This window comes from Diabrotica undecimpunctata, chromosome 9 (assembly GCF_040954645.1).
Source record: "Diabrotica undecimpunctata isolate CICGRU chromosome 9, icDiaUnde3, whole genome shotgun sequence".
NCBI lineage: Eukaryota > Metazoa > Arthropoda > Insecta > Coleoptera > Chrysomelidae > Diabrotica > Diabrotica undecimpunctata.
This window is the reverse complement of record NC_092811.1, coordinates 124,330,272-124,434,128: the sequence shown is the minus strand read 5'-3', so window position 1 is coordinate 124,434,128 and position 103,857 is coordinate 124,330,272. Positions and strand designations below refer to the sequence as shown.

The 103,857-nt window shown below is 33.3% G+C and overlaps 5 protein-coding genes across 8 annotated transcripts in view; 3 read left to right on the top strand and 2 right to left on the bottom strand.

Moving 5' to 3' along the window:
- Positions 1-1,250, bottom strand: part of eIF3i (eukaryotic translation initiation factor 3 subunit i) — a 2,137-nt gene extending 887 nt beyond the window's left edge. Inside the window, exons 1-2 of the mRNA XM_072545188.1 lie at positions 1,097-1,250; positions 436-963 (exon numbers count right to left, since the gene is read on the bottom strand). Coding sequence (XP_072401289.1) covers positions 436-963; positions 1,097-1,099 — 531 coding nt within the window. The 5' untranslated portion in view covers positions 1,100-1,250. The remainder of the gene's footprint in view (positions 1-435; positions 964-1,096) is intronic.
- Positions 1,251-3,527: 2,277 nt separating this feature from the next.
- On the top strand, positions 3,528-46,490 carry LOC140451395 (transmembrane channel-like protein 7). 3 transcript variants are annotated; one of them, XM_072545184.1, is made up of 4 exons: positions 3,528-3,870; positions 24,184-24,302; positions 24,459-24,584; positions 40,147-46,490. In XM_072545184.1, exons 1-4 carry the CDS (start codon positions 3,705-3,707, stop codon positions 42,016-42,018), a joined length of 2,283 nt encoding a protein of 760 aa, XP_072401285.1. In that variant the 5' UTR covers positions 3,528-3,704; the 3' UTR covers positions 42,019-46,490. The 3 variants fall into 3 exon arrangements, with proteins under 3 accessions (XP_072401285.1, XP_072401286.1, XP_072401287.1); XM_072545185.1 differs by lacking the exon at positions 3,528-3,870 and adding an exon at positions 17,752-17,885; XM_072545186.1 differs by lacking the exon at positions 3,528-3,870 and adding an exon at positions 21,760-21,876.
- Positions 46,491-48,275, bottom strand: LOC140451396 (ribonuclease H2 subunit C). Its single transcript, XM_072545187.1, has 3 exons — positions 48,084-48,275; positions 47,799-48,031; positions 46,491-46,880 (listed from the first exon to the last, which is right to left on the bottom strand). Exons 1-3 carry the CDS (start codon positions 48,235-48,237, stop codon positions 46,854-46,856), a joined length of 414 nt encoding a protein of 137 aa, XP_072401288.1. The 5' UTR covers positions 48,238-48,275; the 3' UTR covers positions 46,491-46,853.
- Positions 48,276-48,669: 394 nt separating this feature from the next.
- Fib (rRNA 2'-O-methyltransferase fibrillarin) lies at positions 48,670-50,934 on the top strand. The gene is made up of 3 exons (XM_072545182.1): positions 48,670-48,826; positions 48,926-49,377; positions 50,038-50,934. Exons 1-3 carry the CDS (start codon positions 48,814-48,816, stop codon positions 50,617-50,619), a joined length of 1,047 nt encoding a protein of 348 aa, XP_072401283.1. The 5' UTR covers positions 48,670-48,813; the 3' UTR covers positions 50,620-50,934.
- A 5,158-nt stretch (positions 50,935-56,092) lies between these two features.
- On the top strand, positions 56,093-102,885 carry Taf1 (TATA-box binding protein associated factor 1). Of its 2 annotated transcripts, none has more exons than XM_072545181.1 (29): positions 56,093-56,346; positions 56,422-56,668; positions 56,770-57,000; positions 57,749-57,964; positions 58,589-58,774; positions 59,404-59,523; positions 59,579-59,742; positions 60,120-60,340; positions 61,050-61,209; positions 61,385-61,625; positions 62,805-62,939; positions 65,128-65,294; positions 65,844-66,021; positions 67,682-67,823; positions 73,280-73,410; positions 74,371-74,718; positions 74,779-75,084; positions 76,051-76,174; positions 76,262-76,591; positions 79,165-79,297; positions 80,502-80,673; positions 87,788-88,030; positions 91,657-91,801; positions 92,177-92,470; positions 95,087-95,229; positions 95,430-95,558; positions 96,038-96,311; positions 97,501-97,626; positions 99,247-102,885. In XM_072545181.1, the coding sequence occupies exons 1-29, from the start codon at positions 56,222-56,224 to the stop codon at positions 99,465-99,467; spliced, it is 5,652 nt and encodes a 1,883-aa protein (XP_072401282.1). In that variant the 5' UTR covers positions 56,093-56,221; the 3' UTR covers positions 99,468-102,885. The 2 variants fall into 2 exon arrangements, with proteins under 2 accessions (XP_072401282.1, XP_072401281.1); XM_072545180.1 differs by having other exon boundaries at positions 56,094-56,346; positions 87,776-88,030; positions 99,247-102,881.
- Positions 102,886-103,857: the final 972 nt, after the last annotated feature.

The following is a 103,857-nucleotide window of genomic DNA, read 5'->3' as shown; positions in this document are numbered from 1 at the left end:
TTATTGTTTGTAAGAAATTTGAACATAGATGCTCATAGAAAGTTGATTAAGGAGATGATGTCATCCATTTTAAAACATTATTACTACATATTATGCACCTTGGATCAAAATCTAGGTCAACTTTGTTTTATTTTTGTTATACTGTTTACTTTTTGATGTGCGATTTGATCCTGCAAATAATTATTACTGAGTCGCTCACCTAGAGCTTCAATAAAAATAATTTCCCCAAGTTTATATATAAATTTCACCAAAAATTGATTATTAGTACCTCTATAGACCTGCTTACACAGTTTTTTTGTTTATATTCTGACATCATCTGAATCACAGGACACTTTTTTTTAAGTGTTGGCCTTCTATGAGTGTCTATATTCATGAGTAGGACACATATGTACCAGTTTTGCGAAAGTGTTAAATAAAGCTAATTGTTGCCTTTACCTTAAGATCCCAATGAATAAGTTCTCCATTTTCATGGCCTGTAATAAAACTTTCATCTAAACTATCCCACAAAATAGATGATACTCTAGATCCCGTTATGGGCACTCTCAATATGGGCTGCTGGTTACCTGTGCTATCATCTACACACCTAGTATCTACAACAAATACCTCACAAGGCTGCTTCATAGCTTGATCGGTAGTATATACAGCCATATTAGCCGAGTAGCTGAACATGCATGTCCTAACTGCAGAAGCGGAATTAATGTTTCCTATTTCTTTACCAGTTTCACAGTCCCAAATTTTGCATGTATTGTCACCAGCACCTGACATGAATCTGGTTGACGTCCAGTCAATGTCAATACACCAGATAACTCCCTGATGTCCATTAAATGTACCCAAACGTTCTCCATTGAGAGCATACCATACATCTGGTTTGTTACCTTTAGATGCTGAGAACAAGAGGTCGCCTTCTCGATTATATTTAATTTGCGTGATGGCACGTTCGTGCCCTTGCAACATAATCGGCTTCTAAAAAATTAGAAACACAAATTAATAAGCTATATTTGAATTTGAGGTTAGTGTTCAATATAATAATATGGTGAAAAATAACTTCTTAATAAAAGTGCATATATTCAGAGGAGTATTTGAGACGTATACTTACCATATTGGAGATCAATCTTTAACTTGGGTTAATTATTTATTATATCTTATGTTATTTATTAATAATGTGAACTTCTGACACATTGATGAGGAAAGAACCGGGGTTAAGATTTCTACTTTACCAACACTGACACTGTCTACAGTACAGAGCCCTCTAGCAAGGTAAGTCCTATAGAAAGATTTGGGAGAGTGTTTCTAGCGCCAATTGCGAACGGGCCTAAAACTAATTTTATTAGGGGGCAAATTCAAAACGTAGGTTCTAAATGTCGTCGTAGCAAGAGTGGACCTATGAAATTATCCACTCTGCTGTACGCTCTGCTTAGGGGGCTTCGTGAATTCGATGTGCGAAACACCCTAGGCACTTATCCCTTATTCTAGTTGGGACGTTGAATTGTTTCTTTTTGAAGGATAAATAAAACTCAATCGTAGGAGGAGCAAAGCCCCGCTAGTCGGCTCCCTAGAGTTTAGGGCTCTAGGAGAGACCGAGGTAGGCTGTCCTTTGGTTTGGAAATCAACCAATATTTATACATAATATTTTACAAAATTCCAAACCAAAAGACCAATGTGAAAATGGGAAAAGGAAGGAAGGCGAGGCGATGCGCGCCAAAAGTGCTTATTGGTCACTCTGACCGAGCACTTGGCGAAATAAACATCTAAACTTCAGCAAATTCCAGAGATATACATATCTCTGGCAAATTAAAAAAACATGCTGTGAATTTTAGGCGGCAAAATTCAAAAATATAAATAAAAGATTCATGTTATAATAAGTTATTATAAGTTATATAATAAGTTATTATAATTCTTATAAGGTTGAGATTTAAAGGTAATTTAACTACAGACGCAAAATGTGTAAAACAGTATCGAGTTTGTATTTACTAACAAAATTTGGTATAATTAGGTGCTGTTCTTACCTGGTGCTTGTAAAAATATTCTCCTAATCCTCAGAATGGAGGAATAATAACAGTTTGTCCAGCTCGAACTTTGACCCATTCACAAAATATATTTTGATTTTTTCTATTTGGAATACTACACCATTTTGGTATTGTACCTTCTTTTATTTTAGCAGTTTATTAGATATATAAAAAATGATGTATATAACTGCTTTTATCTCCTATTTTTAAAGTTTATTGCATTAAACCAATGTTTTTATAACGCCATTGCCATTGGCCTTCTTGCAACAAAGACGTGGATTACATAATTACATTGTTGCCCTAACCAGAGAATAATCAAAAGAATAATAAACAATCAGAATGCCCACTCTGCTTGAAAAAATGAGTACGCGCATCTCATTCGCGCAAACGGAATCGGCCATGTGTTAAAAGGAACCAGTGCTGTTCAGTGACATTTATCTTGTGTGCATAGAAAAATTAACCCGGTTTAATTTATTTAAATATAGGCATAATATGCACTATTTTATTCGTACTTTTAGTTGAAGAATAGAATAAATTATTTTAAATGTACTAAATTATTAATCTCTAAAAATTTAAATTACAATTCTGTTATAGCTTGTCACAAATTTCTCAATTCGAGTCTACGTTTCCGTTTAAAATATGGCGATCGCGTGCTGACAAACTTCAAAGGCGGCATCTGAGAGTGGGCATTCGATTGTTACATTTATTCTGTACCCTAACACAATTTTTTTTTCTTTTTTTTTTGTGGATACTCAAAATTCTTTAAAAACAAATTATTATAAATCTAAGTGGTCAGTTTAGTAGAATTTGCTACAATTTTTGTTTCTTGGAAAACATTGTATAGTATAAATCATTATTTGGGTAATTATACAAAACTAGTGAAACCATAGCAACAGCACTTACATCAAAGTCATAATCCTCTTCTTGTTATGTCATGCCACCACTTAACATGACTAGTAGCGCCGTCGCCATTATGAACGGTTGGGCCTATACAAATCACTCTCTCCACTTGTCCTGTATCAGTTACACTACTATTTGTGGTATATACTGTGACACTGTCAAAGTGTAAAAAAGATAGATAAAAGAAGAATCTATCAAAGTCTAATTACTATGAAAAATGTAGTTATATTTTTGATGTTATATATAATGATATTTGGAAAAAAATAATGTGAAAACTAAATATAAACTACATACTTTTACGTCAACTACTAATATTTTTCACGATTTAACTGCTTGACTTAAACAATTTAAGTTCGTTGTGAACAATTACATTTTTATATTAAGCTAGATTCTCTGCTACATAAAATTTGTTCTTTGTTAAATTAGTGTCTACTGTAAGTTACAGTACATGTAAATATTACCAAACATTCTTTAATATTTTCTACCCTTGAGAACGCCAATGAAATTCTGACTTCCCATGAGATATCCGAAACAGACGTCAGTACATCGTTACTAACTTCATTCCCGTATTCAACTTTCATTATTGTCCCCCTCTCTTTTCTTGTTTAAGGAAAGGATTCTCTCACTGACTCACTATCAAATCAAATATCGCAAATCGCAAGTATCAATGAGATGTGAGATGAGATGAGATGTCATCAAATAGATAACAAACTATTCCTCTACTACAATAAAAACACGTTATCAGTATGAAAATATTTGCTTTTTCATTTATAAAATAAAACCAAAGCAAGCCGTAAAATGTCAGGGGGTGCAAATAGGAAGAAAAATACCCGGTCACAGGGTTGGGAAGAAGCTGGTTCTGAATTTTATCAAGAAAGTTACCCCGCTGATACGGAAATTGAAGTTTTGCAAAGGGATCCCAAACACTTACATACGCTGTTACCCAGTAAACTAAATAGAGGAGGTAAATACGCTTTTTTTTCTTATTTCTTGCATGTATTTGATTGAGAATTTGGTGAAGTCTCGAGTGAAATTTACTTAATAGAAAATATAAAAATTACAAGTAATAAATGATAATCACTTAATGCTCTAATTAGTATAAATGTCATATCTGCATTTTTTTGTTTTTAAAAATTCCAACAGAAATTCTTTTCTAACTTATTAAAAGAGATTTATTTCATTTTAACTGTTAATGATCAGATTCTTTCATCAATAGTTTGTTCCACTTCACAAAGTATATTTTTAATATTGTTTAATAATTTGTTGAATTTCATACTAGGATATGATTAATCTAGCTCAGGTTCTTTGTTATTAAAACAAAGCTTAGGGATTTAGCTTCTTTTGTCTATTTTATGGTTCATTCTAACACTTATGTGGGATATTTAAGAGCATAGTATCTAGTTTATACCTCTTTTAATTTAAATTTTTTTATTGATTTGAAGTAATTGAACAATATATTAATAATTTCCTTTAAAATGCCCGAACACCTTAATTTTCCTCTCCTGAATGTATCTTCTTTAAATAGTGAATTTTAATATTGGGTATATGGATGGACATTATTTCAGCTCTTTTATCTTTTATAAGCCCCAGCTAATATATTAATTCAGATAGGTGTATAAAAAACCTAATTTGATTAATTTTTAGATATGTAAAAGAAAAATCATCCTAGATTAATTCACAGTATTTAAATTTTTAAGTGAAATCATATTTATGCAGATTATACTACATGAAAATCAAAATTGTATTTATACTTAACATCAAAATATATTTTTATAGTAAAATACAACTCTTGGATCTCACTCAAAACTATCCTCTATGCAATCTTGGTTTAGTCATTATATAGCAATGCATTTAGTTTAATTAATTTTTATTGTTTTATTTTTAATTTTGAAAATTATGAAACAATTAACAACTCAATAATGACATATAGAGGGAATGGTTGTATCAGAAAACAATAAACTAATTTGTTAATATATGATGTTACCTAGCTTGTGCATGGCTTCGATTTTCTGAGGCATTCTATGAATTAACATTCGAATATACTACTGCTACTGGGCATATTATTTCACTTTCCTATAAGTGCAACATGATGTTTATTTTTGTTCTCAGCCACTATTTAGCAACTTCTTACATATTTAACTAGATAATTCCAGACATTTTTAATTGGATTTCCATCTGGAGAGCATGTTTGCCATATACTATCTCTATTCTAAATTAAATTATGTATTCTGTAACAGAGATAGCAGAATGTGGTCTCAAATTGTCTGGTGTAAGAATAAAGTCATTGCCTATAAATTTTAAATATCATTAATGTACACTGCTGTCAAAATAAAATAATAAGAATTAAAAAAGATTTTGAAAATTATGTTTGGTAGTTGCAAAAAGAATAAAACTATCAAATTTATATGAGGTGAGTTAAAGCAAGATACCAATATGATTTTATAAGCAAATATTTTGTAAGCGAAGCACCAGTTTTATTTTGTGTTGATTGCTATTAAGGATGCCAATTAAATCTCCATAAAAATGGTGATCAGAGATAAGAGATTATTTCCCAAATATTGATAATGTTATCAGATTGTTTGATCTCCTTTCGTGTGGATAGGTACGATTATACCTACATTCCAGTCTTCTGGCAACTTTATTTGCTTCCAGATCAGTTCTACCAGTCTACATACCTATACAGTATGTCAGGTTTTTTTTGCCATGCTTTAAAAGTTCTGAAGGAATGCAATCTGCCCCAGGAGCTTTGTTTTCTTTCAATTTTTGTATAACTTGGATGACTTTTACCTCTGTTGGAATGTTATCTTTCTCTCTTTCGTCGTCAATGTCCTCGAGTTGGATTTTTGATTCGTGGAGCCCTGTCTCACCTCTTATATTTAGCCTTTCCTCGAAGTTTTCTGCCCATCTAGCTAGTATCTGGTCCTGATCACCAATGATCTTCCCTGTTCTATTTCTAACGATTGATAATTTAGGTTTGAATTCGTTCCTGTTCTGGTTAATCCTCTTGTAAAACTTTCGCGTTTCTGCTTGTGCCTTATAGTTCTCTAGTTCTTTTAGTTGGCTCTCTGTATGCTCTTTCTTCTTTTTTTAAGTATTCGTTTTGCTTCTCGTTTCAGCTGCCTATACTCTTCCTCTGTTTGTCTCTTTCTTCGTCCTTGGAGTCTTCTATATGCCTGATTTTTTCTTTGCGTTGCTGGTGCGCATTCCTCATTGTATTAAAAAAAACCCTTAATTTTTTACGCTTTTGCTTTCAGATAACTTCAGTTGCCACTTCTTCCAATATTGGTCTAGAATACCTCCAGTAGTTGTTAATATCTTCAACTATAACATCCGTGCAGCCTTCCAGCTTGCTTTCGAGACTTTCCTCGAATCTCTTAGCTATCTCAGGGTTCTTCAATGCTTCTATTTTAAACCTTTCCTCTTTAACTCCTTTTTCTTTCTTTGCATTGGAGATTGTTCGCCCCGCGTCTTGCACTTACGTCTATCACCTCGCTGAAGTGTCTTGCGTCAACCACCACTTGATCGATTTGGTTTACTGTATTCCCATCTCGATTTTTCCACGTTCCCTTATGTATATCTTTGTGCCTGAAGCATATGCTGGCAATCACCATGTTCATTGAGGAGGCTAAGTGTATTAGTCGAGTTCCGTTGTTGTTTGACTCTTCATGTAAACTGTGAATTCCAATGGTTGGCATGTATTCCCTCTCCTTACTTATCTTTGCATTAAAATCTCCTATTAAGACCTCTACGTCATTTCTAGGACAATATTGTATGATATTTTCCAGTTGTTCATAAAATTGTTCTTTTTCTTGATCCGGCTTCTCCTCAGTTGGTGCATGGACATTTATTATTGAATATTTAAAGAATTTACCTCTGATTCTTAGTGTGCATAATCTTTCGTTGAGAGGTTGAAGGTCTGTGAGTATTATATTTATTGAATTTCTTTGCAATAAAACGTCTTAAAATTATGGATGATCCCTTGGTCCAATGGTTGCAATTTGGAAGTTGTATTTGGCGGAAAGAAGTAGAGTTCCATGTTGCACAATGTAGGAGGACTGTTGTGGACAGTGCAATTGTCTAAAAATAGTAAAATTTTCCGCTTTTGCCATTTCATGTCCCCATTAACTGTTAAAAGCCAATTGCTAAAAAGTTCTGTCGTCATCCAAGCTTTTTTGTTAACACGATAATCCGTAGGAAACGATTTCACACCATTGAAACATCGCGGATTCATTGCTTTTTCTATCGCTAAGGGTTTAAGTTTTTCCGATCCGTTCATATTTACTGCAAGTAAAACTGTCAACCTCTCTTTACTATGTTTTCCCCCATGACATTTTTCATCTTTAAAAGTAATCTTCTTGTCCGGTAAACATTTGAAAAATAGGCCAATTTCATCAATATTAAAAATGTCTCGAGCATCATAGTTTTTAATTAAGGTCTTCAATTTACCGTGCCAATCTAAGCAAACTGCATCATCAACACTTCCACTTTCCCCACAAACTTTTTTAAACACAACTCCATTGCTCTTTTTGAAATTTGTAAGCCACCCTTTACTTGCCACAAAATTTTTGATGCTTAGAGTAGACGCGAACTCTTTTGCTTTTTACTTCAACAAGTTTCCGCTAGTAGACACTTTTTGTCCTCTATACTGTCTTAGCCAAATAACCAGACTTTCTTCCAGACGAGGAAATTCACCTTTAGTAGTTCTTTTCCGTACTCCAGCAGTTTGAGCAGCATTAATTTTCTCCTTGTGCTTTATTATGGTTGAGAGAGTACTCACAGGAATCTTAAATTCTTCCTCTACTTTTTGGATTAACTTCTTCTTTTCAGCAATCGTCAAACATTTATACTTTCCGCCTCTTTCTCTCTGCAACTTTGAATTATTGTCGAGAACGCAGATGGGTTCGAATTAACGCGTCGTTTTTTATATAGCAATGATTTTTATCGTTCGAATTACCAAGTGCATAAAAATGTATTGATTTAGTTCGAAATATAAAAAAATTTTGTAGGGAACTCGTGATAACTTTGAATTATAGAGAGGTTCGAATTATCGCAGGTTTGAATTAACGCGAGTCGACTGTATCTGTCTTTCTATTAAATTAGCGTTTTGGATTTTTTGTATTGTGTGTAAAAAACAAGTTACATTTTCCTACTATTCTTTATATATTTTTTACCTTATATGCACTGGGGAGTTTAACCCCCAAAACCCCCCCTTGGGTGCGCCATAGCATCTATCATCATCAAAAAATCCCAAAATTACTCACCATATCTAATTATCTGCTTTTATTATTTCAAGCAGATGTTCTGAATTTAGAATCAAATACATAATACTTTTTCAGACTTGATTTACTTATTTTGTGTAGTTAATTTTTTCCTCTGTTCTTCCTTTGTTTCGTGGACCTTAAAAAGGCATTTGACCGGATCAAATTAAAGGAAGTTATCCACTTATTATACGCAAGAGAGATACCTCTAGGAATAATCAAAACGATCGAAAAGATCAATCAAAGCAACACAATAAAAGTAAAAGAAGAAGAAGAACTAACTGACCCTATTGAAGCTGGCAATGGCATGAGACAGGGAGATTCCCTCAGTTCTCTATGATTCAACCTGAATATGGATGAAATAATAAAAAAAGTAAGAACTAAAAAAGGATACTTAATGGGAAAAAACAACTTAAAATAATCTGCTATGAAGACGAAGATATTTAAGAACATGGTTTAAGAAAACCTCAACGGAGCTGTTTCGAGCCGCAGCGAGCAAGGTCATGATTGCCAATATGATTTCCAACATCCGAAACGGATAGGAACCAGAAGAAGAAGAAGAAGAATGAAGACGAAGCAATACTACTCTCTCAAAGTGAAGACGATTTACAACGTATGCTGCACCAATTTAATCTAACTGTCAGAAAATTTAATGTTAATTCATGTTAATTTCCCCAAAAAAAGACAAAATGCATGGTTACAACAGCAAATTTACTAAGATGTAAATTGGAGCTGGAAGGTCAGATAATACAACAAGTGATGGAGTTTAAATATCTAGGCATCATATTATCTAGCTATGGAAAGCTCGAAACCGAAGTGGAAGATCAAGTGAATAGAGTAAACAGAGCCGCAGGCTGCCTAAATGAAACAATATGGAGAAATAAAAATATCGGGAAAGAAACGAAAGGCCGAATTTACAAAACAGTAATCAGACCAATAATGACATCCGCGGCAGAAACAAAGTCTGACACAGAGAGGACAAAAAGGATGTTAGAAACAGCAGAGATGAAAACACTTAAAAAAATTGATGGTAAGACACTATGGGACAGAGCTAGAAATACAGATATACGACGTAGATGCAAGGTGGAGAACATCAAGAAGTGGGTAAGAAATAGAAGATTAGAATGGAACGATCATATAAACCGAATGACAACAAATATAGTGGTAAAGACGGCAAGAGACGGTTTCCCAATGGGAAGACGATCAGTAGGAAGACCACGAAAACGATGGAATGACAACTTACTGGAGGCACATTGAAAAACAGATAGTCATGTCTACATAAAAAGAAGAAGAAGAAGAATTTTTTCCCCGATGTCTACCTTGTATGAAGATTGTTTTCTTCCACCAGTGGTGTTGAGAACTGCTACTAGTGATATTCAGAACAATAATTCCTTATATTACTCATAGAAAGTGAAATCAATACTTCAGGGGGAGGTAAAAAAAAAGAAGCAATATGATGATGACACCTATGACTTAATTTGATAATGCCGTATATGGATACTGAGTCGATAGAGATTTTTTAGACAGGAAAAGTTTAACAACCGAAACCTGATGATTTAGATTTGGTTAATAAATTAAAAATACAAAGAAAACATTCATTGAAAAAAAGATTTCAACCCCATGTGGATTTATTCTTGGACACAAATTTTAAGACAATGAAATTTCTCAATGAGGCAAGATAGGTGAACGTTAAGGAAAATTAGCCCAAGAAAACATCGGCTAACTCACAAACTCTGCCTCCAAAAACTCCGCATCCACATCATATTCAACAATGATCTCTTAGCCCAGTCTGGTTATTCAAAAATCATCGATTTCACGGCAAAATGTTTCGCAGATATCTGAAGCTTTTAAGACATAGGTGGGGGTTACTAGATGACGAATAGATAAAAAGATACTCCTATTTTTACCTTGCGTTTTTTTTTTAAACAATAATTTATGGTCAGAATTTGATTTTTTATCTATAAGTTTTTTCCCTTATAATTTTAATAAACAATATTTATACCATTTTTTTATATCAAGAATATCTTTATTTTTCCGTTTTTTTCAATTAATATTGATAAATAATTTACGGAGATATTTGCAAAAAAGCAGTTTTTTTGCACTAATTTATAAATTTAATTAATTTTTTTATTAACAAAATAAAATGTTATTAACACAGTTCAACATTGAGGAATTACGGTCTTTTAAATTTGTGCGAAATTTACCCCCGATCGGTCAAATCGTTTAAAAGTTATTCAATTTGTTTATCCCTGGGACTAATTATTTAAACTATTGAACTTGCCCTACGAATAACGGTAGACAAATTTAACAAATTTCATAGGATTCTTTAAGACTTATACTATCTCAAAAGTTAAATGAATATTGAGTTTTCATCGAAATTATTTACAAAATAAACGTTTGAAAAAGGGGTATGTTTTTTACTTATAAACAATTGTAATAACTTCTACATTTTTCAAGCTACAGACTTGTACGTACAACCATTAGATAGCTGGTAAAAAAACTCACATTTAACAAAAAAAATAAACCTTCTATGAATAATAGGAACGAAGTTAGCGACAATTTTTTTGTTAATTATATCTCCATTGTTTATAAACATTAAGAAGTAAAATTTGCACCAATTTTGAATGAAAATGTAAACTTTATATTGAATTTTATAGCTATAAAATTCATCCAATTTTTCGAAACTTAAAACCTTTCGAAACGAAGTTACTTTCGAAAGATCGACATAGGAAAGTGGAGGGGAAACTGTTTTAGCTCCTCGCTGCAAAATTTAATATTATGGTTACGGATTTATCATTCAAAAGCTTCAACAGTTCTGTAGGAATTTCATCAGGTCCATTTGCTTTTCCATTTTTAGCGTTTGTTATTGCGTATTTTACTTCTTCTTTCAATATGTCTGGCCCAGTTGCATTGATTATCTGAGTTAAGTTGTTTCTTTAAATAATTCATTCAGGTATTCTGTCCATCTTTATATTTTATTCTCTAGATCTAAAATAAGATTTCCATCTTTGTCTTTAAGTTTACCTATTTGGCATTTTTTTATACTTCCTGTTATCTCTTTTACTTTTTTGTGCATATTGAACGCATCGTACTTTTTCTCATAGCTTTCCATTTCTTCACATTGTTCTTTAATCCACTCCTCTTTGGCTTCTTTTATTCTCTTCTTTATGTGTTTATTTATTTCTTTGTATTTGTCTGGGTAATTCTTCATCTTTCTTCTTTGTTCCATCAAGTCTAGTATATCTTGTGTCAGTGTCATCCACCCCTTATTCTTTGTTGTTGTTTTTGTAAGATGTTTCTTTCCTGCTGTATAGCTGTATTTATGTACTTTAATTTTTGGTTAACGTTGTTTGTATCGTTAATTTGTTGCTGCACTGAACGGAGGTTTTCATTTATTTCTTCTCCTATTTCTTGTCGTATATTTTTGTTTCTAAGTTTATTTAAATCTAGTGCCTTTCTGTGTGGTCTTCTAATCTTTTTGGTCTCGCCTCTATCACAGTAACTACCGGGTTATGATCTGAGCCTATATCAGCTCCTGGGTACGTCTTAGTACATTTAACAGCATTATGATACCTCCTTGCTATCATAATGTAGTCTATTTGATTTCTCACTATTTTTTCTTTGGTATGTTGTGGAGATGTCCATGTATATAACCGTCGAGGAGGTAATTTGAAAAAGGTATTTGTTATTACGAAGTCCTTACTTTGGCAAAATTGAATCAATCGATCTCCTCTGTCATTTCTGTTTCCAAGCCCATATTTTCCTACTTGTTCTCCTACCTTACCTTGACCCACCTTGGTATTAAGATCGCCCATTAATATGTTAATGTCTGGAAAGACTGACTTAATAAGTGAAGATAAACAACCTGCAACAAAAAGTTTCAGACCTGACAGTGAAGTCGAATAAATGAACCAAATTTTACCTTTTAAACCAATGTATGTAAAGAAAATAAAAAAAGTAAAGTTCAATAAACATTGCAAAATTTAATAAGGCAAGTGATGAAAAAATCGACTTATTTTATCAAAGCAGTAAGGCAGATTAGATTAATATTGTATATCATATTTGTAAGAAAAATATAATAAAAATCAATATTGTTAATTATAAAAATACAAACAATTATAATTAATATAAGGAATATAATAATATAATGTGTAAAAATTACCTGAAATTTAATTTATAAAATATATAAGTATTATTACATCATTGATATAAAATGAAAAACATATGTTGATTTTCCGGGATTTTCCGAAATTTATGGGGGGTGAAAATTATGTCATCATTATTAATACTGCGACAGACTATTCGAGCAAATTAAAACAAAGTAAGTATTTAGGGTGAATTTCAAATGGACTCAATTTTTCCGAGTTTTCCCATATTTTCCGGCCAGTGAAAACTATGTAGTGATTCATATTTCGACGAGCTACCCCAGAATAAACAAAAGAGGCTTGCAGCTGCAAAGGAAGCCGAGATAATGTAAATTTTTCCTACGTGTTGCAATTTGAAGTTCCGATGCCGAAAAAAAAACGAAGCTGAAACAGATATCCTCTCCACTTTCCTATGTCGATCTTTTGAAAGTACCGTGGTTTCGAAAAATTAGATAAATTTTATAGCTATAAGTTTCAATATAAAGTTTAGATTTTCATTCAAAATTTGTGCAAATTTTACTTCGTAATGTTTGTAAACAATGGAGATATGATTTTTTTTAAAATAGTCACTAACTTCGTTCCTATTGGTCATAGGTTTTTTATTTTTTAATATGAGCTTTTTTACCAGCTATCCAATGGTTGAACGTACAAGTCTGTAGCTTGAAAAATATAGAAGTTATTATAATTGTTTATAAGTAAAAAACATACCCCTTTTTCAAACGTTTATTTTGTAAATCATTTCGATGAAAACTTAATATGCATTTAACTTCTGAGATAGTCTAAGTCTTAACGAATCCTATGAAATTTGCTGAATGTGTCTAGCATCATGCATAGGGCAAGCTCAATAGTTTAAATAATTAGCCTCAGGGATAAACAAATTAAATAACTTATAAAATATTTGACTGATCGGGGGGAAATTTGGCACAAATCTAAAAGATGGTAATTCCTTGATGTTTAAATGTATTAATACCATTTTATTTTTTTAATAAAAAAATTAATAAAATTTATAAATTAGTGCAAAAAAACTGCTTTTTTGCAAATATCTCTGTAAATTATTTATCAATTTTAATTAAAAAAACGGCAAAATAAAGATGTTTTTGACATAAATATTGTTTATTTAAAATATAAGGTAACAAATTTATAGACAAAAAATCAAATTGTGACCATAAATTATTGCTTAAAAAAAACGCAAGGTAAAACTAGGAGTATCTTTGCATCTATTCATCATCTAGTATCCCCCACCTATGTCTTAAAAGCTTCAGATATCTGCGAAACATTTTTCCACCTTTTTTTTTAACCAGACTGGGCTATCTGGCCAATTTAAGATTGCATCAGACGGAAGATTCAACCAAATGTAGATGTTTTAGAAGTGAATTGACGAAAGCTTCAAAAAGAAAACAAAAAAGACGACTGACTCTCTTATGCCACTGTAATATGTCTTTTTGGTCTTATTTCGTCCCCTTTCTCATTTTTATCATATTTTCATTTACTATTTTCTGGTTTTCATTTACATAGCAATTTTTCTTTTAAAATTGAATTAAACATGTGTAATAATGAGTTTACTGAAGAATAAAATTATCGATTTTCGTGCTCTAGCTCATTTAAATAATAAACAAGTAGGCCAATGACTTTAAATTTGATAAATATTGTGATAATAAATTAGCACAAACTTCAAATGGTGTTTATAATATATTTAAATTAACAAACATGGTATGTGTATACAAGTGTATGTATATAAATAAGGTCATAACTATTTTTGTATAATAATTTAGTAATAAAGAGTAGTATCTACTAAATGCGGGCACATTAAAGAAAGCTTACGAGCAGCCGTTCAAGACGTATTTTATATCAAGTTGACACATTTTTATCTTCGTTTTCGCAAATATTAGTACATTATTTCTTCGTTACCATTTTAATAGATTGTTTACCTAGGTGTTTGTCTGGAATGCTATTGTTTTCGTTTTCCTGTTTCGCTTGCGGATCTGTTCGAAACCCAAAAAGGTATAAAAATACATATTTGGATCGATTTGCCAGATTATTAATTAAAGAGCAGCATTAATAGTGTAGCCTAAAATATATCCGCAATTATATATATATATATATATATATATATATATATATATATATATATATATATAATATATATATATATATATATATATATATGTATATATATATGTATATATATATGTATATATATATATATATATATATATATATATATATATATATATATATACATATATATATATACAAGGTGGTCCTTAAGTAATTGTACAGAAAGAAACAGTAGATTCTACACTTTAAAATATTACGATTTAAGCCAAATTGCTTTAATAAAATGTTGATTAAGAAAGATACAGGGTGTTAAAGTGCAAAATTAAAATTTTATTTTTCGCTATAACTTTCATGTTTGTAAACATTTATGTATAAAAATCTACAACTGGGTACTTTTAAATATGAGAAATTATAATTTGATGAACACTTTGATGTAACTGATAGAGGGCGCCACTTATGCCACATATGTGGGATAAATTTGCACTTAACTTTTTTGCTCTTTAAGTACCTGTATTTAGGATAAAAAATATTAAAGATAAATTATTTTAACAAAAAAAAAGGTATATAACTTCATATATATAAAATAAAATATATAAAAGGTTAATAACTTCAAAACTCAACAGTTTTCGAGATAATTGCATTTTAAAAATCGGCGGCATAATTCTGATCTAAGGCAATTACTCCAAGCAACGAAGAAAAAATAGACAAAAACATTATTACTTCTGAATTTTGGTATAAAATACCTTTAACTAAAGTTAATAGTTAACGAAATATTAAATAAAATAAATATATAAGCAGGATAATTAATAATAGGATTTGACAAAATAACAGAATAATAGGATTTTGCATCAAACATTTTACGTTTTATGTTAAATTAAAGTCATAATCAAAGCATTTTGTTTACAAACCAAATAAATAAATAGTTAAACTAAATAACATAACTTTTTGTCAAAGTAAGTGTTCGATATGTCCTCCATGTTCTTTAATTCATTTGTCAATATATTCCATAAAATATCGTCTCATATTAAATAGCATCATTGGTTCTAAAGAAACTGCTGCAGTATTTATTTCTTCCCATAGTTGGTTGCGAATGTATAAGGGATTCTTATAGAGACGTTGTTTTAATGCGTCCCATACACCAAACTCAAGCGGATTAAATTCGGGGCTACGTGGTGGCTATAATGTATAATGGATGAATATATTATTTTTGATACATATCCAAATCTTATGGTATATTATGGAACTACATCTTAATTGTCGCAAAAGTTAAATAATGTATTAAACTGATTTATCTCGTTCATTGGTTACTTATATACACACGGAATAACCTATCGATGACATTACTTATTTATATGATTACGTTACAGCTTACGAGTAACTATAATTACATCTCGAACAAATTGACTATTAGGATTTACTAGCGAACTAATATTATGCTGAACTAAATTGCCTGTGTGTTTACTATATTTATAACAATATCGGTTATTAGGACAACGATGATATATTTGTAAAAATGCTGAGTCTTTCAGGTTAGATTTGTAGCAAGACACATATGTGTTATTGAATACCTGTGCTCTAGTTTCTATTTGTCCTAATAAAAATGGGTAAACAATTTACGTAATGAACAATAAGTATTCTTTTCGGATTTTTTATGAATTAAATAATTATATCAATATCACACCACATTGCTAAGGAATATGACTACCACGACCAATCCAACGTTCAGAAAAGTTGTATTTAAGTATGTTCTAACTGCCTTCTCTCTAGAATGTGGTGGTGTACCATCTTGCATAAACCACATATTTTGGGTTTTTAGCATTTTACAATAGAGAAAAAGTAATACATCGCCATTATAGAAACTTAAGAAGCGATAGCAAAGGGAAATTGTAAACATGATGACGGCCACCGTCTGAATACGGACACGGCACCTAAAGAAGAAGATGAAATATCTTTTCTCCAATAAAACATTTAGCACCCATAACAAAGCATTTTGTGATGTAACATTATCATCTTTGAGTTGTTTTAATAAGAATAAACTATGAATTATGCTTATCTACAGGTATTCAGTGCTTTACCGCACAAATATCAAACTAAGAATTATTGTGCAGCTGACATAAAATGCATTTATCTCGAAAACGGTTGAATTCTCAGGTTACTAACAAGTATACCTTTTCTTTGTAAAAATAATGTATCTTTAATATTTTTTAACACAAATAGAGCTAACTTAAAGAGCTAAAAAGTTAAGCGCAAATTTATGCCACACATGGCATATGTGGCGCCCTCTATTAGTTACATTAAAGTAAGTATAAAATTATAATTTATCCTACTCAACAGCATCCAACTGTAATTTTTTGTCCAAAAATATTTACAAACGTAAAAGTTACAGCTAAAAATAAAATTTTAAATTTCCACTTTAACACCCTGTATCTTTCTTAATATCAACATTTTAATAAAGCAAGTTGGCTTAAATCGTAATATTTTAAAGTGCAGAACCTACGGTTTCTGTTTGTACAATTACTTAAGGACCACCCTGTATATATGTATATATATACTACATTCCTTTTACATATTCCCAATTGTCAACAGAGGCACGTGAAAGCCAAAAAGGGTCGTACTGAGGTGTATCATACGATTTTTAAAAATGTTTACTTTTGAAACTATTAGTGTAAGAATTTCTTGAAATTTAATCATTAAATCACACTTAAACTAAACTCTAAAAAATAACTTAACAGTAACTATAACATATAACACACAATATATTAATTTAAACACCAACACGCTACAATTTGAATTTAAACGGACTGGCAAGTTTGGATCTGTAGCATGAGAATCCGTCTAGCTTAAGGCAATAAATTATATTTAATAGTCTCTTGACGAATGGGAGGGCGAATATCAACACTTGCGTTTATTTATAGATGGGACTTTGCTAAGCGAATGTACCTACCTTATATTATTTTATTATAGTACAAGCGAGAAGTGGTTTGTGCGCGTTGACCAAATTTTATTTCTTCAAAGAAATTCATGTCTTCTACGACCGTCAAGCGGAAGGGATCGAGTTCCTAACGTTAAATTTCCTGCAATGTTGACAAGTATTCAAATATTTCTTTGAGGCAGAAGAGGTACAGTTTGAAATTAAAATGAAAAGTTCAGTGAAAAATAAGAAAATTACGTCTAATACAATTATTAAAAATATCTCATACTTTTTTCCACGCTGTACCATATACTTTACCGCCTTTTCGTCGTTTGGATCTCTGGTTAAAACCCACAAATGGCGATAATATAATTAAAACTAAAAGTAATCAAATTTAACGATATATTGTTTAATCCACATCATATTCTACTAATTATTGTAAAAGATTTTTTTATTGAAATTGAAATTTGTAGGCAATAACATTATAAACTACAAACTCACTAAAATTTTTATTTTGAGGAGGTAGAAGTAATAATGTGTATGTGTATGGTGATCTGTTGGATAGCGGAAGAATGTCGTCATAAACGAAAACATCAAAGGAGAGTTTGTATGTAGCTGTTTATATATTTATATTTTTTGTCTTATACCAAATTTGAAAATAAATTTAATGAATAATATAAAAGTAGAGTCTAACTAAATCGATTGCGCTTTTATATGTTTGATATCGTTTTGAGGCTGTTTTAATACAAAAAAAAAAAGAAAAATAGTGTATTTGTAAAAGATCAATTAACCCTTATGACACCAACTACTTACTAGCCTTATTATACCTCTCATGATGTCGAAACCGGTAGCCCATTCTCTTTTACCAACTTTAACCCAGATATTACTGAAACTTTTATTGTTAACATTTTGAATTAATTTCGAATTTTCATGGAAATTATAGCATATGGAACCAAAAAACACAATCATATATTTTTTTATGACGATACCTGTCAAGTTTTGACATGTTCTTTTAAAAGGACGGTAGTAATATACGGTACCAGATATCATATATATTTTATTAGTATCAATTTACAAAGAATGAAAGGATTTAAAACAAAATTTTGGATGTAAAGGTATTTTGCACTTTTCACACAAAAACTGGACTTTTTTGTGACAATATCCACATCGCGATTGCTTTTCTTGATAAAGAACCAAGTGGTTAATACCGTCATATCTTGAATTGGCTACCGAATTCGAATTCCGCTTAGAAGGTCCGCGTTTTGTTTCTTTTTTAAAAGTTTCCAAAATATTAGTTGCAATAGATCTTCTAAATTCAAGTTGATCCAGTTTACCATCTTGAGTTTTGTGAATCTGCCACGCATTTTGAATAGCCATATCAACGCAATGAGCAAAAAGGGGAAAATACCATTTCTTTCCTCTTATGGACACTCGATATAAACTGATGTTCTGGTCACTGCGTTCAACGCCACCCATGAAGTTATTGTATATTCTAACAATATTTGGTTGAGGAACTTGAATATGTTTTTTCTCTGCTTGTGAAAATCTCTTTACAGAGAAGCAAGGCATTACTGGTACAAAATTGGAAGCAATAGAAACGATATTATTATCATGCCAGCGGCAAACCACTATTCCTGTATTTTTATCAAGACGATACTCGTATTTACCACGTTCAGTTTTTTTCATAATAGATGAACAGGGTAAAGGGCATTTCATGGTGCGATTTTCCCTTACAGTGCCTGTACCAAATATGCCTCTTTGTTTTAGCTCATGCAGTAAATGAATAGAAGTAAAATAATTATTAAAAATAAGATGGAATCGCCTTTGAGGCCATACTTCATTCAATCTGTCTGCATAGGATAGAACTACTGATGCACCCAATCCAAGGACTTTATATTGTTCAGGTATTGTAGTGGAATTACCTTGGTAAGGAGAAAACCAAACTATGTATCCCAGACGAAGGGCTCCTACCCACATTTTGTACCCCCAACGGATTGGTTTTCCCCTGATGAATTGTTTTGTGTGATGGCGACCAAAATACGGAACCATTGCCTCATCTATGCTGTGATGTTGTTCTAAAGGGGAAAATTGTATAAATTTTTTGTTCATTACGTCGAACAGGGGTCGCATCTTGACAAATCTATCAAATTTATCTAATGACAAGTTATTGCAAACATGCAAAACTTTCATTATGTGGGAAAATCTATCCCTAGATATAGCAGCTACCACCATTGCGTTGTGCGAATCGTCACGATTTTCCCAGTACATGTACCTTTTCGGCACAACCACATAACCACTCAATACAAGAACGCCTATAAAACATCGAATCTCATTTTGAGTAATGTCGTTCAAAAGATTTCTTTGTCCTGCGTAGATGTTAGTGTATTCGGTAACCAAATTGATGACTTCATCATCAAAAAACAAATTGAAAATTTCCATCGGCGACTGAGTCATTTTCGGTCCAAATTGAGTTTTCCAGTAAGTACAATCAGGGTGTTGATACAAGTCTCCTTGAATCCAGTGTGCAGATATTCTCTTCTCTAATTGATGGGGCAGCTTTTCCTTGGAAAGAAACAAAAGCCAATGGTATATTGTCATCATCCGAATCTTCTTCTGGTAGGCTGGAATTCACAGAATCTTGTGGTAATTCAGTCGCGTTGTCAAAAACAAGTTCTACATCGTTTCTCAACTGACTACCCGGTAAATTATTTATTGTAGTTAGTTCTTCATCGCCGGAGTCGCAATCGGTGACATCATCATTGGCATTTTCTGTGGGAAATATGATCAAACCATCTGGAGGGACTGGGATTTCATCAGAATCAAGCTCTTCTAATAGCTCATGCAATTTGAGAGGCCTCCTGAAACAATACGCACGTTGGTAGTACTAATTATTACCGTCCTTTTAAAAGAACAAAATGAAATCCCAAGCGGCGAGCCTTTGAAACAACGTGACAACTATTCGAACCAAGAATATACGTACATAAGTCCCTATTATACAATAATCCACATGCCAATGCCGTGAAATAACAGTTTTTTAATTCTAGACTTACCTCCAATTATAAGCATCCATTTTTTAGTCCAAAATCTGGCAATTTACACAGATAACCTCACAATTACAGCATGTGCGCGCACTAAAATCGTTAAAACTTATCGAATGCTGGCTCTTGAAAACACTCCATCTAGAGCCATCTATCAGTTGGTAGCTGTACTAACCTAAATTAAGCATAATTTACACTGCCTTTTAAAAGGACGGTAGTAATATCTGGGTTAATAAAAACCTATAACGGATTGAAGCAGAAGACTTATTTTTTTAACATTCATGAATATGTGTTCACACCAGCAACCATCATTGAACGTGTTTCAAGACAACCACGGTAGAATGGTAATGAAATCGGCCTGTACGATGATATTGTATTTGATTGTATTCTAGATTTAGGGATTATTATGGCCTCGACTAATTTTCATATCACGGGAATATATCTTAGTCTGCAAAACGCATTAATGGGATGTGTTAATATGGCTTTTCTAGAGAATTGTTTCAAGATTTCCCCGGTAATTAAATTAAACTCAGGTTATATTATGGTATTGATATTTTCTTTAATTTCGTTTGCTACTTATCTTGGAGTGACTGTAATTGCACTTTCTTCCTGTGCCACATTTTCTCAGTCAAGTGTGTTATCATTTTATTCAACAAGTTTATTAACCTTCTGTAGAGTGCTTTTTGCCCTGCTTCCATCTGAATTTCTTTATTGAAGATTTTGCAAGATCGGTCTTTTTAATCTCTTAATCGTTCTCCGGAGGGAATAATAGTTTTATCAGATGAATTCTAGGGCACTGCCAGATCCTTTTGTGGTTTCTTTTCCCACGATAAATTGTCTAACTTCCTTAGGTGATTATTGTTCTATAGATCAGTTCAGGTAAGTTATTCCATGCAGCTTACTGAATTTTTTAACAAAAGATTCCGTTTCTTCATTAAGTTCATCTTTAATTTTTAATGAGACTGACAAATTGATTGTTTCTGCTAAATGAAACTGAAAATTTCGCCAATTTGTTAGTCTATTAGTTCCTTTAGGGAATGCTGATCTTGAATAATTGGATCTCTCATTGTGAGAAGGATGGGAGTATTTTATGTTTAATACATTTTTAGACTCTTTCATTCTTGTTTTCCTGCGTGACTTTGTACTTGATTCGAACTCTTGATCGCCTTATTGTGTTCAATATTTTTATTTCACCTTGTAGAAGTATTTTTCAAGAAAACGTAAATCACCGGTATAACTTTTTGGGAATTACATCGAACAATAAAATTCTTAACAATTAAACAATGAAGATTATGATTATAATAATTACAATAAAAATTACATCAACCTTTAATTAAATAACGTCTTAATTATAGCATCTTCTACCTTGATAACAATTGCAACTTACCGAATTGTTGTTACGAAATTGGATGTTCTCGTAAATCAAGTAAAATTGCAAATATTTGGTTAGAAATGTAAATACATGTAGTGGTACAATTTAAAGATGATGTGGATCTAGGTTTACTTGTTTGTATATTATAGTGTTTAATAGTGGAATTGCTAAGAGACAGAAAAATATGTGTAAGTTACTAATTTGTATATACATTAGAGACATATTAATATATACAGTTTATATACTCGCATATATATATATATATATATATATATATATATATATATATATATATATATATATATATATATATATATATATATATATATATATATATATATAGTGGAACTTAGTTATAGCGTCATTGAAGAGTCCAGTAAAAAATGACGCTATATAAGAGTGACGATTATAAAAGAGGTAGAAAAAAATGAAATTTTAACGAGGCAAAATTTTACTACAGCATTATTTATTATTACAGCTGCATTTAGGATGAAAAAATTAAGAAATAAAACATATCATGTATATGAAATTTTTTATGAAAAAGTTCTCTAATTCTGAAAAAAGTGAGTGATTTTTTCTGCACAATCCTTTCAGAAAAATAAAGTTTTTCAGTAGTGTCCTTAATAATCTGCGCTGCTTCTTTGGTAGTTGTGGATGCCTCCCTGAGCTGGTAAAACCTGGATATGGTCTCAGCAGCTCTCATTTCTTCTTGGATTGTCAATCAACGCCGTCTTCTTCATTATCTTCATCAGTATCCATTCCCACATTTTGCACTTGTTCCACAATTTCTTTATCACATAAAACTTGAAATGTTTCTACCTGATCGCCTACTGAAATATAGGAGTCAAGATCAAATCATGAATGTGTTGCTTGTGTGAGTCCATTTCAAAAGGTAAAAGAAATAATAAATTAGACTTACTCACAATCAATTTAATTTAACTAATCAGACGACCGGTTTCGCTTTCTACAATATGCAAAGCATCTTCAGGTCACGATACAAAGTTAAATAATTGCTGAAAATAATAAACTCATATTAGGGTGTTGTCTAATAAAGATAAAACAAAGGTAGATGATATAAATTATATAAATTACAGTAATTATGCCAATATTACATGTCTGTGGTTTTTCAAAATGAATAAGATGTTTAAGCAGACAAGGTAAGACCCACAAATTGGTAAAATAGTCTATTAAACTGTAATGAATTAATAAATAAACAAATAAATAAAACATTACTTACATGCCGGTACTCTATTAATTGATGGTTGAAAGAACATGGTTCAAACTATCTTGTATTGTTGATTTAAGAACTCAAGTCAACTATTGTAATTGTTTAACAGTAAACAAAAAAGTTCTTGAGGAGACAGATTTTATCCAATGAAGTAGAGATAGGTGAAATGTAATTGTCTGTTTGATGAAAGTAATGTTCTATACCATTAAGTTCTTTAAAAGTTATTTATATTTATTCTGGAGATATATTTATGAAATGTGTGTTATTTATTGAGATTTTTATTGTTATGGAAGGTGACAGTTGTGAGACAATGAATAAGAATAGATGTACAAATTGTGTGGGTGTGCAATTATATTAGCTTGTAATTATCAAATTTCTTTGATAGAGTTATGTTGTAATATGTGGCAAATGTTGTAAAGTTCACTATATAAAGTTAAAAATTAAAATTGAGACACTTTAAGACACACAGAAAACACTTAAAAAAACGGGGGGACGAAACAGACATTAAATTTAAAAAAGGGAAGGATTTGGAAGAACTACATCTGTTACTTGGAGACAATGAGTTTTTATGTTATATATCAGATTTTAGAGGTAAACTTGACAAATGTAGGTACTCTTGACAAATGTAGGTATACAGAAGAGATAATCGTGCTTTCTCACATTCTTGGAAGGAACAATGCCGCAAAGCCGGAAACGCATTGCACTTTATTCTTCATAAAATAAAAAACGACAACCTACTGTAAAATTTTATGACGCTACAGGCGAGGCTTACTTTATTTTTAGTCCATAAAACCGGGTTTTTAATAATGTTATCAAATAGTTTTTGGCCGGACCTATTAAAAATTGTCGTTACAACCAGAGAACAACCGAACACAGGTTGTTCGGTTATTCTATGTTACAAACGAGATTGTATACTGGTATATTATGTTACAATAATCGCCAGATAGATGGACCGTTTCTTTTCAATTTTAGTTATTCACAAGTCCCCCTGATGAGTGGAAAACCACGAAATACGTATAGGAGAATGTTGCAGCTTGAATTGAAAATAAATGTCTAATTAAAATAAGTTCGTGTAAACTGCCAATATACTGTTGGAAAAAGGGTATTCCTAAAGGTCCTGTAGGTTCCAGTACGCTTGGGTTTACAGTTTAGATAAATCGTTGGAAAGCAGTTCGTTAGTAGAGTATCTCTATTATTCTTAGTTATGTCTTTTTTAAAAGTTTAAATGACTTTTTATCACTTAATTTGCGTTATCTTTTTGTTGCAGCTGCAGCCACGATCCGCATAAAAACAAATGACTACCGCACGAATAACAAGACGCTTAGGTGCAGATCTCGCAGGGAATCGACGGTTCATCGCAGAACTTCACTTGCAGGAGAAGTACAGGTAATATGGAATATTCTGCTATCTTTTCCCCGATTTTCTTTTCACGGAACTGTTATTAAAAATTTGGGTAAATAAGTACCCAAGACATATTTTAAATTAGAGCACCTTTTTAAATTTTTTTACTAAATTCTATTTGCAACTGTTTTTATTTCTAAGGTATCTATGCTGCCAGATTTATCAGAAATGAGGTCAAATGAACAGACCGCGTGGGAGGAGATCATGCGGATAAAATCTTTGCCTATTCCTATGTCGGAGAAGAAAGAAATGAAGTTCAAAATTTTGGTAAGTAAAAACCTACAAATAAGCTTTTTCGTTCTTTTATAGCTCGTCTTATTTTATCACAATTAGTAAATACCTACTTTTTATTATTTAACAAACGAATGGCCGCCCCGAATAAGGTTGTAACCCACAAAATCATGTTTTGGCAGGAAACGTTTTTTTCGTTTGTAATCAAATTTAAGATCAATAATTACTTTTTATTATTGGATAAGGAAAACAAAAAGAATTATGAGAGGATAATATAGCATAAACTTTTATATATAAAAAAACTTAAGGCTATATACGGCGATAGAAAATCAGTTTAGTGGAACAATGTTGTAACATCCTAACATTGTGTGGAAACATAAAGAAATGAGACAAATATGACTGCTTGTTAAGAAAATGATATTTATTTTTCAACGAACACCTATACCTATATTTATTTATATAAACCTACATTATTAACAAAGATAATAAAAAATTATTTTTAATTTTCCGTTAAAGTAAGGTTATATTCTGGATTAGGAATACAGATAAGTACACATATCCACTAAGTTCTTTTTTTTTTCTTTCTTTACTGGCAAAGGATTCTGATACAACTCAGGAAGACTTTCATTTGGAATGGCAACTGGTGGCAAAAAACAATTTTTAATTCCTTTTTCTTTTTTAGCCAAAAGATGGGCTAAGGTCGCAATACATTGTGGCTTTCTCGACATACTAGATTTGTAGCATCATTACTAGTAATTTTGTACCATACCGCTTCAGTTATTTTAGTCTTGTTTTTCAGTAAAGCTGACTCGACTCTGGTTAATGCTTTAACACACAATAAATGGTTTAGATTGTCTTGCATTGGCTATAATTCAATACAATCTTTTGGATGATACACTGTTGCTGTTTTTTTCTTACGCTTAATGAGAGCGAAATCCCTATCGCAGGGCAAGAAACTGTGTCCGCTAATTAAAAACTTTTGTTCCACAGATGTAAAATATCTCATATTGACCAGATACTGGTATAATGCAATACTACGCCAATTATTATTTTGTCCTATACATCGGTCTGACCAAACAATTAATTTTCTTTTTGTTTTTTCTGTGGGCTTAAAGTTAGTGGTAATATACTTCAGTAGGCTGGATGTTGTTTCAGCTGAACCTCTTTTTGCTACAATTTCATGCCACACGCCACAGACACATAAAACCCTCGTTTGTACGCATATTATGGATACGGATATTATATCATTTTGAAAGAAGAGTAAGCAACATTCTTTATTTATTTTTACTCCAAATCAAATAAAGTAGCAAACAAAAACTTGTTTTTCGTTTTCGTAATCAGCACTTTTTATTATAAAAAAATATCTGCTTGATATAATTTGAATTTGAAGAGTTTTTCGATAGTATTCAATAAAACATTTGAATAAAATGTTAAATCATACGATGTGTGTAAACAAAATTCCCAAATCTCTTTGTACACTATTTGTGATCATCAAACAAAAGTTTTTCGTGGAAGTTATGAAGTAGACTGGTCGGTTTTTACCGACCGTGGTCGTCTAACGGTACTATTTCTAATTAAATATCCAAACAGCAATCTCGAGATGTGTGTATGATTCATTTGGTTTCTATGCGTAGGATTATCAGTGGATGTTTTTGTGGGTTATTAACATTGATCAATATCCTTTTAAAATATAATAACTACTTCAGATTTTTTTTTTGCTAGACTTTTATCTACCATTCCAGAGGCCATCTCTTGGGTGAACATATTATAGTAAATACATGTTGAATATTTTTTACAGGGATGTTTAAAATTTTTAAATTGGCCATGTTAAAGTTAATAGAAGCAAAAGGCGTTGATATAATACAAAGTTTTCTAAATTATCTAAACAGGCACCTCCGTTTAAAGTTTGCGTGAAGATTTTTCTCCATTATACAGGGTGAGTCATAACTATTGGGACATAGAGTAAGGACAGGTTATTTGGACCAAAATATGGATATTGGGCTAAATATGCCTTAATAAAATGTTGCTGAGAAAAAAGATACAGGGTGTTAAAGTAAATTTTTGTTTTTCGTTTTTTGCTAATAGTTTCCCTGTATATTTATAAATTGCTATCAAAATTGGCACAGAGGCATAATCTTAGACAAGAAATAGTATTTTATTTACGTAAACATCATTTTTACGTAAAATTGGTACTCTTGTTTAAACATGTTAATTTCAACAGTTTTCGATAAAAACGCAGTCGAATTGCTTAGAGTCTTAAAAAAGGATTTCAAATATTATTTCATTTATGAAAAGTATAGTTTGGACTGTCAGATAATTGTTGTTTTTAAAAGTAATCATTACTTTTTTTGATTGAAATGCATCGTCACAATCATTTTACTAATGAAGAAATGCGAGATATGATTTGCGTATACGCACAAGAAAAGTCATTAAGATTATTTCTAACAGCTAATGAAAAATGAGGTGGCGCTCCATCCTGCATAAACCACATTTTTCTTCTTACATCCAGTGACAGATCATCTAAAATATCACTAAGAGTATTTTCCAAAAAGAATAAATAAGAATCTCCATTTAAATTCGGAGGAAGAACATAAGGTCCTAGTAGTTGGTCGCCTATAATGCCACACCAAATATTCAATTTAAACTCATGCTGAAAATGTCTAGCTTTAATAGCAATCGGATTGTCTTCTTCCCAATAATGACTATTTCGCCAATTAAAAACCCCTCGTCTGGTAAAAGTTGCTTCGTCGGTGAACAGAATATTCTTAATAAAGTGTCTGTCATTGCGATGTTTATTCAGAATACGTTGGCAAAACTGTAACCGTCGTGGAAGATCTGTTGGAAGTAAATTTTGAACAGGAGTGAAGTGATACGGATGGAGGTTCTCTTTTTTTAGAATTCTAACAATAGACGACTGACTTACTCCTGTTACTGCTGATAGATGTCGTGAACTTATTTCAGGATTTTCATCTACTCGATCCAAAAGTTCATCTTCTTGATTAGGTGTGATTTGTTTCGGTCGACCACCCCGATTTTTAGTGTGAAATGACCCAGTTTCACCTAAACTACGATATAATCTTGCAAAAGTTTTGTGATTTGGTTGCCTTCTGTTTGCGTATAACATTCCATACCTTCTGGCTGCCTTCTTCTTCTTGCAGTACCGTCTCCTATCGGAGGTGGGCTACCATCACAGCAATCTTCACTTTGTTGGCTGCAGCTCTAAACAACTGTATTGAACTGCACCCATACCACTCCCTTAAATTTTGCAACCAGGAAATCCTCCTACGTCCCACATTTCTATTTCCCGAGATTTTTCCTGGGATTATGAGTCTAAGCAGAGAGTACTTGTCTCCTCTCATTATGTGGCCCAGATATTCCAGTTTTTTCGTTTGTATGGTTTTTATGACTTCGCATTCCCTCCCCATCTTCAGCAGAACATCTTGATTTGTTACTCTTTCTGTCCATGGTATTTTCCACATTCTCCTGTAACACCACATCTCGAATGCCTCAATGTTTTTGATGTTTATCTTTTTCAGTGTCCAGGCTTCCATGCCGTACAGCAGAACGGAGAAAACATAGCACCTTAACATTCTCGTTCTTAAGTTTATATTTATGTCTCGGCTGCATACGAACTTTTTTATTTTGACAAACGATTGTCTCGCTATCTCTATTAGTATCAGTGAAGCAAACCCCTAAATATTTGTAGGACGTAACTCTTTTAACTGGCTGATTATTTATGGTTAAATTCACATTGGTGTATCGCTTCTTTGTTACAATCATGAATTTAGTGTTTTTGATGTTCAGTTTTAGACCATATTTTTTGGTATGGGTGTTTATGTTTTCGATCAAAAACTGTAAATTTGCTAGGTTACCTGTTACTATTAGCGTGTCATCCATGACATTTACCAACAACAATTATCTGACAGTCCAAAGCATACTTTTCATAAATGAAATAATATTTGAAATCCTTTTTTAAGACTCTAAGCAGTTCGACTGCGTTTTTATCGAAAAAGGTTGAAATTATCATGTTTAAACAAGAGTACCAATTTTACGTAAAAATTATGTAAACGTCATATTTTCTAATAAAAGTTAGTAAAAAGTTTCATCAGAAAAAGTTTAGACTGAATTTGATCATTAGGAATGATCCACGTGGCGCCCTCTATGACAAAACGTAAAATTGTAAATAAAATATGTACTATTTCTTGTCTAAGGTAATGCCTCTGTGCCAATTTTGATAGCAATTTATAAATATACAGGGAAACTATTAGTAAAAAACGAAAAACAAAAATTAACTTTAACATCCTGTATCTTTTTTCTCAGCAACAGTTTATTAAGGCATATTTGGCCCAATAGCCTTATTTTGGTCCAAATAACCTGTCCTTAGTCAATGTCCCAATAGTTATGATTCACCCTGTATAGAGAATAAAACACTTTATTTATTTATTTAACTCTTCAGCGGACGAGTGAAATAAAATTTCACAAACAGACGGTTGGAGCCTCGAAGGACCAAAATGAAAAATCTCGAAAAAAATAAAAATGAAATAAATTTTCCAAACTATTTATTTATCCGCTGTGTATTTCTATAATAGTAGCGATTACTGATTCAACATAATTACAATATTCAAGATTTGTTAGAAATAAACAAGCGTATTAAAATTCTCAGCATTTTTCGCATTTTGCATCAAAATAACAAAAGGTAACCCAGAAGTAAATATTCCATCTTAAAGGAAAAATAACATTTTGATAACCACCAAACAACAATGTTTACAAAAAAGTCCATGCAGAAAATATTGATAATCAAATTCACAGCCAACATTTACAGAATTTACCTGGTTTTTCTGTGTTTGCAATAACTTATTTTATTTGGAGCAGGTGTTGTGTCCTCTTCCAAAAGATTTCTAGTGAATTTTGCAGCTGTTTACGTATGAGCGCGCGCGCGCGCGCGTGTGTGTGTGTGTGTGTGTGTGTGTGTGTGTGTGTGTGTGTGTGTGTGTGTGTGTGTGTGTGTCAATTTTAGCTAGCCACACAAACCATCAACAATCTTTTGTAACTTCTGATGTCAATATGTCAAGTATTATTTCATCTGCAGTTCTCTCTCCATCGTCATCAAAGGAGTCATAAATATATTTTTTTCTATGTGCCTCCTACATCCACTGAACTAATCCTTGTTCCTATGTAAAATATTAACTTTGCATTTTTTTTGAGTTAATTTCCACGATACCTGTGTAATTGTTTCTATCTGATATTTTGCACAATTGGTTTTTAATCATTTAATTTTAATTTAATTACAGTCGATTCTGCTGTAGATTCGTGTTTTTTCGTATTATAATTATACGTTTTGAGATATTAAAAGTTGTTGATTATATTTTAAGCGTAGGTAAATCGCACTTATTATACCTTGTTTATATCAATCTAATTTTAAAAAACAACCATTGTCTCACAAAAAGTAATTACTATGGAAAGGAAGTTGTAATCTACAGGATGTGATATGCGATTCCAAAAATACAAACGAATAATTCATTTAAGTAGTTATGATTATTATTATACAGAGTGATTCATATAGAATTGGTATTATTTTTACTTTACATTTCTTTTTTTTTTCTCCTTATTTGCGCGTCAACACTTTTGTCTGCAAAAATCCAAATGTCATCTCTCACATTCACCTCAAAATAGATCCGCTATGGTCTAACTACCGATTTGGCAGTGATACTATAAGTCCTCTTTTTGTAGCTCTCTAACATTGTACCTGTTGTTTAGGGTACTTTTTGATCTGTGGTTTGAAGGAATGATGTGGTTTCATCTTAACTCTGGTTAAGAGGTGGTCCGAGTTTGTATCTGCCCCCTATAACTGCAGCTATCTGTTATAGACTTCATGTCATCTTCATTTTTATTAGTAGGTGCTCAATTTGGTTTATTGTCCATCCGGAGACACCCATAAACCTTTGTGAATTTCTTTGTGATCAAAATGTGTACTCGGGATTAGGGTGCTACAGTGCATTCAACCAACTTGCACCTCTAAACGATTAACGGAATTCGCAGAAAACCTTTGGTTGTAGTAAAAGACACGGTAAACTGCACTGGTGTCCTCCATAATGTTTAGCACTTTGCTAAATTTTAGGTATAAAATAAATATATATGTCATTAACCCGTTGTTCATAGTTTTGCATATATTTTGTTACATTTTTTTAATAAATAGTATTGTTGAATAATGTTATTTAAGTAAATTTCTTTCACCTACTTGTTTAATAATTTTTTCTGAAACAAATACTACCGTGCTAAGGATAATTTATATTTAAAGTAGATATACAAAGTACTAAAATATCATTTTTAATTTTTGTTAAAAAATACTTCGAAGTAAACTAAAACATCTTGTCAATTTAAATAGTGTTGGTTACATTGACCTATGTCTGTTAGAGTGTACCGTTTTTGAGACGACTGCGATTACGGGTTAAAGTTAGGGTTTTGGTAAATATATTTAACTTTTTATTTTCAAATGAAAACACTTGTACTAAAAATAAAATAATTGTGGGAAACATTTTAATTTGTTTATGTACGGTTTCCAACCATTTATAAACTTGTTATCAAAGATAATTAAATTACAATCGGCATTCCTAATGATCATTAGGCTAATTTGCTGTATATGTTCAAGATCTTTGTAATATCTTTGATCTTTGTATATTATATTTTACCTCTCAAGCACAACAGTTAGAAAGTTTCTGTCATATTGATCTGAACTCAGTATATTGTAATTCAAACGTGTAGTTTCAAGTGACCATTAGGCCTAGACGTAAGTTGGATATTGATGAATTAATTGTAAATGTACATAAATACTTTCCCATGGAAAGAGACAATGGTGGACCTTTAAAGTCATTATTATGTATAAATCAACGCATTTGTGACGCACTCGGGATAATTGAAAGTAAGCTAAAATCTGTAATGAAGACTGTCAGAGATTCTCGAGAAGATCTTACTGTGACTGAGTATCACGAAGACAAGAAAGCAACTCGTAAACATTCTAGGAGCAAAGTGAAGTTAAATGTGTCGATAGCAATTAAAGTAAATTGTATACTCACGCTTAATCAAGCCATTAAGAGCGATGCTGGGAATATTTATATTCCACTATGCATCACCAATTTACCCACATAAATTACCATCTTTCTTGTACTCATTGCGTCGAGTAAGAACGATAAATATACGAAAATGGTTGTGTTTCGATTTAATTTGAGTTTCTTACCACTCCCTAACACGTGTTTCTGGGTCTACCCGTCATCAGAGAGAGTTTGTAAGAAAACTCAAACCAAACCAAAACGCACCGACTACTCTGGCAATTATAGAAAAAATAATTACCAGAGTATGCTACTAGAGACATCTAGTGATGAAAGATGAAATTAAATGTGTCGATAGCAATTAAAGTAAATTGTATACTCACGCTTAATCAAGCCATTAAGAGCGATGCTGGGAATATTTATATTCCACTATGCATCAACAATTTACCCATATAAATTACCATCTTTCTTGTACTCATTGCGTCGAGTAAGAACGATAAATATACGAAAATGGTTGTGTTTCGATTTAATTTGAGTTTCTTACCACTCCCTATCTTCATCTTTCATCACTAGATGTCTCTAGTAGCATACTCTGGTAATTATTTTTTCTATAATTGCCAGAGTAGTCGGTGCGTTTTGGTTTGGTTTGAGTTTTCTTACAAACTCTCTCTGATGACGGGTAGACCCAGAAACACGTGTTAGGGAGTGGTAAGAAACTCAAATTAAATCGAAACACAACCATTTTCGTATATTCTAGGAGCACTGACGTACCTGATGGAGAAAAATTTGAAATTCGCAATATTTTGTATCGAATGCGTGAAAACAATCAACATGTCAGTTTAGATACTTTACTGACCAAAATAAGAGAAAGACAAGTTTCTGAAATTAAGAGGACTAGCCTTTGGAAAGTGTTGAGAGATTTAGGATTTATATTCAAAAAAGAAAATAATAGGTTACTTTTATGCGAAAGGAGTAGTGTGGTTCACAAAAGAATTAAATTTTTGAGAGAATATACTAGACTTAAATCTAAATATGCAACATTCGTATACTTAGATGAGACATAAATATTTGCAAAAGGTGGAATTAAAAGAATTTGGCAAGACGACAGCATAAAATTAATAAAACACATAGATAGCGGAGGCAAAAGATACATCATTCTTCATGCATTAGGGAAAGAAGGCTTTATAGAAAATGCAGATTTGATTTTTTCTTCAAAATCAAAATCTGCTGATTACAATGAAAACATGAATGCAGATATGTTTGTTAAATGGCTTCAGAAGAAACTGTTACCTAGTCTGAGTGAACCATCAATTATAGTCTTAGATAATGCATCTTATCATTCGGAGATTTTGGAGAAACAACCAAAACAGTCGTGGAACGTACCGAGCATAAAAAATTGGTTAGTTAAAAATAATATCAATTTTCCTGAATACGCCTTCAAATCAGAGTTACTGGAAATTCCAAAACGTAATGAAAAACCAATAGTTTATATACTTAGTTGACCAGGTAAAATACCAACAGAATGGCTAAAATCAACATTCGTAGCATTACCAAAAAAATCGAATTCCTCACAATGCGATGATTATCGAATATTAAGCTTGATGTCTTATGTCCTTAAAACTTTTCTCAGAATTATCCATACACGAATTTACAAGAAGTGCAAGTTCCAGATGAGTGACACTCAATTCGGATTTCTAAACGGATTGGGAACACGAAAGGCTCTTTTTATTAGTTTTAATCTTATTAATCGTTTAGAGGTGTAAGTTGGTTAAATGTACTGTACGTTCCAAAGTTTCAAGACAAATTCTATTAGCCTTTTGCCGTTGAGGTTACTGTACTTTCCGCTGAATCTCGGAAGGCATAATAAGCATTCACAACACAACAATAATTATTGTTGCTTCCTAATAAGACAGAGAAGATTATTTTTCACGTTAAGAACGGCTATGAATAACTGTTCTGATGAGACTTATTAAGTCGAAATACGTATCAACAGATACATAGACGCTTTGTACGTGAAATCAAATCTTTTCTGTCTTTTTCATTTTACAACAATAATTATTTATTTTATTATTGCCGTAAGCTAATATAAGCTTATACACGACTTATTTTGAAAACAAAGTAATAGTGTAGCAATAAAGTAATATTGTATATTTCCCCGAATCGATAACGTAATCCCGGCAATAATTACTAGAACAATTAATATGATTAAATACATTAATCTATCTTATCTTGATATGTAAATGTTAGCAAACATTAATAACCATACAAAAAGTTTTTCAACAAGTCGTGTTGTAGTATGGTCTGTATCTACTCCATTAATATGAGTACCGTGTGTTTACTTTTATCATCTGTCGATTAAATCGAATTATATCAAACGAACCAAACAACATATTGGGAGATATAACATTTTTTAAATTGTTTACATTCCAATTGTCATTGATAATCGCAATTTCGACAATAGCTTTTATCTTCTTCCTTTTATTTTAATAAGCATAATATGTCTGTTTTTAGTCTCCATTTTCTTGGGCTTCATTCTTGTTCTGTACCACTGGTAATTAACGTCACTTTGACGTAAAATGTGCGCTTAACACTTTAACTGCCATGTGTACCATATATGGACACATCATCATCATCATTTGGCTCTACAACTCTATGTGAGTCTTCCGTCCTTCCATCTCTTTCCTGGGCGATCAACTGACCTTCTGCCATCGGGCCTTTCCCAAAATGTGGCGTTCAGGAGTCTTTCGTCACTCGATCTTAGTACGTGGCCCGCCTATCTTATTAGGTTTGCTTTAATGTAGCGTACTATGTTTTCATCTCCATATTCTGTCTGGAGTTCATCATTGTGTCTTCTTCTCCATTCTCCTGTTGTCTCTTCTCTGCAAGGCCCATAGATAGTCCGCAGTATCTTTCTTTCCAGTACCAGTAATTTTGTCGTTTCACGCTGGTTCAGAGTCCATGTCTCGCTTTCATATGTTATTGTGGGACGAATTATTGTCTTGTACACTCTTTTTTTTTCGCTGGTATTGAGAGTATTTTTGATTTAAGTACGGTCATTAATGAGTAATATGCCCTGTTTCCTGCAATGATCCTGGCTGCCGTGTCCTTTTCATATTTATTTTCAGATGTTATGATCGCTCCTAGGTACTTGAATTCTTTGACGACTTCAATGTTGTATTCATTGATTGTTACGTTTTGTCTAACCCTTGGTCTTGGGTTCTTCGTAACCACCATGTACTTGGTCTTGTCCTCGTTGATCTTCAGACCAACTTCCTTGGCTCCGTTTTCGAATAGGGTGAAAACTTCTTTTGCATATCTGGTAGATTGTGCAATTGTGTCCACGTCATCCGCAAACGCCAATAGTATTTTTGATCCTTGGGCGGCAAATCCGTTTGTCAGTTGTGGTTGAGCTTTCCTTACCGCATGTTCCACTGCAAAATTAAATAGCAGGGGAAGAGAATCGTAAGCTTGTTTAAAGTCCACGAAGATTTGGTGTATATCGCGGTTGAATTCCCAGTTTTTTTTCCAACACCTGGCGTAGGACGAATATCTGGTCTATGGTCGACCTTCCCGGTCTGAATCCGCTTTGGTAGTCGCTTATTATTTCCTCTGCGTATGGAGTTGGCCTTCTAGACAGCATTATGGATATAATTTTGTACGTTGTATTGATTAACGATATTCCTCTATAGTTCCGAGATATTTGTTTATCTCCCTTGTGGATAGGTACTATATGGCTTTCATGCCAGTGTTTCGGTATTTCTTCTCTTTCCCAGACTTCTCTTATAAGATTATATATCTCAAGGTGGAGCTTTTCTCCCCCTTTTTTTAGTAATTTCGCCTGTATGCCGTCTGGGCCTGGGGCTTTAGGGTTTTTTAGGGACGAAATTGCGGACCTGGTATTTCAGGTTCGGCTAACTGGTACTGTCTTTGTTGCCCTGTCGTTGTGGGTTTTTCTGTATTTAGAAGTTGCTCAAAATACTTTCTCCATTGGCGGCTTATCTCCTCGTCCTCTGTGAGCAATTGTCCTGCATTGTCTTTTATAAATCTTGGGCTGTTGGTCGTGTTGCCCTTCATTGTTTTTAGGTCCTTATAAAACTGTCTAGACTTACCGGTTTTATGTTCCTCCTCCAGTTGCTGTATTTGCGTTTCTAGGTACTGTTTCTTTTTTCTTCTCAAAAGTCTTCTAGTTTGGGTCCTTGACTCTGTTGTCTTCCCTGTTCTCATCTGTAGGGCGTGTTAGTAACTCTAGCCTGTTGATTACTTTCTGATGCAAGCTTTGTTCACACTCCTGGTCAAACCACTGATTTCTTCTTGTTATTCCTTTCTTTTCCTATAGTTTCCGCCGCGGCACTTTCTATGTCACTATGGTCAATTCTGGCGTTGATGTTTCTTCTTCTTCCAGTGTCTGCAATTTGTTTTGGATCAGTGCCTGATATTGGCGTTCATTATCAGGTATATCGAGCCTTGACATGTCCGATCTGTTTCCTTGTTGGCGTTGCTTTGGCTGTCTCGTCTTTAGCCTTGTTCTAATTTTTGTTCTGACCAGGAAGTGGTCAGAGTCACTTTCTGCTCAGATATGGACACAAGCAATTTTAATTCTCTGCCATGTGTACATATAATGGACACAGATTTAATCAACGTTTCAGCGCTGTGTACGTGACTGGTACACATTTACCGTGTATTTAAATATGAATATCATCGAGTCTGGCGTTGAATTATGACATTTAAAAATATCCTGGGATTTTTTTAATATGTAAAGGTATAAGGGATAATAAAATGAAAATTAAATATACATCAACTTTTTTTATTTTTACGATAGTACAGCATATTATAATCAAAAGTAACATAGAATGTAGTATTTTTTAAGTAGAAAATTTTAAGTACTGAGAATCAGTTTTGTTGTACATGTTTTAGTTATTTTTTTGTGAAAACATGTTGTCAAAGAAATATTCTCAACACATAAAAGGCTGTCTTCACATCCGTTGCATACACATGTTATTCGTTTTGTGTTTTTTATAGCATAAATTCGACCATGTAGTTCAGAGTTTTTTTTTGTAACAAATTTTTGCCTCTTTTATTCAAAGCATTTTGAGTAAGTTCATGTTTGGTTTGAACTTGTACAGGAAGGGGTAGATTACTACATTGAAGAAGTTGCATGCACACATTTTCTTTGAATTTTTGTAACTAACGTTTTGCTTTGGTTGATGTTATTAAAAAGAATTAGAGCGTTCACCAGTGAAATACCAGTAATCATCTTAAATGCCACTTTTCTGTACCATTTGACAGACTTTCGTAAGCAGTTTGAGTAAGCTGTCTTTTGATCTGTTTAGGACCTTCCCTATGCGTTACCTCTATCATATTGTCTCTATGTTTTGTAGACAGAAAAAGTACATCTCCATTTCATAACTACAATATCATTTTTGTTTTGATTGAAAACTGCAGGTCTCACTCTCTCACTCATAGAGCCTTTTATACAGAGATAATGTAGTGTCAATTTATGCGCAATTGTCAATTTTGAAATGGATATATTTGGTAGCGCTTCAAAGTAATCCTTGTTGATTATTTTAATGTCAATAATAAAACCATGATCAATTACATGATTTCGGGCAAGTTTAATCAAATGTGAAGGATCTGCACAAACAAAAATATTCAAAGACTTATAACAGAGGTGATTAATTTGTAAAAGCAATTCATCTACCGCACGATGCACAAATACATCTACCATGATAGGGAATCCTACATCTCGAACACCGTAGTACCCTGTACTGTTGCTTCGCAGGTGACGTCGTGAGCGTCGGAGTACACATTTCTATTCCTTGAGTAGCATACCGGTATTTGTGTATCATGGTAAATACTATACTTTGTCTCAAAGTGACTAGTCTGTACAGGGTAAGATATGCAATGCTAACCTTATGGGAATTTCGCCAAGACGTTGCCAGTTGTATTCAGCGAGCGATGGCGTTATCTATTGTCTATCTTTCAAAATAAACGGAATAAATCAGGAGTTCTCAACAAGTCCTCACGTACAATTTTATGTAATTTACAAATATCGTTTGCTAATAATTTTACATAATACTATACATTATTTGTTTCTAATAGTAACTTATCAACTTTTATCTTTTATTAGTAGCAGTAGTATAATAAAATGTGCATTAAATAAACATTTGTTCCGGTAATTTCTACTAACTGCCAAATTTAAAATGTTATTTATGTCCCTGCGGTGCTAATTACTGCCATACTGTCTAAGGAATTTGTAATTTTGGTTGATATCAACTGCAAATACTTTCTTCTAAGTTATTCAGTAATTAAGAAGCAATTAGAGTAATTCTTGTACAGAATATGTTTAAAAGCTTGATACATCCAGGGCCTTAATTAGTCTTTATTTGTTCTTCGGAGCGCGTAAACATATTCGAGTTACGATTATTTGTACCATCTTAGATGTACTGTTACTGTTTTGTTATTGTTATTATTTGTTGGTGGCTGTTGTTGTGATTTGCTGTTGGCAATTATTGTTATTTTCCGTTGTTGGCTATTGTTATATTTGACGCCGAATTTTTACCGCAAAATGGAGGAAATTGTTCAATGGAAACGTGGAAAAGTTCTGAAACTTTCAGAGAAGCGGATACTAATGAATATTATTAATTATCAACTTAATCAGGATAACAACGATTCTGTATCAAGTGTAATTAGTAAAGTGTCAGAAATGAGTGGTGTTTGCCAAAATACTCTGTTTCGCATACGACAGGAATATTCATCACCTGCTGAATTACAATCTCCAAAGAGCAGGCCCAAGTAGGATGAAGGTGTCAGGGACCAAATTCGTAGAATAGTTCATCAATTTTTTCGTGACTACATACCACCAACATTAAACATCATATTAATTGTTGTAAATGTCGAAGAAAGTTTGCCCAACTTTTCACGGGCCACGCTACATCGCTTGCTGAGTGATATGGATTTTGTGTTTATAAAACTTGGCAGAAATTCAATTTTGATTGAAAAACCAGAAATCATCTCGTGGCGTCATCGTTATTTACGCGCAATTCGTAAATACCGTGCAGAAGGATACAACATAGTGTAATTGGATGAATCATGGGTAAATATCGGGCACAGTGTGAAAAAATAATGGATTGATAAAACAATTACATCTCATCGCGATACTTTTGTTCGTGGTCTGACAACAGAATTAAAAGCTCCAACAGCTCGTGGTGCACGGTTCGTTCGTTTTATTGCACGCAAGATCTACCAGTGGATTTGTTGATGGAGCAGAGCTCACGTTTTTGGCAAAGAAAAATACTCAGGACTACCACGACGAAATGGATGGACCGACCTTCGAAGATTGGTTCGAAAATAACTTAATGCTAAATTTGCCAGAAAAAACTGTTGTGGTAATGGACAATGCATCCTATCACAGCAGAAAGTCAGAACAAATTCCCAACAGTTCAACACTAAAAAAAGATATTCAAGAATGGTTTCTGTCAAATGACCTATTTTTTGAAGAAGACTACCTAAAATGCGAGTTACTTGATGTAGTCAAGGCCCTCAAAGCAAAATATGACAGGTACATAATAGAATATATTGCCAAAAAGCACAATGTGAAGATTATGAGGCTCCCACCCTATCACTGTGAACTCAATCACATTAAAATGGTTTGGAGTGAAGTGAAACGGTATATAGCTGGACGCAACGCGAATTTTAAAGAAGCTGAAATGCGAAATTTAATTACAGCAGCGTACCAGGTCATAACGCCAGAGAAATGGAAAAACTACGTAAACCACGTAATAGCAACAGAAAAAAATGTGGGAAATTGATAAATATAAATAACGGAGATAGTGATGACAGTGACGATAATAATGATGATGATGATGGTGAAGCAGAAACTAAATGTGACAGCGATTGACAGAAAAAGGAACTACATATAAAGGTGTAAAATTACGATTACTTACCCACGAAATTAAATACAATGACTTCTTTTTTTTTCAACTTATTTATTAGTTTTATTTTCGGATATTTCTACGTTTTGTTACTGCCAATATATACAGTGCGGTTTTTAAAAGTCCTTCCCCCTTAACTTTTGAACGGAACAATACATAAATAATATGTTTTTTTATATTTTAGTTTTATTTTATTCGATTTTATTTAAATCTATAAACAAATGGTTTGTATCGCTAGCACATACTGTAGAATTAAAAACAAACTGCTTGTGTGACATAAATAAAAGGCATTTCTTAATTTCTATTTTATTTTAATTTAACCCAAGTATGTTGTAGCAAATATTAATTATGTTTGAGAACCACTGACAGAAGGAAGCCAGGCAGGGTCGTTAGTGGGCATTAGTACTTAAGCTACCCTCAACACAAAAGATGGATTAGGCTAAGTAGTAAGAAGTGACGTTTATTTTAATACAAGTTTGCAAAGAAGTATGGCATCGATGTTGTGCATTTACCCTATACAGACTAGTCACTTTGAGACAATCTATAGGAACGATTTATTGATGTTTATCTAATTTAGTTGTTTAATTAATTTTTTAGTAATTAGACGCATTTTCTTTTTAGAATGAACCCAATTTGCGGCTGCAAGGATTCGAACAATTCAAATGGAAACGGCGAAAAATGTGGGGCCATTTGACCACCCGCTTCGAGGAATTTGTGCTCAATCTAGGACTATGGAGGGGATCTATGAAATACATAGAAGGTAACTTCGGTACGGGAATCGTAGCCTTCTTCCTCTTCGTTAGATGGTTGTTTGTTTTAAACGTATTCCTGTTCTTGCTGGTGTTTTTATTTATCAACTTGCCGACCATTTTAATGGATTTTAAGAAGAATACAATATGCCCAAGTGAAAATTCGACAGATAAATGTTGTGCTCAAATCTATTTCAATATGACGCTTTCGGAAAACCATGTAGTTTTCGATTTTGTGCAGGGGACTGGGTTTTTAGAGCGTACGTTGTTGTTTTACGGGTTCTACAGCAACGAAGTACTTGAATATATGACGGGAGGTATAACTATGATCTATAATATGCCAGTGGCGTATTTCTTATTAGTAATCGCCTGTTTTGTTATATCAGCTCTCTCCATCCTTAACTCAGCAGCGAACGGATTTAGAGAACGCCTGATAGAAGGAGAAGGACAGTTCTACCATTACTGCAACACTATCTTTGGTGGCTGGGATTTCTGCATCGATAACGAAAAGGCCGCAAAGATTAAACAGCGATTGATATATAACGATTTAAAGGCAAACATAGAAACTGAAAAAATAAACGAGGAAATCCAGAATCGGTCGACCAAGGAAAAATGTAAAATATACTTTTACAGAATTATCGTTAATTCTGTAGTGCTAGCAATTCTAGGAGGATGTGGATGTATAATTTACTTAGTTTTTACCTATTGTACGAAACAATCATCAGAGGACAAGTATATCCAGTTTCTGTACGAATTTTTACCATCTTTAACGATAGTCGGATTGAACATGGTAATCCCATTCCTATTCAACTTCCTTATGACCTTCGAGAAGTACAAACCTTCTACTGAGCTGAAGTGTTCCATTATCCGGATTGTCTTCTTGAGACTTTCGGCGTTGATTGTGCTCTATGGCTCCGTTTGGAGAAAGATAACCTGCGATAAAGAGGACCTTAATGCTTGTGTAGTGTGTCCAGACGGTCCAACTTGTTGGGAGACTTATGTCGGTCAACAAATCTACAAACTTTTGTTGACTCATTTCGCAATTCAAGTCGTAATGACTTTCTTCATTAACGCACCAAAAGCTTTATTGGCGCGACACGTGGAAAACAAAATAATCCATTTTCTTTGTGTACAAACCTTCGATCTTCCAAAGCATTCCCTGGACATTGTCTACACGCAAACGCTCATCTGGATCGGCATTTTTTACGCCCCCCTCATCTCTTTTATGGGCACAATAATATTCTTTCTAATGTTTTATATTAAAAAGTTCGCTTGCGTTTACAACTGTAGACCCAGTCCCATCATTTACAGAGCCTCTCGAACAAATTCCATGTTTATGTTAGTACTTCTAATATCGTTCGCGTTCGCTGCCCTTCCGTTAGGTTTTTCCTTCTCGGATCTCACTCCATCCCACTCGTGCGGACCGTTCAGAGACAAGGAGTCCGTGTGGGCCTTAGCCGTGAGTTTGTTTCTGCAAACCCCTAATTGGGTGCAGACTATTATTTTCTTTTTGGGTACGGCCAAATTTGCCGTACCGTGTATCATAGGATTGTTCTTCGCTCTTTACTACTATAGGGGTGTGAACACCGCCAACAGACATTTGGTGTCTGTTTTGAAGAACCAGTTGGTTCTGGAAGGACACGATAAGCAATTTTTGTTGGATAGACTGAGTTTGTTTATCAAACAGGAGAACCAGAAAAGACTTAGAAGTGAACAAAGGCTAGAGGACGGGGATACGAATTAGGTAATAAGCCAAAACTTGTGAGATTAGAATTAATAATCAATGGACCAATTTATGAAGGTATATTTTCATTTTAATTCGGTTACAACTTGTAATTTTTACGTGTAGCTGGTTTTTCAATAAGTTTTGTCACTTGTTCCCGAATTCAATTCCTAAAGTGAGAATCCAGAAGACTCTCAAACACATTTTGTAACAGATACTATCACCTTTTTGTTCTATAAAAATATTTTCCTAGGTATGAATTATTTTATATGTGAATTAAAGTTAGTCAAAAGGAGCAGAATCTGGCGAATAGGGGGGATGTTACAATCACTTGCGTTTTAATTCACCGAATTTCGCGACGGTCTTTTGATACGTGTGAGAGGATCTTGTCTTAATAAAAAATTCTTTTTTTTTTCCTGAAACCCGGTCCTGAACGTTATTGTTGTACCAGTTTGATAGCAATCTACGTGCAACACTCATCTTGCATCACCAAATAACTTATGTTAACACTTTCTTAGCTGATTTCTCGACTCCAAGTCGCTTCGGCACCGAAATACTCCTTTCATCTACTACTCAGTCTCTTCAGCCAAATATTGGCACACTTGCCTAACAAAATACCTGAAACCACATCCTACACTACAACGAATAATACAGCCATCTCTTATCGAACGACAGAGCTTATTGAACAACCTCGTATTTTTTAAAGGTTTAATACGAGGGTATGCCCAAAAATACTCGATGAAATACACATAATTTAGGAAAACATTTTATTTCTCAACACAATATTTTCCCAATCAACTAAACATCTCGAGCCATATTTAAGAGTTCTGCTAAATCTTTGTTGGTTGATGGAAGATGTTCTAAAACCATATCTTATATTTTTGTTATGATTCCTAATGTTGATGCAATTTTTGGATGTTCTTCACATTGATGATCTTCAAAATTTGTACTACACTTTTGTGCACAATTTGTTGTAATTTTTTTGTTGCTTTATCTCCCAAAAATGAAATTTTTAACGAACTTCGCACATACTCATCAAACATCTTCAGAAAAATAAATCGACGAGCCCAATGGCGCCATGTTTTATCGAACCACAGAACTTATTGAACAACTCAGTATATTTTAAAGAATTAATGCAGGGGCAGGCCCAAAAATACTTAATGAAGTACAGAAAATTTAGGAAAAACTGTTGTTATTCCTCAACACAATCTTTTCCCAGTCAGATAACCACCTCCAGTTATATTTAAGACCATTTATTTTCTCTGTTTAAAGTAAAAACTGTGCGACATGTCAAAATAGCAATCTCGTTTTTGGTAAATAAGTACTTGTCACACAGCACACAAGTTTAGTAAAGAAAATTTATGTGATGTCTAGTATGTCTAGCAAGTAGGATGCTTGGGGAACGAATTTCAACTGTTATAGTTCGTTTCCATCATGTTAATAGCAAATTGTGAGAAGTCAAGAGTTAAAAAAGTCCCAAAAAAATCGGCAACGAACGCTAGTGTGGTTGGTCATTAATCTAGCTTAAATAACACGATTTTTATGTATCCTTAAAGATTTAATACGAGGTTAGGCCCAAAAATACTCGATTAATTACAAGAAATTTGGAAAAAAATATTTTATTTCTCAAGGTAATATTCTCCCAGTCAGATAACTAGCAAGATAAATAATCTGATAGGATTATATCTAGTAAATAGGACGCTTGTGAAACCAATTTAAACTTTTATAGTTCGTTTCCATCGTATTTTCAACAAATGGTGCACAGTTAGGAAAGCCGAAAAAAATTTCTGATTAAAAAATATAAGAAAACAATTTTTAATATTTTTCCCATTATTAATTGTTCAACTTTTCACCCAGTACACTCGATAAGACACTTTTCTATCCCTTCCCAAATATAATTTTGTTCGATTTTCACAGAATAGTACAAGTTCCGACTGTGACATCATCTTTCGTTGGAAAATGGCGTCTTCCCATCAATTTTTAAAGTTTGGAAACGGTAAATAGTCACTCCATAATAATTTTAAAAATTTTGGCTGGTCATACGTCGGATGACCTGGTTCGTATGACACGCCATCTATCGGGACTTTTGAGAAAGTTTACTTTTATTTAGATACTTTTTGAGACATACAGCAAGAAGAGCTTCTGAAACTTAATAAAACAGATTGGGAAACGAACTGTAACAGTTACTGAAAACCTTTTATTAAAAACATATTTTTATCATAAATTGGTCCATTACCTTCCATATCCAGTTTAGTATCTTATGTAAATAGTAGAAAAATATGAAAAATACCTCTTTTTGTGACGGAACTGTTTGCTGTATAAAACCAGCAAGTCATCGCTGCATTTTTATTTAATTTTTACGGGATGTTCGGTTTTATCAGTAACAGTTCCTTCTTAGGTATTTCCAAGAGACTTACTAGCGGTAATGTTTTTGTTACTATACAGTTTTTTTAATCAATTAACTAGATAATAGGTATTTCTATATATTGTAAATAATCATCTATAAGTATTCTATAACCTGGTGCTCTTTGATGTATCAACAAAACGCCCATAACCAGCGATGCTCAAAACAGCACTAAAACAGTTTTTATGATTTGTCAGTATTATACAGGGTCTCACGATTTGTCTCTGAAACAGATTGTCTTAATTTTTTAATTTATTTGTTTTTAGAAAAGTACAGCTCACTCATTGTAGCATGACCAGTGTGAAAAATTGTAGCTAAAAGTAAAGTTCGTGTAACCTTTTGGCTAAGGTCTAGTGTTAGGGTTTTCAAGTCGTGCCAGCGCCCCTAACATGACTTAACGACTACTTTCGTAGCCGGGACCGACGGCTTTACATGTTCTCCGAAGCACGGTGGCAGCTCAGTTAAATTAGAAATTGAAAATTTTGTCAGTGCCGAAATTATAGCTGCATCTAGTGTATAAGTGTTGTAGTGAACATGCAACTTGAGAAGAGGCATATCACTCTTCAATGTGAGCCCAAAAAAAAGAAGATATGTCACTCACAGTGTTAAACACCAAGAGATCAAGTGTACTGACTTTACTTGAGGTTCTAGCTTAGCATATCCTGCTAGCAAATTTTGAATACTTCATTGATATAGGATACTTGTGTGTAGTTTCAATAACCTGTTCCCCCTCTTCTTTATTTATTACCTCTCTCTGTCTGCCTTTGGGGGTGCACAGTGAGCCTAAAAGTTCAAATCGAGGTTAATCCCTTGACAATGAGTAGCAAGTATTATGATAAAAGATACGTGATAGAAAGAATTTATACCTGTCTCTACTTCTGCGAACATAGTTATGATACAGATCTATGACGGTGGTGGAATAGAAAGGATTTGCATTGAATACAACACTTACCACAGATAATATAGATCCCTATTTTATATTATTATGGAATTTTTCTGTGAATATCACTGTCTTCTTGACATTTTTGCTCAAGTAAATTTTACCAGATTAATACTTTGTTGGATCTCATTCTTCTTGAACAATACAAATTGCTCAATATGTATTTTATCTAGATGATCTCATATACACATTTTTAAACTTTCTTCGTGTCCTAAGAGATGTCTTAATAAGTTTAAGTATAATTACTGAAGCGTTTTAATTTAATCATTACAGAGACAAATCATGCATTCTCTTACAAGTTTTATAAGTATACACAGTGAACAAAAACCTGCCATGATTGCATATTTGCCAAATTTTTAAATAGTTCTCAATAGATATACTCAATAAACTAGGATTAGCATCTCATGTATGTTGTGATACTTTATTTAAAAACGCATAATTCAGTGATTTTGAAAATCTGTAACCAATGAACAATTTGTTTGAAGTATATATTATATATAGTTTATTTTTAATGCACACACATACTGATACTATGATTAATTTTGTGTCTTGCATTTAGCCGAGATCTAATAGAAAGGACATCACAATAACACAGGCACTAAAGCAAGGAATACAATTATACCAGTAGACATAATATACAAGATTCATTTGCTAAAGGATTCTGAAGTAACTCAATCAAATAAAAGACTTCAGATACATAGTTTAATATCAGTTAATCATTGTAGTTTTTGCTTTTGTTCCTGTGCTGTAATTTTATAGTTAGTTCACTGGACGTCTTTGGTGGAGATTTAAGTAAACTATCATCTGGCCAATCCCTCAATCTTGTTGATTTCTTTAGTCTTTTGCAAATATTTTAACATTACTCTTATATTTCATAAAGCAATAATCATAAATGTATGCAAAATAAGAAACAGTACAGTGTCATTATGTTTGTGCTTAGTATATTGTTTTTATATTGTAATCTGATTCCCGTCATTTGAATGCTTTAGTTTCATTTGGTTATTAACTTATTTGTTTTCTATTAGAATTGTTTTAAACAAAAAATATATACAATAAATTATATATACCTATTTTTTAAGGTTTGATAATCTAGTCACATAAATATTTTATTTATACACCTTTTATGCATAATAAATAAAAACAAACTCACTAGTGGTTTTATTTTTATTAAACAAACAAATTTTACATGAAATAAATATGTACTGCATGTTTACACAACAAATTCTCAAAGAAGGACTCCCTTAGAGCCAATTTTAGGCCTCAAGAATATATTATTATAAAAGTTAATATTTTTTACATCTAAATATAAAACTTAATAACATCTCAAAAGATCCAGACCTGTAAAATGTTGCACGAAGCATTTAACAACCCATTAATAATTAAAAATTATGTATATAACACACCAACTCCTGATTTTTGTATTGGTAATTTGTTGTGTAAGTATCCTGCAGTTCAAGGCACATTTTCTTTTGATCTATGATGGAAAAACACGAATTTTTGGAAAATTCACTGTCATTCTTCTAGTATGGGACTATGGAGCTAAAACAATATGAAAAAATATTAAAAGAACATATTCATGTAATACTTAGTTAATCAAAAACAACGATTGTAGATGTAAGATTAAAAAAACCAATATGAGATGGTTATCTAACCAAAACTATATTTTTTACTACAGCTTTTCTCCCATATTTTCATAAAATGAATGGTCTATCAATAACAAAACTATTTTTGTGTGAATTACTAAACTGCAAGTTAATTAAGCAGAAATATGGCTGAAAGAAATATATAGACTACTTGAAACTTTGCCTGTACTTGCAAAATATCCAAAAAAAAGACATGGGAAATGTATAATAAATACATCTTTACAATAGTCAATTCATTTTATAACCACATACCTAATGTACGCAAGGTGAGCCAAAAATAAGCTTAGAGATGACCTTGAAAAAAAAGGAACCTTTCTAGTACATCATTCCTCTTCATAGAAATTTAGTCCAATAGCCAAAAGCTATTTTTTTGCTTTTCTCTAATATTTCTTTTATCTGCTGTAGGATTGGCTACTATTTTGATTAAGTGATACTTATTCCAATTAAGAAATCTCCATAACTGTTTTAATTTTTGTTGGCCTAGACAGCTGAATATTCATTACCAAACATAATAGAGCAAACTTAAATATTTATATTCAGTGGTATTGATATTTTTCTGTCACGCAACCATTTTCTTTCATAGCTATTCTGGTTTGAACTTTTTCTAATAGCATATTAGTCTACCTGAGTTTGGTCCTAAGTAAAACCAGGAAAAGCAAAAAAATGTGCTCATAAAGAGAGAAGAAAAGAATATTATTAGATATTTTTAAAATGCCGATCAAAACCTTACTTGAAATATGAGTTTAAACAAATAATTTGATTTGTTGACAATTCCCAACAATATAAACTTATAAGAAGTGTAGAAAACTCTTACTGATTCTGCTATATCAATCCAATCTAGAGCTTGAATTATGGTATCGTTCTTGCTTGGTTGTTTATCCCAATTCCAATGTGTTAGCTGTGAAAATGTATTGGTAACATAGAACTTTCTATCACTTTTATCAGTCTCTGGTCGGATACTTTCATGTAAAACCAGTCCAAGGTATCCCTCCGGTAAATTTACGTGTTTTCCTTTTAGTGGATATCCCCTAAACGAAGACGTTAATTCTGAAAAGGATTAGAGATCAGATACAGATTTAAAATATCAAATATAACTTACGTTCATTTTCATCAGTTTTGATATAATTATTAAAAAACTTGTTAACTTTAGCGTCACAATCGGCATGGACTTTAAAAGGTACACTTTGAATTTTACTTGTTTGATTTTTACAATCTAAATTGTTTTTCCCGCTGTGTATATGAATAGTCGCCATTTTTGTTAATGGTTAAATTCATTCTTCTGTTTATTTAAAAAAAAAATTGAACATATGGCCACAGAACGTTAAGATCCTGAAAATTTGTTTTTTTTTAACATTGTTATATGCATGCCGTAAACGTATCTCTAATAGGTAAAATAAAAGCAGATAGATATATTTATCTATATGTACAAGGAAAATAGGAATTCAAATAATATAAGTAATTGTGTTGATGTATTATACAATACATGCAATTTTAAAATCATATAAAAATTAATGACAAAGTTATGTTTGATATGATAATATTAACCAGAAGGTAAGGTAGTAACAAGTAGTAATAAATTAATTTTAAAAAGACGTCAAAAAATACCAAATGTGATCACAACCTATCATTGGATTACTTCAATATACAGCCAATATAAAGCAGATTTTAAATTGATTTTAAATTATCTATCACTCACCACTTGATAAAAAAGAAGAACCAAGTAATCGTGTTCTTATTGAGGTTATGTTTTCTAATGCTCCTGACCTGAAAGCAGCACGTGGTGAAATATATTGTTGAATTTGTTTATTATATAGTTGTTTAGTTCAATTATGGGTAAACCAGGTAAGTTCTTTTTAAAGTTTTATAATTATTAAACAAAAATATCAATGGTAATTCAATAATTGCTTGTAAAATGTAAATAACAATTTGTTTTTCTTTTAGATTTTTCTCCAGGCGGCGGAGGCGGTAGAGGAGGCCGTGGTGGCTTCGGCGGTGGCCGAGGAGGTGGCGGTGGACGTGGTGGTTTTGGAGGAGGCGGTGGACGAGGTGGTTTCGGAGGAGGCGGTGGACGTGGTGGTTTCGGTGGAGGCGGTGGACGAGGAGGTTTCGGTGGAGGCCGAGGCGGCGGAGGACGCGGTGGATTTGGTGGACGCGGGGGAGGTGACCGAGGCGGTGGCGGAAGAGGAGGATTTGGTGGCCGTGGTGGTGGAGGTCGCGGAGGAGGAAGAGGACGCGGCGGCGGAGGAGGTGGATTCAAGGGAGGAAAGACTGTAGTTATTGAGCCTCACAGGCACGAAGGAGTTTTCATTGCGAGAGGTAAAGAAGATGCTCTAGTCACACTTAATCTTGTTCCTGGGTCTGAAGTTTATGGAGAAAAGAGGATATCTGTTGAGGTAAGTGTTTTCTGTGATGATCATAAAGAAGTTAAATTTTTGGAGAAACAGTGAAATATGAATAAAATATTATTTTGCCTGAACCTAATTAGTAGCTTGTGTTTGTAGTCAAGGTATTTTTGGCATATATTTATTAAGATATTTGCCAGGTATATAGTGGATACCCTTCTCATATACTTTTTTCAAAATCAAACAGAGTGAAATTTACCATCTGTGTGATAAACGTTCTGAAGTCTGTTTTAAAAAGTTGAACTCGTTGTCAACCAAGCAACACAATGTAACTCATTTTCTTCAATTTTACAGGATAGCAATAACAATACAACTTGCTTTTGTTGATGATGAACCCAACAAAACAGCCCCCAATGGTTTTGTTATGGGGCATGAATGAGAGATATGTGGTGTTGTATTTAGAAATATTATATGTGGTGTTGCTTTATTGCAATTACAGCAAAATCTGTTGAGATTTTTTAAATCTAAATTCATTCAATTATTCCACATGAGATTTCGCATCAAATGAAACAAAACCCCATTTATCAAAAAATTGAATTACATGGTGTTTCTTGGCTGATGACAAAATATTCATTAGTTCTTTTATTCTTGTTCTTTTATCGTTATACAATTTAAAGGTTATAAATTCAACTAATTGTTTGTTTCTTTCAGAATGAAGGCGAAAAAACTGAATACAGAGTGTGGAATCCATTCAGAAGTAAACTAGCAGCTGCCATATTAGGAGGTGTAGATCAAATTCACATGCCACCAGGCAGCAAAGTCCTGTATTTAGGAGCTGCTTCCGGAACCACAGTATCTCATGTTTCTGATGTTGTTGGTCCTGAAGGTCTTGTATATGCAGTAGAATTCTCACACAGATCAGGCAGAGATTTAATAAATGTTGCCAAGAAACGTACAAATATAATCCCAATAATAGAAGATGCTAGACATCCCCACAAATACAGAATGCTGGTAGGAATGGTAGATACTATATTTGCTGATGTAGCTCAGCCAGATCAAGCTAGAATCGTGGCCCTGAATGCTCAGTATTTCCTTAAAAATAATGGACATTTTGTTATTTCTATTAAAGCATCTTGTATAGATTCCACTGCACAGCCTGAGGCTGTATTTGCATCAGAAGTTAAGAAGCTACAAGCAGATAAACTGAAACCTCAAGAACAGCTCACTTTGGAGCCTTACGAAAGAGATCATGCTGTGGTGGTGGGTGTGTTTAGGCCGCCACCTAAGAATTAATTTTTTACTTGTCTAGTTCATGGTTAAGTTCATAATTGTTTGATAAGTTGTTATAGTAGCTTTAAGAAATATTGGACGTAAGAAGGATATTGGCCAACTTCTTAGTTTGGGCATCATTAACTGATATATTTATGTATGTCTACCTCATATATGTAGGTACATAATAGCAAAGGCAATTTCGTAATCACCAAAAGAGTGTGTTAATTTTTCTATGCAGCAACCATTTCTGCATTTTAATTTTTATATGTAAAATTTTATTAATTGTAAGAAAAACTATGTTTTCTAAGTATGGTAATATAGATATTTTCTTCCTAATTGTAGTTTTATTATAAAAACCAGTCGTTTATCTCAATATTGAAGAGGAGATAAGTTAAACATTGTTTTTCATGGAGTATTCAGCTATTTTGTGAACTCCTGTTTAAAAGTATAGTAGTTTTGGGGTTGAAATTTGTCTCTTTCATATTGGTAAGACTATTTTCATAATATCTTTGCATTTAACTTTTTTTTTACTACAAGATCACTTACTGTAGGTTCATTTAAGTTCTTATAGGATGAGTTACAGTATAATTTCCAATAACAATTTCCAAACAGTATATGACATATAAAGGGTTAAATTTTGAAACTTGAAAATCAAAAATTGACCATTTTTAGATTTATGAGGATTTAGATTAAAAATATTATAAATGTTCTGGCAAAGCCTCAGAATCTTGAAAGCTATGTATTGACATGTTTTTCTCAAAGTAAATACTAAAAAAGAAAAAATGTGTACTAAACAGGAAAGTTTCTTCTCTCCTAAAAAATTTAAAATTTTGACTTATTTTAACCATTAATATACTGTTATATAAAAATGGCTAAATTGATAGATTATAAATTAGATAATGTAAACAACATGCAGGATTGAGATTAATGCAAATAGCCTATGATATGGAGGAAAGAGAAGAAGTTAGATGTTTTAGGCTGAATATGCCAAACAACATACCTACCTTTTTTTCTAAATAAATCTGCTGTTACAAGTTTTAATTATATAAAAGGGAGATTTCTGCAAAAGTGACAAAAGATTTAATCATATCAATACTTGTAGTGTAGAAATATATTAATGTTTCTGTGTGTAGTCAGTATATCTCTACAGAAATATTTTTTATCCTGAAAATCTGCACATGGAGGACACTATTGTCACAACATCAGCAACAAAGGTTATTATTTGCGGGAAACTTGCGTGACGCTCGCCTCCATATTTCACTATAGAAAAAAATAATATGCCAGTGTAGAAGCTTCTCTTCAAAAATCAGAGTTTTGTGTTCATATTGAGAGTAAACTAAATGTAAGATCAAATACTTATCATGTCGGGGAAGTATTATGAGGTTTTTGAAGCGAATCTTCAAATAGCAGGTGTTGGTTCGTAGTCACAGTAACAGTTGGGAGAGTCTATATTTACGCGACGAGGAGAGTCCTTTATCTAACACAAACTTTTTTAATTTCATTAAAATCTATAAAAAAAAATAATAAAATTACTTTATTTAATTTTAGTAATATTTAAATTTTAAAAATACAAAAGAAAACATAATATGAAGCTTTGCGCTTGTCTTCACTACCGCCTACTTTAAATTTTTCATGATTTACTATGGGATCACCAACAGGAGAATTTTACTGTCTTCATTGCATGTGATTTTTCTGAGGGATACTCGCAACTTAAAATTGATTTCATGTATTATCTTCCAATAAAATCGTCCCAGGAAAGGAACTCAAAAATATTTACAATATCATTTTAAAGTCATTTACTTTAACATGCATAATATGTGTCTAAATTGTCAATATAAATGAGTGAGATAAAATTAAATTATTAGAAGAGTTTTTTTACCAAGTAACAAAACCAAAATTTGTTAAATTTATTAGTGTTTTGTATTTTAAAAATGATTTCCGAAGTGGAAATCGAAACGTCAAAATAAACAGAGTAAACTTGTAGCTCATTCTCAATAAAAAATAGTAAGTAAAAATAGACTATATTGATAACTGATAACTACGGCATTCATATCATGTACTCACAAAAAGAGAATATTTTAAAGAGAATCCTTTTAAATTGAAATATACAAAGTAGTGGTTGAAAACTATATTTAAACCGGTTTTTAAGAAAGAGAAGAAGAGAGTACATGAACTTATATACAAGCGAACAATGTTGCCACATCTACTATTCATAGGATCTTTATTTATTAGTTCGAAATAAGTTATGAAATTTGTTTTATTTAAGTATCTATATATATTTGAAAAAAACCGACATGTATATTTCTGCATAGAGTCCCAAATAGCTAGAGATTAAATATAACCGTGACCTTGTTTAAGAAAGAAGATAAGCATAATCCTTCCAATTATAGAAGCTTTTTTTGTTATGGAGGTAAAATCTTCTAAAGGCGTGTGTTGAATTCAGTGTAAAAGGATACGCCAGAGAACATTTCCCCTCTTGGAAGTCGTGCCTGATGCCCTGCCTACGAACTAAAACCACCCTCAGCTACACAGGCGGAGCAGGTCTTCTTTAGGCCGTCTTAATACGATGCGTGGCTTCCTTTTCTTCTGTTTTTCCCTTTAGCGTTTACTTTTGCTGTCGATTCCTTTCTAGGATCTCTTTCCTTTTTATTATTTTAGTTATTACCTCCCGATTTATTTATATTTATTTTCTCCTCTTCCCGCCACGTAAATTATGCTATTTGCCCTAATTTCTCCCACTCTTTCGTATAGCTCCGCCCTCTCGTTCGTGAACCTTTTGCAATCGAATACACAGTGCTTTTTGCTTATCTATCCCTACAAGGTAGGCTCTGAAAGAGTTATGCCCCGTAAGGAACTGGGTGAAGAAGTAGTTAGTCTTCCTATGGTCGTTTTCCACTCTTGTCATTTCGCGTTGGCCACACCTCTCTCGTCTATGTCGTTTTCACTCATGCCGTACGTGATTGCTCTTTTTCTCTCATTTCACTAGTAGGTGAATTGATGGAACCTCTGCTATCACTTGTAAGGCAACTGTCGAAGTCGTCTTATGTGCGCAGATGACCCTCAGTAGAGCCTTTCTCTGAGCTTTCTCTAGAATTCCTCTTTATTTTTGTTTATGCATTACCTGCTGCTATACTGTGCTGCGTATAATACTACTTCCATGAGAATTCTCCTTCTGCCTATTCCCGGACTTCCTATGTTTGGCATGATCTTTGTTAACGCTGCTGTTCTTTGATAGGCTTTTTTCGCAGCATATATTATGTGTTCACCGAAGCTCTGTTTGGTGTCCAGTATTACGCCCAGATATTTGACTTTTTTGACAGGTAGTATTTGTTCTCCTGTTAAAGTGACCCTTGAATATTATGACCTTCATCTTCTGTGTGGCTAGCATCAGTTCCTACTCTTCTAGTCACATCCTAACCACCCTAACTAGTTCAAGGGCTGTGTTTGTCCTATCCATTAAGGGCCCATTCTCGAAGTGCTCCACTAGTATGACCAGATCGTCTGCATAAGCAATTGCCTGTATTCCCTCTCCTAGGTTTATCTCCAATTATAGAAGCTTGTATCTCCAAAATACAATTATAAAAGTGATAATTACAAATCAGGATTTAGATCTGGAAGATTTATCAGTCAGGGCCGGATAGCGTAGGCGGTGAAGTGCCTGACTTCCACACAAAAGACCAAGGAGCGATCTCCAGCATCCAACATCTAGATATTTTTAAATATTTACAGGCTCTCAAGTCGACTCTGCCTGAAATAAATGGTTAACTATAGTAGTTTAAATAAAATCAGTGGTAATAATAGGCGGTTGAAGCGTATCACTGGTTAGAGGGAGACTAGTATTAAAATTATGAGTCGCCATTTTTAAATTAACCGGTCAGTTAAATAATTTGTATTTTGAGAACAATTTCCGAAGTGGAAATCGAAACCTCAAAATAAAAGTATTTTCAACTGAAATTGTGGAAATACCACAATAAAATAACTTCTGAACAATATATGAACTATAAGACCATGTGCAGCCGCTGTATTTATCATGCGACTAAAATGTAAGAAATTCTAAAATATAATAGACCAACATTCCTGTGTCTCATAGACTTACTGAAAGTTTTTGATATAATTAAGCTACAGTATGTTATCGAATTATGTAACAGGAAAATAACGCAAAACTAAATTAGAACAATCAAAGACCATTATAGAGAAAACACAATTTAAGCGTGGATTTACAAAACCCATTATTAGAATTCATTGATATCAGACAATGTTATTCACTAGACTCATTACACTATTTAATATTATTATGAGGTACTTAATAATGAAAGTGCTCAAAGCAACAGGATATAATATGATGGCGAAATAAGGAAGTGATAATAATATGCTATATGGAAGAAGTGTGTCCTGATAGTGACACGGAAAATTGAGTAAGACGCCAAGTTACAAAAGTAAATAGCTAGCTAATAAAGTAGCTAGCTGCTTAAGCGACAAAATACGAAGAAATAAGCATAAGTAGAACAAGATTCTGTCTATGAGAACAAGACGAATAATGGAAACAAAAGGGATGGAAATACTAACAAGAATAACCGGTAAAATTTTATATTATAGAGAATGAAGTAAAAACATAAGAAGGCAATGCAAAATAGATCCGGTTAATTAAAGCAATCTGTAAAGTGGAAATGGCATTGGGTTAACACACAGAAAAACCATCGAGCAAACAGACAAAAGAGGGAATCTAATCGTTATGAAAAGGAGACCAAAAAAGTGGCCTCTGATGGCGGACATATCCGGAAATGCGAATGCGCCAAATTTAAATTTCATGACACTTCACAATAATAATACAGTGGTGTAGGGGTTCTAATTTATCTATTTATTTGTTATATTACATAATATTAATATTACATAATAATAATACATAATACACTTAAAATACTTTTTTTTTAACACTAGAACACAATAAATTTTTAATTAAATAATAACAATAATAGTCTAAAATGTAAAACAATTGTTAAAAAACTTCAATAGAAAATACAAATAATCTTTCATGTGACAGTTGGGATAAACAATAACATCAGCAATAACATAAAACATAACCCAACTAAATTTGATTTCTTAAAGAAGGAAAGAGTCTCTCTTTCCTTGTTTAATGTAGCCTCTCAAGATGGCACTTCCTGGTTCCTGTCTAACAATATTTTTGCCCCCACTACCTTTACATTCCCTCTTTTGTCTTTTTGCTCGATGAGAAAAACATAACGAAATAAATCAAAGCCACCTCTAATTCTCGTGAAGAAGAGGTGGCTTTGAACAAATATATAATGATAAAATGTTGTAAAACGGATTAGTAAGAATAGCTCTAAACATATTGCCAATAGGTTTACGGAGCAAGTGCCGTAAACCTATTGACAATACGTACCGAGCGAAGTGAAATCAAAAAGTTTCCTCAAAACCTCAAATTACCGATTTTAGATAAAGAAGCATGGCAACACTGTGTATATGTGTCATTGCTAATTTATTTATGACAGATAAAAATATTCCTGATTACCTGATTATTAAATCCCTCACAAAAAGGAAAAAATATACAATGTTTTTTATAATACTGTTTTAAAAGAGTGCAGTAAATAATACTAATAGAGAAATGGGCGACAGCGAAGATGAGGGTATCCTAACAGGATTTCTTTTTGGTAACATTGATGAATCTGGAAATCTAGAAAGTGATGTTTTTGATTCCTCTGAGCAAAAACATCTTGCTTCTCTTGGAAAGTAAGCAATATTGAATTATTTTACAAATAATTTACAAAACTTAGTAAATGAATATAAACAATTATTTAATTCTAGGTTAGGTTTCGGTTCCTTTGTAAAAGATATAATTAAAGATGATATAGAGACTGATTCTCAAACTAGTGATGCTTTAATAAAAACTGAAGTTACAGATTCTCGCTATTCCCAAGATAGCGGGTATTCATCCACAAATAGTTTTGCATCTTCCCAAAGTAGCTTAGGTTTTGATGAATTCAACATTGATGAAAAGTCTCCTTCTGCTGAAGATTTCTTTGATATAAATGAATTGGCAGAGGACGAAGAAGTAAGTATAAGAAACTTAAAAGATAATTCATCTTGTCAAAGGAGCATACCTTCCCATTAAGTATTCATTTTGTTTGAGTGCTTGATAAGTTTTATTTTTAGCCTACAATTAAAAATGAACTGTATGATGCTGATGATGAAGATTATCAAAATGATGAAAAGCTTATGCCTCCACCACGTTTTCCTATCTCTAAAGAAGTCAAGGAATTGGAGAGTACTTCAATTAGTGAAGCAGAAAAGAAAAAGTTGGAGACTCCTTTGGCTGCAATGTTGCCTTCAAAATATGCAGATGTAGATGTGACAGACTTGTTTCCAGATTTCAGACATGGAAAGGTAAGAATCTAACAGTTAACTGTATGTAGAGTATGTATGTAGAGTTAAGACAGATATAACTGGGATATAAGCAAAGATATAAGAATTGGCATTGAAAAAGCCAGAGCTGCCTTCTATAAACTAAAGATTCTGATTAGTAGAGATATTATATTAAACCTTAAAGTCAGATTAATATGCTGCTACATATTATCCACATTGCTGTATGACATGGAGTGCTGGACTCTTACAGCAACATAATGAGAAAACAAAGCCTTTCAGATGTGGATTTACCAACAAATATTGCGAATAAGTTGAGTGGATGGAATAACAAATGAAATAGTTTTACACCAAATGAAAAAGAGCACAGAAATAACAAAAAAAAATACAAATTTGAAATTTATAATACTTTGGCTATGTAATAAGACATCTAAAGAGAGGTATAACCTTCTATACCTCATAATACAGGGCAAGATTGCTGGAAAACAGGCCTAGGCTGAAGAAGAACATCCTGGCTCCGAAATCTCAGAGAGAGGTATCAAGAGACATCCACTAATCTGTTTCAGTAACATATTTATTATTGCCAATGTGATCAACAACGTTCGATAATCAGATAGTCTACTAAAAGAAGAAGAACTAATAGATTTTCAAATTATCATATTTGATTTCCTATTTTTGTCTCATACTGTCATAACTTACATGTCTTAGGTTGTCTGTGTTGTTTTTTATTAACAAATATTGATAAAGCATATTTAGCAATAATCTTTTTTAGGTATTGAGGTTTTCAAGATTGTTTGGACCAGGAAAGCCAAGTAGTTTGCCAAATATTTGGAAAAATGTAAGGAAAAAGAGAAAAAAGCGTAAACATAAGGAAAGTATCAACCCCCATGACTCAGATTCAAATTCTGATGATGATAAACCAAAAAATCGTGGTTGGTTTTTTGACTATGCTGACCCAAAACCTGAGATGATCATGCCTGATGATGAGGTGCTTATAATTTTATACTTTTATTAACAGTTTAAGGTATTTACATATGCCAATTAGTTTGTTATAGCTTTTTATATCTTTTATATTATCTATTATTTAATTTTTCTTGTGATTTTTTTTCCTAATTTTCTATACTGTGCTGTAGTGGTTATTTAGATGTCATGCATTTGGTTTTTTCTGCCGATATTATCATATTGTATTTCTTGGCTGTTGTATTGAAGATATGTGTTAATCTTTAGAGCTTGTCTTCTGTCTCTGTGATTAATGCTGTATCATCTGCATAACATAATATTTGGATTTCTTTGTTCCCCATTCTGTAACCATGACCTTTATGTACTGCTTGTATTATTTCATCCATTATTATTTTAAGAGAAGTGAGCTTAAAGAGTCACCGCTCAACTGTCTGCTTTATACTGGTAGACACTGTGTTAGTTTTCCATTTATCTTTGCCTGTATTCGATTATGTAAGTAGATGTTTTTGATGGTGTGTATAATGTTTGTCTTATGTTGCTTTGAGGTATTTATTATTTAGTTTTTGTTATTTATGTTAAATATTAATTTTTTGAACTAATTTTCTATTTCCCACATTACTAATACATATATTTCATAAAATAAATTTTGTAGGAAAAGTTTTTAAAACCAGCAGAAGCACCAAATGAAGAAAATAGACAAGATGCAGAAAAGAAAGATGATTCAGGACCTAAAGCTGCTGATTGGAGGTTTGGACCTGCTCAAGTTTGGTATGATATGCTTGAAGTACCAGAAACTGGTGATGGATTTAATTATGGATTTAAAATTAATGAACCAGAGGTACGTTTTTAATTATATTAAAAAAATATCTTTTTCAATTTTTTGTACAATTAGGGATTTCAATATTTACAGTAGCTCTACAATTTGAATTATATGGACAATAAATGGATTGGTGTATAAGAATATTTTAAAGGTTTCATAAATTGTCTCGATTTTGTATATATAAAAAAAAAACTAAAGTCTGTAAAAAATCTTTAGACAGAGGCAAATATTTCAGTTGTTTTTAAGTTACTTGAGAGCACAGTCTGAAACCAATCTACATAGTCTAAAGCAAATCAGTAGTTAAAAATATCAAAAAAAGACTAATAAATATTGATCAAAATTCTCAGATACTTCCACATAATCAAACTCTTGGATTTCTGTTGTTGGATGAGGAAGGAACATGCTGCTGGTGCTTTCTTCCTTCTTGGACATGATACCACAAAAATTGTTCAGTTACTTTAATTATTAATCTGAGCTAATCTAAAAGCTGAATGATAAATGTGAAGATTTATTTTGCAGCCAAGAGACTTCAAGATTTGCATAGTCATAATTACTTAAATTCTTTTGTACACATTTATAGCCTTACATTTTCTTCTCTTCATAATTGTATACCATTGCTGTGTTTTATATGGTGATTTTGATTTTAGATAAAAGAGGAAAACAAAGAAAATCAAGAAGAGTCTTTTCCAGATGATGCTTTTCTAATGGTTACTCAACTACATTGGGAAGATGATGTTGTGTGGGATGGAAATGATATTAAACATAAGGTGAGTCTTTGCAAAAAGTACTGTTTGAGCTTTTATTTTCTATTATTTGCTGTAGGTTCAGCAGAAGCTCAGTTCCAAGACAAATGCTGCTGGTTGGGTGCCTAGTAGTGGTAACAGGACAGCCCAAGCTTTTAGCCAGCCTGGTAAAGTTGGGGCTACCATTAGGATGCCACCTGTACCGAATCCTCCACTACCTGGTATGAAAGCGAAACAACAAATGTAAGTTACATAGTTTTTCTTTTTTTTTTAATGACATTAATTTTTTTGATTTCATTCTTCATCGAAACAAGCTTGCATTGGTAATTTTTTAACAATTTCGAGTCATTTTAACATATTTAGACTAACTATCTTGATGTGGGTATAATTTCTCCTGCTTTTCATCATTTTTCATATTATGGTTCTTTCATTCTACTTTCTTGATTGTATTTTTCACATATGGCATTATTTTAGATCAACACATTTGTAACTTCTTGGATTATCGTAAGTTTAATGTTCCCTTTTTCTTCAGCGTTTATAATTCCGATGATATACTCATAAGTTGACTATGGAGTATCAAAATGTGGAAATCAACAACTAATTTTCTGTTGAAATTTTAGGTTGAAAACTAGGCAGGACCCAGAACAAGATGATACATGGTATTCAATTTTTCCAGTTGAAAATGAGGATTTGGTGTATGGTCGTTGGGAAGACGATGTTATTTGGGATACAGAAAATATGAAATCTATCCCAAAACCGTCTATTTTAACTCTGGATCCTAATGATGAGAACATAATCCTTGGAATTCCTGATGATATTGATCCATCTAAACAAGTTGCTGGTAAGTTTGTACATTGATATACTATAAAGAAGAATAATACTGTTATTTGGTTAATTTCCTTGTATATTAAGTTCATTATATAATTTTATAATGCTATGTATGGTCCATATTGTTATATGGCATGGAAACATGGACGTTAAGAGTACCTACCATTAATAAGTTGGAGGCCTTCGAAATGTTCACGTTGCGAAGAAAGTTCCGCATATCATGGACAGATAGGGTAAGAAACGAGAAAGTCTTAAGAAAGGCAAATACTGAGAGAGAACTACTCAATTTGATCAAGGTACGAAAAATTTTATACCTCGGCCATATTCTGAGAGGAAAAAACTATGTAATCCCTCAACTAATCATCCAAGGAAAGATTAAAGGCAAGAGAGGAGTAGGTCACAAACAAATGTCGTGGCTACGGAACATAAAGAACTGGACAGGCATAAATAACACTGGCAATCTTTTGCATGCCGCAAAAGACAGACGTCTGGCCTTAAGATAATTCGCCAACGCACTATAGGTGCACGGCACTATAAGAAGAAGATATAATTTTTCTCCATATATACTGGAAGTGTGGAACCCTTTTATTGTGTAATGCTTCATTCCACAGGACTGCATGATATAGAGACCTTGGAATATATAACAATTATTCAATACTGTAGGTTCTCCATCCCTAGTATATACATCAATACAGTTGTATGACTTTTGCTATTATTCTTAGGTCAGCCAACACCTGTGAAAGTAAAGATTCCACATCCCCACGTGAAGAAATCAAAAATATTATTGGGCAAAGCAGGTGTAATCAACGTTTTGCAAGAAGATACACCACCACCTCCACCAAAATCCCCAGACCGGGATCCATTTAATATTTCAAATGATATGTAAGTCTTTAAATTCCTTTTTGTGTCTTTTTATATAGTATTTATTATCTTCCTTATCCTCTCACTATTTAAGGAGCATTATTGTTGTGTTTGTTCCATATTTCATTTGCTCTTTCTGTCTCTTTCTGTGTATTTTGTGGATATATTATTTATTAATATTATTTTTATTGTCTAGATATTATCAACCTAGGACTTCAGAAACTACACTAAGACTGAAAGTAGGAGGCGCCAACTTGATCCAACACTCAACACCCGTTGTAGAGTTAAGAGCGCCGTTTATACAGACTCATATGGGCCCAATGCGTCTGAGAAACTTCCATAGACCGCCCATGAAAAGATTTTCGCACGGGGTTCTCAAAGATCCCGGTCCACATTCGGTTATGCCATTGGTGAAGAATATAAAGAAGAAGGCTAAGGTGGGTCACTGATTATTTATTTAAAATTTGTGTGTATTTAACATTTATTTAAACAAATAGCTTGTTTTGTTTCATAGCTCATTAGTATATAATTTTTTTATGATTTGTGAATCAGTTTATTTGTTTTATTCACTACAGAATATCTTATAATATCTACATCTTACTGACATATAATGTGTTTTCATATATTGTGTCTTATACTGTAATAATTCTTCTTCTTCCTTCTTTTATGTAGGCTTTAAAGCCTGTTTCTTCTTCAATATTAGCCTCCTAAATTGTTTTAATTATCTTCTTTTTGTCTTCTTCTTGGTCTGCCAATACTTCTTCGTCCATTTGGTGACTTATCTCGTACTATTCGTACTATTCTATCCTCTGCTATTCTACTATGAGAAGGATAACGACACAGATGCTGCTGAGAATGAAGAGGAAGATGAAGAAAATAAAATGAGCCACGCTGAAGGCAAAGCAACTTTGCAACTTGCAGCTACCTATGTCGAACAGCAAGAAGAAGGAACTGCCATCAATGTAATGATTATTAAAAAGTGGCGTGACTTTGCACATAAAAAATTATTAGAAAAGAAAAATCAGGAAAAAAATTACTGACTTATTTAAGTGTTTAAGAAGCCAAACCACCAATGTGCAATAATATTTTTAAATTTTATTAGGACTAGAGTTCTGTAAGTATTGTTTTATAGTATTTTTGTAACGGTCTATCTTCTTCTTCGTCTTCTACTTAATGTACAAGTGTTTTGTTTTTGCTAGATCCATATAAACAATAAATGGGCATTTTTTAGATAAGCATCGGTTAGTTTGACCACTTTTAAGTTTGTCCTAGGGTCCGGTCCCGAAGTGGCCGAACTTACGGGAGTCTACTGTATCTTTCTCTCTGATACTTTCTCAGTACTGATCTCAGTACTTTTCGTACAATCAATAAACGATTGCGTCTGTCGATAAGAGCTTTGAAGCACTTCCAGAGGAACACTACAGACATGGGATAATGACATAGGAACACAGCCGAATGAAATATATTACTATTGAAGCAACTTACGTTGAAAAATGAAACTTCTTTGACAATATAAACCGTCGTTTTCTCTATCAGGGCAAGACATTTTCAGAAAACCCGTGTTTATTTTTTTTACTTAAAATAATTTCAGTATTTTAACATATTTTCTCTTTCAGCAAAGAGAGGCGGAGAGAATGGCTTCGGGAGGCGGTGATGTTTTCTTTATGAGGACTCCCGAAGATCTAACTGGTCGTGACGGTGATTTGATTCTCGTAGAATTTTGTGAAGAGCATCCTCCTTTAATGAATCAGGTAAGTCAACATGATTTAGAATTGATGTAATAATAATTAATCGCATAACAATTATCGTTGTACGTCACCGATTCAATGATAGCACCGTTGGAAAACATATTTAAGTATTTTATCCCACCTAACGCTATCATCTGCGTTCAAATTTGAAGTCACACTTGAACGAAGTGTTTCAAAGAGATTTAATGTTACCTGAAAAACCTATGCCAAAACAGTAAGAATAACAGTCTTTTCAAGAATATATTATTCATTCTGAATGAAGTTTTCTTCTTGCATGCTATTTCAAAATAACCTAAGAACAGTTTCTATTTCTTTATGATGTATAATCTTCCGGCAATTGAATTCCCGATTGTAAATTATTTTCGTAGTGAAGGTAAAGTCAGTATAACACTTTGTTATCCCAAAACAGGTGCACAGACTAACGACTGATAGCACGTCAAGATAACCAACTGAAACAGTGATGTCCACTGTGACGATGAACCACAACATAACCATATTTAACAGTGTAACATCTATAATACTTGAATTTTGTCTTAAAATACTACACTGCCCAAAATATGCTATTCTAAAGTAACCTAAAAGGCTTCATTTTTATTTTCTGACTGCAAATTCCTTCCGTGTTGGATGAAAAGTCAATTATCTCGAGACAGGTGCAATGACAAATGACAGAAAACACTTCAAGTGACGATTAACCATAAAACTACTATACTCTACAGTGGGACACATCTATAATACTTTAATTTTGTCTTGAAATACTTCATTGTTCAAAAAATGTTACTCTAAAGTAACCTAAAAGGATTCATTTTTTATTTTCTGACTGCAAATTCCTTCCATGTTGAATGAAAAGTCCCGAGACAGATACAATGAGAAAAGACAGAAATCACTTCAAGTTAGCCAGCTGAAACATTGACGTCATCACTTATGCTCTTAAAATTATTAGTCATAACATAACCATGCACAACAACGTCATATGTCGACAATACTTGTATTTCGTCTTGAAATATTACAATTTACAAAACAAGTTATATAAATACGGCCTCCGTAGTACAACGCGGCGTCAGTTTCAGCTTACAAGCGAAGCAGTAACATCTCCAGAAGATGCCAACCCCTAGTGTTGGCGAAGCGTCGAGAACTAATCTCAGAAGACAACGGCCTAACAGCCCGAATAAACAATTTAACATATTCTAAAATAACCTAAAAATCTTTCTCTTAAATCTTTCTATGGTTTTTAACTCATCAACCGATTTCTTTCTCTTCTATTCCAATGACGCTACAGCCAAATCGGGCCTTGGCATCCACCAGTATTCGCCTCAAAGCATTCCTTTTTTCAGCTATTTTCCTTTAGTTATCCACCCACAACATATCTCTAGCATCAGTGCTCACTTCATCTAACCATCTCTTCTTTGATATTCCCACATGATTCCCTACCATAGTTCCTCTAAGCGTTCTGCTAAGTGTTTTGTTATTATCCATTCTTATAGTGTGACCTGGCCAGCACAGTCTTTGTACTTTTGCCTAATTTGCCGAAGTGGGTTCTTTGTAATATTGATCAAAAGTTAATCACTCTTAGCATGCCTTCGATGGGTAGGACATGTAATTAGGCGAGATGAAGATGCAACGATCAGAAAAATTTTCGACCGAAGAGGACCAGTGGGAAGACGAGCCAGAGGAAGACCAAAACTTAGGTATCAAGATAACATAGAGAATGATCTACAATCCATCGGAGTTAAAGCATGGAGAAGAGTTGCCACAGACAGGGGCGAATGGAAGATTGTCCTGAAGAAGGCTTTGGCTCATAACGAGCTGTAATGCCACTGATGATGATGATGATGATTTCCCACAAATCTATTTCCCATCGAGATTGGTTAACATGGTCTTCCATAGGGTTGCTCAGGTTATCAGTGTTTCTCGCTTGGAGGTGAGAATCGGAATTGGTGATGCTAACAAATTTCTTCCGTAAGGAATGTAAACTAAATATAAAATAAACACCTAGAATCCTGGAACAGGTGGAATGACAAACGACAGGTAAAACTTTAAGATGGCCAAACGGTGACGTCATTACTACTGAACATATTTTATTATAACTGGATTTATCTTCATTTGGGTTGTCAAATTCGAAATGTAGCCAGTTAAATAAGATATACGTTTTTTGGGTATAATGTACATCTGTAAAATCAATTATTGTTTTAAGGTTGGAATGTGTTCGAAGATCAAGAACTATTATAAAAGGAAAGCCGCAAAAGATTCTGGACCTCCTACTTATAGATATGGAGAAACGGCGTATGCTCATACGTCTCCGTTTTTGGGAATTCTGCATCCTGGGCAGTCAATACAGGCGGTCGAAAATAATATGTACAGGTAAGCTATTTCTTCTGCTCGTGATTTAACATGTCAAATATAATTTACAGTGATTATTCTAGCGCTAGAAACTTAAGTTTATGTACTGTGTAAATTTCAGCAGCTGTACCTTGTCTTCGTGTTGTCAAATTCTTTTCTAGATTTTGTCTTCGGTAAAATATTTGCCTAAATTTTTGTGATCTGGGATTTTCTTTTTCCTTGTTCAGTAATTACTACGCATAAGTTGTTTTCTACACAGTTTTACGAACTTTCCAAAATCTTGTCATAGATTTCATTGTTCCAACTGTGGCGGGATCATCGAAGTTTAACTTTGTTCTTTCTTTGCAGAAGTTTTCATACCAATATAATTTCTGATGCACTTCAATATGTTCCTAAAACAGCAAATTTATCCATTACTATTTATTTTGCATTTGCCATCACTTCTTGTATATCATTTTTAAATAATTGTCCTACTTGATAGCTCTTCGGTACCTTTTTTTCATGTATTTTATGGCACCTTTAATCACAATAACGAAAACCATTTTTTAACTAACGTAAGAACGTTTCTAGGGCTCCGATCTACGAACATACCCCACCAGAGACAGATTTTCTGATTATAAGAACTCGCCATCAGTACTACATCAGAGAAGTAGACGCTCTATACGTAGCCGGTCAACAGTGCCCTCTTTACGAAGTCCCAGGACCGAATTCCAAAAGAGCCAATAATTTCGTTAGGGATTTTCTTCAGGTAAATAATGTTTTTTAATTAAATACTAAATTCCTGGGTAATCTAGACATTTAAGATCTCTGATTAGAGAAACATTTTGGGTATAACTTTTAATTTTACGACAGAGAAACAGAAAGAGATGCAGAAACAGAGTGAGAGAACGAGAGGGAAACATAGAGAAAGGGAGAGAGAAATTGTGGGGAAAGCAGAGAGAGCCGGAAAGGGAGGGACAGACATAAAATGGACAGAGATAGAAACGGAATAGGAATGGAGAGAGACAGAGACTAGAGAGAAAGGAGACATAAAGAGACTGAATGCGAAAGATACACAGAGATAAAGGGAGGAGTGAGACAGTGGAGAGAGTTAAACTGAGTGAAAGATGGTTAAAGGGAGATTCGGAAGTAGAGAGACAAAAAGAGAGACAGAGACACAGAAACATTAAGAGAAACACAGACGATGAACTGACAGACCGAAATATAGAGATAATCATAAAGAGACCTTGGATGGGAAACGGAGAGGCACGGAGACAGAAGTGGAGGGTGACAGAAAGAGGAGAGTATAGAGATCGAGAGACATATAGAGACAGCATGAAAGATACCGAGAGAGACAGAGTGTAATAAAAGGATAAATGAAAGAAAAAGTAAGATCTTTATCGAAACGATCTTTAGAAATGGAAACGGGTAGGGAGACAAAAATCAGAGAGTGTGAAACAGATAGAGTGAGACAGAGGGACTAATAGAGTGAGATAGAAATAGTTATAAAGAGCGGCAAAAAAGAGCAGAGACAAAAATGGAATTGGAGATGCTGGCAGACGAAGTGCGAAGCAGACTGAGAGTTGCAGGGGGAGACATCGAGAGAGACAGACAGTGTGATGAAGACAGAGAGAAAGGGAGAGACGAAATGGAATAGAGAAAGAAATAGGGAGTCACAGGAAGAGAAAGGAACAGTGAGGAAGATAGATAGATAGAGAAAAAGATAGTGAGACAGCGAGTGAATGTGACAAAGAAATACAGAGAGGGACAGAGAGAAAGCGAGAGCATACCAGCTATCGAAATCATTGAGGGAAATTAAGGGAGGCAGGGAGAAGATCAGATAAAGAAAGTTATGAAAAAAGAAAGTGAGAGGGAGACGTAGACAGACACAGGGTAGCAAGACAGTGTAACAAAAAAATACAGAGATTGAGCCATATAGAGAGATAGAGATGAAGTGAGATACATTGATAGAGCGAGGGACAGAGGAAAGAAAAGAGCAGATAGTGTTGCAGCGTGAGAGGAAGACATAGGAAGGCACATGTAGAGGAGAAACGAGCAATGACAAAGATAGCCAGTCAGATAAAAAGAGAGAGTGAGGCAGCGAGAGAGTGTGACAGAGAGATACAGAGCGAGAACATACAAGCTATAATTCTTATACCATACGTATTACAATTGTTGGTAATATGTTATAGGTAAACTAAAAAAATATCAGTTGCTGAACCAGAAGCTGATCATTTTAGAAAAAAAAGTGTTAAAAATGTGGGGAGTAAATTATTTAACAGTTCTAAAATCTCAACTTTAATGTTAAAAGAATTGCAAGTAAAATATCAAATTACGTAGCTAATAATAATAAAATGGTTAATTTTGTTCAGGAATTTAGATAAACAGACTGACCGTAGACAAAACATTCTTTCATAATATTTTTGTAGGTTTTCATATATCGTCTTTTCTGGAAAAGTTTAACTATTCCAAGGAAAATAAGAATGGACGAGATCAAAAGAGCATTTCCGTCTCATTCTGAGAGCAGCATCAGAAAGCGTTTGAAGTTGTGTGCCGATTTTAAAAGAACAGGTAAGTTAAAATTTTTATTTTTATACCTGATTATAGTTTATAGATGGATAACTGTTTGTTTTTGCAGTAATATATACAGAAAAAATATTTTTTTTTTCTTCCAACACCTAGTTTCCCCTGTTTCCCTTCTCCCTCTCCTCCCCCTTCTCTAAAAAGTTAAAAAAAAATTTCTTCCAGTACCTCGTTTTCCTTATGTCTTTCTCCTCTCTCTCTTCCTCCTCCTCTCCATCCCCTCCCTTAATGATCAATTGGGGAATATAGTACTTTTCGTTACTTAGCAAATATAAAGAAGAAAGAAACTTAGTCAATGACTTAAATAGTTCCTGGTTCTCGCAAGAAATAACTCGTATAGTGTTGGTTTATATCTGGAGTTTTCAACAATTTCGATCCACTCGGAAGGAGTTTCAACCACAGATTTTTGATTGATGTTCTGCCCATGTTCCTGTCACACTCGAGGTATGAGTGGCCTCTGATTGAAAAAAAAACATTGTTATTTTATCAAGTCTCTTAGTATAGTGTACAATGTAGTGAAGCATACGGAGTAATTTTTGTTCTGACCTGCGCAGTAATCGCAGAAAATTTTAAGCTCTTTTACTTGCAAGTCAAGGTGATTAAACATAAAATCCCAAAGGAAGGAACCAACCTCGTTTCCTCCTTTCTTGCTATAGATTTCTGCATAGGTATAAAAAAAAGATTCTGATTCTGAAAGTTTATGTATGTTGAACATGTAAAGTGATAGTTGCCTACGATAATAAACATCGTTAGTACTAATGTTTGAGATAGGCAGATTCTCTTGGAAATCCATTGCAATCGCTTCTTTTGTTTTGTCTTTTTGTGCTTCAAGCCCAGCACTTTTTTTAATTTCGTAAAAAGAAGCAGCTTTCCTTAAATGCATTTTTTTTTCTTTTTTTTGCAAAAGAGGTTTTAGTTCCCAGTTTAGTTTTGCAAGATCATTATGATTATCGGCTGTAGCAGGTAGGATTAACTTAGTTTGTATTGCGTCAATATTTACTGTAAGTTCATCACAGGAGCTGCAGGTGTCACACCTAGGATAGCCAAAAGACAAGTTAAAATTAGAATTAAATATTTGCCTGTACTTTATTGTTTGGATAAGCTATTTTGTATATATATATATATATATATATATATATATATATATATATATATATATATATATATATATGAGAGTTTATTACAGCTGCCGCCGTTTCTCGCAACCTAGCTTCCAACGCTTGCGATCGTTCCAGTCATCTACTTGTAGACCCCTATCTTCCATTGCACCTTTTACTTCTTGTCTCCACGATCTTCTTGGTCTTCCCTTTTTCCTGCGGTTGGTGGGGATCCACTGTAACATTCTCTTTGGCCATCGTTGATCATTCATCCTTTCTATATGGCCATACCATTTCAGCCTTTTGCATTCTATAGTTTCCAGGACGTCAATGTCTATGCCCATACGCTCTCTGATTTCAGTATTCCTTACTCTATCTCTTCTAGTGAGTTGGCAACATTTTCTCCAATAATTCATTTCCATTGCTTTTATTTTGGAAGCGTCATTTTTATTTATTACCCAAAGCTCTGAACCATATGTAGCAATGGTTTCTATGATACTTTTGTATATCCTAATTTTTGTGTTTCGGGTGATGTGGTTGTTCCAAAGTATACTATTCAGTTGACGTATTGCTGAATTTCCTTGACCAATTCTAGTAGTTATTTCTTTTGTATTCCGACCATTGTTTGTAATGTTTACACCGAGATATTTATAGCTATCACTATTTTGAATTTGTTTGCTTCCTAGTTCTAAGTGCTTTCCTTCACCTCTCACTACTACGTACTCTGTTTTTGATGGATTAATTGATAAGCCCCACTTAGTATATTCTTCATCCATTTTTCGTAACATGTAGTGGATATCATCTTGATCTTCTGCAAGTATTAATTGGTCATCAGCAAAATGCAAGCTGTACAGTGTATGGTCTCTAATTTTAACACCCATAGGTTCACATTTTCTTTTCCAAATATCCAAAACCCCCTCCAAATAAATCTTAAAGAGTGTAGGTGACATGCGGCAGCCTTGGCGAAGTCCTTTGGTCACTTTTATCTTTTTTGTCACTTTTTGTCCAATCTTTATTACACTCGTCTAGCTATTTTGTATAACTAGAAAACATTTTACTTACATTAAACTCTTCAGGTAAGATTGTTTTTTTGATTTTGCTATCATAGTGTGAGTTTCGAGTTTTGAAGGATTTAATGTGATCAATTACAGAGGCAATAATATCATCTGAAATCTTATTAGGTTTCGAAAAATGTTTTCCTTTCCAGTGCTACGCCTGTTGTTTTTAGGATTTTTTGTTAATTCTGTACTCTTTTGGCCGTGATGTCGTGAAGGAACAGAAATGCTTTATAACAAACAGGTATTTCTAGTACCTGCTCATTTCTTACTACTCTTACCTTGTAAGGATACGAAAATGTGTGAAAATCTGCTTTAGCTTCTGGCTTTTTAGGCCTATGGCTCATGATAAGACAGCATACTATCAGTCCACAAAGATACATTGATTGTTTCTCATGTGATGAGAGCAGGTTGAACTTAGAAATAATATAATAAGTCTTAAACCCTTACAGTCTGGTCCTAACTCATTGCTACATAACCTCAATTTTTTCATTAAATCTTGCATGCTCTTAAAACCTTTTCTTTTCCTTGAACAGTTTTCAATTCATCTTTCAATATTTTCAATATTCCGCATTTCTGAATGCAGAATATTCGTTGTCAGACATTTTAAACAGCCCAGTATTTCAATAATAAAATAACACCAATATACACCAGAATAACAGAAAGCTGTAAATAAACACAGCAATAAATTTTACAAAACATCTGGGCAACAAAAGCACTAATACCAGAGACCTCTGTGGTCAGCAATCTGAACTAGATGGATTGTCATCCTTTTAGCCTGCATATGTAGCACCTTCATTCTTTTAGCCTAGAAGACGTATTTTTCAAAGCTGAATGACTTGTAAACCTTCATCTTTTTTGCTTAGTTAGATACCATACAATATTTTATATGAGATAAAGTACAAGAAATTAGTATTATCTCCATAATTACAAATAATTGACCCACATCCTCTTAGCTTTGAGCTCTTTAAGTGATAATATGTATATTATTATAATATATCTATCGATGCATACTTTAAAAACTCACACAACTAACACTTCAAACCATTAGCGCTTCGCGCTAGATTCTTTTATTTTATCTTTGATATCTCGCGGTTTTAGCAGCTGGCCACTCTAATTTTCGGCCATTTTTTCTCAGGCAAACTTATATCACCATTTTAAGAAAATATTATATTTCATTTGATCTAAAAACATGCATATACGTCATGTACAGTGTATTTTATTTAAAAAATAAATTAACAAAATAAAATACTTGTCAAAAACTAATTACTATTAATTATTAGTAATACAAATATTATCAATGTATTCTCCTAATTTTAAATGTATGTAAAAATGTAAGTTTGATTAATTACGTTATGAACGTAGTGATTCTGCAGTGGAATCTTGTACTATAATTTATTCAGACGCTTTATCTTTAGAGTCCATGTTTCGACTAAATAGAGTAGACCACGTATCTTGAAAAAACTATCTCTAGCTTGAGAAATTCTCTCTTTAATTTCTTTTTCTGGGTCAAGCTTGTAGTTAATCCAGCATTCAAGGTATTTGTAATGGTTTACCCATTTTTCATTATAGGTAAAGGGACATTGTGTCTCTTTTGGATTACCATTATCTTTTTTTCTCGTTAATCTTCATTTCAAACTATCGACAAGCATCATTAAGTTGTTCTAAGACTTTCTGTAAGTTCTTGTCTGCATCAGTTAGTAAGACCGTGTCATCTGCATAGCTTATATTAGAAATTTGTTCGGAATTAATTTTTATTCCTGTAGAGAGGTTTTATAAGGCTTTTTTGAATAGCATTTCCGAGTAAATGTTAAACAGCATACCCACCCCTGCTTTGCTCCTTTACTTATACGGATATTTTTGAATGTTTGATCGTCCATTCGTCCGATAAACCATTGGACAGTTAGTAATAATAATAATCCATGATTTGTTTACTTTCTTCGTGGTCACTAAATTAAGCTTTCCTTATTGTTAGTTTAAAATGTTTTCCTCTTCTTCCCCTTCCTCTTCAGCCGTTCTCTATCTCTTCGATATGGTCCTTTCTCATTGGATCTCCGATTTTATTTATTCTTAATTATCCAGTACCAATGTAGACCCGCTGTTCTTTTTAAGTCTTCGTACCTTTGTTGTGGTCTTCCTACGCTTTTTCTTTCTCCCCACGATCTCCTTCTTCTTCTTCTTTTTGTGTAAACATGACTCTGTCTGTTTTTCAATGTGCCTCCAGTAAGTTGTCGTTCCATCGTTTTCGTGGTCTTCCTACTGATCGTCTTCCTACTGGGGACCGTCTCTTGCTGTCTTTACTACTCTATTTGTTGTCATTCGGCTTATATGATCGTTCCATTCTACTCTTTTATTTCTTACCCAGTTTTTGATGTTCTCCACCTTGCATCTACGTCGTATATCTGTACTTCTAGTAGCTTTGTCCCATAGTGTCTTACCATCAAGTGTTTTTATCTCTGCTGTTTCCAACATACTTTTTATCCTCTAGGTCGTGCATTCTGCCGCATATGACATTATTGGTCTAATGACTGTTTTGTTAATTTACAAAGCAACTCATTACTTAAACTCTAATACTTTAAACATGCAAAAAATGCGATTAATAGTGCCCTTAATATTATTACTTTTTTTAGGATAGCGATTACAAAATCGCTGTTTTCATCTCTACTGTTTCTAACATCCTTTTTGTCCTCTCTGTGTCAGGTCTTGTTTGTGCCGCGTATGTCATTATTGGTCTGATGACTGTTTTGTAAATTCTGCCTTTCATTCCTATCACGATATTTTAATTTCTCCATATTGTTTCATTCAGGCAACCTGCGGCTCTGTTTGCCCTATTCACTTCATCTTCCACTTCAGTTTCTAACTTTCCGTAGCTAGATAATGTGATGCCTAGATATTTAAACTCCATCACTTGTTCTATTATCTGTCCCCCAGTTCCAATTTACATCTTAGTAAATTTGCTGTTACATTGATAATTGATTTTCTGATCATTGCCCATGATCTCCATCCACTCATATTTCCACTTCAGCTTTCTTGACTTCTAGCCATATGTCCGGCCACATTCCTAAAAGTTTTCTCTCTATAGCTCTCTGATTTACTTGTAGTTAATTTGTTGTCTTCTTGTCTAACGCCCATATTTCAGAGCCATATGTGGTGGCTGGTAGGATACATTTATTGTAGATCTTCGTTTTCAACTTTAGAGGAATTCTCATGTTTAGTATGTATTTTAATTTACCATATGTTGCCCAGTTCAACTTGTTTCTTCTACTGTATTCACTTTGTACTTCTTTTCTAGGCATGGACTCCAACTGGTGGGTTATCAAACCAGAATTTCGTTTACCAACTGAAGAAGAAATAAGAGCGATGGTCTCACCTGAACAGTGTTGTTCCTATTTCAGTATGGTGGCAGCCGAACAACGATTGAAGGTAAGTGAAACCTTGTTTTTATCGTTTTAAATATCCCGGAGAAACTTTATAATTGAAGAAAGAGTGAAATTTTAATGGTTTGCATTGGTACTTCGAAAATTTCCCTCTAACAACAATTTATTGTTTGGTAATTTCATTATATTTCTATTATATACACTATTTACAACTTAGAAATGGTACTGCAACAGTAACGAATCAAATAAATAATTTAATCTGAAAATCTTAATCAAATTTTGTCATGAAACTACATAAGTTATAGTTGTGATCTTCTCTGCAATGCACCAAACATTTTATGCAACCTTTTGCGGTGAATTGTTGATTTTTTTCACACTTTTCTATTTCGCGTCCTTTTTAAATTGTGAATTGGCTTTGTATAAATGAAATTTATAGATGTATGGCCGTAGGAAAATTAATATATTGTTGCGAGTTACAATCCCTAATTGCAGCCCTTTGGTAGAGTAATTCGATAATCTGAATTTACCTCTTATCGACGTTCTAGAACAGGGGTTCCCAAACTTTTTTATACCACGCCCTCTTTTGTTGAAATGAAAGTTTCTCGCGCCCCCACCCCTTAACAATAAATTGTATGAGCCTAGGAACAAAACAAAACAAATAAGTATTACATAGAAAAGATTCTAATCTGACATTCTAGAATGTCAGATTAGCTGAGTAGGACTCGACTTTTCCCGCTAGGCTCTTTCAAGAACTCCTGTATAAGCCGTTGAGGCGACCTTTGAATCGATCAGTATCAGCGAATTGTTTTATAAGCGATATCTGTGTGAATTGTCAGCGATAATTTTTAATGTAATTATAATTTATGATATTTATAATTTAGTGAGTTGGTTTTTGGAGTTTAAATACAGTTAGTTAAACCAATTCTTTACGAAAATCAGATAAAATTCTGAAAATTGTGATTTTTCTCAGTCGCATCAATAAATACACTTTTTTCACTGTTTCTAGGACGCCGGTTACGGAGAAAAATTCATATTCACGCCCGCCGAAGACGACGACGAAGAAATGCAATTGAAAATGGACGACGAAGTAAAAGTAGCACCTTGGAACACGACAAGGGCTTACATCCAAGCCATGAAGGGCAAATGTTTGCTCCAGTTGACTGGTCCCGCCGATCCTACGGGTTGCGGAGAAGGCTTCAGCTACGTGCGAGTCCCTAACAAACCGACTCAAAGCAAAGAGGAACAGGAGTCGCAGCCCAAGAGAACTGTTACTGGTACAGATGCTGATTTGAGGAGATTATCTTTGAATAACGCTAAAGCTTTGTTGAGGAAGTTTGGAGTTCCTGAAGAAGAAGTAAGAATTATATGTGCTTTGATTTTACATTAACTAAATATTGATGTTGTGGTGTTTTAGATAAAAAAATTGTCTAGATGGGAAGTAATCGATGTGGTCCGGACACTCTCTACAGAAAAAGCCAAGGCTGGTGAAGAAGGTATGGATAAATTTTCTAGAGGGAACAGGTTTTCCATAGCAGAGCACCAGGAAAGGTACAAAGAAGAGTGTCAGAGGATATTTGACTTACAAAATCGTGTTCTGTCCAGTGCTGAGGTACTTAGTACTGATGAAGGGGAGAGTTCCGAAGAAGAAAGTGACGAAGATATAGAGGAAATGGGAAAGAACATCGAGAACATGTTGGCGAATAAGAAGACCAGTTCACAGGTAACTTTTCACTTCTATTTATCAATGAATATACTTCAATAGTGCTAAGATTGTTCAAAAGAAAAATAAATACTTTTGAGCAGTATATCGGCGAATTTTTTTGTTTATTTAAGTACTGATGATACACATGACAAATATATTCGCATTTTTGACTGTATTTTCATATTAAGAGTATCTGTTGCCTTGAATTAGAAAACATCTTACATTAACATTCCACAGTGAGCTGTGTTTAGATACATTAGAAGACTTACATGTTAGCATCAAGGATAAAGGTATGGAGACTTCAGAAGTGCTGTCATTATGCATACCAACGGTTTGGCTTGTACAGTTCAAGATCAGCTCGAGATTCTGAAATGGAAAGCCCTAGAACATCCGTCTTACCATCCCGATTTATCACCGTGTGATTACCATATGGTTGGATAATACACATGACAAATATATTTGCATTTTGACTGTATTTTCTTTTTACGAGTATCTATTGCCTTGAATTTGAAAACATATGACCTTAATATTCGAGAGTGAGCTATGTTTAGGTACATTAAAATGCTTACTGTTAGCATCAAGGATTAATGTCTGGGATAGTTCAGAAGTTAATTCTGCATACCAGTGGTTTGGTTCGTACAGTTCAATATCAGCTCGAAAGTATGGCATGGAAAGCTCTAGAACATCCATCTTACCATCCCGATTTATCACCGTGTGATAACCATATGGTTGGTTCATTAAAACAGTCCTTAAAGGGCATAGAATCGATTCGGAAGGGGATATAGACATTCCTGTTAAAGAAAGGTTCTGCAAAAAGACGAAAAATCAGCATTTATAGATTGACTGAATATTGGTAATGCAGTTTGGCCTTCTCCTTGATATCAAAATGATGTATCAGATTCATTGTGTGGTGGTAAATCCCTATATTCATGGTAAATGCCTGAACAAATACCTTTACCACAGCTAATACACTGTTTTTTGTAGTTGTCCCTTGAGAGAGAAGAACAAGAAAGACAAGAGTTAAGAAAAATGATATTAGAAGGTGAGAAGAAGGAGAAAGATAAGAAAAAGAACGAAGAAGAAAGTGAGGATCAAAATTATAACCCAGGTATGTTAATTTATGAACAGGCTTTTCAGTTAGTTAACTCACTGAATTAAGTTTTATTACATTTGATAACTGGAAATATTTTTTTAGGAAGGATATTAAAAATATTCAGAACATTTAGAAACCCCGAAGGACGCGAATTCACCCGCGTAGAGTACGTTCGGAAACAAGTCGTAATAGACGCTTACGTCAAAATTCGTATGACGAAAGACGAAGAATTTATAAGGCAGTTCGCTACGTTAGACGAAGCGCAGAAGGAAGAGATGAAGAGAGAAAAGCGACGGATACAGGAGCAACTAAGGCGGATCAAGAGAAACCAGGAGAAGGAAAAGATGGGAGGTGGGCATATGCATATGCATTCGACGCCTATCGTACCGCCTGCAGGAACTGCGATAGAAAAGTTGCCAAATCCTAGTGACTGTAAGTACAGACAATAAAATATTAACATAAAACTCTTTCTTTTATCTTATCTATTTCCGTAAATTAGTCTAGAATGTAGACGTATAAACACGTTATAAACAAGTCACATATTGTCGTCTGAAACTTGCAATTTTAACATAAAAATTGATCTTTTCGTCAATTTTTATGTATTTTTCAAGAAGCCTTTCGTAGATAAATCATTTAAAATAGTTTTTCATTTGATTAGTTTAGTACTAACTACTTCTTAATTAATCTTCATATTTTTATGCAAAACAATCAAACTTACATACGATTCGGACATAATTTAACTGTGTCGAGCTTTCGACTCCATGTCCGGAGTCATCTTTAGGATTTGGCTCCGTACTAGTTCTTTTTCTTCAGTCTGTAGACTTACCACTTACTATGATACGCTTAAGCACCGTTTTGTACTGTGTACGCATATTAGAACTGCGATTAGTTCGTAGAAAGGTTGATATGATGTAGCGGAGGCGGTTTTGTGAATATTAAGAAGAGTCGAGTGTTGAAGAGTCACCCGATGCTCACAGTTTTTCGTTGATACACTCGGGTATAACGAATGGCAGCTTTTATGTTTATAATTTATAAAATCTATTTTAGGACTTATGTGGAGACGGTTGGGCAAGGGCAGCAATCAAGTCGAAATTTTGGATTGCATTATTTGTATTATTTTCTTTCGATGTCAGTTAACATACACAGTTAGTAACAGTTAACAAACTCTACTGGTTGGCAATGTATGTGGTAATTCAAGAAGATTTTCGAATTTTAAAAATCATCTGGTGCCGTCTATCTTTTGTTGATTGTATTTTGATTCTTTTCTTTTAGATTCAGCAGGAATCACATGCAGTACAAATTGTGCTTTGTTGAGCCACCACTGTTATACCCAATCTCGAGAAATAGGTTGTTGTGACTGACGATTAGTTCCAAGAAAACTGAGGACAACAGAAAATTTTGTGCTGACTGATTTGTGTGATGTAGCGGACGTGATTATATGTCAATTGAAGAAGAGTTTCGACTGTTGAAAACGACCCGGTGTGGCCATTTGTTCTTTTAGGACACCCAGAGCTGTTTTTCATCATTCTCTCTTAATACAAACGGGATGCTTTTACATTTCGATTGCTTGGTTTGATATGCTGGCCTTATCCATATAAAATCATAGATAATAAGAAATTTCACAGACGAAATGCTGTTCTTTAAGAAATTGTGTCTTTAATGTGTCAGAACAAAGGGGAATTATTTTTTGGTATGAATGAATCAAAACGATTAATGCAAAACTATATCTTTTATCTGATTTATCACATTATAATAAGTCTAGTCGTAGATGTAAACAAAACAGGTTGTCATATGACACTTTACAAACAAAATTTTTGAGATAAACATGATTATATTTTAATATTTTTCAAGAATTTCTCTCCATTTTGTCGTTTGAAATAATTCTTCGTTTGAAGTATCGTTACCAACATTTCCTGGGTTCAAAAATGTCGATTTTGGCTTCCTCAAGCATTCTACTTCAGTCTGCCGATGACAGGGGACGATTTGGTGCTCGATGGATTTTGTGATGCAGCGGACAATTATGATGTAGCACCTATGTGATAATTCAAAAAGAATCTCTAATGTTGAAAGTCATCAGTCGCCGTAATCCCTTGTGTTAAGACAATCGGGGTGTTTTTTCACTTTGATTGCCTCCCCAATGATCCATGGTTTAAGAAAATTAATGGAAGCTTTTAGCTCTGGAATTTATAAAATCTTTTTTGCGACTTATGCGGCTATAATTGAGTAAAGCCTACAAATTTCGTATTTTGTATTTTTTTTGTATTCAGTGAAAATCATAAAATATATTGGATACGCGATTTTATGGCAATTCAAGAAGAATTTAGAATGTTATGTCATAATATTGTTGAGACGCTCGGGACGTTTTTACATCTCGGTGGCTTGCTTAATGGTTCATGGTTTTGAAATTTAAAAAATAGTTCTACGATCTGTGTGGAGATGATTGGACAAGTGCTTCAATTTTTTTCTTTTGTATTCGGTTAACATCACATGTCATACTGATTAAACCTGGTAAGCTACGACTTTTATACCGTTTAGAGAAGTAGGTTGTTGTCACTTGTAATTAGCTTGAAGCAAACCCACAGAAGCAGAACATTTTGGGCTAACTAATTTCTCTTATGTATCGGACTGTATGCCAGTAAAAGAAAATTTTTAAATGTTAAAAACAGTTCGGGATTGTCATCTCTTTTGTTAATATAGTTGGATGTTTGTACGTTTCGATAGCTTTGTTTGAGGTGTTGGGCTAAGGTTGGCAAACAAGTCGCAGTTTCGGAATAAAACAATATTCTCGTAGATGAGACTTTGAACAATTCTCTTGGTCGTATCTATATGAAATCGTAGATAATAGGGACACATAATGTTGTTCTTTATACATTGTATCTGCAATGGATTAGACCAAAGGGAATAAACTGTTTGGAGTGAACTTCTTACTTATGTAAGAAAAGTTTTGATTTCATTTGATTTAAACATTTTTTAATTTCCTTTTCTTTCTTTTTTTGATATTTTAGCTATTTCAACACCTGTAACCCCAACTTCCAGTAAGAGTATGTCATCGTCCCCTCCTAAATCAAGGAGGAAAACCAAACTCAAGCCAGATCTCAAACTCAAGTGCGGAGCCTGCGGAAATGTCGGCCATATGAGGTGAGTAGATGAGAAAATAAATCAATGTCGTTATCAAATATGAGATAAAGCTTTTATATTATTGTTTTGTGCCGTATAAAAACAAAAAAATATAAAAGTTAACGGCCGGTTTCCGAAACGTTATTCAAATCTCCAATCATGTAATCAAGTATCAAATTTGATCAATTGTTAACAAGCGACAGGTTGTATCCGAAACGAAAATTATGGTAAAATTACGTGATCACCGATTATAGATTATTTGACATACGATTTTACATGGAAACAGTAGAATCGATTATTATTTCTGTACGAATTGTTCTTTATCTTGCTCTAAATTAAGAAAGTAATATTGCTGTTTCACTTTACCATTATTCCTGTTTATGTGTAATCTGCATTCTGAAAATCAACAAACAAACATAACCTAACTAACTAATAATTTTGTGTCGTTCGTTAATGTTTACCAATTTGTCATTTATCATCTTTAATTCTTAAAATGAACCTTTGTAACAATATTTTTGGATTCTTTCTAAACAACAGCTTTTTATAAAACACCTTAGGTTTATGTATCTTACAACGTAACCAAAGATTTTATTTTATTTACTTACAACCATTGGTACATGACCATTAGTCATTATAAGACCATTAGAAGATTATAAGATTAATCGTCCAAAAATCTCAGATTACCTGACAAGCTAGTATGACAGAAGTTTGACATAGATAAAACGATAATTAGCGTTTCGGAAACCCAAAATACTTCTGACAGGCTGTTAATCATCGATTATTTGCTTGTTAGATTAGTTAATATGTGTTATGTGATTGAAGTTTGATCGATGTTTCTGCAACTCAAAATGCATTTAATCGACTGTTAACAGTAGATTACCTAATTTTGATAATGATCAGCCTTTCGGAAACCGGCTGTAAGTGTAACAACATAATGTTAAATTATAATCTTTAAAGAATATTTTTGGTGTAGTTCCTCTCTAGGGATAAAAATATCAATACATTACTTACCAAGTCAATAAAAAATACAAACTAAAACGTTGCAATTGAATCTTTTATCAACTTTACTTTATACTTTAACCAAAAACACCATAAATTCACCATAAACATATGGATCTTAAACTTATCGTCTGTCATAGTTGTCTCAAGAATAGCTGATGCCTATTTAATTTGTTAATTGGTTAAAATATTTCTCAATACGTTTTAAAAATTAAAATATTTTTAGAACAAACAAAGCTTGCCCTCTTTATCAAGCCACAACTGGTCAGAACCCGCCTATTAACGTAGCCATGACTGAAGAACAAGAAGAAGATATCGAGAAGCAAATTAATACAGACGATGAAGATCTAGTGAACGTAGATGGAACCAAAGTTAAATTGTCTGGAAAGTTGTTAAAGGTAAGTTTTGACATAAGAAATATTTTAAAAAATTTTTTGTTTAATTTTTTTTTAACAATTCGTCATTTTGTTTTTAATTTGCTTTTAGTAAAAAGATTATTCTCGCCTTGATACTATAGTTTTCTTTTTTGTTATTCTGTTTTGTGTTGTTCTTGTTCTTCTATTTATATACTAAATCTTCAACCAGTTATTTTTCCAGCATGTTTTTTGTCTTCAGTATTGCAAATGATTTATTTTCTTTTCCCCTCTGGTAACTGGCTGAAGGTCTCCACCAATTTTTTGTGGAGAGAGCTTAATGATCCTACATCAACATCAGTCTTACAAGAAAAACTTATAACATCAAAAAAAGCATTGTATAAAGTGATAATCGTGAAATTTTCATCCCATTTGCTACATTATATACTCTTTTGAGCGGAGAGAAAGAAAAAAATATAGTGATTGTCCAGCTCAGAGTTTAACCAAAGAATATAGGCGCATATAGAAGGATCTTTCACTGTCATTTTTAGCGTCGGCAAAGGTTATACATATGTTATAAAAAGAACCAGAGGTTGATCAAGATTTTAGTTCCTTATTTGTACCACTAGGGAGCGGTCATGTCAGCGCTATTACTGCTTCTAAAATATGAAAGAGTGGGGCAACAAATGCAACTTAAGATATTTTTATACGTAGATGCCGCGTGATCGTAGAATAGCATTTAATTTTTGCGTTTTATAAAATTTTTTGAAGAAAATAAAATATTATTTTAACTTTTAATAAATGAATCTGTTTAGAAAAAATATTATGATTCAAATTTTTAATTTAAATATGTACAAATCTACAAATAATATAATTAAAACTTTCTTCTTATAAACTATAAATTAAATGAATGAAAAGTCAATCACCGGGAGAGAATGCCCAAAAAATTGTAAGGTGTTTTGATCAAAAAACAATTCTTGATCTTGTTAGTACGGTAGAATTGCTTTTTAGCACATACACCAAAGAATTATTTTTTACAATTTGAAAATTCGACATTGTGAAATATAATTTCGGATTTTTAAATTAAAAAAATAAATAAGTAATTCTCACATAACGCGTCTCTAGAGCTCAACTAAGGAAGATGAGAAAAAAGGCAACAATGCCTGCTGGGACGTGGACCGTAGCAAATCCTAAGAAAACCAAATCGGCAACACCCGAGAATAAAAAGAGACTTTGGGAGAATACCATCAACCCCCTCGTAACAGAGTTGCTAAGAAACTAAGGAGCTCTAACGAGAAGACTAGATCATAAAGCACCGTGACAAAACTATTCAGAATGTTGGTAGCACACATACTCCATCCTGATACTCAACTAGATCGGGCTCAAACAAATTTGATCATTAACAAACTGGAGCAAGCACTTGATGAAGCTCCTATCGGAGGTCAAAATGAACTCCTTTAGTTCCATAAAACATCGTTTAGCGAAGGAATCCTGTGGGTGAACTGTGTTAACGAGTATACAAAAAAATGGACGACTGAAGTGGTGAAGACTATTGCGGGCCTGTGGAAGGGAGCAAACTTAAATATAATTGATCTAAATAATATGCCCAAGCCCTCCATGATCCTTACCCGCGTCCCCGAGAAAGAGCTTGATGAAGAAACCATCAGGACCCGTCTAAGGAGGCAAAATCCAGACCTTAACACAAAAGACTGGTTATGATCTCTGTTCCACAGACTGAACGACAGTAAAGATAAAGGTCATAGAGGGAGGAGTTATGAAGGAGATAGTTCTCAGATGAGCATACCTCCCATATGCTGCAACCATCAAGGGAGTTGGAACAGCTAGTATGAAATATGAACTGCAATTAATCATTGGCTATGATACGAATGCCTACCATCTGACATGGCGTAGTACAAACACGAAACTGTTAAAAAATGGCGTGCCTTAGATGAGGTCCTGAGAAAATAAAATTTTTGGTGGAATATATTTTAAATTTTTTTTAAAATGTTCCGTAAATTTTTAAAATTAAAAATTTATATATATACATCGGTTTAGAACGTCTTTCGACGTTGTCCGATACCTAAACACCATCTCTTCCTATCTTCGCAGTCGTTTATTGTTAAATTTCTTTCGCTCATGGACTTGTTTACGCCGTGTTGCCATTCTAATCTGGGTCTTCCTCTTTTCCGTCGACCTATCGGTTGCCATTCTACTACTTTTTTGGAGAGTCTTGTTGCTGGCATCCGTTGAACATGCCCATACCACCTTAATTGTTTCTTCTCTAAATCTTGAATTATATTTCCTTCTATTCCCATACGTTGTTTTATTACATCATTTCTGATTCGGTCTCGTCTGGAAATACCTAAAGATCTTCTCATTTTATCCATCTCTACTGCTTCTATTCGCTTTTTGTTCTTTTCACTAATTCTCCATGTTTCAGCGCCATAAAGAAGAGTAGTTTTAATCATGGTCTCATATATATTAAATTTTCTTCCTTTCGTTATCTCTTTACTCCACAGTATACCATTGAGACATCCTAAGACTTTCTTTGCTTGAGTGATTCGTTTTTCTATTTCCCGTGTATCAGTTCCTGTATTGTCAAAGGCAACACCCAAGTAGTCATAGCTTTGACAGCAGGAAATATGTTGTCCGTTTTCGAGGTCTATGTTATCTGACTCGTTTCCAATACAAAGATATTTGGTTTTTGTTGTATTGACATTCATTCCCCAGTCGTTATATTCTTCTATCAGTTTTCTAAGCATGTACTGCATGTCTTCCCTGTCGGTCGCTAGTACTACCTGGTCATCAGCAAACTGGAGTGTATATATACATTCATTGCTAAGCTCTATACCCATCCTAGCAACTTTCTTTTCCATCTTTCCAATACTGCTGCAACATATATCTTGAATAAGGTTGGTGAGATACAGCATCCCTGTCGCAAGTCTTTTGTAACCAGGAATTCTTCCGTTAGATATTTTCCTGTTTTTAAAAATTTAACAATTTAATATATTAAAAATAAAGATTTTATTGTAAAAAAAACAAAAAGACAGTTTGCAAATCAATGGCATCGAAATTTGATTAAGTGTGGATGCATAAGTTAAATAAATAGTTCCATTCGTACTCCTTTCCCACTTCCCCCTAACTATATCGTTCATGATGGTTCTAAGCCGACTGCCACGGTTTGAATTTATCCAGTCGCCCTCCAAGGAGTGTTTTGAAGTATAATAACCGTAACTAAATCGTCCGTTTGAACTGTCCTTCTATATACGTCTATATTCTTTGGTTTAACATACATTGAGACTTTAATAATCGTACATCAACATCAATCTTACAAAAAAACTTGTAACATATAAAAAAAAGCATTCCAAACAGCGATAACCGTGACATTTTCGTCCCACCTGCTATTTTCGGTACTTTTTTGAACGGAGATACAGAGAAAAAATATAGTGACTTATTCAGCTGGGTGTTTAACATACACTGAGATCTAAATAATCATACATCAACATCAATCTCACAAGAAAAACTTGTCACATATAAAAAAATTGTGACATTTTCGCCCCACTTGCCAAACTTTGCTCTTATACTCGATACTTAATACTTTTTAATTTATAATTCCTGTCTATTTGGTGCACTCTTCACCATCGAGCTGTATCTGCGTTTCTAGTTTCTTCTGCAGCAGAAAACACTTTTTCATATAACTCACCTAGAGTTGCCAGAAGTTTCTCTGCTCAAAATGTTTCATATTTCCTACCCTATCTCATTTTTCCTTTACACATTATCAGTTAACTGCAACTGTCATTCATTATTTCTTCTTCTGCAAGAATAAAAGTCATATAATTGATTTGCCCCGTTCTTTTACTCGTACCAGTTTTCGCAGGCTAGTGCATGTTTCCACAGCCATTGAAATTATACTGGATCCCGTATGATTGCGAACCTCAACTTGTTTCATGTCAATCACAATAAAACAGGTAATTTTATATGCTTAGTGACGATTGAATACGAGCCCCTTCCCGTATCAGTTGGCCCAACGTTAGATTGATAAGAAAATTAAATTTTAGAGAACAAAAATAAAAGCGCAACGTAAATTTTAGAAGTTTTATTGCATCGAACATTTTTGAATTTCCTAATTATAGAAAATATTTTATACCGTAATGAAAACTATTGATTAAACAAAATAATAATAAATTTAAAAAAACGCATAGAATATGTAATATTAACAAACAAAAAATGTGAAAGTTTACCATTGAATTACATCCCCTTTATTTTTAATGACATCCACAATTCTTCGAGACATAGTTTTTACAAGTTCTGACAAAATTACAATGTAGACGAATCCCATATTTCTTGCAATTTTTCCTTCAATCCGTTGACGGACCTGGCAGGATGTTTTCTCAAAGCGTTTTTCATTTCGCGCCACAAAGTCTCTATTGGGGACAAGTCCGGACTGTTAGAAACCCATTCCAGAAGTGGTATGCCATGGTTTTTAATCCATTTTAAACTCTTTTTTGAGGTATGACAACCTGCGCCGTCCGGTTGGAAGACAAAATCTTCCGCTTATGTTAAACGGTGTTTCATGATTAGTAAAAGAGATTCTTCTAAAATAAAATGTAACTTTCCCACACCTTCAGACGACATGCTGCCCCAGATCATGACAGATGCCGTCGGGATGGAAAGCTTCATTTTTCCTGCGAATGACGCGACCCCTACTGTCTCCAACACACACTTCAAATCTGGACTCATCACTCCATTGTATTGAATCCCATTGCGACTGAGTCCAATCTTTATGCTCTTTTGACCATCAGTCTATTTTTCTTTTGTTGTATTGTAACGAAAAATTTTGCCTACCACATAGGGTATTACTATGGGGGTTGAAAATTGGAGCAGAAGTTACTGGGGTGGAGATAGAGCAAGCAAAATAAACGATACTTGTGCGAACGGCAACCAGGGTTTATTTGGAGAGCTGGGGTCAAGAGCTACAAAAATATGAAACAAAGGGGTACATGAATCTCCTGGAACAAACAGACAAACAAAGCACAAGAGCTATTTGAAATGGGACGCCGCTTCGAGAAAACTTCCTGCTGGAGGAAAGAAAGGTTCTTCCGTCCTAAGAAACACAAAAAGAGGTTAGGAGACTTTTCTAAAATAAATAAACAAAAATGATTTAGGGAAATAACTTAAGCATTTATTGTTGTTTCACTACAAACAGTTACAAAACATGACAATACATAAACACTTACAATATAATTAGTTACAAAGATTTATATCAAAATAATAAAGAAGAAAAAACTTACATATGTCCTATTCGTTTACAACTCTGTTGCTACAAAACTTACAAATGTTACTGGGCTATAAACTGTGGCAGAAGTAAATCATTATAAATAAAAATTATCTTTTTAAATAAGCTATGTACCGAGGTTAACCTTTTTCAAAAACAGAACAAACTAGTGTAAAAAAATTAAACTAAGCTATCATATGTCAACGCCAAATTTAAAAACAGACAAATAAAATGACAGCTAAGACCACGCCCTAAGATTTACAATGTTAATTATCAAAAATTTAAATTGTTACGAAAGCAATTATTATTGTAAACTGTTTATTTTTCCCTCAAGAGTTCAAACATAAAAGTTACCTGGATTTCACTGTATACATTCTAAGATTTCTGGGGTTACCTTCTCTGCCACACGATGAAATCCATCTCCAAATTGTGAAGGATACTCTGGGACGGCTTCTTAGGACAAATAAAAACTTGAGGTTGAATGTTTGGAACACAAACTTTGGACTGGACTTCTTAAAAAACAGGAATATATAAAACTGGACACAACGGCAACATGTGGTGATAGTGATGACTCTTTTCTAAACTGACATATTAAATAGAGTATATTTCACTATTCTCGACAAATTTTTGCCGGTCTCTTTACCGACACACTCAAACGTCTGCATACTCTAGTTACCCATTACAACTTAACTTGAATTCCCCTCGACCTCAATCTAATACCGGCAAGGGCTACCGTTTCCCTTACCTCTCCACCGGTTCTTGTCATCAAAAAAACCAAAATTCTTGTTTTAAACAGGCCTCAACTATCTCGCAAAACGACTTTGAATCAAACTACTTTTAAATGTGTAGAAATAACACGTACAAATCAATAAAACCATATTTTCGTCGTAGTAAATAACTAGAGAAATTATTTTCTTTTACCTCACAATGTAAACAGAGAAACGGAAATATTTAATACTTGGCCCAAGGACGTCTTAGAAAACTTTAAACTAAGAAATTTATTATGCTACAGTATTGTAAAGTGGCTTTTCCTTAGCCTAAAATAAAATATAATATTAAAAACAATTCGTATTAATTTTTTCAACTATAAAACTTACTTTGTAAGTACCAAATCCTAATTTGTGTGCCTCTCGGTGACATGTTGACATGAAACGTGTCTTTCAATAACGTCCCTCCATAAAACGCTTAACTCCATATCATTTGCTCATCGATTATTCTCTATAATGCGTCTTAATGCCCTTAGATCTGCTTCGGTTATTTTACTTTTTCTTACATTTCTAGATTTTGTGACGAACGAATCTGTAGTTTTTTATCTATTCGCACATATTCGTATTTCCGAATTGGATTTTCCAGTATTAAAAAATCTATTAATGATTGAACAAATTTTCTTATCGATAACTACCTCGACCTATTGTACAATCTACAAACGGCAAAAAGCTTTACAATACTAAAAAATACATTTGTTATTAACTGATAATATTATTGTTTTAATGTCATTTTTCCATAGCTACCTCTGGATTTAACGTAATTATGAAAAAAATCAACATATGTTGATATAAGTAAATGCATAGCCAGGGTTATTGTTGAAAATAAATAAAAAAACCATAAGGGTAATGTTTTTAATAAATATTAATAAAAATGCCTTATTAATTAATATGGGAACTTAAAAAAACATGCAGAGTATAATTTGTTTATGGTAATCGACTTAAACTGCAAACTCCACAGGTGGGCCAACTGATATGGGAAGTGGCTCGTACATGCTGCACTACGTAACAGTTTTTCGAGCTTCTTGTTTTTATTTTTTTGTAACTATACTTTTATTTTTTTATAGATTCGCTTTTTTAACTCTCTATTCATTAAATTATTCTAAAGAATTACTTTCAGCATGCCGAGGAGATTAAACGTAGGAGTTTAATGTTAAAAGTCCCGAAGGACGCTCTAGGTAATAGAAAAAGACGAAGAGGAGTGCAAGATTTACATTGCGATTATTTGAAAAAGCACAACAGGCCGGCGAACCGAAGACGAACGGATCCTGTTGTAGTTTTGTCTACTATTTTAGAGAATATACTCAATGAAATGCGAGATATGCCAGACGTCCAGCCTTTCTTATTCCCAGTCAATCAAAAAGTAAGTAATTAATTATTTTTTAAAGTTTGACACAGCAATGAGCTGAACAATTCACTTCGACTTTTAGGGATGAAATATCACTTATCTAAAAGTGTTTCGCGTTTTTCCGAATTTAATTGAGCTTTTGGTTCGCTACAGGACGACTTTCTTAAATGTCGACCAAAATCGGCTGTTGTTCCAAAGAAAATCGATCGAGTGTGTGAACTTTAAAATCGTTGTAAAGCTCTTGACAATTAAAATACCTGTTAAATCAAAATACTGAAGGTGATTACCTACGTCATCTAGCTACCTCTTTCGTTGCCTTCCTCTGATCGCCGGCCTCTCAGTTTATATCGAAAGGCCTTTTTTTGTCCGTTTACTGTAACCAGGTATAGAACTTAAAGATGTGTCATGTCAAGAACTTCTAAAATTTTCTAAACGTGTATAAAACCCTCTAAAAGTTTCTAAAAGCTTCTTGTAGTTTCTAGAAGCTTCCTAAAAGTTTATAAAATCTTCTAGAAGTGGCAGTGATCAAGACATAGGAGAGCAACAATACAACAGGCATAAATACCATTATTAATATCTGTGTTTTAGTCATTCAAGTGCTCGTTTTCTCAGTAAGTCATTGCCTCATGAAAAAGCATTTTGCCACATTTAAGCATTTAAGCCGAAAACATTTATCATTTGCGAATACCAAAACCAATTACAGTCGGAAAAATGAAAGATTACCCACGCGTCATCGATAATATGCATACGAATCAAATCAAAACTTTCTAGTCAACACAAAGTCTAATCCACAAGGAAACTAAGTTCCTGTAGCTGGCTGTATACCATGTATCACAAAAAATTTAAGTAAAAATCCTTTATAAAAGGTATATATAAATTAAAAACCCAAACGGGGTATGTCATGAAGACAAAATGTTTTCGGAAACCATGTTTCATCATCAGTGTCTAGGTGTACATGTTTTGAGCTACTAAATATCAGGGTAAAAACCCGTTAAAATATATCTGTTACAATTTGGTCATACTCATGATGATAGCAACTCATCAGTTGCTATCATCAAGTCCTCGTAGACACTTCGTCTCAGGACAAGCAACTTCATGTGGAGTCATACGTCGCCATGTTACCATATCCACTGGTAACTCTCACATCATAAAATATAATACCAAATAATGTAAACCAAATTGCAACAGATATATTTTAACGGGTTTTTACCCTGATATTTAGTGGCTCAAAACATGTACACCTAGACACTGATGATGGAACATGGTTTCCGAAAACGTTTTGTTTTCATGACATAGCCCGTTTGGGTTTTTAATTTATATATACCTTTTATAAAGGATTTTTACTTAAATACAAAGTCTAATATCTACCTAGAGTTAATACTGAAAATAAACGGATGTGACTACGACTCCAGCGTACGATTTTTCGCTACGAAAGACTTTACCAAACAATTTTCGTGATGTTATTATCAGAGTTATACATCAGAGCGGTATTTGCCACTGCTCTGAATCAAAACAAAATCTATCCCGTCGTAGGCCAATAATTATCGAAATAACTATTTACAGACGTAACAACGCCATCTAATAACAACAAGAGAAATCATACGATTTCCTACCTGGCGAAACTGAATTCAAATTTCCTACTTTCGCCCGGTAGGAAATCGTATGATTTCTCTTGTTGTTATTAGATGGCGTTGTTACGTCTGTAAATAGTTATTTCGATAATTATTGGCCTACGACGGGATAGATTTTGTTTCGATTCAGAGCAGTGGAATATACCGCTCTGATGAGACCTAAAGAGTTTGAACTACGTATAAGCGGCTTGCCACTGCCCTGTATCGAAACAAAAATCTAATACCGTCATTATGTTTTATTTCTTTACTCTTTTTGGAGTACCAGAAACTCAATTCACTACAAATTTTGACCATGATGAACGGCAGGTGGAATGCATATTTTAGATTCTCTTGCCTAGTAATTCATCAAGCTGTTTGCTTTGCAAGTTGTAGAAGGCACAGTGGTAAATTTCTCTTGTTGTTATTTGATATATATTTATAATACAAAAATAATGAGTAAGCAAATAAAGTATTATAAATTTCTCCATGTTAAAGTTGCCAGTGGACGTTGCCAGTAACATTAATTTAAAAAATTTCGTTTTCTTCTTATTTGAATTTATCGTCATCATTTTAACTTTTTGTAGTGTTAGAACCGGGATAGGAGAGACTGATGAGTTTCATGTGAAGGTAGGATTACATCAGGGCTCGGTCCATATTCATTTTCATTAGTATTTGATGAGATAAAAGAGTGTCAAGGAGACATTCCTTGGTTGTATGCAGACGATGTGGTGTTAGTAGGGAATAATGAAAGGGAATTAGAAATAAGACTTTAGCAGTGAAGACAAAAGGTTTAAAATCGAGTAGGTTAAAAACGAAGTATTTAGAATGCCCATTCAAAGATGGGAGTTATAAACCCAAAAAGGGTGGTAACCCTGGACAATGGGTCTATTGTGAAAAGTGATAGGTTTAAGTATTTAGGATCTGTTTTGCAGAGCAACGGGGAGATATATGGATATGCCTGCAGTAGAGTAAGAGCTGTCTGGGTGAAATGGAAGGAGGCGAGTGATGTATTGTGCGAAAGAAAAATTTCTAGGAAACTAAAAGGTGAATTTTACAAGACGGCAGTGAGACCAGCTATGATGTATGGCAATGAATGCTGGACAATCAAAAAGAAAGAAGAACAATGTAGCATGTGGCTGAAATGAGAATGCTAAGGTGGATGAGTGGGGTAACAAGAAAGGATAGAATCAAAAATGAATATATTAGGGGAAGTTTAGTCGTGGCAGTTATTAGTACAAAAATGAGAGAGCATAGATTGAGATGGTTAGGACATGTTCCACGTCGAAATGAAAATTACCCAATTCGAAAATTCGCTGTATATTAGATTCCAGGAAAAAGGAAGAGACGAATACCCAACAAGACGTTGCGTGGGGGACAGTCATACAGGACATGTCATTGAAGGAGATCAATATTGGTATGACCCAGAATAGAAACCTATGGTGAAGTGAAATTGTTAAAGCCGACCCCGTATAGGGATACGAGCAAAGATGATGATGGTGATTTGGACTTTTTATTTGAAACAGTTTTAGTGAAAAAATAAAATATCAAAGCCCTGTAGAAAAATCGTTTATTTTAACAACAATAAAATATTTTAAATGTTTATTGGGTATTATATATTGATATGATCGTTCATGGGTAATCTTTTATTTTTCCGACTGTAATTAAGTTTTGAATACAAGTTTTTTTAAGATTGTGTGAAGTAATTTATCTTGCAGCCTATTTCTTTTAATTTCTTCAAATTTGTGCAAAAATAATGTCTTTTTTATGTGATTTTTTTATGCGCTTTTCTGTAGGACGTATCCACCTCATAAAAAAGACCTCACTGCACTGTATACGTTATCAATGTCTTTAATGCTAAATAGAGTAATTAATGTGTAATTTAAGTAGTCAGAAATGTATAATATCGATATCTGAAACCAACCGAGTCATAGAGAAATCAACAAAACAATTACAATTTGCATTCTTTATTTATATTGTCATCGATGAATTATCTTTCCAGTCTGTCTTTGTTTAGTTATCATTATTTTTCAGCTCGTATTAGATTATTATAAAATTATCCAAAGGCCGATGGATCTACAAACAATTCGAGACAATTTAAGGCAGAAGAAATATCAAAGTCGAGAAGAATTTTTAGCGGATGTTAACCAGATTGTAGAGAATTCTTCTCTTTATAACGGTAAGTTTATGAGTAATTTTATTAACAACATACAATTTTTATTAAATCTTCGAGTATTATTATTATTAGTATCAACTGCAAGATTCTCAATAAACGAAAAAATCTTTTAGTTTTTGGTATTAAAAGAAAAAAAAGTAACTCACTTGGTGTAATATCCGGATTGTAGGGAGGATGGACAAAAATCTGCATCCGAGATTCGTACTAAAACCTCAATTTTCAAAGTCTTAAAATATCGTTTATTATTTAGTTCACGATCCATTACATGAAACAATGTTTAACACTTTTTGAAGGTCCTTCATCAAACTTTTCTAACATAAATGTACTCAAATTTAGCCTATTAAAAAATGTAGGTTCTCTATCGGATATATTTTTAAGGCCCCAAGAGTAGTCTAACGATAGCCGCTCAGAGAATGCTCAGTAAATGCGTAGAACGCTTAGGTGAAAAAGAAGATCGGCTGATGCGCTTAGAAAAAGCTATCAATCCTCTACTGGACGATGATGATCAAGTAGCCTTAACTTATATCTTGGATAATGTTGTCAACGCCAAATTAAAAACGATGTCGGAATCATGGCCCTTCTTGAAACCTGTAAATAAGAAGCTCGTTAAGGATTACTACAGTATTGTAAAAAGGCCGATGGACTTAGAAACGATCTCCAAGAAGGTAACTGGTGAGTAATTTTTTCCTTATTTTATTTTATTTTGAGTTTAAACCTTTAATCTTAAAATGCATACAAAGTCATAGATATTTAAAAAATAGGAAATTCAAATTTAAAATTTGCAATGAAAAATTATTTTGTTTCTTTTCATTTTACTATTAGGTTCTATTCATACTATTACTCCGATCTAGTTTCGATATAGTCTCCTGGTGTTCACACTTGTGTTTAGGTATCACTCCAATCCCTTTTAGTTAGTTTTGGACAAGTCAGTGTTCAATTCTAAAACCTCAAGATTTTTAAAAAATTCCAAGATTGCTTCTCATTAATTATTGTATTGAAATGTTTTAAAAGGCAATCTCAGATTCTTTTGTATTGATTTTTAAAGTTTTAATGGGTTCTAAAGTTTCTAGAAGCTTTTAAAAGCTCTAAAAGTTTGTAGATGTATTTAAAGTTGTCTAAAAGTTTCTTGAATTTTTTAAAATTTCCTAAATGTTTTTAGAAATTTGTTTAGAACATCTTCTAGTGGTTTTTAGCCGATTCTTAAAGTGCTAGAGTTATCTACATCGTCTCAAAAGAGCAGCCAGCTAAAAACGTGTAAACACTTTCAATACAAACTCCTTTGCCAGTCTATTTTTTGAAAATTATACATGATATAATTTCTAACAGTTCCTAACTGTTATCTAAAAATTTCTACAAGCTTTTAAAAGTTCTAAAAGTATGTAGTACGTTTTAAAGTTGTCTAAAAGTCTCTAGAATGTTTTAAAAGTTTTTAGAAGTTTGTTTAGAACATCTCTTTGTGGTTTTTAGCTGATTCTAAAAGTAAACTTTGATCAGATAAAAGGCATATATCGAGCTCAGTTTAATTAAATCTTGCCCAAGTACTTTCGATCCCTAGATCATCTTCAGGGGCATTTCGTCAATTGTGGCCTATCCGGCAAGTTTAAATTCTAAAAGTGCTAGAATTGTCAGGAATACAATTGGTCGAACCCAAAAATGCAGTCAGTTAAAAAAGTGTACAAACTTTCGATACAAGCTCCTTTGCCATTCCAGTTTTTGGGAATTATACAGGATATAATTTCTTATACAGCTTCTAAACGTTAACTAATTTTTTTAACTAACTAATTTCTACAAGCTTTTAAAAGCTCTAAAAGTTTATAGGCGTTTTGTAACTCGTCTAAAAGTTTCTAGAATATGAATGATCGAACACAAAGTGCAGTCAGTTAAAAAAGTGTACAAACTTTCGATACGAGCTCCTTTTTCTAGTCCATGTTTTGGGAATTATACACGATATAATTTCTAACAGCTTGTAAAAGTTATCTTAAAATTTCTACAAGCTTTTAAAAGCTCTTAAAGTGTATAGTCTTTTTGCAACTTGTCTAGAAGTTTCTGGTATGTTTCAAAAGTTCCTAACAGTTCTTCTTCTAGGATTTCTGTAGGTCTTCTCTGTTTTCTGCTATCAAAACCATGTCGTCTGCAAATAGAAGCTGTAATAGTTAAGTCTGTTTCATTTGCCAGTATCCTAATGTTAGATTTCTCATTCTTCTCTTGGATTTCTTTATTGCTTCATCCAGTACCACTGAGAACAGCAGTGGGTTCAACACGCATCCCTGTTTGACGCCTTGACTTGTAGTAAATTCTTCGGATTCCTCGTTGTTGCTTCTCACCGTATTTGTATTATTATTGTACATATCCTTTATTACATCAATTGTTATCCTGTCAACTCCTCTTTCCTTTAATGTCCTCCATACCACCTTTCTTTGTATTCTGTCAAACGCCTTTTCCAGATCGATAAAGCATATATGTATTTCTCTATTTTTATTGATTACTTTCTCACTTACTTGTCTTATTGTGAATATGTGGTCTCGCGTGCTTCTGTCCTTCCTGAATCCACATTGTGTATCTTCCATAGTTGGTTCTATTTGGGTTTTTATTCTTGTTTCTATTATTCTTGCGAATACCTTCCCAGGAATACTTGATATAGTAATACCTCGGTAATTATTAGTTTCTCTTGTCGCCCTTTTTGTGTATTGGTAGTGTAATGTCTTTCTTCCAGTCCTGTGGTATTTCTGCTCTCTTTATGATATTCATTAGTTCTTTCATGCTGTCCACTCCCTCTATTCCCATGAATTTTATCATTTCCGGGGTGATATCCTTGCCTGGTGCTTTGCCTAATTTAACAATTTCAATTGCCTTTTCCAGTTCCTCTTGTTGTTATTATGGGTTCTACTTTTTGTTCTTCATTTATTTCTTGTATCTCCATTATGTTGTCTACGTCTGTATGAGTTAGCTCTTTGAAATGTTCTCCACCTTTCCATTATTTGATTTTCTTCTGTTATTATCTTTCCATTCTTGTCTTTTATATTCGGCATCATAAAAATTTCTACAACTTTTTAAAAGCTCTAAAAGTGTATAGTCGTTTTGAAACTTGTGTAAAAGTTTCTAGAATGTGTCAAAAATTTCTAAGAGTTTTTAGAAGTTAGTTTAGAACATATTTTAGTAGTTTTTACGCGGTCACCTATCCTAACTAAACCTTAGTAACATTGTTAACATTAGTAACATAGTTTTTTTATTTGATACTTTAAATAAAGTGTTTTCTTTAATAAACTTAATATGCATAAATTGTTTTAGCGCACAAATATCACAGCAGGCACGAATTTTTATTAGACATCGAACAAATATTAGAAAACTGTGTATTATACAATGGAAAGGATTCTACATTCACAGAAAAAGCTGAAATTCTAGTCAAAGCCTGCAAGGAAACTCTAGATGAGGTAAGTTTTGACTAAATTATCACTTTAATAACATAAAAAATTATTTTGTATTGAGAACACGATGTGTGATCAACGTTAAGAGTTATTGGTTGCAAGTCAATATTTTGCGTGAAGCTATATTCAATATCAATTTTATGATTTTTAGTTTAATTTTCATTTTTATAGTACATTATAAGACGACTTCTATGTTTTTATTACAGTATGACGAACATCTTACTCAGCTGGAAAGCAGATTGCTGTTAGCCCAAGAACGAGCTATGCAGGACGATGACCAATCTTGGATAGGCGGCGATGAAGAAAATTACACAATTGCCGAGCCCGATAGGATTGTAAGTTTAATATTTCTCGTTTTTTGAGTTTACACTATTGTTAATATTTTTTGAATTCCTCATCAGTTTTTATAAACACTTCTTTGATCATTTCAAAAGTTTCGTTGATTTTGTTAGATGTTTCATCATTTTTCTCACGGTTGCCACGTCTGCTGACAGGAATTTGAATATTTCCGGGTCTTTTCCATAGGTGATAAAATCTTTCTTGAATGATCTTTTTGAATCCACTGGAATCTTCATTCCGGTCGTCAAGCTGCTCGCGCAACTGTATCACGATAAGACTTTGTAGCAGCAAGCCGGTTGAGTTTGAGAAAAGTAGAATCATTTGATGATTGCCTCCAGGTGGGACAGGTGTGATAAGTGCGTGACAGGTAGACGTTTCCCTTCTGTCAAGTCTCACGTCGACTTTCTGTTAAAATGTCGTCTGTCTTCTTCTTTTATTATGATATTTATTAAACTACTGAATTATCATTTTCCAGAGTCAGGCAAGTTCACCGGACCATCTCTCTTCAGTCAAATCCCAAGTCGACGAATTCGATCTCATAGACGTAGAGGGAGAAGGCCTTCACTCTATAGACGAAAGTCTGTTACCCAAACCTCCGAAGCAATTAAAGAAAACTCCCAAACACGAGGAGAATACCTTGGAAGAGGACCTTCAATTTTCGAGCGAGGAGGAATTGGACGAGGTGCCTTTACACGAATTCGAAGAGGACACCAAAGGGATACTTATTTCTGCAGAAATGCCCATGGAAGGTAAGTGAATTTTAGCTCATTATTTTGAATAATTAAGTAGAAAATTATTTGTAATGTGGATACTTAAGATTGCGGACTTTGTGGTTCTAGAAATAATTGTGTTAAAGGTGAAAATATACAAAGGATTGTTATTGTATTTATTGCAGACATTCGCTACATATTAAAAACTAGAAACTATCAATCTACTAATTCAAATTTTCAATTGATGTCACCGATAGGAGCCACCCGCACATTATACGTACCTATGGACGATTTCGATCGGTGCAACGGCAGCAAAAAAGTCATTTATATAATAAATGAATATATAAAAGTTCCAGTCAAAAACTTATTAACTTCTCAAAATATCACAACCAATAATATTTTTTCCAACCTAATTTTTCTTTTTGGAAATTTGTCAACACTGCTTCTTATCTAATCGATGTTTCTTCTTCCTCAAGTGCTATCTCTGCTGTGAAGTTTGACTAAAATCATGTCAATTTTAACCTGTCCTATAAATAGATCACTTGAGAAAGGCACTCTATCGAAACATCTGTAGTCATAATAAATTATTATCAATTTTGTGAAAGTGTTGAAAATAAAAGTTTTTAATGTTTTAGTGTTAGATAAAATAAACTTCCATCAAGTAACGGTCGAATCTGCACTGAATACTGCACATTTTAAAAACGCTAAGTACTAGTGTCCTATTTATAGATCAGTAAAATAAAACTTCTGTGTATTTATTCGCCTGATTAATATTAGTTTCTAGGTAATTGCAGCTGTGCATTCCTTTTCTTCTTTTGCTGTTTATGTATATAAAATGTTTCTTTGCAGTTATCATAAATTTTGGTTTTCTCTAATTGCTTTCTTAATTATTTCTTCCAAATAGACATTGAACAATGTTGGGACCAACACAAATTCTCGTTCGAACGCCTCCTTTTATATGATACTAAAACCAATCTTCTACCAGCAACTGCCAAATATTTTCACCTTAATCTATTTGTCTCCCTTCTTGTTGACAACATGTTCTATTACTAGTTGCTTGTTTTGTAGTAATTTATTTTACCCTAAATGAAGATATAGTAGAACAATTAACACTTTTTACTACCTTTTAAATCCAGATTGTCACAATTTTATCTATTTTTACATAAACAAAAAATATATAACGAGAAAATATTGATATTATAATCATTCATGTAATGTTTTGTTGAAGGTGTGGCTGCAGACGATGACAGTCAACAGGCAGCTGAAGCGATGGTGCAATTGGGCACTATGGGCTATTATCCACCAACCGAGGGTCAGGAAGGAGATAGCGCTGAAGCTTCATTTATGTACAAAGGTTAGTATTGTTTTTTTTTTGTTTTTAAGAACAGCATCAGCTGTTCTAAATGCATAATACATCCTTAATAAAGGCGTAGGTTTTAGTTAAAACAACCAATTACTACGAAGATACGTTTTCTAATTCTTGTAGCATTTGTTGTGCTTCAGGCAGATCTTCGGTAATAAGTACTATATCGTCGGCAAAACGCAGATGATTGAGTATTTCCCCGTCTATTTATTCGTCTATTTTCCCGCTTTAGCATTTTAAAGGCGTATTCGAGGACCGTTGTAAATAATTTAATTGAGAGAGTGTCGCCCTGTCTCACACCTCTCTTGATATGAATTTCTCTGGTGGTATCATGTAGTTTTACACGCATTGTGGCGTTTTGGTATAATGTTTGTACTAACCTTGTAAGCCGGTAGTCTATTCTACTATTGTTCAGAGCAGTTATAATGCTGTCTAATTCCACGGTATCGAAGGCTTTGTGAAAGTCTACGAAGATAAGTACCAGGATTATATTCTATCGATTTTTCTATTAAGGTTTTTACTGTTTGTAGGTGATCGTTTGTTCCAAATTTTAAGCGGAAGTCAGCTTGTTCTCGGGGCTGGTAGAAATCCAATTTTTTTCTAGTCTTGTCGTAATTATTCGTGTAAACATTTTATAGATGTGGTTGAATAAGCTGATTGGTCTATAGTTTCCTAGGTGCGCCTTGTCTCCTTTCTTGTGTAGTAAAATTGTTACTGCATTGTTCCATGTTTCCGATATGCTACAATCTGTTAGACAAAGGTTAAACAAAATTTTTATTTGGTTGAGAAGGGCACTTCCGCCCATCTTTATAGCTTCTATTACGACTCCATCTTCTCCTGGTGCTTCGTTGTTTTTCATCTTTTTCATTGCGTCTTGGATTTGGCTTAGTGTGATCTTTGGCAAGAGCTTTGAACCCTGGTTGATAATTTTGCGTGATGCGTCGGCTTCCAAGTTCTTTTGGGCTTCTCTTTGGGTTGTGTATAGTTCTTGATGGAATTCTTTAACTATGTGTAGTAGTTCTTCTCTATTTGATATGGGGACTCCTTCTTTGTTCTTTAGTTTGTGTATTTCACATTTTCCATTATTTAGACGTCTTCTCAGGACTTTCAGACTTTTATTCTCTTCTATAGTTCGGTGGACTTTTTCATTCTTAAATTTTCTTAAATCTTTCCTTATAGCTTTTGATACTTCTTTATTTATTTTTCGTAGTTTTTCTTCGTCACTGCTTTCGTTTCCTTCGATTTCTCTTCTAGTTTCCATTTGTTGCTTTGTTTCAATGGTTATAACAATTTAACCTTTTAGTCATGTACAATTCGTCACGTACAATACAGTCGGTTTTCATAGCAAAATATCGAAATATTGTACTGCTATGTGTTCTAACATCCTATATCTTCTTCCCCTCCCTGATTCTTAACCTACAACACTGTTTCGTCGTCGTACTTCTAGGGAGAAAACTTGAAATACTATATAATTTCGTTACCTCACTCACTACCTTCTCTCTCACCAATCTGTTTTGTCAAACGATATAAATCCATAATTTCTTTTGTCACCTTGTATAGCTTACCCACCGCATTTTTACCGTAATATTTATATAAATTTAATTATTCTAGATGAAAGCATGGACGTCGATCCGAATTACGACCCATCAGATTTCCTGATGTCTGGTCTTCCGTTGCGCAAAGTAGATGAATCGGAACTGCAACAGGAAAACACTATGAAGATCCACGACGATCTAGCGGTGAGCGAAAGTGAAGATGAAGGTACCAACGTTCCACAGGAAAACCAGGAAAATATGCAGGAAGACGACGATGCGGGCGATTTATGGTTTTAATTTTTTTTAACAGACAACTTAAGTTTTTTTTTTATTTCAATTAGTGTGTAAGAGTTAAGGCCACATTATGTATTATATTAAGTTCCTAGCCACAACTTATCTCCAATACCTTGTATATGTTATTTTAAGAGTACAGTGTATATAAACATTTATTAATTAAAGGATAAATATTAAATCATATTTTGCGGATTTAATGTTTGGTGGAACAATATTTGTGTAGCTGGTCCCAAATACTGCTGTAAATAAGCAATTTTGAGTGGAAATATTACAACATAAGAGAAAATAAAGGAAATAGGCCAATAGATGACGAAGCAAATATTGTAGATACTGTTCTAAAGCTATTTTTCTGTAGCATCTTAATGCAATTACTATTTTCATTGGGAATAAGCCTTATATTTTGGCTTATTTCCAACGAAAATAGTAATTGCAAATATTGTATAGCAAAAAATAGACGAAATAACGAGGTTTTTCGTTTTTGGGTAAGAAGAGGTATACGTGCGCTGAAGTTTCAAATGCGTAGTTTTCCTCTGAATTGAATCATCTGCCACATCTGTAGACCAACTAGTCCTAAATTTCAACACTCTTGTACAAAGAAGCTCGGTAAAATAGTAAAATAAAATAGATCATCCGGTTTATTTGCTTTATTTGGTATCATTTGACTGTTGTCTCTTTTCTACAGTCAGATCTTATGAATATTACAAGATTTGAAGCAGTTAAAGATCAGTTAAAAATCTCCTGTTACGGAGAAGAAAACGTCCTGTACACTTTGAAATTATAGAAAATTTGTGCCAAGTAGTACTGTACTCAGTTGGGTAGTTCTCCATTTCCACTGGAAATTTTCTCGTATCTGTAAATATTTTAGTCTGTCTGTATCTGTAAACATACCACAGTAGAACAAAAAGAATATTGTTAAAATGTTTACAATATCCCAAATTTGTTCGATCATCCGTCATATTCGCACTACCTGGTACCATTTGCCCTTTATCTACTCCCTACATAAAATTTGCATTAAGAAGTACAGAAATTTATACCGTTGAAGCCGTGAAAGGAAAAGTAATGCCTGTATAAAGAAACTTTCAATGCTGTTTCAAACAATGGAAAATTTCCGCCAAAGTAGTTCCATCATCAGCTTTATCTTTTGATTGAGGTATACAAATGTCTATAGATATCCGAGTCTGAACGAATGTTCAAAATTTCCATAATAGAGCAAAGAAACTTTAGATTCCTGTACTGTCACAATATGTGCCACATTCTGATTACTTGATACCATATAACATTATATGGTATAATGAAATAGTATAATGAAAAATTTGACAATAGTCTTACTATCGTCAGCTGTGCAGCTTTATCTTTTGATTGGAGGCCTCCAAGTGTCTGTATATACCTGAGTCTGAACGAATGTTCAAAATTCCCGTAACTTGACAAAAAGAAACTTCTTAAGATAATTGTACTGTCACAATATCTGCCATATTCTCACTACTTGGTACCATATAAGATTTATCTGTCTTCAATATCAAATCTCCACTAATAGGTGAAAGAATGCTGATCACAGAAGCTGCGAAGGAAAAAGTTATCCGCATCTGACGAACCTCGTAGAAGAAAACCTCCAGTACTATCTGAAACAATGAAAAATTTGACAAAAGTCTTACTGTGGTCAGCTGTGCAGCTTTATCTTTTCATTGGAGGCCTCCAAGTGTCTGTATATACCTGAGTCTGAACGAATGTTCAAAATTTCCGTAACTTGACAAAAAGAAACTTCTTAAGATAATTGTACTGTCACAATATCTGCCATATTCTCACTACTTGGTACCATATAAGATTTATCTGTCTTCAATATCAAATCTCCACTAATAGGTGAAAGAATGCTGATCACAGAAGCTGCGAAGGAAAAAGTTATCCGCATCTGACGAACCTCGTAGAAGAAAACCTCCAGTACTATCTGAAACAATGAAAAATTTGACAAAAGTCTTACTGTGGTCAGCTGTGCAGCTTTATCTTTTCATTGGAGGCCTCCAAGTGTCTGTATATACCTGAGTCTGAACGAATGTTCAAAATTTCCGTAACTTGACAAAAAGAAACTTCTTAAGATAATTGTACTGTCACAATATCTGCCATCTTCTCACTACTTGGTACCATATTACATTTATCTGTCTTCAAAATCAAATCTGCACTAATAGGTGAAAGAATGTTGATCGCAGAAGCTGCGAAGGAAACATTACCCGCATCTGAAGGACCTCGTAGAAGAAAACCCCCAGCACCATCTGAAACAATGCAAAATTTGACAAAAGTACCATCATCACCTGTGCAGCTTTATCATTTGATTGGAGATATCTGAATCTGAACGAATGTTCAAAATTCCCATAACGGGACAAAAAGAAACTACTAAAGATAACTGTACTGTAACAAATCTGCTATATTCCGTCTACTTAGTACTATAACATTTAAATGTCTCCACAATCAAATCAATAAATGAGATTCTGACCGCAGAAGCTGCGAAAGAAAAAGGTACCTGCATCTGAAGAACCTCGTAGAAAAAAACCTCCAGTACTATCTTAAACAATTAAAAATTTGGCAAAAGTCGTACTGTCGTCAGTTATGTAGCTTTCTCTTTCGATATGAGGTCTTAGACACCTTAGTTTGAACGTATGTTTAAAATTCTTCACTGTACGAGACCTCTCAGAACATCCGCCATATTTCTTCCCAAGATTAAATATGTGTTAAGAGGCGTGCGAATAAGACCCTAGAAGCTATGAAAGAAAAATTATCCGTATCTGAAGGACCTCACAGAAGGAAACTCCTAGTACTATCTGAAACAATGAAAAATTTATCTAGTAGTCGTACTGTTAGCAGTGTAACTTTCTTTGCGATTGAAGATTTACTCTTTTCTGTAGACATGGTAAAATTGTTTAAAATTCTCACAATAGTATGAAAATAAATTGGTAAAAATGTTTGTATTCTCGCAAAACATTTGGTACCTCATGACCTCTATTTGTTTTCAAAATTAAAGCTGCATTTACAGAGAATTTGGACCATTGAAGCTGTGACGGAAGCAGTAACCAGAACAAAACTTCCAGTATAATTTCAGACAAAGAAAAATTTATTACTATTTAAATGGGAATAAGCCACAATTAAAGGTTAAAATACGTTTATTGACGTTTCAATTTACACTTCGGAAATCGTTCTCAAAATACAAACATTAGTAAATTCCTCGGCAGAATGTAGTAGGATCTGGTTACCCATATTGAAAGAGGAAGTTATTAAAAGGAAAATACCAGTATTGGTAAGTCAGTAACATATAGAGAATACATCATTTATGTTTTTTAAATAACAAACGTATAAAATCGGAATTTGGTGTTTATTGAAGGTAAACTAAATGCACGTTCAAATACTTACCATGTCGGGATAGTATTATGAGGTTTTTTCCTGGTTTTTCCCTCATAATTTACTATGGAATCACTAACAGGAGAATTTTACTGTCATCATGGCATGTATTTGTCTTTTTAAAGACGAATTACATGTTATGATCTTTTCTGACTGATATTCTCAAGTTAAAGTTGATTTCATGTAATCGAATGAACTATCTTATAAGTAAAGTCGTCCCAGGAACGCAACTCAACAATATTGGCAATATCATTTTAAAGTCGTCTACTTTAAAATGATAATGTATGTCTGAATTGTCAATATAGATGAGTCAGATAAAATTAAATTATTAGAAGAATTTTTCACTAAGTAACAAAAAACAAAATTTGTTTAATTTACTAATGTTTGTATTTTGAGAACGATTTCCGAAGTGGAAATTGAAACGTCAATAAACGTATTTTAACCTTTAATTGTGGCTTATTCCCATTTAAATAGTAATTAATTTAAAATGCCACAAGAAAATAGCTTCAGAACAATATTAAAGAAAAATTTGCAACAGAGTCATATTGCATTTGTATCGCCAACATTTTCACATGGCTGGAGTATGTATACTTCTTAGTTCGACTCTATGTTAAAAGTTCCACAAGAAAAGGTCAAGAAAAACCTTGATAAAATATTTTATTGTCGCAAACTTGTTGCATCATCCGCCTTATTCGCCTTACTTGACATTCTGTGATCTTTATCGATTTCCCATGATCAAATCTGTGTTAATCTCTCCAACGACTGAAACCATTCAAGCTGTAAAGCAAAAATAGGGTCGCTTAGGTCATTTGAAAAATTACAAAATTATGTAGAACCTTTTCTGGATATAAAAAGGTGTGTATTAAAAGATGTAATAAAGAAATATGTATACATTTTTAATAAAGTGATTTACAGCATATAAGACTTGTTTAATTTTTTTCTTTTCTTATCATTTTTTTTTTCGTTTTTCCCAAATGTTTATAGCTACAGCTAGTATTACAAGAAAAAA

Bases quoted from the DNA above. Each gene is read 5' to 3' on its own strand.
- Fib (XM_072545182.1), top strand. The intron at 49,378-50,037 runs GTAAGTGTTTTC...TGTTTCTTTCAG, and splicing joins AAAAGAGGATATCTGTTGAG to AATGAAGGCGAAAAAACTGA.
- LOC140451396 (XM_072545187.1), bottom strand. From the start codon at position 48,237: ATGGCGACTATTCATATACACAGCGGGAAAAACAATTTAGATTGTAAA. The intron at 48,032-48,083 runs GTAAGTTATATT...AATCCTTTTCAG, and splicing joins CAAAACTGATGAAAATGAAC to AATTAACGTCTTCGTTTAGG. The intron at 46,881-47,798 runs GTAAGAGTTTTC...ATATTGTTTTAG, and splicing joins GGATTGATATAGCAGAATCA to CTCCATAGTCCCATACTAGA.
- LOC140451395 (XM_072545184.1), top strand. From the start codon at position 3,705: ATGTCAGGGGGTGCAAATAGGAAGAAAAATACCCGGTCACAGGGTTGG. The intron at 3,871-24,183 runs GTAAATACGCTT...TTTTTGTTGCAG, and splicing joins CAGTAAACTAAATAGAGGAG to CTGCAGCCACGATCCGCATA. The intron at 24,585-40,146 runs GTAAGTAAAAAC...TTTTCTTTTTAG, and splicing joins AAATGAAGTTCAAAATTTTG to AATGAACCCAATTTGCGGCT.
- Taf1 (XM_072545180.1), top strand. From the start codon at position 56,222: ATGGGCGACAGCGAAGATGAGGGTATCCTAACAGGATTTCTTTTTGGT. The intron at 56,347-56,421 runs GTAAGCAATATT...ATTTAATTCTAG, and splicing joins CATCTTGCTTCTCTTGGAAA to GTTAGGTTTCGGTTCCTTTG. The intron at 73,411-74,370 runs GTAAGTGAAACC...CACTGTTTCTAG, and splicing joins CAGCCGAACAACGATTGAAG to GACGCCGGTTACGGAGAAAA.